At 33.7% G+C, this 121,896-nt stretch overlaps 4 protein-coding genes across 9 annotated transcripts; 2 read left to right on the forward strand and 2 right to left on the reverse strand.

Annotated features, from left to right (window-relative positions):
- Positions 1 to 43,570: 43,570 nt before the first annotated feature.
- Positions 43,571 to 75,689, reverse strand: LOC128209615 (serine/threonine-protein kinase Nek9-like). Of its 5 annotated transcripts, XM_052913718.1 has the most exons (27): positions 75,549 to 75,679; positions 74,804 to 74,981; positions 74,342 to 74,394; positions 73,423 to 73,493; positions 72,743 to 72,848; positions 71,765 to 71,814; positions 71,434 to 71,515; positions 69,868 to 69,972; positions 69,002 to 69,063; positions 67,953 to 68,070; positions 66,446 to 66,583; positions 65,665 to 65,809; positions 64,885 to 65,082; positions 64,122 to 64,168; positions 63,756 to 63,917; positions 63,316 to 63,421; positions 61,887 to 62,048; positions 60,129 to 60,302; positions 59,484 to 59,534; positions 56,039 to 56,056; positions 54,768 to 54,812; positions 52,794 to 52,820; positions 50,892 to 51,118; positions 49,883 to 50,233; positions 48,530 to 48,595; positions 47,455 to 47,530; positions 43,571 to 47,081 (listed from the first exon to the last, which is right to left on the reverse strand). In XM_052913718.1, the coding sequence occupies exons 2-27, from the start codon at positions 74,946 to 74,948 to the stop codon at positions 47,077 to 47,079; spliced, it is 2,790 nt and encodes a 929-aa protein (XP_052769678.1). In that variant the 5' UTR covers positions 74,949 to 74,981; positions 75,549 to 75,679; the 3' UTR covers positions 43,571 to 47,076. The 5 variants fall into 5 exon arrangements, with proteins under 5 accessions (XP_052769678.1, XP_052769679.1, XP_052769677.1 ...); XM_052913719.1 differs by lacking the exon at positions 52,794 to 52,820; XM_052913717.1 differs by lacking the exons at positions 52,794 to 52,820; positions 56,039 to 56,056 and having other exon boundaries at positions 75,549 to 75,689.
- A 97-nt stretch (positions 75,690 to 75,786) lies between these two features.
- Positions 75,787 to 95,248, forward strand: LOC128207132 (ectonucleoside triphosphate diphosphohydrolase 5-like). The gene is made up of 14 exons (XM_052909898.1): positions 75,787 to 75,844; positions 77,475 to 77,858; positions 78,235 to 78,314; positions 78,641 to 78,784; positions 79,457 to 79,532; positions 81,364 to 81,399; positions 82,754 to 82,839; positions 83,893 to 83,972; positions 84,764 to 84,825; positions 85,776 to 85,869; positions 87,086 to 87,237; positions 90,243 to 90,296; positions 91,221 to 91,327; positions 92,183 to 95,248. The coding sequence occupies exons 2-14, from the start codon at positions 77,549 to 77,551 to the stop codon at positions 92,267 to 92,269; spliced, it is 1,368 nt and encodes a 455-aa protein (XP_052765858.1). The 5' UTR covers positions 75,787 to 75,844; positions 77,475 to 77,548; the 3' UTR covers positions 92,270 to 95,248.
- Positions 95,249 to 96,108: 860 nt separating this feature from the next.
- On the forward strand, positions 96,109 to 121,530 carry LOC128209449 (D-aminoacyl-tRNA deacylase-like). Of its 2 annotated transcripts, none has more exons than XM_052913475.1 (6): positions 96,109 to 96,211; positions 97,474 to 97,568; positions 115,796 to 115,898; positions 118,646 to 118,778; positions 119,213 to 119,298; positions 119,560 to 121,530. In XM_052913475.1, exons 2-6 carry the CDS (start codon positions 97,552 to 97,554, stop codon positions 119,710 to 119,712), a joined length of 492 nt encoding a protein of 163 aa, XP_052769435.1. In that variant the 5' UTR covers positions 96,109 to 96,211; positions 97,474 to 97,551; the 3' UTR covers positions 119,713 to 121,530. The 2 variants fall into 2 exon arrangements, with proteins under 2 accessions (XP_052769435.1, XP_052769433.1); XM_052913473.1 differs by having other exon boundaries at positions 97,474 to 97,564; positions 119,560 to 121,521.
- Positions 107,645 to 113,119, reverse strand: LOC128209450 (uncharacterized). Its single transcript, XM_052913476.1, has 4 exons — positions 112,923 to 113,119; positions 110,555 to 110,742; positions 109,869 to 109,985; positions 107,645 to 108,799 (listed from the first exon to the last, which is right to left on the reverse strand). Exons 1-4 carry the CDS (start codon positions 113,002 to 113,004, stop codon positions 108,749 to 108,751), a joined length of 438 nt encoding a protein of 145 aa, XP_052769436.1. The 5' UTR covers positions 113,005 to 113,119; the 3' UTR covers positions 107,645 to 108,748.
- Positions 121,531 to 121,896: the final 366 nt, after the last annotated feature.

Here is a 121,896-nt window from a genome sequence, read left to right on the forward strand (position 1 = left end):
GTAAAGGCAACCAATTTCATCAAACAAAACAAACATTATTCTAATTCCTCACATCAACTCAGCACACATACAACATCCATCGAAACCAGACGATAAACACCAAGTATCACATTAATGACTTGTCTGAACACAAACTCACAGGGGAGTATCACGTGATCGCTAAAGTACATTGGCCGAACAAGATGGCGAATAATTCGCCCGCTTCAACGTATAATTTCGACATTTACGGTAAGTGAATATTAAGGTAGGATCTTTGGAATAGGCGCAGAGTACCCGCATTATAACACAGTTTATTCGCGTGTTTTTTTTTTTTTGTTTTTCGGAGGTTTGCTTAGTTTAAGCCTGAAACTCGATACAAATTTTATTTATGTGCGTACATTGTCCGTATAAGTCTGAATTCCGTGTGTTTTAGCGCAAAAAAGCAGGTGTATTTAACAAATGTCTACAAAAAATTGATTAAATTTGCAAATGTATAACTCGTTGTAAATTTCAAGTAATAGTTCCGTGTTTAACAAAAGTTCTGGACAATTTTCAAATCGAGTACAATGTCCGTACAAACTATTTATAAGTACATTGTCCGAACGATTTTTAAAATTAAACTATTTGTGACATTTACATCACTTTCTCGTCAATATTGAAAGATTGAAAACCCAAAGCATGTGTCTCTATAACAGTTCTGTACCCGTAGATGCAGCAGGTATATTCTAAAGTCACTTAACAATCTAAATTATAACAGAACCGTAGTGCTCACATTTTTTAGATTTACTTCTTCCCTGCACATTCCAAAAACAATGACCATGTCACCATTGTTCCGAAATTACCGCTATTTGCAGTAAGTTAGCAAAACTTGGATGAAAGTGAATAAAACTTGAAGCATTAATTGGCGTCGATGTTAAATGTACACATTTAAAGACCCATAACCTTGCTAGAAACCATCATAATGAAAAGTAATTCCCTTTCTTATATAATATATTTTGAGATAATTAAACAGTGTCTCGACCCTCTTATTTAAAACACTGTACTAGAACAATGAGAAGCTGTACATAGTGTCAGAACTTTTACTCTTGCGCACATATTTCAAATACTTAATGTTGATAATTTGCGCTTGGTCAAAGCTCTCAAATGGTAAGTTTGTTGAACATTAAAATGTGTTAAATAATTACACAAAAAAATCACAAAATTTATTTATAAGATGTGTGAACAAGTTTAATAATTTTAGCTGTAAACAGCATCTTCGATTTGATCTATAAACAACATCTTTTATTGCATTGCTCATATTTGCATTGCCATTCCATCTGACCTGAAGAATACCTTCAAAATAATTTGGGGCTCTTATCACACTCCGTTATTGCTCTAATTTTCACTGTATTATGGAAAACGTGATTGATATTCCGGATCGACGTTGTAGTTTTTTTTTCGTTACTTCCTGGTTTAAACTTCATTACCATTACCGATTACTTTACCAATTGATAATAAATAATGTGAAAAGTGATGTGTTAATTAGAATTCCATGAATAATTTAGATGTTTCTGTTGAAAGCTGACGAGGAACGTACACATTCATTTGCCATCCAGTCATTACTACATTCGAAAATAATTGGTGTTTTACTCTTGAGCACATCCTTAATTTAAGTCATATTCATTAGATATTTGAAGTTTAAAATATAATGCAATCAGGAAAGTGCCTAGTTGTATGCTATTCAAGTAAACCATGAAATATGAATTGGAAGATCACCTATTTGATTTGATATATATGACAGTAGACGATGTGACCATATATCATTTACAACGCATACAATAGTAGTAGTTGTATGCCATTGTGGTAACACCAGGGGAAAAAGGTCTTCGAAAATGAAATATTTGATCTGATATATATTACAATATCCTACTTAATAGGTAAAAAGGCACGTTGTCGTTAACGCGAGCAAAATATTTTTATAGGTAATCTAAAAGTAGGATTTGTATCGATATGATTCAATTGCTTTCGAATAGCCTTTATCGACAACAGTAGGATTTGATAAGTTGTCAGGCATAACAGTTGTGTTCCAAAGCCTAGTCTAAAATTTAAATTTCTTTATGCAAAACAATAAAATATGATTTTTTTTGCAAGTTTTTATTATTTATTTTATGTCATGTTCATACTGGTTTATTGCTTTACTGACTCCAGGTTTTATCGCCAATCGAAGTGAGCGTTTCAAGTATTTTAACACAGGGCAGTTATAAGCACTATAAACGCTTAATTAATGGGCTAGATAAGAAAGTAGCGTGTTTGCAAAGCGATAAATTAGTTAAATGTATTACTAATTGAAACAATATGTGTAAATGGGAACAAACATTTATTTCTGGTTTTTGAGCTGATACATGTATAGTTTCAGAAATTGATTCATAGTTTGCTTGGAAAGTAATTCAAACGAAGAAATTCCTGTATGCGGCTTATTTATCAAAGCAAACGTATATTTTTATAGTTAAGTATAATATGTTTCAAGTGTACCTATATATACAGTAAAACATTGTGAACATGTATCATCGACCATACATTAAGTTAACTATGTAAACATCTTTGCTCTGCAACACAAACAGTTGTCGATGTAAAGGTAAAGATGTGCCGCCATCAGCACATATATTAGACGTTGTGAACATGTATCACTCGCAACACATAAAGTTGAACATATGTCATCTACAACCCATAAGGTTGACGTTGTGAACAGATATGATCGGCAACATATATATCCGACCAGGACACAACAAGCTCCTTAGAATCAAGCAAACAAATATCTACTACCATTGTTATAATTTGTCGTAGCAGAAGGACACGATCAAATTCAAAAGCCTACTTCCGATGTATATTAAATGGGTTCTAAATAAGCATTCCATTCTTCCTCTCCTTAAGCATCGTTATTTGTTATAAACCGGAAAATACTACGAACTTAAAATTACACACAGATAGTGATCTTGTCTTGGCACGAGTTTGTGGACGGTTAACACATTGTTTAACTTAAAATAGCAGTAACCATGTATTTAATAACTGAAAACGCACAACCATTTAGGGACTGGTAGCCCCTTAAAGAATTACAGTGATCGACTTTCGTCTCATAATGTAGAAGTATGTTGAAAATTCTTGGAAGACGCTCCCGTTTTCAATTGCAGAGTCTTCATAGCCATCATAAATATGCTTTACACTCAGCATCAATATAAGCAAGGATGTGCACAGTCGTAATTTTCTCATAAAAGTGTATGTATGTTGTATGTTAGATAAGCTGTTTTCAGTGTTTGTAAGCATTTTAATTGATCCCGGGATACTGATGTTAAGGTTGAAGATTTTTCATGTTCATTATAAATAGTTTATTCCCATTAGAAGGAAAGTACGGAAAACTGTCGTATGTACTCTTGAAATTTATATTTCCTCAGGGTCGAGACACCACGGAAATGTCAGGCATCTTAAAAACCGTGTCAATGTGGTACTTTGTATATACCTAAAGCATTTATTAATTCAGGCTGCCAAGTGGTTCTATTTTTGCCGCCTTTTTGTACTCTCTCATATTGTGCCCTACTTTTCTTCTGAACCGAATAAGATTCCAGCTTTCTTGTTTTTACCTCTTTTTCGTTTAATGTTTTGAGTTGTTTTATCAGAATCCAAGACGAAAACACTGGTTGTGAAATGTATTCAAATGGAACATTACAGAAAAGCCGAACGCTTTTTTATCCGAAAGAAATGCACAACGTCACAATCTTTTAAACATGAAATTCACTACGTCGAGAAAAAGTAACTCGTTGTCAAATTACCTTTAACGTTTTGGTTATAGTAAAATGTCATTATTCTATTGAAAAGAAAACATTTTAGTCTAATTCTACAATAACAAATCGGATTTCTAGTTTATATTGAACAATAAAATTCTTAATTTTATTCTGTTCATTTTTGTGAATTTTAAAGGAAGTCAGAATATTTCAGAAAACAAAACAATATTTATGTAAAAAAACTACAGAAACAAGCTCAGTAGCAAAAAGTTTAAACATAAACCCGGTTTAATAGCACTGTGTAAAAACAAAAAATCATCAACAAGAAACATGGAAGAACAGCACCAGACTCCTCAAACAGCACAGTGCATACATACTATACACTAAACAAAATTCCTAACCGGCCACCTAAGTAATCTTCTAATATTCGTTTCTGTGAAATAAGCCTAATTACAAATTAGTTTTAAAAAAGACCATTATCTCGTACACATGCTGTAAAAACTTGGTTCACATATTTCGCTTTGTCAAAAAGATACAGCGTCTCAAATGACAACACTCTCAATCATAAAAGTCACAAAATATAAAATAGCGTGTAACGGAAGAAAAATAAAAAAAATACCACCTTTAATCAATTAAAAATGGTATAACATCATATGCGAGACGGAAACACAGTCATCAACGGCTTAATTAGTTCAAATGAATGTCCAACTTTAACATTACCATCTATGTGAAACAATTTTGATTCCCTATGGAATTTGCATTGTTATTTCTTTTCCTTGTGACTTTTGATTTGGGAGTAACCGCATATGAACTGTGTTTTCTCTGCCGTTTATGCTTCGATTTAGCTGAATTTTCAAAGACTATTGCCACGAGATAGCGGATATCGAATACTGAACTGTATATTGATTATATTTAGTGTACTTTTCAGGAAGGTTACTTTACTAAGTGGCCGGTTAGGAATTTTGTTTAGTGTATACATAATAAACTAGGTATGTTTATCAAGGATTGTTAGGTCTTGGAACGGTCAGTAAAATGTAAATTTACTGGGGTTTTAACCAATTTAAGTGCACAAACCTCACTCTTATCCCAACAATACTAAATAAAGAAAAAACGTAAAAGGTAGATCTTATCAAAGTACGCACTAACTTGAGCAAACTTACCAATAAAAGAAATAATAGAAAGACCATAATAGATTCTACATAATATATAAAGCTCTCAGCCGCAACAAATGCATTTTACATTTACTAAACATTTTGGCTCACTGTTTCGGGCTGCGCAAATAATGGTTGACCACAAATGTAATTGCGCATACTTCGTTTAATTAGGACAATTTCTAATAGCTAAAGGCAAGCCGGAATGTTATCTTGAGATAGGGTGACGTTTCATCTGCTAGTACTGAGAGAGAATACTCATGTTTATGCCTGAATAATCTTTATACAATTGCATTACCTGTAAGTAAGAATCTGGAAGACAAACGCATCGTTTGAAATACCTCCTTCTGATTTGCTTTCTTGGATTACAGTTTATATAGTTCATCTTAGGTTTTTGTTAACCGTTTGCATACCCTGTATATCATTTCTTGCACTGACAAAGCACACATCGCATGTCAGCATAATAATGAACATAGAAAGTCTAATTTCCTTCCTAGCTTTTGCGACAATAAGTCTATTAATCTTCCGGAAATTGTAACATCAGTTTCTTGCTATTATTAGAATTGTTAAGCGCACTTGGGTTATATTATGTTTTGGATGAAAGTAGCTAAAGTTTACTGGAATAAAAGCTTATGAAGAATGTGGTTAAACATTCCGCATCAATGAATATTCACGAGCATTATTGATTTCTTTAATTGTAAATACATGAAAGTGCATCTTCATGTATGTTTCACAGAATTTAATGAATTAATCAAGAGTTCTAAATGCAGTTTTTAACAGAACATGATTCAATGTATTTCAATTAAAACAGTTCTCGCATCTGATCCTTTCGTAAGTGTATATGAATCATGTTTGTTTACATAAATGATTACATATATTATGCGAAATCTGTTCAATTCAAATGTGCATTTCCTTGTTTTTCAGATTAGAACTTTTACATACAGGGGCCGTTTCCATAAATGATTAAAAGTATACCTTCAAATATCTTAAATCTGTAAAAACATCACCAATGGCAACACACGGATTTTATTTTGCCCTCAACTTTCTGTTCATACATGACCAAAGTTAAATTTACCCAAATATGTAGCAAAACAATGAAGTTATAATTCTTAAATTGTTTCAATTTACGACTACTCTACAAACATCGACTTAGATCTCTATTGAAACGGCCCCTTGACACAAATGTTATACTTAATCTAACAAAATCAACTAGAACATAAGAGAAAAGGAGGAAAGGGGTACCATATAAGCCTTTGGCGTTCTCCGCAATCCTTTATTCATGGTTCTGTACATATAATACAAAATGAATGAAGTGGAATGTCTACGTGCTATCTTATTTTTTTCCAAGCAAGTAAATTTCAATAAAGATCTAAGATTCATTTTAAGGTATATGAGGCGCCATTCAGTCTAGAAAATAAAAATACAACAACGTTTAAGGCAGCAGTTACCTAGATTTAGGATGACACAATTGTGTGCAACCATATAAATAGTTGTAAAATCGACTAAATTAATTACAGAGATTCTAAAACAAAAACATATATTAAATGAGAAGATGGCTAAAAAAGGTAAATCGTTTAACTTGTTTCAAAATATCTTACCCTGAGCATGCTTTTAGAATAATGTTAAAAAACTAGGGGATTGAGGTTCAGATTTAGGGTCAGCACGTGCTCATTGGTTGGATTATGGCTTCACCCTATAGATCCCCTCCATCTTTTCGATGTGCTTGACCCCTTATGATGTTAAGCATAGAGAGTGAAATTAAACCCCCATATAGACATAAGATGTTAAGCGAAAGAGACCTAGTAAGAACCGAAAAGGTGGTTTGTAACAAAGATGAATGACATTTTAAACGTTACATTACCGAATAGAAAAACCGGGGCAGACTCCCGGCTTAATGGATTCCGGCCTGATTCTGTGGACGTCACCTTGATCATGTATTGCATCGTTGTAACTAAATGTCCTCATTGGGAAGCTGACAGCGCTGATGTAAAAAAAGAAATACTTTCATTATTTTGAAAATAATCATATTTTTTATAAGGTTGAAATATTTTGGTTGTATTCTTTTATTCTTTTATAGTTCATTGTCGTTTGGGCCCTTGCATTGTTCCCCTAAACGGGGTTTGTTTTTGATATTTCGACTAGTGAAATATGCATTGCTCAATGGTTGTGTACATAAATAGTGTTTTTAAAGTGGAGAGGAAACAACTCTTGCATGACAAGAATACGTAGGATGAATTTCCTCCAGGGAGCGATGAAGTAAAACACAACAATGGAATATCGTCAATAATTTGATGTTTTAGTTTATGTCTGATGAAATAAGCAAGGCTCAAGCAATGTGCATTGAATGATTAATAGTGGAAGGGAAACAACACTTTCATGACAAGAAAATGTAGGATGCCCGAGTGAGATTTGCTACAATTTGGCATTCTCTTATTTTTTATTGTATGCACTCATTTAGTTAAGCTCGTCAATCCCGAGTCTGCATTATATCAGCACTACACTTTTGAAACAGATCTTGTGTAGAGCATGAAAGCGACTGTCCAATTATATGTGCTAAGGGTTTACAAATACGAATGTATGAAAGAGGCTTAAAAACAGTAACTGTTAGTATGAATTTTTGTATAGACTGTTTGTATTGTATGAATAATTGTATACATTAATTGGATAGAAATACAATAAAATATGCTTGTGCTTATGGTTAATCCAGAAGTTATACATCCAAAATTAGAAGATTAAATGCATTTTCCCAAACGCACAAATGCTATTACTGATTATGCCCGCCGAATAATCATTGAAGCTATAACTTTTTTTGATTTGCGTTGAGAGTGCTCCAGGGCATCTTGTTGTTCCAATTAATTGAAATCTGTGGTAAACGTTGAGGTATGGTCAGTTGTTGGGTCTTTTTATCTTAGACGATAGTGTGATAATAGTAATAAACATTCTGAACAAAAATAATAAATATCTGATTGTCTAGAACTTGCAATATTTTGTAGTGCTGAATCGTGGCTGACAAAGTCAAAGTCTGCATGTTCATGAAAATTATTTTCGTTCTTGGAAGTACAGGTTGCCTCTTTACAAATATTCGACATGTGTTTATCAAATGCTGTCATGTGGTTTATATAGATCGATCAGTGAATCAAAAAATGTTGGACAAAGAAGTGTTTTACGTCAATATGCGTATTAACAGGATAATGAGGCGCATTAACTCCTACAGACAGATTATACTATCTACTTAGTGCATTATCATCAAGCATCCATAAACAACCTAATTGCTACGGTTGAGAAATGTTTCCAACGGGCAGTCTTAACTCACGAGTACGAGATTGAGCCATACGTAGGGTTGGTCATAAACTTGAAATGGAAACCAATTAAACAGCATTATATTAAAGCAGAAAAAACAGCCCACTTCTTTTATCTTTTAACTGGACAAACGTTACATGAAAAGATTTTGTTAATCATATGCTTTACGGTGAATTATAGACATTTATCGGTGAAATAAAAAAAAAGATTATTCACCGTTCCATTTAGGAAAAAATTCAATTTGGCATTTTCACTTATTTGAAATTCTAGCCCGCATTACAGAATGACGTTATGTTCTCATGCAATTTAAAGCTTTTATCTGAAAAACCGCATAGAACAGTCATCTTTTTATCGCTTTAAAGGGGAAAAATTGTTTGTTTCAGTTTGAGGTTGCAAAAAATTTCACCTTGTGAATTCAAAAAAGTGATTATGCTACTAGTGAAAAAATAGCTTTTGATGAAATATATTTCAATCTTACACTGAAACAGACACTTATCCACTTCATATTAGTGCAGTAGACTCGATGATGGCACATAGATTGGAAAATGAGTGACGGCCCAAATGCCATCAGAATCCGCGAAACGGTTTGAATGTGCCATCCAACAATTGTTTTACCATGGACATCTGCCATTGTCAGGCCACGATCACGTGCAACATCGTGTGAACAAGCGTGATATATCAGAGGTAAACCTGCAAGGTCACATCCACGAGCAACATCAATTGAATAAACGTGATATGTCAGAGAACCATGTGCAACATCATGTGAACAAACATTCTATGTCTGAGAACCACGAGCAACATCCTGTGAACAAGCGTGATATGTCGGAGATAAACGCTTCATGTTGCATTATTAAGTAAGCAGGAGAACATCTGCATTTTATCGATCCGCGCTAAACTGAACTGTTGTTATAAATTTACATTATATTGGCAACATGCAGAATCGTTGCACAAATAAGCCGTCACCACCAATTCCTTGGCCCTTTCAACGTTCAACGACATCTGTGATTTTTTTTACGTTTTTGATTACATATTCTTTCATTCTCCGTGCGAATGATAATGTGCCCATACAGAGACAAACCAATTGTGCCCGTAGATTTATTAAGTCCATTTATGTCTTAAATGAGAGACAGTTTAGAGTAATTACCACGCAAAGGTGTCTGTAAATATATTTACGGCTAGGGCGTTCAATTACGTTCTCAATAAAGACCATTTATAGACAGAATTTTAAAGATCCATGCACACGATATGTTAATAATATATTAAATTTTATCAGATTTTTTTTATCATTTTTATCGAAAACAAACTAGGATGTGTTTGGACGGTTTACATTCTCAGAAATCGGTATGTTTAAGTCTGCTGCAAGTAGATCGCGTAGTAATTTATTTTGGCAGTTAAACTTAATGACTTAACTCATGGGAATCTTAATTATATTTGCAATAATGCACTTTACTGGCAATCCATTTAAACTTAGATAAATAAATACAAGTTAAAACATTTCATTAAATAAATGATATATTTCAAAAATTAACGAACTACTTCTACTGATGTACCGGCAAACATCTGAGGTTGTATTGACAAAAATAGAAGAGGAGTTCCGAATGCGAGAAAAATGGCCATGGAGTTCCGAATGCGAGAAAAATGACCGAGGAGTTCCGAATAGATATTTGTATTGAAACAACATGTGTATACCAGCTAGGAACAGGATCGAATTAAAGACATTTGATATCGTGTATATTTTTATGATAGAACGTGACAACGCTGTATCATAATTGACTTATTTTCTTATGTGGTATCTAGGAGGAGTTATTATGGTCTTATTGTGAACATTCTTAAAGGTTAGAACGAGGTATTTTTGTTACCTGATCTATCTCGTTTGTTTGTATTTATCGCTTTTCTTAATGAGTTCGTGGAACTAGCGTCATGTTGATATAAATAGAAAAGATATCAAGGTCTCCTGTCCCAGTAATCGAACAATCATAAGTCTAATATTTTTCAGGTTAACTGGTTTTTGAAGAATATCTCCAAGATAACCGTCGTACCTGTGCGGGGTTTTTTTACCGACATTTTTTTTTTTTTTTTTTTGGGGGGGGGGTACTGATACCTGTAAGAGCTACTAAAAACTTGAACTTTAAAGAGTGACTTCAATTTTAATTGTGAAAGTGATTGGCTTCTCATCGGGTTACAGTATTCCCTTATTTTGACAATATGTACAGTCAAGATGGACGCCATGCAATATTTACAAATGCTATATCATACAAAGTCTTGCAAGCTATGGATTGTTCTTCCAGGAGGAATAAGGACTGTGAAGCGTATGCTTCGGAGCGAGACAAATCGACCCCTTACCATATCGGTCATATCGGTCAAATACCAAATCGGTCCCTCAGACATTTCGGCAACTTAAAAATGTTGACTAGTGACTTTTCGGCTCCTAACTGATCTTTAAACGAGATATTTCGGCCTCTTAATTTTATTTTTGTTTTTAATTTAAATATGATAAAAATAGAAATGTTCAAAATTTATTTCACTATTTATGAATATATTTGGATCAATAATATACCATAATAATAACAAAGCCTATGCAAAAACTGTTGTACATTTTTGACAAACGTTTTCACAAAGCAGATTACCACAGTAAACCATTAACTAAGCATATGATCAGTTTGAAATATTTACATTGAGGTATATGTGAGCTTATAATCAGAAACCTGACAGTTTTGCACGGGTATTTTCAGTATTCTGTAGATATACCACTGTTCCGTATGCCCATTTTACCAGTTGCATTAATGTTTGAAGAAGATATTCGTTTACATTTTATTCTACAGCTACAGGGCTTCGTTTCAATAAAGGTCGTAAGGCTTAAAGCTGCACTCTCACGGATTATCCATTTTTACAACTTTTTTTGTCTTGAAATATCTGCAAACCAAAGATATAAGATTGTTGACAAAAAATCAGATCGTAGATTTTCATATTTCCGTTCGAAAATTAATATTTGATGGCTTAAACCTTTATTAAGGGTTTAAGAAAAAATGCATAAAACATCATTTTATTTAAACTTTAATATAAAAATGTGCGATGCAACTTTTGTCAGCAGTCTTGTATCACTCGTTTCCATGGATATTTGCAAAAATTGGCTCGTTCCAAGACAAATAATAAAGAAGTTGTCAAAACGCTCATTATATGCGAGAGCAGCTTTAAGGTCGTAACTTTTTAGGCGAAACTTCGTTTTTTTGCGCAACTGAGTTTCAATAAAAAGTATCTTAAGAATATTATCACATAATTATGTTATGCCCATGGCTTTACGGGTGTACCTAAGCACTATTAAAGGGACTAGACACCAGAGGGTCCCAAAATCGGCAAATACAGTATTTCCTCAAAATAAGCCTAGAATTATCAATACGAGCTAGTACGATCCTATCAATACATCACTTTACAAGATTATAAGCATATTTTGTATATATTTCAGATGAGTTTACCCGTTTAAGCGCTCATCTTATTTTAATGGGAGTTTTTAAAGTTACACATGATCTATCTGATCAAATGTATTTGTACTTTTTTTTACTACGCCACCACTAGGGCAACAGCGCCACAACTTTTATAAGTATGTGCATATTTCCTTTTTAAGAAGTGCTTATCAGTTTTGTTGTGTTCCGGCATAGGTACTATACGTAACAGTTATGTTTGCATGCGTGAGAATGTTCTTAAGGGGTGTATAAGCACCGACCGAAATGTACTTGCTATGCAATCAGATCTCAAAATATGCACAAGTCCGATTCGAGAGAAAAGCTCCTAGCACCACAGTTTGCACAATATTGAAACGAAATAGTAACCAGCCTACAGAAGAAGTGTTCTTACACGGTACCACATTCTCCGATTTTCGAAATATGTCCGTTAAATGAAATTATCAAATAAAATATAAATCATACTCTTGTTTGGTCATGTAAACACAGGGCACAGCTCCACCACGGAAGTGTCGACGGCTCTTTTTCTTTGCACCACCGTAAAGTGGTGGAGTTGGCGTTTAGAGGCCGTTAAATACTAGGTTACAATCTTGTTATCAGTAATTAATATCTTCCGTTCATGCATTATTTCGTAAGTACTTAAAGGTTTAGTTAGTAAAATTTATGTATAATAATATTATACATGTGAATGTATTAATTTTAAACACGAGTATCACTTAAAGTTTCAATATATATGCAAAAAGCTACAGAAACATGCTCAAAAAGTTTAAACATAAACCCGGTTTAGTGGCAATGGGCAAACGCCAAAGACATAGAACACAAACTCACGAACAAGAAACATAGAACAGCACACAACTCTACAAACAGCACAGTGCATAACCTATTTCATTCAAGACAATTTTTCGTACCTTTTATTGGCCAAACGCACTACAGTAAGGCATTGTTATCAAAATAATATATCTATTTATAGAACTTTTATTAATAATATATTGAAGAAGATAAAACCGGAAAGCATAAATATATTATATAAGCGCTTAAATAGAAACAAAAAACAAATTTGAAAAATTAAAGCTCCAGAATAATGTTCTAAAAATATGATATTATAGCATGTAAGTTTTCTTTGCACCATTTCAAGCAACTCTTCAAGCATACCTACTTCTATCCACCTCTTTCCAATATTCCCTTTTCTTCCCCTCATCTCCCCCTTCCATCTTCCCCTCTTCTCTCCCTCTGATTCTTTCATCCTCCCTTTTTCCCATCCCTTCTTTTTTTTCCCGCCTTTTCGCCCCTTTCCCCGTTCTGAAAATATCCCTTTTTATCTCCCCTTCTTCCCCTTCTTCCCCTCCCTTCTTCCATCTTCCCATCTTCTCTCCCTTCTTCCCTTTCCTTCTTCACTTCCCTTCTTCTCCCCCTTCTTCCATCATCCCTTTTTCCAATCCCTTATTCTCTCCCCTTCTTCTCCCCCTTTTCCCATCATCCCTTTTCCCATCCCTTCTTCTCACTCCTTCTTCATCATCCCTTCTTCAATCCTTCATTCTTCTCCTCCTCCCTTCTTCTCATTCCTTCTTGTCCCCCCCATCCCTTCTTGTCCCCCCATTTCTGCCCTTCTTTTTCCCTTTTCCCCTTCTTTTCCCTTCCTCATTTTCTTTTTATCTCCTCTTCATCTCTTCTTTTATATTCCCTTCTTCTCTCCCTTCTTCCCTTACCTTCTTTTCTTCCCTTCTTCATCATCCCTTCTTGCACCATCCCTTCTTCTTCTCCCTTCTTCCGATTCCTTCTTCTCCCCCTTTTCTCCTCCTTCTTTTCCCTTCCTGATATCCCTTTTTATCTCCCCCTTTCATCTCCCCCTTCATCTCCCTTCTTTCATCTTTCCTTCTTCTCTCCCTTCTTCCCTTTCCTTTTTTTTTCGTCCCTTCTTCTCCCCCTCTTTCCATCGTCCCTTCTTTTCTCCCCTTCTTCCATTCTCCCTTATTCCATCCTCCCTGATCTGTTCTCTTCTTCCTTTTTCTCCTTCCAGCTTTTCTTTTTATCCCCCTTTTACCATCTTCCCTTCTTCCCATCCTGCACCCCTCTCTTATTTCACATTATAAAAATGCTGTGCCAATGCAAAAAGTGAAAAAATGAGAATTGCCATTGAAGCGCATGATATCTTTGGTTTCGCAGTGGGACTTTTTGGAGATGTGCACTGCCAACTGCCTCATGGTGGACAATATTTTGGATCTGGAGCCAAGGTGTTGTCCACGGTGGATCTGTTGGGGAGCTGTTGTTATCAGAAATACATTTATCAATTTTGTTGTAGTCTTACTAGCCCTTTCTAAATATGTTCAATATTTTCACATAATCTTAACTTTTATCAGGTTGAAATATATTTATTCTTGTTACTCATAAGTTTAAGTTATATCAAATGAGGCACAGAGAGCATTTCATGAAAAATATTGGAAATGTTGTTGTTGTTTTTTAAGTGGAAGGGAAACAACTCTTGCTTGAAAAGAAAATGTAGGATGACCATGATAGTTTTGGGGGAAAATTGTATCTTTAAATTATGCAAAATATTGTAACCTTTTTATTAAGTATCATCAATACTGAACCTACATTATTTCAGTATTTCACGTTTAAAACAGAACCGATGTAGATTATCAAAAGTGACTGTCCAATTCTATTTACTAAGTTGTTCTCTTGGAGAAGAGAGTATGAGAAGGGTTTTTAAGAGAAAAACAAATATAAGGCACCCAAACTGTTAGTATTATATGAGTTTTATTATACATAAATTGTATAGGAATGCAGTAAAATGAGATTTTGCTTATTGTAAGTGCAGATTATAAACATCAATAAATTAAACGAGAATGTCTATTTCCTCGTATTCATGCATTGCTTTTGAAAATAGTGCCTCGAAAGTGGCCAATTCAAAATAGTGTATGTTGGTTTTGACTTTGGAGTTTCCCTTTAATAGACCAGAGAGTATGCTTTATTGTTGCAATGTTAGTAAGATTATTATTTTGAGGTTTAAATCAGTTTCATGATACCAAATTTTATACATCCATCTCTTTATTTCAGAAAAGGATGTTCATGGAAATTTAAACAGGAATTAGGACCACTAAACTATTAATTAAGGTTTTCTTACTTAGTTGTTTGTCTAAGTAAAGATTACCAAGTGCAGACGAAATGATAAACGAAAGAATGAAAATATTAATCTTCTTGGAACGACAGCTGGCCATAAGTACACTCATATTTTCATGTCTTGCGTGTACTTATATATATCAAGGTTATTGTATCTGTTGAAAAACTGTTTTGTTGTTACAAGTATATATTGTGTAACACCTTGAGATTGTAACCTTCTTTCATTTGTGTAACAAAGGCTAAAAACAATGCTTTATCGGCTCAATGTAGTATCCATGGTTAATTAAATACAATACTTATCTGCATTGGCAAATATTTACTTTTTTATTGTTGAAATTGTGAATATGTATTGATCTTCCAAAAAGAGCATGTAAGCATTTTAATAAAATATATTCAGCCTTCGTTTATGTTAAATTCCATAGCTAAAATAATGGGGTTTAATTTAGTATGTTGCAGTACGAATAGTGTAACAGGTTGCAAAAATGTACGAACATTTTCCAAAGATGTGTCATACATTCTTGCAATTACACAGTCAAACGTTGATGTAGTCAACTTTCTTTCATGTTATACTACTATTTCGTTCGGTTTAAACAAGCCTATGCTTGTAGTAATGCACTGTCATGTAATAATCAGTTATATCAATGGGAGACACAGTGTTTTAGAGTATGTATGGTACCAAGGTAGTTTCTCATTAAAACATTTAGGTAGTATGGCATATATTACAGAACTTATTAACATTAGTTAGTATTTTCAAGTCGAGCAACATGGCGGGCAACATCTGCCATTGTATGTTCAAATACAATCTCACAGGGTATTGTCAGATATCACAATTGAGTAAAAGTATACACGTATATGTGCCACATATATCTTCCTCGATCGTTGAAGCAGCCTCACGTAATAATCCCATTTTCTTGAATGTCCTTTTAACTAATCCTTTTGAACTTGCTCTGGTTACAGAAGTATGTCTCTTTAAACCTGTTACATTCTGTTTACATAATAAAACAGATTCCTGCTTTACATTATGTTACACTTCGTGGCACCAGTGGGAATTTTATGTAAGGCTGTTTATCATGAAGGCAACATGTGAAGAAGGAGGAATTTGGTCAAGGACAACAGTTTATATGTACAACAGAAAGGATCGGTCAGGATATTTTTAATGACTCTTTTATGTAAAAGTTTCAAAACCCGTTTTCAAGATTGTCGTAACTTATTTAAAGAAAGTCTATTTTTTAAACTGTCATTGTAATTGTCACATGTGGCGTTTGTGTTTAAATAATTTAATGCCGGAAGTATTTTGACCCCTATATAATCATAACCATCTAGTCATTATTCTCTAGAAAAAGTGAGAAAGTAGCCTAAATGGATTGGTGTTTACAACTTTAAAGCTCCTTCAGCAAGCAATTTTATTTGCTATGTTATAAAGTTTGAAATTCCAATGCAAAAAAACAACAGTTTCATGTTTATATACAGTTAACACCAGGGAAACAGGTTTTGCAAAGTGAACAATTTCATCGGATATATGAAGAGATCGTATCATAAAAGGAATTACACATGTTATCGTTTGAGGGAGCACGCGAGTTCTGTATACAATTGGAAAAGAAAGGTTCACATTAATTTGATTCCATAAAAATTTAAAGCCTTACTTTACAACATGATTTTTAGGTGTTTATACAGCTATCAGGCATAAAGTCAAGTCTAGAGTTTATACTTGTTTATTTGCAAAACATTGGAATATAACCCATTTGCATTCAGGCTGGTCATCGCATTTCTGACTCCAGGTGTCATCGCCATTCAAAGAAATCCTATTAATTATTTTGACACAGGTTACGGTCGTAAACAGGTTTTAGAAGAACTGGGTTTAGAGCCGGATAAGATAACATCGCGGTTACAAAGAGATAAATTATTTTTATACAATATTTGAAATTTGCAGTAGCGTTTTATTTCTGAATTTTGATTGGTTAAAAATATCTTTACAGTTATTGAATTACAGTTTTCTTACAAAAATAATTCATTTACGCATCTAAAAATGGAAGCAAAACGTAGGTTATTATTGTTGAGTTTAATAGGTTTGGTTTGTAAACAATCAGTCTTGTCAAATTATACATTTGGTTCCGATGGTAATGTATGGAATGCAAACATTGACACTATACGAACGAGTCAAACTGATCAAAAGTCGAGAATCATTCATAAAATCAATCACACAAAACAATACAAATAGCTTACGATATGCAAATGTATCATCGGCAACACATACAGTAAACCATAACAACCATTTTAAATTCGTTCTGTCTCTAAACACCGTTTTTTTGCTATCAAATGGAAAATCCAACGAACAAACCCTGTCTTGGCACAGGCTTCTGTGAGAAAAACATATTTCAAATAAAGTGTTGAAAATTTAACCTTGAAAATACTTGGAAAACGCTTCATTTCCTCCTTGATAATGATTTATAATGATTACACTTTTAGAGGGGATGTGCATTATAGTTAGATTCTCATAAAATGTTAGATAGTAGGTTGCTGTTTGTGTGTGTGTGTGTGTGTGTGCGTGTGCGTGTGCGTGTGCGTGTGTGAGTGTGTGAGCATTTAATTGATTCTGGAGACCTACGGTATAAGAATGTTACTGTAAACTGATGGTAATTGGTTTTTACGAATATGTCCATTAGTCTAAGAGTAAAACAATGGAAAAATGTTCTCCTGAATATATATATATATATATATATATATATATATATATATATATATATATATATATATATATATATATATATATATATATATATATATATACGCAGTGTCGCGACTTTATAAAAAAATTCAGGCTTCTAAATTAGCGTGTCTCTGAGTTACTTTGTATACATGCTAAATCATTCAGACTGTCAAGTGATTCTATGTTTTGCCTATTTGAACTGTTTTATAATGCGTCCTACTTCTTTTTATACCTCCTAGGATTTCATCTTCTTAGTTATCGTTCAAATGTTTTATGAGTTGATATTATCAGTATTCAATAAGAAACACTGTAAGATATGACATGTTTCTTAAAAGGAAAAAAAAAACAAGAAAAGCCATATATATAATTTTAAAATGAAATATACTACATTGGTTTTCATTGCACATTTAAAACAGAACTGATGATAAGCATGCGGTATTAGTTAGTTGTTTGTAGATACAAATGTATTAGAGTGGCTTTAAAGCAATTTATTAAATGAAAGGTATCCGAGCTGTTAGTGGTGTATGTGGTCTTGTGTATACCAATTGTATAGAAATAAAATAAAATGTTCGTGTGGTGATGGTCGATCCAGAATACGTATTTATTTTCCTAAAGTTAATATCAAAGTTTATTTAAGCAACTTTATTGTTTTGTTTGGTTGTTTGTGTAGTAATTTTGTAACAGGTTGGAATAAGGTGCGAGTCTTTTCCAAGACTTGTCAAACATTCAATGACCTAGTGAAACGTTGATTAAATTTTCTGTAATGTAATGATACAATTTCTTTCGGTATTTTCAAGTATTAAACAGTTGTGTCATTTGCAGACACAGTGCTGAAGAAAATGTGTCATAAAGTGTTACTTCGATTTAATGGTATCAAAGCAGTTATTTAATTTTAAAATACTTGTCTAAATCAAAGTTTGTTTACAGGGATTATTAGCAAAAGTGTGTCTTTTAAAGACACCATGGTGTGTTATATATATGCCATTGTATGTATCTTTGATGTTATATTTTTACCGGAGTATTCGAATGCAATGCTATCAGATATAAAAATAGAAAATAATTTATGTATATATATTTTTGTATCACATATGTATCCTATGATAGTTGGCATTTGTTTTAATCAAAAGTATTGCTCGTTTAAATCTGAAGCTGCAGTCCAAGAATAATTCCTTTTCCTAGAATGTCTTTGTAAATAATCCTTTAAGATTGGCTCTGGTTAAAGATTTATATCTATTAAAACCATTAACGCTACCTATTATAGCAGATTACTGTTGTACCTTCTGTTGCATTTAGTGTCACAAGTACGAGATTGATACAAGACTTTTTTTGACAAACATGCTTGAAATATGGGGCAATTACTTGGGAAGGTATTTGGTAAAGGACAGCAGAAGTAGCATTCACTTTTTACCGATAATTAATCTTAGTTTACTTTCATAAATCGAATAAAAAATCGTTGATTCTGTTTTGAAATGGAAAGGAATATGAGAGAAAAGAGGAAGTGCCTGCCGCTTGACAGGCAAGTATGTTTGAAAGGTATCGAAGATTCTTTTTGAAAATTGGTTTATGTATGTGCCCTTTGTTACAGTTAACGTACCTTCAAATTTTATTCGTGGGCCCTTATCAAACGTTAAAATGACTTGGGCGTTTTACGCTGGTTATTAGTTTTACCACTTGCAAGTATGCTACCAATTAATAATAGACAATGTAACAGTATTGATTTATAATGCCATAAATAATTAAAAAATAAATTGCCCATATCGCTTCTAAACAAGTTCAGGCTGACAGCTTGCATGTAATTTTATTTACAGCTTACATTCTATGAACTTGACTTGAAATATGAAAATATAAAGTGCATTTATAACAAGCCTGTTCCCGTACCCGCAGCCTTGTTCAGTCACTTAAATGTCTCCAATATCACTGGTACCGTAGAAATCTAGAATCCGGTTAACTTGTTTAGGGCGTAGGAAATAGTTCTTGACTAAAAATGAGATTGAGTGACGACCCACCTGCTAGTAATGAAAAAGAATACAAATGTTTTCATGGGATATAAAAATGATTTCCGAATATAATTGGTACAGTATAATTTCATCATACCTGTTTGTTAAAAATAACCGCATCGTTTTATGTGTCAGTTTTTAGTTGCTTTCTTCGATTGCGGTCTATACATTGAAGTAATCTTTTTTCGTTCACTGTATATACATGTTTAGCTTAAAGCACATGTCAGTTTGATTGTACAAAGATAGTCTAATTTCCTTCCCTGGACTTTTCGACAAAAGGTCTATTCATCTCCCAGTAATTGTGGTTTCAGTTTCTTGCTATTTATAGAATAATACAACGCTTTTGGGTCATGATATATTTATGAAAGAAGCGAACAATATATAACGGAAAATGACGATTGTATCGGCATTTCCAGTGATATGTTTACGAACTGTATTGAACAGTTTAGTCGAAGTTACATGTAAATGCATCTCCTTATATGTTTCACAGAATCTAAACACGAAATATTGCAAAATTTAGTAACAGATGTGAGCGACTACACCAGAGGTTCTAAATGCAGATTTAAACAGAACATGATTTAATGCATTTAAGTATACTTATGACATGTTGTCCTATGTACATGTATATGGAATATAGCTATGATGATTGTGACTGTACTTTTTTAACGCATGGTAAAGCAATATGTCAAATATGTACAGTTGTAATGTTCATTTTCTTGAAATTCCGTGTAGATGTCTTACATTCATCGAGCCGTTTCCGATTTGCCTTACTTCCCCAAGTTTGTGTATTTCTGTCTTTTCACAGTTTTCCATCCCAGAAAATGTAATGAAATATCTGCTTTCCTATTTTAGGTAGAAGAGGCGCCATGTCGTCTGACAAATGCCACAGTGTTAGTGGCAGCAGCTGAGGTAGCTTGGAGAACACGTAATTTATATTTAGGATAAACAAGTGTATGTTAGTATTCAAATCGTGATAAATTGGTAACAAATATTCATACATAAACCAAATAAAAATAAATTTGCTTACAATTATATGTTTCATGTGTTTTTATAAGATATATAGTATAAAAATTCTGTCTTATTTGTTTTAAAAATACCAATCAAACCCTTGGTGTTAATATTTTATGGTTTACCAGCGCCGACATTCCCCCGCCTGCCCTCTGCTTATGGTTTAAAAGACGAATTGGTAAGCATGTGGGATGAAATGGGAGAGAGTGAGGCCAGTTCCGATTAAAGGAAGTCCAGCAAACTCAGTCTTCGTTACTTTGATTTCATCGCTGCAACTCAACATCCCGAAGAAAAGCTGAGAACGATGATGTAAAAACTAAACACTGAAAAATCGCATGAAGCACGGAGTAGTGAAAGAGAAACGTCTCTTTCATGACAGAAAAATGTAAGTTGACCGAGATAGATATGGGGGAGGTTTATATTTTCATAAAAAAAAATATTACAAAAAAGGTATCTATTTATTAAATCCCGTAAATCCTTAACCTACTCTAGTTCGACATTGCACATTTAAAACAGAACTGTTGTAGAACATGAACGGCGAGTGTTCAGTTATAATTTCTTAGTTGTTTTTAGATAAAAATGTATGAACATGGCTCAAGTTGAAAAGCCAAACTTTAAGTATTGCATGAATTATGGTATACAATAATTACTTTAACCATTAACCATTATATATTTTACAACGATTGTGAAGGAAGTTATGATAGCTTATACTTGTTGGCACGATGTTGCGTGAGAGGTTAGTCTTTTGTTGTGTTGTGGGGGAAACCGGAAAACCCGGAGAAAACCCACTTGTCCGGCTCGGTGACCAATAATTGTATACCAATTCAATAAAACATGATCGTGCTTTTAGAAACTCTAGAAGATAAACACCGAGAGGATTTTGTGCATTTTATCAAATTCACAACTGTGTCATTGATAATGCCCATCAAAGAAACATTGGCCAAAAAATTGAATATTGAGGTAAGCAGTGAGTATGGTCTGTTGATTTTTGCTTTAAGATATTTATACGCCTAAAACGGGTCGGGTAATTTAGTTTCACATAGGATTGACTACATGGTGTGTTAAATATTAAAGTCATTCTAGATTGCCACTTTTGCCTTTGTATACAGAGAACCATAATTCAAGCCGATGTTATTGAATTTGCACTGTGACAAGTTGATAGAGATTTTTAATTGATTTCATTTAGTTTTGCAGATGCCAAGAATAAAGGAACCTTCTCAAGCCGGCAAAGTGTCTTCCCATGCATACGAGAAGCAGTAAACTAGTCCGCTAAAATCAATTTAGATAGTATTGTATGCTTGCGATTTTCAATATATAACTACAGAAAACATATTTCCATGTGGCGATTTATGTTTTTCTTTTAAGATTCGTCTAAAATCACATTTTTGCAGTGTAATTAAACCATAATTGCACGACTCAAATGTTAATGGATTTTTAGTGCATGGTATAAATTGTATTTAGATATTCTTTGTGAATAATACATTATCTATTATTCTCAATGATTTTCTCATTTCCATGCATTGATTTCTACGAATACCTATATGTTATACATCTATATCTTTTTTCTCGGAGTAGGATTAAATTAAAACTCATTTAAATTCATACTGAAATAAGACCCACCTTACTTTTTTTACAACAGTCCTACTAAATTTATTCTAAGGTAGAGTTAGTAAAGTGCAAACGAAATGGTGAATGCAATGACGAAGACATGAATCTGCTTGGAACGCTAGCTTGTCATATTCACACTCATGAGTCTGTCTTGCATGTATTTATATATGTCAACGAGATACATATGTATTTGTAAATGTCTGCACGTGAACAACTGTTTGTGACTATTCATTGTGCACCACCTTGAGTTTGTAACATTCTTTCATTTGCCATTGACATATAAACGATAATTTATTGGGTCAATGTAGTTTTCATAGATTTCATGGTTTATTTTATGCTTATTTGCATTTGAAAATATGTACTGCTTTTTCTTGATAGGGTAAATATGTATTAATCTTCCTAAAAGTGCATGTCAGTATTTTGTATTCATTACCTCTAGCCTTCGTTTTATGTTTTGCTAATAGGTTTGTTTTAAAAAATCAAAATAGCATGTTGCAGTAATAATTGGGTAACAAGTTGCACTTTCAAACGATCATTTTTCAAAGGTTGTCATGCATTTAATTCATCATGAAACTTTGATTAATTCAACCGATATTTCTGTAATATAATGATACAATTTAAACAAGTGGATGCCTGTATTAATGCATGTTCATTCACTTTGATATGATTATTTGAGACATATGTGTTGTATAATATTTCTCATATTGGCATATCAAAACATAGATTTCGTTCAAGTAAACATATGATTAGCAGTACAATATTTCGCTAGAAAAAGGACGTGTCGATTTTAATACGATTGTATGCTTGCGTTTTAAAAATATAAATTATCAAAACATGATTTCATATTTGTGTTGATATATGATTTCTTTTTACTTTCGTCTATACATTTATGCAGGGTATTTACACCATTATTGCACGACCATAATAATAAAAGCTTAATATAGTGTATATTGCATCAAAATATTCATTTGGGTCATACATCATTCTTAATGTCTTTTTTCTCATGATCATGCATTGCTTTTTATGAATAGTTTTTTATAAGTGGGCAATTCAGATACAAGTTTGTTGGTTTTGATATAAAATTTTCCATCACTGGACATAGGCACGATCTTTGATTTTGCCATGACAGGTAATAACTTAAACAGGAATAAGAACCGCTAAACGTTTAATTAAAGTAGTACCATTAAGTTTATTTTTAAGTAGAGTTTGCAACATCCAGACAAAATGATTATTGAAAGGTCGAAGACATGAATCTGCTTGGAGCGCCAGCTGGTCATATTTACACTCATGTTTTCATGTCTTGCGTGTTCATATTATATGTTAACGTGATATTGTCTGCACGTGAACAAATGTTTTGTAGTTAGTTGTACATATTGTGTAACACCTTGAGTCTGTAACGTTCTTTCATTTGTGTTACATTGGATAAAAAACGTTGTTTAATCGGGTCAATATATTTTTCATGGTTAATTTCAAAGAATACTTATTAGTATTGGCAACAGTTTTAAAAAAATTATTACTCTTTGATTAATTGGTGAAAACGTATTAATGTTCATAAGAGTACACGCCAGCATTTGTATTAATTATCTGCAGCCTTCGTTTTAGGTTCTTACACATTGCTAAATGTTTTATTTGTTATTTGGCAATACTGCTATTATGATTATATTACAGTAATAATAATGACAATGTACGATCGCTATCCATATACGTGTAATGCATTTAAATACATAGTGAAACGTTGATTAAGTCATCCGATTAGTCTTTCTGTAATGAAGTTCTACAGATTCGATGGGTTTAGACAAATGAATACCTGTAGCAATGCATAAACAGGTATCAAACGAATACGTTTCATATAATAATATCAAAGCAGTAGTTTCGTTAAAAGGCATGTCTGTTGCAAAGAATATATAACAGAAATTATTAACAATAGTGGGTCTTTTCAAGACACTATGATGGATAATATCTGCCATTGTATTTTCCTGTAATAATATAATCTCACAGTGTTGTCAGATATCACAATTGAAAGTACAAACGTATACGTGTCACATATATCTTCTATGATGGCTGGCAATCGTTTTAATTAAAATTAATTACTTGTTTGTATCTGAAGCTGCCGCAAGCAATAACTCCATTTCCTGGAATGTTTTTGTAACTGATCCTTTTAACTCGCTCTGTTTACAGATTTATATCTCTGAAACCTGAAACTGTTTGTTTAATTATTGAAACAGATTACTGCTGAACATTCTATTGCACTAAGTGTCACCAGTGGGACATTTATGTAAGGTTGTTTATCATTAAAATGGAACTCATGCTTGAAATGTGACGCAATACATAAAAAAGAAGTATATTTACTAAATGTCAACAGTAGATGCATTTACTTTTCGTCAGAACTTGGATGGAACTTGAAGCTTTAACTGATGGCGATGTCGACTGACAGATTTGAAGAAACATGCCCTTGTGAAATTGTTTTCCCTTAGTGCATGTCTTTTGACAGACAAGTATGTTTGGAAAGTATTCAAGGCACTTCTTTCTTAAATATGCATCATCAGCGACACATACAGTAAACAATTAAAACATGTATCATCGGCAAAACGTACAGATAACGATGTAAACAAGTTTCATTGACAATGCATTGCGTTAAGGAAGTGATCATGTATTAGTATTATTATCACACATACTGTTAACGATTTACATATGTATCATTGACAATGCAAACAGTTAAAGATGCTAATTTTTATTATCGGGCAAACATAGAGTTAACGATTTTAACATGTATCATAGACCATTCAAACAGTTATCGATTTGAACATGTTTCATCGACCATACATATATATATTATACATATTATATATATATAACGATGTTAGCATTTTCCATCGATAACACACAGAGTTAAACAATGTGAACACTTATGATCGAAAACACAAACACTTGTCTTGGCACGGTAAAGAAATTATTCAACTTAAGTACGAGAAATTCATCTTTAACTTAGAAAATACTTGCAAAACGCGCCGTTTCCACTTGCAGAGTGTTCATGTTAATCAAAAATATTATTAATACTCACTTGAATTATTGGCGAGCGTATGCAAACTTGTTATTTTCCCATAAAACTATGTTTCATAGATGTTTGATAATATAGTGATTGTAAGCATTTTAACTAATTTCTGGAGACCGTTGTTATGGTTAAGGATTTTTCATGTTAATTGATGATAAATGATTTATAGTCCCATTAGACCAGGTATGGCAAACTTTCATATGTACTGATGAATATTATCCCAGGCACCTTAAGAAGGGTGTCACCGGAATACGTTTGTCAATATACTCAATCCTTTATGCATTTAGAATGTCAAAAGGTTCAATTTTCTACCTTCTTGTTCTGCTTCATAGAGTGCCCTACTTCTTTTTCCAACTTTCTACGATTCCATTGTTCTAAGCCATCGTTTAAAAAGATTTGTGACGTTTTTTTTTTCAGAATCTAGGAGGAAAAGACTGAATATGACATGCTTTTATAGGAATATTGCAGAAAAGCCATACATAATTTTCAAAATGAAATGCAATACGTCGGCAAATATTTTCACATTATCTCTCAAAAATTGATTATGGAAAGATATCCTTCTTGAAAATATTCACGTTCTATGAACATATTGTATAAATATAACAAAAGCCAAGACTAGCAATAGTGTCTTTAAAATAAAACTGTACTCGTAGCTGCAGCAGATATGGACATTGCATGGTCACTAAACACATTTTGAAAAGGTCGAGAATATCACTTGAGCCGAAGTGCTCACAGAATATAGTTTCAGTTCACTTGTTTCGGGCGGAGGAAGTAGTTAACTACAAGTGTAATTTCCCGTACATTGTTCAAGTCTTTCACTCATAGCTACATGCAAGGCCGAATGTCACCATGCTGCATGACAACCAATAATGTTTGCACTGAATAGACTCAATGACGTCTGAAAATAAATCATACCCTACTATTGCATTCTACCTGTTAGTTTGATTTTGAAAAAAAAAACATCGTTTCTCATGCCTGCTTTTTAGTTGCTTTCTTTGTTTATGGGTTATATATTTAAATCGTGAGATTTTGTCACTGATTTTTACGCTTTTAATTATTTTTGTATTGACATAGCATACAGCACAAATCAGCTTGATAAAAATTATCCTTCTTAGTACTTCGAGACAATAGGTCTATTAATTTTCCGGAAATTGTGGTGTCAGTTACTTGTTATACATAAAATTGTGCAACTCTTGCTATTTGTAGAATTTTACAATGCATTTGGGTCAAATTGCATCTTGAATAAAAGAAGCTAACCATTCGTACCAGAATTTCGAACAATGAAGATTCAAGTGGCGGTATTTCCAGTGAAATTTTCACGAACTGTATTGAAGTGTTAAATTAAAGTTGCATGGAATTGCATTTTGTTTCAAAGGCTCTCAGAGCGAAATAATGTAAAATGTCGTAAAATATGGGTTCCAACTGGACCAGACGTTCTCAACGCAATTTAGTTATAGCATGTTCCCTATCCTACATATTTTAGAGTTATGTCTATGCTTATGTGACTATAATAACACGTGACAACCATTTTTTGCATATTTCAAATTTCGTGTAGACCACTAAAATTAAGGGAGACGTTACCATTCACGATATTAGTCGTTACTTCAATACCTAAAATCTGAAGAAAAGTTACAAAAGGTAACTCACGGATTGATTGGTTTCCTCAGCTCCGTGATCCTTCCAGAAACTGGCGTTCGATTCACTCAAATATGGTGCAAAATAATGAAACCATGGCAATAAAATCAATTCAATTCACAATTCAGATCGACTTAGATCTTTATTTAAACGCCCAATAACACAGATTTTATTCTTGCTTTAATAAAAATAGTCAGCTCAATGAACAGGTGTGTCTTTTAGTCTTCTCACACTTTTCCAGCCATTAATTGTTATAATAGATCTAGATCTGCTTTTATTCTTCGGAAGAAAAGGCGCCGTGCCGTTTGACAAATGCCACAGCGTTCGAGGCAGCAGCCACATCCCTTGTCAGATATATTCAGGGTGTTAACTTGTTTGTTAAAGTATAAATCATGATAAATCATGAACTGATTATTGGAAGAAATCATAAACCAAAAGAGAGGATTGCTCACAACAAATGGTTAAAATGTGCGCTTAGAGGGTAAATGGTACGTACCAAGCTATAATCAAGTTAACTAGGTTTATGAGAATAAATATTTTAATTCATTCCCACTTATACAGTACAAAGTGCATATTTCAAAAAAATAAAATCGATATTTGTTCACATTTTCGGTATTATAATACTTTTTTTAGTTCGGAATTATAAGATTTTCTTTTGTTTTTTTTAAATATTATTGAGTTTGAAAATCCGGTGCCAGTTTTCATTCCGTGCACATTGGCTGCATAATGGCTTGTCCCAATAGCAATCCCCGTAAAATAAAAAAGAGTTTTTATAATGTTTATAATGGAAATATTCACTGATCTTGGGGGATGTACATGTAATGAATTGGTACTGGTTGTTTTGTTTACAGTCGAAGGGAAACAACTCTTGCATAACAACAAACTTTAGGGAGACCGTGTTACATCTGTGGGAGTTTTGTATTTTATTTTGACGATGTGAACATTTACCATTGACAACACATACTGAACACGAGGTGAACATGTACCGTCGATAAAATATACAGTTAACGATGTCAACATGTATGTATCATCGATAACACATACACTTGATGTGAACATCTGGCATCGGCAACTTATACAGTAGACAAATGTGAACATGTATCATTGACAACATATACAGTAGACAATGTTAACATATATACAATCGACACAACAAACAAAAGTATTTTTTTATCTTTAAGTGATTTAAGACCTTGGATGCTAGGTGTGTCTCTGTAGTTTCCATTGTATTATTATTTAATTTCATAATCCTTAGTTAAATTTTCTTTAGTGCCATTTCATTAAGGGGTAGTAGGAGCGATTTCGTACCTAAAAGTATTTCCAGCTATTATATTTAACCTGCATTGTTTTAAAGAATTTTAACGTACATAATTCCTCTTCGGTAAAACGGAACTTTGAAAAAAACGAGAATAGTCCAAAAGAACTGAATTTTAAACGTAAAGGCAACCAATGTCATCAAACAAAACAAACACTGTGATATAACTTCATAACCACTTAACACACAGACACATCGAAACCACACGACAAACACCAAGTACCACTGTAATGACTTGTCTGAACACAAACTACAATGGGCGATCAAAATAAAAATAAATCCCCCGCCAATGAATATTTGATTGGTACTCAATTAATGTGAAACTCTAATTCTTTCAGTCCCGTTTTTTTGCGTATAACAGGAAATTGCTACATACGATTAAATTAAGACAAACTGTGATCTGTTCATAGCACGAGATTCTGTGCTAATCACATCTTTCAATATTAATGTGGGGACATCACCGTTAACTATTAAAATACTCGAGAGACACTCCGTCTCCACTTGCAGCGTGTTCATATTCAATATCTTCTTATTAAATGGAACGTTTAATTGGAGTTAGATAATCTGTTGTTAATGAAAGTCTATGTTACTATTTTAATTGATTCCTATGGATCATTATTAAGGTTAAAGATGTATAGGTATATTCCCATTAGATCAAAAGTAATGCAAATTATCGCATGTTCTTCTGAAATCAATTTCCATCAGGGTCTCGACTTTACGCAAATGTCAAGGCATCTTAAGAAGCGTGTCACTGGGATAGTCTTTTATATATGCTCAATTATTTATCAATTCAGAACGTTAAGTGGTTCTATATAATTCATTTTTGTACTGTTTCATATCGTGTCTTACTCCTGCTATATGCCTTCTACGATTCCATTTTTCTGCGATTTCGTTTAAATGTTTTGTGAGTTGTTGTTTTTCAGACTCCAAGAGGAAAAAAATGTTTATGACATATACTCACGACGAAGATAAAAATCGATGACAAATTACCTCCATAAAGTGATGGTAAAACGTTTTTCTAGTATCGAAAATGTTCATTTCATTCTGATCAAATCATACCCGTTTTCCGAAATGGTTTTTAAGGAGGGTCAGCCTGACAGCCTACTCATGTTAACCTGTAAATAAATTTACTTCTAACATAAGTAAGTATGAACGTGTGGGTGAAAGATTGAAAAGCCAAGACATGTGTCTCTATAACAGTCCTGTACCCGTATATGCAGCATATAGGTATATTGTAAAGTCACTTTAAAGTCTAAGTTAAAACAGAACCGAAGTGCTCACATATTTAGGCTTAAAGTGAATAAAACTAGAAGCATTAATTTACGTCGATGTTAAATGTACACATTTTAAGACCCATAACCTTGCGAGAAACCAACATAATGAAAAGTAATATACACGTCTCAATGTATAATCCCTTTCTTATATAATCTATTTTGAGATTATTAAACAGTGTTTAGGCCTTAATCAAAACACAGTACTAGAACAATGAGAAGCTGTAAATAGTGTCAGAACTTTTACTCTTGCGCACATATTTTACATACTTAATGTTGATAATTTGCGCTTGGTTAGATCTCTCAAATGGTAAGTTTGTTGCACATAAAAATGTGTTAAATAATTACAAAAAATAAACATTTCACAGAATTTATTTATAAGACGTGTGAACAACATTTTTAATTTTAGCTGTAAACAGCATCTTCGATTTGATCTATAAAGAACATCATTTATTATATTGCTCATATTTGCATTGTCATTCCACCTGACCTTTAGAATACATTCAAAATATTGACAGTGACACTCTTATTCAAAATCAATACATACACATGTATAACAGACATAAATTTTGAGTGATAAACCTTTAACTAGATAAATAATATTTAATAACTAAATAATGCATTTATGGAAACTATTAATTACTGATAACACGATTGTAACCATGTATTTAATAGCTGAAAGATTTACTGTGATCTACTATCGTCCCATAAGGTAGGAATATCGTGTTTTCTGCACCTTTCTTTCAAATTAAACTCGGTATCCTTCATAAGAACCTTTGTGTCTAATAAAATAATCAACTGAATGAAGTGGAATGTCTTCGTGCAATATCACATTTTTTCCAAGCAAGTAAATTTCATTAAAGAGCTGCTTTCATTTTAGGGTATATTAGGAGCCATTCTGTTTGACGAGTTCAACAGCATTTGAGGCAGCAGTCACCTAGATTTAGGATGACAACATTGTATGTTATCATGTAAATCGTTGTAAAATCGACTAAATTGATAACAAATATTCTAAAAAAAACAATATAATAAATAAAAAGATTGGTTACCAAAAGGTATATCGTTAAACTTGTTTTAAAATATATCACCCTTAGCATGCTTCTAGAATAATGTAAAAAACATTTGGAGATTCGGGTTTATATTTAGGGTCAGCACGTGCTCATTGGTTGGATTATGGCTTGACCCTATACATCCCCTCCCTCTTTGCAATGTGCTTGACCAAGATTATTCCCCTTACGGTGTTAAGCATATAGGGTGAAATTAATCCTCCATCAATAGATAAGATGTTAAGCGGAGTAGAACTACTAAGGGCCGAGATAGTGGTCCTGTTACAACGATGAATGACATTTTAAACGTTACATAACCGAAACACATCCTCTAAACGCCAGCTCCACCACTTACGGTGGTGCAAAGAAAAAGAGCTGTCGACACTTCCGTGGTGGAGCTGTGCCCTATGTTTACATGAACAAACGTGAGTATGGTTTATGTTTCATTTCAAGTTTGAAATATTTTTGTTGTATTCTTTAATAGTTCATTGTAGTTTGGACCCTTGCGTTGTGCCCCTTTACAGGGTTTGTTTTTGAAATTTCGACTTCTGAAGTAAGCATTGTTCAAGGGTTGTGTACATAAATATTGTTATTATAGTGGAAATGAGACAACTCTTGCATGACAAGAATATGTAGGATGAATTTCCTCAACGGAGCGATGAAGTAAAACACGATATTGAAATATCTTCAATAATTTGATGTTTTAGTTTATGTCTAATGACTATTCCATGCTCTGGAAATGTACATTGAATGATTTATAGTGAAAGGGAAACAACTCTTTCATGGCAAGAAAATGTAGGATGCCCGAGTGTGGTTTTTTTAGAATTTTGCATTTTGTCCAAAGTCTCTTATTTTTTATTGTGTGCATTCATTTAATTAAGCTTGTCAATTCCGACTCTACATTATTTCAGCATTGCACATTTGAAACAGAGCTTGTGTAGAGCATAATCGTCAAATTATATGTTCTAATGGTTTTATAAATACGAATGTATAAAAGAGGCTTAAAAGCAATAACAGTATGGTATTAATTATTGTATAAATCGTTAGTATTGTATGAATTCTTGTATTCAATAATTGGATAGGAATACAACAAAATGGCTTTGTGCTTATGGTAACACCAGAAGTTGTACATCGAAAATTAGAAGATTAAATGCATTTTCCCATATGCACAAATGCTGTCACTGATTATGCCCGCCGGAGAATCATAGGAGCTAGAACTTTTTTTTGTTTTGCGTTGAAAGCGCTCCAACGCATCTTTGTTGTTCCAATTAATTGAAAATTGAGGTAAACGGTGAGGTATGGTCAGTTTTGCTTTTGTTTTCATTTTAGACGATAGTTTGATAGTAGTTATAAACATTCTAAACAAAAATAAAAATCTGTCTAGAACTTGCATTTCTTTGTAGAGCTGAATCGTGGCTGAAGTCAAAGTCTGCATGTTCATGAAAAGTATTATCGTTCTTGGAAGTACAGCGATAAATTGACGAAAGGTTGCCTCTTTCCAAAAAATTGACATTAACTTGTTTTATCATATGCTGTCATGTGGTTGATATAGATCGATCAGTGAATTAAAAAATGTTGGACAAAGAAGTGTTCTACGTCAATATGCCTATTAACAGAATAATGAGCCACATTAACTCCTACAGACAGATCATATGATTTACTCGGTGCATTATCATCAAGCATCCATAAACAACCTAATTGCTACGAGGGAGAACTATATTCAAAGGGCAGTCACAACTCATTAGGTCCAGATTGAGCCATATGTAGGTTTGGTCATAAACAGGTAATTTAGGAACCAACAAAACAGCATTATATTAAAACAAAAGCAAACAAATAGCCCATTTTTATCTTTGCATTGGGCAGACGTTATATGAAAACGTTATGTAAATTATATGCTTTCCGGTGAATTAAAGACATTTATCTGTAAAATAAAAATGATATTTCACCGTTCCATTTAGGAAAATATCAATATGACATTTTCACTTCTTTCAAAATCTGGCCCACATTCACATCCAAATCAAACGTGTACGGGCACTGGGCCTGGACACAATTTCAAGGACGTCAATTACGGAATAACGTTATGATCTCATACAATTTAAAGCTTTTATTTGAAAAACTACATTAAACAGTCATCTTTTTATCCCTTTAAAAAGGATAAAAACTAATGTTTGTTTCAGTTTGAAGTTGCAATAAATTTCACCTTGTAAATTCAAAAAAGTGATTATGCTACTCGTGAAAAAAAAATTGGTGCTCTCCCGGTAAAATATATTTCAATCTTTCACTGAAACAGACACTTATCCACTTTATATTAGTGTAATAGGGTCGATGATAACACACAGTTTAAAAATTTAGTGACGGCCCACCTGCCGTTAGGATCCGCGAGCCGATTCCAATGTGCTATGCAACAAAAGTTTAACATGGGGCATCTGCCATTGTCAGGCCACACTTACGTGCAACATCGTGTGAACAAGTGTGAAAAATCGGAGGTAAACATGCTAGGTCACATCCACGAGCAACATTCTTTTGATAAGCGTGATATGTCGGAGAACCATGTGCATCGTCGTGTAAACAAACATTCAATGTCGGCGAGCCATATGCAACTTCGTGTAAACACATATTCATTGTCGGAGAACCATGTGCAACTTCGTGTAAACAAACATTCAATATCGGAGAACCATGTGCAACGTCGTGTAAACATACAAACAAACATTCAATGTCGGAGAACCATGTGCAACGTCGTGTAAACAAACAATCAATGTCGGAGAACCATGTGCAACGTCGTGTAAACAAACAAACAAACATTCAATGTCGGAGAACCATGTGCAACGTCGCGTAAACAAACATTCAATGTCGGAGAACTAATATCGGAGAACCACGAGAAAAATCGTGTGAACAAGCCTCAAATATCGGGGCTACACTCGTCAGGCCACCCACGAGCAACATCGTGTGAACAAGCCTCAAATATCGGGGCTACACTCGTCAGGCCACCCACGAGCAACATCGTGTGAACAAGCCTCAAATATCGGGGCTACACTCGTCAGGCCACCCACGAGCAAAATCGTGTGAACAAGCCTCAAATATCGGGGCTACACTCGTCAGGCCACCCACGAGCAACATCGTGTGAAAAAGCCTCAAATATCGGGGGTACACTCGTCAGGCCACCCACGAGCAACATCGTGTGAACAAGCCTCAACTATCGGGGTAACACTCGTCAGGCCACCCACGAGCAACATCGTGTGAACAAGCCTCAAGTATCGGGGCTACATTCGTCAGGCCAACCACGAGCAACATCGTGTGAACAAGCCTCAAATATCGGGGGTACACTCGTCAGGCCACCCACGAGCAACATCGTGTGAACAAGCCTCAAATATCGGGGCTACACTCGTCAGGCCACCCACGAGCAACATCGTGTGAACAAGCCTCAAATATCGGGGCTACACTCGTCAGGCCACCCACGAGCAACATCGTGTGAACAAGCCTCAAATATCGGGGCTACACTCGTCAGGCCACCCACGAGCAACATCGTGTGAACAAGCCTCAAATATCGGGGGTACACTCGTCAGGCCACCCACGAGCAACATCGTGTGAACAAGCCTCAAATATCGGGGGTACACTCGTCAAGCCACCCACGAGCAACATCGTGTGAACAAGCCTCAAATATCGGGGCTACACTCGTCAGGCCACCCACGAGCAACATCGTGTGAACAAGCATGATATGTCGGAGATAAAAAAAATGGGGTTGCATTCTGAAGTAAGCAGGAGATCATCTCCGTAGTTTTGACCGATCCGCGCTCAACGAAACTGGTGTTATATATTTATCTTATATTAACATTATTCAGAATTGTTGCTAAAATAATCCATAACCACCACTTCCCGGTCTCTTTCAACGAGTTCTGTGATTATTCTTATACGTTTTTGATAACATGTTCTTTTTTCTCCGTGCGATTGAAAATGTGCCAATATAGAGACAAATCAATTGTGCCAGTAGGTTAATTGAGTCAGTTTATGTCTTAAATGAAAGACCGTTTACCATGTAAACGTGCCTGTAAATATATTTGCACCTAGGGCGTTCAATAATGTTCTCCATAAAGACCATTTATAGACAGAATTGTTAATTTTAAAGAAACAAATAACCATCCATGAAATTACGTTAAAGATGCCTGCAAACGATATGTTTATAATATATTATATTTTAAAGATAAGTTTTTTTGAAGACAGAAAGGCAAGAAACAAAAAACAAGAGCTCGCAAAGTACTTCTTAAAGTGACACTCTTATTCAAAATCAATACATACACATGTATAACAGACATAAATTTTGAATGATAAACCTTTAGCTAAATAAATAATATTTAATAACTAAATAATGCATTTATGGAACCAATTAATTACTGATAACACGATTGTAACCATGTATTTAATAGCTGAAAGATTTACTGTGATCTACTATCGTCCCATAAGGTAGGAATATCGTGTTTTCTGCACCTTTCTTTCAAATTAAACTCGGTATCCTTCATAAGAACCTTTGTGTTCGATATTTTTTCATCCGTTTTGGTATACATTTGTATTGAACATTTAAATTAATTGTGTTAAATCTTATTTTGGAGTAAGAGTGCATCTTTAACGACTATTTTCAACAAAATGTTTGTATTTGAACAATAGCTGTATAACAGCTAGAAACAGGTATAAAAAGACATTATATATTATGTACATCTTTATGATCGAACGTGACTACGCTGTATCATAATTGACATTTTTTTCTTATGTGGTATGTAGGAGGAGTTATTATGGTCTAATTGTGAACATTGTTAAAGGTTAGAACGTTGTCATAATGTTACCTGATCTATCTCGTTTGTTTGTGGGTTTTTTTTTTCGCTTTTCTTAATGAGTTCGTAGAACTAGCGCTATGTTGATATTATTAGAAAAGATATCAAGGTCTCTTGTCCCAATTGTCGAACAATCTTAAGTCCAATATTCTTAAGGTTAACTAGTTTTTGAAGGATATCTCCAAGATGGCCGCCGTACCTTTTGCGGTGTTTTTTTTACCGACAGTTTGGGGGGGTCTGATACCGGTAAGATCATCTAAGAACTAGTAAGAACTACTACGAACTTTAAAGAGTGTCTTTAATTTTAATTGTAATAGTGATTGGCTTCTCATCGGGTTACAATATTCCCTCATTTTGACAATATGTACTGTCACGATGAGAGCCATGCGATATTAACATACTTAAAGTGACACTCTTATTCAAAATCAATGCATACACATGTATAACAAACATTATTTTGACTGATAAACCTTTAAATACTAACTAAATAATGCATTAACGGGAAAATATTAATTACTGATGACAAGATTGTAACCCTATATTTATTAGCTGAAAACGCAAACATATTAAATGATTGGTGAATGTTTAAAGATTTACTTTGATTTACTATAATCTCAAAGGTAGAAGAACCGTGTTTTATGCACATTTCTTTCAAATTAAATTCAGTATCCTTCATAAGAACCATTGTTTTCGACATTTATTCATCCCTTTCTGGAATAATAAAACAATAGTATTAATTGTGGTAAATTTTATGTTGGAGTAAGAGTGCATCTTTAATAAATGCTATATCATACAAAGCCTTGCATTGCTAATCCCGAAAATATATCAAAAACATGTAAGAGAGAAGACCCCTACGAGACCTAAGACCAAGAAATAACTCTGCTACATGTCTAGTACCAAAAGGTCGGACCGCTTTGTAAAGTAACAGAAGTTGCGACTTGACTGCTGCCTCAAAGCTGTGGAATGTCCGTCCAGGGGGGATAAAGGACTGTGACACGTCTGCCTGGGAGCGAGACAAATCGGCCCCTTACCAAATCGGATTACTACCAAATCAGCCCCTGAGACATTTCAGCACCTTAGACATGTAGATTCGAGACTATTCGGCCCTAACTGATTTTCAACCAAGATATTTCGGCCCGTAAATTTTATTTTAGTTTCTAATTCAAATATGATAATAATAGATATGTTCAAAATTTATTTCACTATTTATGACCATATTTGGATCAATAGTATACTATAACAATAACAAAGCCTGTCCAAACACTGTTGTACATTTTTGACAAACATTTCCACAAAGCAGATTACCACAGTAAACAATGAAATAAGCATATGGTCAGTTATGGTCAGAAATATTTACATTGAGGTATATGTGAGCTTATAATCAGAAATCGGACAGTTTTTCACAGGTATTTTTTAGTGTTCTGTAGAAATACCATTGTTCCGTATGTCCATTTTACCTGTTGTATTGATGTTTTTATTTATTTTATTATTTTATTTGAATTATTTTATATGTATATGAGGCAACAGTTAATTAAGATGTGTTTATTTAATACATGTGTGTACATTAAAACTGTTGCATGTATTGACTTAAATATTGAATATTCAATTAAACGTATGTTCTACTTAGTAGCAAATTAAGAATTACTAAAATATACGTTGAGTAACTTAGAAAAACTAATATATTTAAAAATGTAGTTACTAATAATTAAGCAATAAAATAATTATATAAATAATAAAGTTTTCAATCGAGTAAAAAATAGAAAAGTTAAATTTAGTTTTTATTTTAATCTCGAAATTAACTGTGTTAGAAAAAAGGTGTACGAAAATTAAAACCAATTTGTACATACATGTAAATTTAAATAAATAAAAAATAAAATAAAAAGGGGATAAGGGAGATGAAGAAGGGAGGGGATGTAGGGATAAAAACAGGGAAGAAGGGAGGTTAACGAGGGAGGATATAGAGAGGGGGAAAAGGAGATAGAAGAGGGCAGGAGAAAGGGGGGGGGGGGGGAGTGGGACAACGTGGAAGTGGGGGGGACGACCGGATATAGAATAGGGGAAAGGGAGACAGAATATGGGGGGACAGAAGAAGTGAGGATAGGAAAAAAAGGGATGGGCATGAAAAAAAGGAGAAGGATAGAATGGAGGGAAAGGGTGGGAAAGAATTGAGAATGGAAGAGGGAGGAAAACGAATGTGGAATAAATTTTGTTTTTAATTTTGCGGTCTATAATTCATGAAGTTTACCATAAGGCTCTCACTCAATAAAGTTACTATTTTTCCAGCTCCGACGCCATAAAAAATCAAATTTAGTTTCTCAGCAACGTTTTTAAGAGGTTTGTTTGTTTTGTTTTTATTTTCCTAATTATTATTAACATTTTTTTATAAAGATATTAAACGCACTACAAATAATATACAATCTGATATAGCTGTCTTATTAACAATGAGTGTCTTCTTTCAAATATTATTGAAATAATTCCAAAAATATAACCACTCTTATATTTCAAGAACTGTTTGTAGTACAAACATAACTTTTACATGTACTGCCGAAACTGTGATATGCAGCTGGAAGATGCACTGTTCCTCACAAATAATCAGTACCACAATTAATTCTATTGTTTTAATACTGAAAAAAAACCAATTAATACCGAAAACATTGATTCTAGCGAAGGATACGAGGTACCATGTTTCATATGAAACGCACGTGCAGAAAACACGGTATTTCTTCCTTATGAGACGATAGTTGATCACTGTAAATACCCTAGGAACTATTAAACTGTCATTTAATATACTCGTGCGTTTTCAGCCATTAAATACACGGTTACAATCTTTTTATCAGTAATTAATATTTTCCGTTTATGTATTATTTAGTAAGTAGTTAAAGGTTTATTTAGCAAAATTTATGCATATTATACATGTGAATGTACTAATTTAAAATACGAGTATCACTTTAAGTTTCAAACCTATTTCATTCATGACCATTTTCGCACCTTTTATTGTAATGGCCAAACGCGCTACTGTAAAGCATTGTTATTATAATATTATATTTATTTATAGAACATTTATTAAATTTTCAATAATATAAATAGACTGAATAGAACAAAACCGGAAGGCATAAAAATATTACGTAAGTGCTTAAATAGAAAAAAATACTCAATTTTGAAGCATAATCTCTCGAGAATAAAGCTCTGAAAATATGATATTATAACATGTAAGTTTTCTTTGCACCGCTGCGAACATTTAAACAAATACTAATTCCACGGAAAGGGATACAAATATCTGTCATTTAAACCTCCACAAAAATATGACATAAATTCCCAGGGTTTCTAATCCTGGACATTTTTTTTACGGAAACTAGCGGTGCTGGTTTTCAAACCCGGCTCTCAGAGCCACCGCTCGTACGTGTGGTCGTGCATGGTACGAGATCTGTCTTCTCTTCTCTCTTTCCGCTAACTCTCAGAGTCACCATCGTAAATGCGTATGTGGTCGCGCATTGTACGAGAACAATCCAGTAAACAAACTTTACTTTTTTCTTGCATTCTTGGTGCCTTTTCTGCTTACCTCAGCTCTCACCGTAACTGCTTCATTTTCCATCCTTTTCACACATCCTCTTAAGACTTTTCCTCCAACCTCTGATTAATCATTCTTTTCCCGACTATCCTTTCCTCCCTTTATCTTCTTCTATCCTCCCTTTTTCTCTCCCAAGTCTTACCTTCCCCACCTCTTTTATTCCCTGCTTCCCCTATTCGCCTCTTCAATCCTCCCTTTCCATCTTCCCTTCTTCTCTTCCCCTTTCTCCATCCTCCCTTCTTCTCACCCCCTTCCTTCTTCCATCTCTCCTTTCTTCTACCTCCCTTCCACTTTCCTCCTCTTCCATCTTTCCTTCTTGTCCCTCCCTTTACCTTCCCTTCCTTCCCATTTTCCCTTCATCCTTCCTTCCCTTCCTCATCTTCCATTCTCCTTTCTTCTTCCCCTTCTCCCTCATTCCACTGTATTCTTCCCTCTTCTCGTCCCTTCTATCCCCCTTCCTCCATCCTCCCTTCTTCTACCTCCTCTTCCATCTTCCCTTCGTCCATTCTCCCTTCTTCTCCCATTCTTCTTCATTCTATTGCCTTCTTCCTTCTTCCCATCAATATACAGAATCAGGAGTTTTCTGTGAAATTGCTTTTATTATTACAACTTGTTTAGTATCTGTTTGATGTTTGATCCGGTTACTTTAATTTCAGAAGGCAGGAGAAGCAGTGGGGAAAGTTTTACCAGAAGTTCTGTGATCTCAAATGGACATACTTAACAGTGTAAGAATTTTGGATAAAAACCGAACTGTATATTTGTTGTAACAATTTCAAGTAAAACGTATCGTTTGTTTTACGAAAACCGAAAGTGATTTTTGGAAACAACCGAAACCCATTCCGGTGGCGGTTTCGTCCGTTCGTTCAATCCGAAAACTAGTTCGCTTAAATAAAATGCGGTAAAATGATCTAACACGTATGTTGAGACACCATTTAGTTAAAACAGACAAACGACCATCTGCGGTATCATTGTTTTGAAAATTTTCAGAAGTAATGGCTACATGCAGAAGTTCCATCATGTTATTGAAGCTGTACAAAAAAAAAACTTGCATTTGCTACTTCAAGCAAAACTTTCGAAAGAATTTCCTAACCGCCGAAACCCATGAACACAAAAACTGAAACTAGTTTGGTATCAACAAAAACGCCCTTAAAGTATTGAGTAAATGCTGACTATAACAAGAGCTGTCAAAGAGACAGCGAACTCGACTATTTCACCTCTTTAAACCAAAATTTTCATGTCGAATAATAAAGGGCCTTTATAAGTTTGCATTTTATGCGAAAAAGAGTTATCTAATTTGATAAATAAGGTAGAATGGATGGTTTCAATGCAATACGTCACGACGATGCTGTCAGATGATCATCGATTCTACTAAAAAATTCTTTTTTGTTGTCGGGCATGTTAACCTTGTGTGAGTGCCGTTAAAGCTGCACTCTCACAGATAAACCGTTATTACAACTTTTTTTTTATTTTTTGTCTTAAAAAGAGCCAATTTTTGCGTAAATATCTGCAAACCGATGGAAACCGTTCGAAAATTAATGTTTTATGAAAAGTATGAAAGTAACGGTTTAAAAAAAATGCATAAAACATCAATTTTTAAACTTAAATATAAAAATCTGCGACCTAATTATTTTTTCAGCTGTCATATAACTGGTTTCCGGGCATTTTCGCAAACATTGGCTCGTAAAAGATAAAAAATAAAAAAAGTGATCAAAACATTAATTCTGTGATAGAACAGCTTTAAATATAGTCTTTGTCCGCCGCATTAATGAGTTGTTCTTTATAGAAAGTTGATCAGAAAGCAATAAGTCGTTTTACTGCTTCGTCTGTAGGAGTTAGTGTGCCTCATTACCCAGTAACTTGGTTTCCATTTCCCCGTATAACCCATATCAGGTCATCTACTAACCCCGTAACATATATTATTGTATGTAGGATACTTTTAATGACAACTCCTGTAAGTTCCTATATATCTGGGTGAATGTCTTTGCATGGTTAGTGAAAATTGTTCTCGATAAAGATGGTTAGTGTGCTCTTAACTGTTTTGTTGAAATAAATGCATCACACACTATAAGTTTAAAACATCTTCATTGGAACAGTTTTAAGATTAAATTGATCTTAAAAACGTAGTTTTGGTACTTTTCAAAAGCGTTTTACATGCATCAATACTAAGGCGTAAACATAAATAATTCATTAACCATTCAAAGACATTCACCAAGATATATAGGAACTTACAGGAGTTGTCACTTAAAGTACCCTACACACTAGCAGATCCAGATACAGTGGTCAGGGGGCGTCCTAGTTAAAGTTGTATTTCAATAAAGGAGAAGAAGAGGGTTAAAATACGACCAAAATGCACTATTTCAGACAAGTTTTTTTTCAGTACATTATAAAAGTTGGCCACTTCATCATATTAGAAAACCAGATCACCACCGTAACCTCGAGCGTCAGTGTACCAGACTACTGTTTAGCTTGGACAGTGTCAGCATCAGGATGCTGCGCGAGCTGGCCCACAGCAGACGTAGAAGAACCATGCATACGAGACCTCTCAATTGTCTGCCTGCCCCATTACTAAATTGTAAAGCCATCTGTACAGTTGGTTGCAGAACTTTTTTTTATAAAACTTTAACTTAAACCTTGTGACTGATAAATCGTAAATAAAACTTTGGTGGTGAAGAAACAATAGAATTATGTGTGCAATATTTTATTCATTGTACTGAAGTGCGGTTGTTCTACGTAAGAGGGATTATAAGAAGGTTCAAGATTAACGGGTTGCATTTTAAAACTGTGTATCAAGATACAAAAGTCAGGAGCCGCGTTGCTTATAAACAATTAAACACTTACGCAAAAATAGTCCATATAAAATGTTGAGATTCAATCCTTGGTTCAGTCAGTTAGATTAAACCTTGAGCAGTCTGACAGCAGGATTAAAGTTATTGGTCCCAGGTTCAGTGCAGTAGGTTACATTTTAGGTTAAATCCTTAAGAGTGCGATCGCAGAACTATAGATTAATGTGAGGTTAAAAGTAAGGTACACATTGACATTGAACTCTTGTTGGCACTGTCAGACAAAAATAGGTAAATAGGTAGATTTAGAGGGTCAACACTTTTGTAAGGTCAAGAAAAGGGAACATTTTGAGATTCATGCATTCGCACGGAGAGTGAAACGTGTAAAATTGAAGGAGGATCAAAGAAAATGGGTACACTTTCAAATCTAAACAATAAGAGCTCTCATAAAAATAGATAAGTTTTGAGTTTACTTCTAAGTACAAGTGAATTTGCAGTCAGAATAATATAGGTATGTTTTGAGGTTTAACCCTTTGTTCTGTTAGAGAAATAGGTATTATTTAAGGTTGAACCATTGTGAAGTCACAGAAATATAGGTACATTTTGAGGTTAAACCCCTGGTGCCGTCAGAAAAAGGTGCAAACTTTAGGTTAGACCCATTGTTTGGTGTGAAAAACGTTAAATTAAACCCTTGGTATGGCAATAGGCCCTTCGTTACTGTAAGAGAAATGGTAACTATTTACAGGTTTATCCCTTGGTACAGTCAGAAAAAATGGAATCAATTGGTACGCCCATTGGCATGGGCAAATGTCAAAGTGAGATCTCTGTTACAACGAAAATTGTATTTATTTTGTAAAATTGTAGATAACACTGTTGTATTTTGCTTTGCTAGGGGAAACGGGTATTTTTATGCTAAACATAGATGACTCAGAGAAATGGGTTTACCCATTGGTGCTCTCAAAGAAAATGGTAAATTTAGAGGTTTATCCATTGGTGCGCTCAAAGAAAATGGTAAATTTAGAGGTTTAACCATTGGTGCGCACCTCAGAGAAAGGGGCAGTTTTTTAGGTTTAACCTTAATGACTCAGAGAAAATATCAAATGTTTAGGTGCGGTCAGAAAAGGGTAATGTATAAGGTTAAACCTTTGCTGCAATCAGGAAAAATAACAGCTTTTGAGGTTAAACCTTGGCGCCAGTCCACGCTTCTTAAGACTCTCCTTCGCTTATAATGCACACAGGGAATCTAAGACAAATCCATAGCGAAACTCATCGCTGAAATTTATCCATGTCTGTTATGTATTGGAAAATATTGGAAGGTACCACTTTTTAGAACTTATATTGTTTAAGACCTATACTTATCTCCTAAAATGATGAGTTATTATAACTGTTATAAACAAGCAAAGTTTTCAAAGTTTGAACTACATAGTATAAACCACCATTTTTTATACTGTTATAATTGTAGCTTTGAGAGTGCATTTATCCATGACTCTGTATTTCAAAAAATGGTGGTTATTCATTAACATAGAAGGAAAGTAACCGAGTCGCTGAAGCCGAGGTTTAACCTTAAAAGATATTAATTTTCCTGAGCGAAGCAGATTCAACCTAAAGCACTACCAATTTATGGACCGCACTTTAACATTTTCTCTGGGTGCGCTCAAAGCAATGGAATTATTGGCAGTAAGAAGTCCTTGGAATGGTCTGAGGTGGATTCAATAATCAACTTAAGTAAATCTTATGGTCATACATGATTAACTTCATTCACTCTATTGGTCAGTTATAAATAACAAGTAATCCGATTAGCTACATCGTTCTTAGATCAATTTAAGATCAATATAGTAATAGAATACCACCTTAGAGCAATACTCTTTTAAGATTCAGTCCAACACTAACCGCTAGTCATTATAATCGAAGTACTGAGGACCACAAACGTATGACAGATGCAAAAGACGAGATAAACACGGTTCAGATATAGCATGTTTGTAAAGCATGCAATTTATTTCTTAATATTGAGCTTAATCATTTTGAACGAATCTAAAACAAATATCACAGACTGGAAAATAAATAAACAATAAAAAAAAACTTTAATCAGAGAATGAGCGAAAAACAACTATATAATTATATAATTACCAAGTCACACATTTATTGCCTACGACCAACTCACGACCTCCAGCAACCAGTGGTTGCTCAAAAGCTTTTAAAGATTGCTGTACTTCTTGTCATTGATCGGGACCAATTTAGTGGTTGATGGTTGGATGACAATCGCCAGATGGTCCCAGGTCCAATCGCCAACTAAATTTACGTAGCAATTTTTTGTTTGTGGTGGTCGGAGGTTGTCGTTGGTTGCTGCAAATTTGGGTTGTCGGAGGTTGTGAGTTAGTTGTAAGCTATGTGTGACTGAGTCATTATGTGACAATATGACATAAATATTAAACAAAGTACATATTTCAATATTAGAAATAAAGCTAGAGAACGACTATACTGTAATTTTATTAACATTATTTGAATTTCTTCACAAAGGTTCTAGAAAAATAACAAGTTGGACACATTATTATTTATTGAAATATAATAAGCAATATATTTTCAAGTGGTGAGCAAATAGTTACTTTTTCTGAATTAATGTTCTACATCACTTAGAAGAGACCATTAACAATTCAAAATAATAATTATGTTAATAGTATCCTTATTCCATAAATTATCTCTGTGTGGGCTTATTATGCAATTGTATTTGAATTACAGGGGACATCAACAGGAAAAAATCAGTAAGTATTTTACTGTTTTTACAACAAAATATCAATTGAATTCGCAGATCTAAAATCCCCAAAACGCCTTAAATAACACGTACAAAATGTGAACTAGAAGTTACTTTGACAAACATGTTTTTCATCATACTTTATAAGAGATTTTATTATGATCACAGATCTATATCTTCTTCAATCATGTGTCAGAGGCTAATTAACAAAAAGCATGCACAAACGTATTACACTTATAAAATAACAATACACCCGTGAAGTAAAGTCCAACACTCACTTGAAAGAGGTACATAACTCAAAAGATATTGAGGCCAGAGTTATTGACCTTGCTTAATATGTGCGAAACATGTGTACAAAGTTTCATTATAATATTTTGAACGGTTATAAAATATGTCCAAAGTTCGAGTTTTGAATATTTTTGTCAATGGCAAAACTCGATTTAAATGTATATGACTTGATATATATGTGCAAATTGTCTCTGGCCACATGTGTACCAAATTTTATTTGAATACTAAGAATGTTTTGTTTTTTAATAATTTCTGTCTGACATTAAGTATTTTGCAAGTAAACAACACTGACTGTGCGCAACAATTACAAGACTATAACAATAAATCGACTTAAAACAGACGAGCTAAAAATGACGACTGACATCTAAATTTACAAAGATTCAATGGGCCGAGTGTTCAGAACTTGTTTGAAGTTAACAACGTGAGTTTTATCTTTTAAATGTGAAATATTTGATGACGCGACTAATGACGTCAGTTTTATATTTTAAATGTGAAATATTTGATGATGTGACTAATGACGTCAGTTTTATCTTTTAAATGTGAAATATTTGATGATGTGTTTAAATATTTAAATTTAAACAAGATCAGCTAATACAGTTGTCGCATATATTGTTAGAGCTACAGAAAATTAGAAGTGATCCATTAACACAACAGAGCAGTAATAACACGAAAGTTAACAACGTCAATGACAACATTAACAATGATGTTAACTTTAACAAAGTTCTGATCAATTGGCCAATGGTCTCGTAAAGCTGCACTCTCATAAAAATACCGTTTTACTTTTCTTTTTTTTGTCTTGGAATTCCAATTTTTGCCTAAATATCTGTAAATCAACGATAAAAGATTGCTGACAATAATCAGATCGCAGATTTTCATATTTCCGTTATAAATATAAAAATTTGCAATCTATTTTTTATCAGCAGTCTTATATAACTGGTTTCCATGCATTTTCACAAAAAATGGCTCGTTTCAACACAAAAAAAATATTCAGTTGTCAAAACATTTAATCTGTGAGAGTGCAGCTTTAAACATCCAAATACAATAAAACATTTTACAAAGATTAAAAAATATATTTAAAAAAAGTTGCATCACCTGTATGCAACCCTGAGATCCAAAAATGAAACAAACAAAACCCATATAGGTTACAATGTGACACGTATAGATTTGCCAGATCTATTTCTCGTTTCCAGATTCATTATTTGACAACAGGGATATAAATACAAAACATACTGGTAGAATATAATGAAACAAGAAGTAAATAGGAAAAACGCATTATAGCCGGAATTTTCATTTTGACAAATGCCATTTTACAGCAAAATGTTTAAAGAAGAGACAGTAATTGTTGCTGACACATATTCACACTTGTCTGACCTAGCTTTTGTCAAAGATTACCCAAATTCACACTCTTCCTAAATATTATGCTGAGAAATATTCTGAACAAGTTTCTTGAAGATTGGATAAGCAGAGTTGAATTAATGAAATTAATTCCAGCAGTAACACATTTTTTTCGTCTTTTCATGAAGATTGGAAAAAGAGTGTCAACTTTCCGAACTCAAATTTTATCTTCATTTGACCTAGTTACCAGGAGATGACCCAAATTTACACTAGTCTTAGCGACTCTGCTGACAAATATCCTGACCAAGCTCTATACAGATTGGATACAAACTGTAAAAATATTGAGGGATGAAGAATTTCATTTTACTATTACTGTTACAAATTAATTTGAACGCTTTGCTCGCAAAATAAAATAAACTATATTTGAACTGATAAGTACAACTTTCACTTTGGAGATCGATTAATTCTTACTACACAGAAATATCGGTTCAAACATGAGATGTACCGCATCACGCAATTTTTGGCCTTCGGACATAATTATTAAAAATTAAATGATCATTAATAAAAAATGCTAAAAGTATTATTTTTTAAACGTCAATTAATTTCTTCCAAACTTTTGCAAATATATGACGAAGGCCAAAATTGTGCGATGCAGCTCAGAAAGTATGATATGATTGTTGATAAATGTACATTTCCAGCGTGGATTCATTAAGCTGTACTCTCACAGATTGAACGTTTTGACAATTATTTTAATTTTTTGTCTTGGAACAAGCCAAATTTTGCGAAACTATTTGTAAACAATATATTATGAAAACCAATGATATAAGACTGCTTACAAAAGATCAGATGATGGTTATCATATTTACGTTCGAAAATTGATGGTTAAAAGTGTTACTAATGCTTTTAAAAATTTCAATTTACTGCATTTTAGCAAACCATTGAGATTTATTCAATTGTGAGTTACCTTATTTGAATGAATTGAAGGCACTGATGCCAAAATCAGCCGATACTGAGAAAAAAAGTGTCAAAACTGACAGTCTGTGAGAGTGTAGCTTTAAGTAGAATTAACAAGTTTAGTCTAACTAAATTCTAACATAGTGCTTTTGTCTTCTTCTTCTAGCTATCAACTCTCTTCTATTCTGAAAAAAACAACTTACAAGGTTAATTTAATATATATTTCACTGAATGAGTACCAAAAGCTATTTTTCACAAATGGCAAAATATTTACCTCACGAGTTCAGTAATATGTTCCAATCTTAAAACATTTTTTTTTTCTTTTTTAATTCTTTCTTATAACTCATGAAAAATAATGAATTTATATTTAATTAAAATATTGCTCAAAATTTAAGCAGATTTTATTTTTAAAAAATAAGCGTCTCTTTGAGGGGTTTTGTGCAAGAATTCAAGCTTGTTCATCAAAAATTCTAATTTCAATGAATAGCAATGATAAAAGTGATGAAAGACCCTTTTTTCAAGATTAATTCAAATAAATATGAAACACAAATACGCTACCTTTTTTTGCTTGATCTTGTAATGTTGCTATTTTGGAATTCAACCCTTTAATAACTTCTTCGTAATGATCACGAATCTGTGAATTCAAATTAACGGTTTTAAATATAAGCGCATAATATGGTATCAAAGCTGCACTCTCACAGATTGAACGTTTTGACAACTTTTTTATTTTTTGTTTTGGAAAGAGCAAATTTTTGCGTAAATATCTGCAAACCAGTGATAAAAGATTGCTGACAAATAATCAGATCGCAGATTTCCATATAGAAAATTAATGTTTTATGGCTTAAACCATTACTAACAGTTTAAGAAAAATGCTGAAAACATTTTTAAACTTGAATATAAAAATCTGCGATCTAATTTTTTGTCAGCAGTCTTAATAACTGGTTTCATGCATTTTCGCAAAATTCGGCTCGTTCCAAGACAAAAAATAAAAAAAGGTGTCAAAACGTTCAATCTGTGAGGGTGCAGCTTTAATGCAGATAAAAAATACATTGAAAATTTCAACAAGCATGTTTAGTGTGCATAGTCCAAGGATGATAATATAGTTTTACACAACAGATGCAAAAAGTAAACATGTAATTTTAAATGCTTTTTTATGTTTAATTCCTTTGAATTAAATCGCATATGACACAAATAAAAAATTATATGCAATCTTTTGGCACTTTTTTAACTTGGGATTTTGTTTCATCAAACAAAAACCTCTTTTATAAAGACTATTTTGTATTAATATGTTTCTTTTGTACATCTATCAAGTGTAAAGCTGTATTGTCCCATTTCAATATCTGTCAGACAGCGTATCTGTATACAAATGTACAGAACAGTAGAGAAAGCAAACCGACATGGTAAATAACAATACAATCTCTTGCACTTAGAATATATACAATTACTTTCTCAGCATTACTGTTTGTTATTACTAAATATTGCCTATAAAAATACTATTGTAAATAATTATACGACAATAAAATGTACAAGTATCATATGTTGACATTTTAAATATCAACATATGATACTTGTACATTTTATTGATTTATCCTCCCATACCTTGTGATATGTTATACAACTCATCTATACTTGCCTTCATATTTTCGAGCTCAAGTTCTTTAACTTTATGTGCTAGCTGATTTATTGTCAATTCTTTGGTCTGAAAGGTAAACATAATACTTTGTAATGGTAATATTCTGAAATATCGTATTCTTTTCCATTGTCATCTTTTGAATGGAGTCTGTTATCAATTTTGAATAGAGTCTAGCAAATATATAATTAAATTTTTTAACTACATTGATATATAAAGTCTGATTTCAAAGCACCCATTATGTTGCAATGTTTCGTAACACTTTTGTTTTCTGGCTACTGAAATAAATTGGATATTATTTTAAATTTCCCTGTTAAAAAAAAACATAGTACAACTTTTTTTATATTCTTTCTCAACTAAAGAAACCTTTTGAGTGATACTAGACTGATTTGCTTAAATCAGGCATGATCAGACAACAATGCACATATATGTAGAAAATTGTAGATTGGATACCAGGGAGCTATTCCATTTAAACATAAAACCCCAGGGAGAGGGATCTTTTAGATTATGCCACCCCCCTACAGAAGCAAATTTACCCTTATGGGGTCCAAATTAGCAATAAAAGACACCCACCTATATACTGTTTAAATAATTGCCTTTCCCCCGTGGGTTATACATTTAACTGGAATACCCCAAAGCAAGAGCTGTCATAGGACAGCAGGCTTGACTATACGGGACTTAGAAATGAATGCAATAATGACGTTATATTTGTCTGTCAAAAACAATAAAAAAAGTTTAAACAAAAGTCAATCAAGGGCAATAATTTGTTTTTAAGGTTAATTTGGATTTATGTAACTTAACTTAAGAGTGATGGTCATTATTCATTAACAAGGGTGTGAAGTATGAAGTCCATTGAATGAATGGTATTTGAGATCTGAGTTAAAACCCCAAGTTGCCCTAAAATCTTTACCAAACTTTCTAAGTTAATTTATATTTAGGTCATGGAGTTATTTAACCTAATTGTATGTTGGCCATCAAATGTTGTATGAAACATAAAATTGAAAATCCAAAGACGCGCTAAAATTTTATCCAGACACAATGTGTTGAAGTTCCTAAGTTAATCAGGGGACATAATTTGTATAAAGAGTGATGTGGAGTTATTTAACCTAATCATATGAAATTTAAATGAATCAAATGAGAGTATTGGAGTTATAAATGAAAATGCCAACTTGCCCTTAACCTTAAACAGGACACCGGGGTAAGTACAGTACTGTTTCTTGTAATTGTTTCTAAATTGTTCACTAGCAGTTCACTCCTAGTGCACAAGGGTGTAAAGTTTGGTCTTAACAGTACTGTAGTATAGCTCTCCTCATACTTTGAATAGTCAAGCTAAAATGTAAAAAACAGCATCCCTACCTCTAAAGTTTGAGACAAAGCTTTGATATCCTGACTAGATAAAGAACTTGAGCTTTTGTCTGTCCCTCCATTCTGTTGCTGAAAAACTCCAGTAGAATTCCTCTTTGAACTGGAGGAACTGGATGTGCTTGATTTTTTCCATGATCCCTGAGATACACTTGATTGGCTTGATGATTGATATGAGTTGCATTGTGTAGGAGTAAAACCGGTTTCAGATGAGGAAGGTGGTTGCCATTGGAAACCATTAGGTCCAACATTCTTGCTGTCATTTTGGTTGGCATATGGATTGATTATGCCAGGAGACTGAATTACAAAGCCTGCTGGAATAGGTATCACCTCATCCTCCAATTCCTGAAAGAAGACAAACAGCTCAGATGCACATAAACAAGTTTTACCTTATTTAAAACAGCTGATGTTTTTTGCTAGTATGATGACAGTAAGATAATAATTGTTGCAGGTGAACTACCCGGTACTCTAAATAGTATGGAATTATTCTTAGCACTACATGTTAATAAGTATGAAACATTGCTGTATGTTGAACTGTAAGTTGGTAACTCTTAACCATTCAATGCAATGGAAACCACATGGAGAAGTTTATCGATAAACAAAATTTTAATGTAAACAAATACATCGGTCTTGTCTGATGGCACAAGGATCAAAACTTAAACTTGAATCTTACAATCAACATGGTACATAGTAGACACTAAGTTTGAAATTTACATTAATATACTTGGTACATTATGTTTGTTGTCTTGTAGCACTTTGTCTGTTGTTTGATGTTTGTTTTGCCTTCACCCTTTGGCCTTTTAACAGGGTATAGTTTATGCTGCTGGTGCCATATTCAATAACAAACTCAACAGATCTAACTTAAGTTCAAAATTTGAATCTGAGTGTTTTGATTGGACTGTAAAAATAACTGACCAATAGACTGAATGGAGCCACTGGGCTTGTCCATGTACTTGCCATTGGTATATTGGTATAGATTAAAAGTGAAATCTTATTTGCTTACAGCTTCAAGCCAAGGAGGAAGATCGCTCTCAGTTTTTGCCCAAGGTAAACCTAAGTGTAGCGAATTACTGGCTTTTGGCATCGATGAGAATGGCAATGATCCATCAGGAGAGTTTGGCTTCCCAGAATCCCCACTGAGCAAAGAGGAAGTGATGTCACTTCCTGTCTGCTGGTATACTGGTGACAAATCACTGAATGCACTGTCTTCTTGACCAGCAGAGAAGTTAACTGCAAAATAAGCAAATAATAAACAAAATGTCATAATATAAACAATAACACATAAATCTGTTTTCAAATAGGAGACATTATAAAGGTGTCAATATGTGTATGAATTTGGCATGAGAGAAAATCTATCTATTAGGCATAATAAACTACAACAACAAACTAGAAGAAAGAGTACTTTAAGAGTGAATATTGTTAATTAAGTGTTGAATCATTGCTGAATTGGCGAAGTTAAGTTGATGGAACTGTATTCTAAGGTAACAGTTTTGGGGACAATAATATTAAATAGTTTTAAAAACTATTGAACAAGTATTGTCCCCAACAACAGGTTTGGTATTCATTAAACATCTTGGAGTAATTGCAAAACTTATTTTAAAGGACTTTTTTATAAATAATTGTCATATTGAAAGAAGTGTCAATGAGAATTTTGACATATTATTTTGTAATTTAATTAATGGCAATGGAAGTGAAGTATTTAAGAAAATATTAAGTGATTTTTTCATATGATCAGTAAGGTACCGATACTTAAATTTTAGGAACATGATGTTCCGTGCATATTTTTTGAATACCAAACAAACAATAATATTTATGAAAAAAAAACTGAAAGGATCTTTTTAAGTGTTCATAATTAAAAATATACGATAAATTTCAAAAGCTACACTGTATTTTGTCAGCATATCCATCATTCTGATTATTGCAAAAGCTTCTTCAATGGCAACAAATGTTCCACTTAAAGGGACTTGCTTATGTTTTTGCATCATTTCTTTCCATGAAAATGCATCTGGAAACATTTATATTATACTTATTTGACTCATTGATACCCAAATTGCAGAAAAAATACACTTTAAATACAAAAAAAAATGTTCTGGTTTTACTGGGTTTGCCAACCCACACTGGTACAGTCAAGAAAAATAAGAAAATTGACAACAAAACCTCACGCCCACAAGGTCTCATACACAATCATAAGGATAATTTTACATTTATGCCTTTTGTTGAATTGAGTTACTTACACTATTCGAAACCATGCCATTCAAAGACAATATTTGAGCATATATCAAAATTAAATTTTGTTGAAAGGTTCCATATAATTATGTAAGTAACTTAGTTTTAACACGTCTTATGATTTGCCACACTTTATTTCATCATACAAAAAATAGCATTTTACAAAAACATGAGCAAGTCCCTTTAACCATTCAACCCCGGTTAAGCATTGTACATCAAAAGGCATAAGTATTTATGTATATACAGTAAAATAATATGCATGCAATAACTGTGATTGGCTGTCAGTATAGGAACAGAAAAACAAACTTCAACTTGAAAACAGCAGACGAAACCCATAAGCAAGCAATTCAACAGCATATAACAATCAACGAAGTAACAACTATTTTAGCATTCATGTAGCCAGTAAATGGTCTTAAAACACATGCTATAATGTTAAAATGTTAACAATATTGGGGTTTTTTTATTTTGAGTTTGAGGCCAAATTGTCAACAGTCAGACGTGTACCTGGCAATAAACTTTCTACATATGAAATTTATTTTATAACTAAAATACTGAGATATGATACAAATAAATGAAATAATGTTTTGAAGACACATTGACATGGCTATTATTGATTTGTTTTAAAACCCTTTCCCCTATATTAAGCTGTAACAACCAATTTCATTGGTTACAAAATTACCAATTGTTTTTGAATCTGTATTTGGTGCTGAATATTCAAATACAAACATTGTAATGTCAGTTATAATTCTGCATACAAAGAATGTACACTGCCTATCTTACTCAAATAATAAATTATAACAAATAACAAATAAAGAATAACAAATAAAAAATGTATTTTTAATAATTATATCAGGCCATGCAAAATGGATTATATGTGTAGATAGGTTTTCATCCTTCAGAAAGAAAAAAAAAAAACATCTGGCAAAATATAAATTTAGCTAAATAATATTATTATCTAGAACTTATTAATTAAAATAACAATGATCTGAGTCTAGAAATATATCATATACAAGGAGAAATTCTATTTTCCAGATGCATGGACCAGGACCGCATATTGATAAAGATCATAAGGCTTAAGATTGTAAATTTCTAGGCGTTACTCTGTTCTGTGTGTAAAATGTGTTTCAAAAAAAATATCTTAAGGACATTTATTGATAGATTCTGCCCGTAACTATAATGTTGAACTTGAGCACCTTTAAGTAGAAAAGGATTTACAACTAAAATATCTTATTAAAACAGGACCCTGGGCCCCATTTTAATAAGATTTCTTAGTCGTAAACCCTTCTCTGCCGAAAAGTGCTCAGGTACACCAGAAATACATGTAAAGTTCCAGTGAGAAGATGCGTACTTTTTTTGTAAAACTGTTTTCTCAGATTTTAATTATATTAGTAAATGTGATTGACAAAGTTTGTATATATGGTGATATTCAAACCTGAGAAAAAATGTCAAATCCGGCTACTGTAGTCGAAAGCGCTCCTAAGTTATCGAGAATTAACCAAATTGTTATTGAGAAGTTTGTTACTAAATGTCTGATGTCATTGACCCAGAAGCATGCTGAGACACAGAAGTTTAGAAATAAATCTGGGCTCCCATTGGTCTACAAATAATTGCACCCACAAAACATGATCAGACCTCCTATTATTTATAGGATGTTAAAAATACACGCTACTATAAAAAATTGTGTTTTTTTCAATGTATGTTTGATAATAATATTTGCTAGATAATTACATATACCCATGCCCTTAGTTGCCATTAAAGGCGCACAATATAAGTCGATAAAAACATTTTTGTTTTATATTTAATGCATTACTATGTTTAACGATGAAAACAAAAAAAGCATATAATATGTGTATAGATAAAAATATCAGCGTTATTTTGACGCTTTTTAACTTAAGGCAATTTGTGGCCGTGCAGCTATTGATTGGAAAAAAAACATCTATAAAGGCTAATATCTTTTTATCTGACACAAATCATATGTTGGTTTCTGGTTTGATCTTTACAGTTTAACATAATAATGCATTGAAATTAAATATAAATTTTTGCATTAATCTACAATGTATATTGTGCGTCTTTGAAGCTGCACTCCCCCATGACAACATTTTTCATTTTTTATCTTGGAGCCAGTTTTTTTCTTAAATGTCTGGCAACTAGTGATATAAGACTGCTGACAAAACACAGATCGCAGTTTTTCATTTTAACATTCAAAAATTAATGTGCAATGGCTTAAAGCATTACTTATGCTTTATGAAAAATGGTTCAATTCCCGGTCTGGGTGTATGTCAGTTTGATTTTTGGTCACCAAGCCGGACAAGTGGGTTTCATCTGGGTACTCGGATTTCCCCAACCACTCTTGAGTAACATTTTGCCAATGAGAGTGATTTATATAATCTTGTATTAACTTGTTTCACAATACTTGTAAAAATTAATAGGTTTAAACTAACGTAAATTTAAAAAAAAAGCTTTGAAAGGATCCTTTTTTAGCAGTCTTATACCACTTGTTGTCAGACGTTTAAGCCAAAATTGGCTAATTCCAAGATAAAAAATAAACAAAGTTGTCAAAAAGTTACGGTCAATTTGCGAGAGTGTAGCTTTCAGGTAACATTTTAAACAATATCACAATAAACAGTTCCATGTCCATGCAAGCACAAGTTACCTGCTTCTCGATGCTCTTCCTCATTCCTATTTTCTACTTTCTTGGCTAAAATGGGTTATATGGAAAAAATGTTTGTTAAAAATTAGTAGCAAAGAAGAGGTTTTTTCTGTGGTGTCATATTTTAGACATCGTTGGATACCCATGTGTGACCCATTCTGTTACACTTCAGTCATCACCCATGAGAGTATTCAATGATGATTTAAGAAAATTACTATGTTTCCAGAACATTTGAACACTAAAGAATTCAAATAAAAATCTGATAATCTGATTGGATAGAAATATTGATTTTCAACCAATGAGTGGTTGCAATTTCTCTTAGTTCTTATACTTAAACAAAATGATCCAAAAATCCAACTTATTTAGTTCTTGAATATAAAAGAGAAATTAAACTAGCCAATTTGAAATAAAAAATGAAGATATGTTATGTAGCTTCAGTGACTTATATCAGCTTTAATATGACACCACAGAGAATATGAGAAAAAATGTACTGCAAAAAGACAGTGTGATTTTATTGGCATTAATTTTCGAGTTTCAGATCATAAAAATGGGTAAAAAATCGAGCATCCTTTTTTCTTGATATCAATATAAAGTTCACTACAAAAATTGAGGGTATTTTTTAACTTTTTAAGGAAAGTGTTGTGGCCCTTTGATAGGAGAAAAATAGCAATGTTTTTGGCAAATAGAGGAAAAATAGTAGCGGTACATAAAATTTTGAGCTTGTTTCCAAGCCTTTTATTCAAAACAAAGCTCTCAAGTTATTCATGACTGGCACTATATTGCTACATTTGATAAGAGGTCAACGCTCATTGAAAAAAACAAATTAAAATGGATTTTTTCACAAAAATAATTTGTTCTGGAAACTAGAGAAAAAACAGCCAATTATGTAGTCTATTAAAAAAACAACAACTGAAAACCTTTGAAAAGGAAGAATTATCTACAAAGAAACTTCAATTTCCTGCTTTTATTATTATCATTATTATAACCATCGTTATTATCGTTATTATAAGAGCCAATCATTATCAAACCATTTTTTTCAAAGAAATATTAATATGACCATAAAACACTAATAATTTTTATAACATAAAAATAATGATTACTTTTTTTTATTATTTATCATACCTAATCAAACATTTTTTTATTATATCTGATTAATATATTGCTGCTGAATAGTAGAAAGAAAAATTAATAAAAAAAACCTCAATAGACTTTCATTAAAAAATCCTTGAATAAAATGCCAGCAAAACCTCATTATAAGAAGAGAAAGAATATACCTTGCTGAAGTAGTTTCACTGTAATGGAGAATGGTAAGCTAATATAATGTGGGTGTTTTAGAAACAATTAGTGTTCAAGAATACATCGTGAGGTCAGTGCGAGAAGGTACAAAAACCATTTATATTTGAATGCTGTTTGGTACCTACTCTCAATCAACCCATCGAGTCACGAGCCTTCATTCGGAACACCTCGGCCATTTTTCATCAAAAACAACCTTGGATGTATATGGATTGTTTAGAAAAGATGTCAGAAAACATTACATTTAACTACACTGCAAGTAGATCGTGTAGTAATTTCAATTAAGCAGTTAAACATAATGACTTTACCCTGTGGAATCTATTCATGCAATAATACACTTCACTGGCATTAAATTAGAACTTAAGTAATACAAAAAACACATTCAAACATTTTTCATGAATACTTTTATTTAGATTTTTATGAATTACTTCTACTGATGTACAGGCATACATTCGAGGCTGTTTTCAATGGAAAAAGGCCAAAGAGTTCCAAATTATGAGCCTTGTGCCATATCTACGTTTGTACCATGTTGTAAATCAATTTTGCTCATACATCAACTTAGATATTGGAATGGTAGGCGAAGCTTTACAATGCAATAACTAGTGTGCAGATAAATAACAACACTTTCACTTTAACACATGCTGTTGCGGATCCTTGGTAGAGTGGTTACACACTTGAAGGTCAATCCAGAGGTAGCAGGTTCAATTTCGTGCCGCAAAATATTAATCATCTTCCAGGAGGGACATTAAATGATGGTCCCCTGTCCCCCTTTACACTGCTGCACACTAAAGATTTAGGGTATATAGCTCTAACTAGGGTTACATTCTGTCTGCGCGCTTTGCTTGTAAAACCTAAAATGACTTTATGACAATTTTATCAGAGCACTTACCAAATGGGCCTTGCTGGAGTGCAAGCATTAAAATGAATAAGCTTACACACCCCCTCCCCACTTAACACATGCTCATTAATTGTTTCTTTGTTTTTGTCCATACATTAACTCCAATATCGGAATGGTAATAAGTAGGCGGAGCTTAACCAAGCCATTACTTGATTGGTGATAAAAATACATATTGACCCTCACAATAGTTATTGAACATTGACCTTCACAACATGGTACAAAACACTTACTTCACCCACAAGCCCTCGTGATTGAATTTTACAAAATCATGCTTTGCTGTTGTGTATAATTTTGATAACTTGGGTAGTGGGTACAGTAATTTTTAATTAAAGGGCTACATTTACATTTCTAAGAAGGTACAAGAATCATTATTCATTTCTAAATGACATAAAGACTTCTAACATTAAGAAAAACTACAAACAAGTTGTTATAGTACAATATAATGTACTAAGGTGCTTGTTAACGAAAATATATGTACTCTACATTCACATTTTAAAGAAAAAAAATTGTGGAGGATCTATCATATATTTTTGTTCAATCTCATTAAAATCAGATCCCCAATACACGCTTCACGATGTTACGCTATGTGGATCTGAGGACTTCGCATAATGAAATGAAGTGAACGTCACGATAAGATTTTAATGAGATTGATTTTTGTTATGTATAAGAATCTTTGAGTCAAACTAATCTGTTAAGGAAAATTTATATATCAGACTTGAGTCAAACTAATTTGTTAAGGAAAAATAATAAACAAATTTCTAAGAATAATATAAGTCAATAAAATAGACAAAAGCTTGTGGATATGATGATATTCGAATCTTAGATGAAATTTAAAAAAAAATGAAATTCAACAGCGCTCAAGAATCGAGCTATCGAGAATAACAGAAATTATTAAGGAGAAGTTTGTGTCTAATGTCTTTCTGATGTCAGTGACCTGAAGTTTCGAATTAAACTGGACTACCGTTAGTCCAGATAATTGCGCTTTATAATTGTAGTCAGTTTAAGAAAAATATCATTATTATTAATCTGGCTTTTGAGCCTGAGTAAATCAAATTTAATAATGGATAATGATGATAAATTCATTACAAAATATCAAGTTCTAAGAAATTTACCCTTTAGAAAAGAAAACCAGCCGCCATAAAATGATTGTAACGAAATGAGAGTCTTATGGGAAATTGGTGGGTTAATTAATAACAAAAGCGAGAGGGATAATTAATGTTGGAGAAAAAAATCCTTAGAAGTATATTCAATTAATCTAAAAATCTAAACCAATGTTGCTTTAAGCTAAACCGTATTATTAGAATAATTACCGGTACTGCGGAAGAAGATTTCCCGGAAAATAACAATGAGTACTTAAAAAGTACTTTTTCTCCGCATTTTTTTTTACATAATTACAATGGAAGGTTATTCTTGCTTAATTGGAATGTAAACTATTGTAAACAACCATAAAAACTGAATTCACGAAGTCGTAATTAACCTCATTTCCCTTAGAAAATGATGGAGATAACAAAATATCCTTATTTAAAGAAAAACAGTGCTTTCATAACACTAATAGGTCACGAACATAATTATGCTCATAATTACATGAAATTTTATTTACTTGTACGTGACATGATTCATGTGGCAAGAAGCACTATTATCCAGCGTATAAAATTAGGGCTATTATATATATATATATATATATATATATATATATATATATATATATATATATATATATATATATATATATATATATATATATATATATATATTCTAATTTTTTAAGTTTCAATTAAGGATTGACAGCATTTTTTCTGGGGTTTATGCTGTATGAATACAGTATTCAGGCACACAAGTAAATTCCATGAAACGTCCTAGCACTTTTTGGTCATTTGCTGGCTTGTCCTACTAACTTCTGCATTAGTGCAATTGAGTATTTATTCTTAAAGAAATGTAATTGACAGCATACGTTTGTTTAAGAGAACAGCTGATTTTTGTAATGTCATATATCATTGGTTTAATGATGTAGCACTAATCCAATCGGAGCGCAGTATTGAAATAAACAATGACATCATATTTCCTTGCGTGTTATACAAAAAAATGTCAAGTTTCACCTAGACAAAAGACTAGACGAATGGAAATATTATATTAAAGCTGCACTCTACAGGTTTACTGTTTTGACAACTTTTTTATTTTTTGTATTGGAACGAGCCAAATTATGCGAAAATGCATGGAAAACAGCCATATAAGACTGCTGTCAAAAAAATCATATCACAGATTTTCATATTTTTCATATCTAAGTTAAAATATAAAGTTTTATGCATTTTTCTTAAACTATTAGTAACGGTTTTAGTCATAAAACATTTTTCGAATGGAAATATGAAAATCTGCAATCTGATCTTTAGTCAGCAGTCTTATATCATTGGTTTGCAGATATTAACTCAAAAATTGGCTCATTCATAGACAAAAAATAAAAAAAATGTCAAAACATTCAATCTGTGAGAGTGCAACTTTAGAGCTAACATTGTAAACAACTGAATACTTACTCTTAGGCATTGAACACCTTGTTCTCAGGGTTTTCTCGTTTAAAACCTTTTCTGTAAAAGTAAATAAAACAATTTGTTAAAAACATTGAGCTGAAATTTTTCGATGATAAGGTTGACAAAGAAGTTTAAAATCAATAAGCAATTTTTAGCGATTTCGGCGCCATAACTGTAAATATGCAACAGAGCCAGGGGTTGCCACCTTATTCAATGGATAATAATTGCCAGTATGTATGTGTGATAAGGATTTGGAGAAATGTTTAAGTAAGCCCTTTCGGCGTTGTGGTGATTACAAAAAATGTAACAGCCTAGGACACCGCAGATTTCACATTAATGTAACAGAGAATAGTCAAGTATATACACTTAATTAAAATGTTTGGCGCCAAAAAGATTTGAAAAATATATCTCAAACCAACAAATCTGAAGTATAGAAAAATATCCTATAATGAATTATGACTCACTAGGTTATTTAAGAAAAAAACAAAAAAGTTTGGGGAAAATTAATTAAAAGGTAAAAGTGTAACATGACATTTAGGGATGCATTTGTACATTTGTCTTTGATAAAATTATATTCTAGCAACTCTAAAAACAAATGATTTGATAAAAAACATTTTAATACCCTAAACATGAAATGTGAAAACATTTTACCAGCAATAAGGATGGTGTGCCAGTGTCTAGCTGACAGATGGGGCACAATGTGCAGGGAACCAAATATGGGGCGTGGCAGGGAAACAGACTTCTTGTTTGGCCCTTTCCCAAGTTCAATTGGGCCAAAACCCAGCCGTCCATTCTCTCCATCACCCCAGGCGTACACGTAATTGTCTGAAAAAACATTAAATTGACTCTCTTATTCAAAATCAATACATACACTTTTATTAAAAACATAAATTTTGAGTGATAAGCCTTTAACTACTAAGTAAATAATGCATTTATGGAAAATATTAATTACTGGTAACAAGATTGAAACTGTGTATTTAATGGCTGAAAATGCAAAAATATTAAATGATTGGTGAGTGCTAAAAAATTAACTGTTATCTACTATCGTCTCATACGGTAGAAATACTGTGTTTTCTTCACCTTTATTTAAAAATAAACTCGGTTTCTTTAATAAGAATCATTATTTTCGATATGCATTCACCCTTTAATGTATATTAAAACATTTGTATTAAATGTAGTTCATCTTATTTGGGAGTAAAAGCGCATCTTTAAATTGAACAATTTTTTTTAACAAGATGACTGAAAATGGGAGCCAAAGATTTTTCACAGTCAAAGGGAAATAACTCTATAAATTGTTAAGTAAAAAATATAGGACTTGTTACATACAAGCTTATTTTCTCTTTTGGTGTACCAAGCTCATTTAAAAAAAAAATGAAGTTCTGGCCTGCCTTTATGAAAGTTTGTGCAAGGCAATGGCAAAGCTCTGACAAATCCTGGATGTTATTGTTGTTTAGGTTGTTTAGTATTTAAAAAAAATGCTAAAAATGCCATAGTAGTATTTTTTTCAGTTTTTCAGAAGCTGATATTATTTAGATGAATTTTTATCACTAAATATAAATTTCTCAATATTTATTCTCTCCTAAAAGTTACTAAATAAATTATTTAAATTGTACACCTATCACTTGGTAATATTTATTAGTTTTGACAGAAATGCTTTCCTCGATAATATAATATTGTATATTAATAACTTTCTCAGAACAATTTTTGCTAAAATATTCTGAAGGTTTACGCCGTCACCAGACAAAACCAATTTCATTCCTTACAATTTTACACTTTTATACTTTTATATTCCTGATTACTAAATCATATTGTTTGTCTGACATTGGCAAAATTACCGTAAACGTCCTATTAAACATGCATGCCCTGAAAGATGCGCATCCACTGACATACATGTATAAACTTGTACACAATGACAATGCGATAAAATGATCAAAAGTTGTGTATTTATATTTTGAAACCATGTGTTCACTGGACCATTTTATTGACCTAAACTACAGGGTATGTATACAGTCCACTAATATTGGTCATTATTTTATGTCCTTGACTTAAATTTAGGTGATTTTAAACAGTAGCTAAATGGGTAAAAAGAATTTTTTTTAGTGCCCAGGGTCCTCAAAAAGCAATCATGACCTGCATATCTAATAGGACATAAAATTATACGGGAGGCCACAATGAATAAATAAATTATTTGTCATTTCCTCACCAACATTTTTAGCCTTGAATAGGTTTTCATTTTGTTTTTAATTCCTACCTACCCCTAAACCTTTAATTGATTAAAATCAAACAAATGAAAATATATATTTCTGATGGCATTAAAAAACTTATAGGGTTGGGGCAAAAAATTAGGGTAGGTCGGGAAAACCAGAAACAAATATATTTATTTTTTATGCCATACAAACAAGTTCCTACCACTAGTAGAAGCCACGGTGAATCCATCCCCGCACGTGACCTTTTCTACCCGATGGTTAGCCAGGGCGTTTGAGACACGGCAGATACCCGAGTGTGATTTGAAATCTCCAGAACCAAGTTGGCCATTTTTATTACAACCAAACGTGTGCAGGTGCCCACAGACTGGAAAATAATCATCGTTATTAAACATGAGTCCGAAATCATCTAACTCAATTGAAACTGTTGAGACAAACCATGTCTGCAAGAGGTAACCAGTCTGTTAAAAATCATTAATGAAGCACTAGCCTCAATTTCTCAAACAACCTAATAAAACAAAAATGATAAAGGCTCAGCACACTCTTTGTGTTTATTATGAACTATGTATTCCATTCGTATACTCTCATTTTAGAGATTCTTTAGTATAAATGTTGAAATACTCTCCTTTTAGAGATTATGTTAGTATAAATCTTGAAATGCTATTCTTTTGGCGGTGTTGAAAATAAATATAAATTGTGTTAAACTCTCCTGTTTAAGAATTTTTAGTCTTTGAAAGGATGTTTATCCTACATAATCCCATTCAAGTAGTTTTGGTTATGTTAAATTAAGTTCATGTAAGAAATTTAGCTTGATATTTTTGAGAAATTGAGGCCATGCCATTACATAGGCCTGAAGGAAAGTCTGGAGCACTTTGGAGCGATTTTATACAGTACGATAGTCAAAGAAGTAAAATAAAACACTATTCTATTCCTTTTCTGTTTAATCATCAGTTTAGCACAAGACAGTTGTTACTCCATATAAAGATAGAAGAGCTCCATCTGTTATGTGCTGAAGCCCTTGAAGTAGTCTTCAACACTGTACATGAACCTACAATGACGGCCATAACATTACATACTGTCAATCATTATTGAATGGTTGTTTACGGCATCTCTTGTAAGAACATTTGCCTTACAGTATAAGTGGGCTGGGGTGGGAAATTTCTTCAGAAAAGTATACATATATTCAGGGGAAGTTTTTCTAATGCTTTAAAAGTTGCCTTGTTCACTTCCTGTCAATCACTTCTGAATGGTTGTTTCTGACCGCACTTGTTCAATCACTAGTCTCATCATTGTCCTTACCAAAGGCAAAGATTTCATAAAAATATCAATTATTTTTTATGTTGTTCTTTGCTTTTTTTACTTACTGTCAATAACTGCTGAATGGTTGTTTCTGAACGCTCTTGTTGGATCATCAAGTTTCATAAGTGGTTGTTACAAGGGCAAATATTTCAGAAAAGTATCCATACATTTTTATGTTGAAATTTACTTTGTGTACCAACTGTCAGTAACTGCTAAATGGATGTTTCTGACCGCTCTTGTTAGATCAACTAGTCTAATAAGTGGTCGTAACAAGGGCAAAGATGTCAGAAAAATATCCATTATTTTTTATGTTGTTCTTTACTTTGTTTACTTACTGTCAATAACCGCTGAATGGTTGTTTCCGGCTGCTATTGTTTGAACATTCAGCCTCATTAAAGGTCGCACCAGGGCAAAGTGAAGCTTACACGGAATGTCATACACCTGGGGAAAGATATAACAATGAAATCTAATTCCTTTGATAGTTTAGGCAGCAAACCTATAATAAGTGTGGGGGGGGGAATAAGGAAGTTTCAAACACCTCAAAAGAAAACAGCACGTAAGTAGTATATATGGTATCTTGATTCACAAATTAATTTAAAAATACCCTAAGGTATATAATGAAACTCTGCCACTAATTAATTCTCTATGATGAAATGTCTAAAGATAATTTTTCTAACTTCGTAACATCTTTCTTGAGACTTCTCAACAAAGAAAAAACTCTTATTAGTCCACGAGTTCTGAAAACCGTGGAATATGAAATAAAAGTCCAGCATACCTTCGGTTTATGCTTCTTAATGCCATAGATGTTGGCGTTGAAGCCGAGTTTGTTGTGCTCATTACTTCCCGCTGCTAACACGCGCCCAGACTGGGTGAGCAGAAATGTACTCTCCGAGCCCGCGTACACATGCTTTATGTGATGGGTGGATGGAAAACTGACCTAAGGGATAAAGAATTCTGGGTTAAAGCAGATTTTGAACTCCTTCTGGGTAATATTTTCAAATGTTACCAATGATTAAAATTTCCTACATTTTTAAAGGGTTCAGACACCCAAAAAGTTATGTGAAATGTGAGGAAAATGCTTATGTCAATATTAAAACATCTGTCATCAAAAGATCGAATTTACACTCTCTCACATGTTTACCTTTTGTGGAACTGTGCAATCATCCTCAGACCCTTGTCCAAGCCGACCTATTGACATATCGAGTGGTTTTAGTACAAAAAAATCGAATCTTATCATGTTATATACATAATGCTAATCGTCATTCAAATTTGAAAAAATGCTAATGAGCAAAGCAGATGCTCGCCTGTATGTTCATATTTGGCATTCCTACGCATGTACACATTGTCACTTATATTATTTGTAAAAGTTTCATGTAATCAACCAGTTGTCAATCAAAGAATCTATATAAAAGCACATGTTTGCATTGCCAAGTGGATTAACTAAAAAACCTCGCCAAATGATCTCAACAAGTAATTGCTTTTGCAACTGGTCAATTACCATGAATGTTAAGTTAAGAGTTATGGTCAATAAGAGCTCTTGCATAACTTTTTCCAATTATCAAGGGGCACAACTTGAAAATCCCTTCAGCTAGAGTTATGATCTTATAAATTCATGTGAAAATATAAAAAGTCTTATGACTTACTGCTTAATCTGTTTTCATTAATACTGCAACAACGAAAGCAACACCAAAGCTTAGCTAAGGCTAAGACAATCATTCGAACATTTCTTAAAAAGAGGCGAGCTAAAAATTGATTATTGATTATTTTTCCAAAAATGCAAGTAAACCATGTTTTATTTACCTAAACTTAAATACAGTTTCTGAAAGTGCACCTCATAACCCCTACCAGGTAACCAGACTAGATTAAGAAGCTGATAAAATGACCATCTTAATTTCATTCCATACCAAATTCTCCACAGCCCCATGTATACACATCTCCGTTCTTGGTCAAGGCAACAACATGGTTGTCCCCACATATGATCTCCTGTACTGGGAGGTTTGCAAATGTCTCCACACACACAGGGGAGGTAACCTCATCACTATCTGTCTCCATTCCAAGACAACCGTAGAAGTTGGAACCGAATGTGTATACCTGACCTTCATCTGAAAAAAGTTAATTTCTTGCAGTAATCAGGTTGGATATACTTGTATGCTTGCTTTATTTCGATCACACCCACTTTTATTCTCAAAAATACCTGTATTCGCATCCTGAAATGTCAAGAAGACAAATCGTTTTTTGAAAAATATTTAATTCCAGATGATATATAATTTTGTTTTCCATGTAACCTAATGACATTAATGCTCAAAGAACTCATTAGTAAGACAGACCATGAAATCCACCTTGCCTGCAATATATCTGCCCAATAAACCTTAGCGGAAAACACAGATACCCACCAGTAAGACAAATGTTAAAATAATCCCCTCACTCGGCCTGCATGATCCCATCCCTCCATATCATATGCTTGGACTTTATTTGGGGTCTTGTATAAGACATAAAGCTACAATTCTATAAACTATACAGTATAACACAGCTATACTCACCTGTTAGACAGTGAAATCTTCCCCACACTCTGCTTGCATGATCCCATCCCTCCGTATTATATGCTTGGACTTTATTTGGGGTCTTGTATGAGGCATTAAGCTAATAATTCTATAAACCTTACAGTATAACACAGCTTTACTTACCAGTTAGACAGACAGTGAAATCTTCCCCACACTCTGCCTGTACAATCCCCACCCCTTCAAATGCTTCTACTTTCTTCGGGGTCTTGTAGGAGGCTGTGTTACCGTGGCCCAACTGCCCAACTATCTTACTCCCTCCCTGCACATTCTGCCAGAAAAACAAATTTAAAAATAGTTAGATAATGTCAATGGTTAGCATTGCTAGTTGTGGGCTATGACCAATTTGAAGTTGAGGTTCAACTGTTTTTTAATTAAGGATTGATTCTCAATTTTCCTGCATTCATGCAGTATGCGGCTCAGCCATGATTTTTCACAAGTGATTCCATTTATTCTTTTACATGGACAAACTACTGTTTTCAGTGGGGTTTTTTTGGTTCTTTTTTGGGCCAAAATTCGGCACCATTCCCCTCCTAAATAAGCAAATATATTTCCCCTTCCCAGGTAAAAAAACCCTTGACAAAAAGAATATTTATTTTTTTTAAATTTGACGAGCATTGAGCTCTAAACATTTCGCAAATGTAGCAATAAAATGCAATTCATGAATATGTTGGTAGGTTTGAAAACAAGTTGAACATTAATTTAATGAATCATGTTAGAATTTCCCCTTTTGCCTAGACAAAACTATTTTCCACTACCAAAGGGCCCCACCCCCATTCCCTTAAAAGTTGAAGGAATAAGAACACTGAGTAAGTAACACAGGGGAGAGAAGCAAACTTTTTCTTTTTTCTTAGCCTATGTATACTATACACTGATACTGTCCCCTATGGTCAGTAAGAATACGTACAGCCCATGTATAGAGTTCTTTCTCCATGGTAACAACAGCAAAGTGACTGTGACCTGCGGACACCTGGGCAGCACTGCGGCCCTTCACAAAAATGTCCTGTTTCTGGGGCGTCATACGTCCACCTCCCCACTGGTAAACCTGTAGGAAAAGTTAACAATTGTTAATAAAGCAATAAAGTGAATGTGACTGGTTGACCACTGGGCCCTTGTTTCTCCTACAACTTTAAGTCCCTTATAACAGAATCAAGCTCTGCACACTATTTGTGTGTTCATATAAATAATGGGTAGATTGTTCAAATCTTTATTTAAGTTAACAACTTTGTTAACATCATCAGTGTTAACTTTGAAATAGATACTGCTCTGGATGTTTAATTGATACACTTTTAATCAGCTGTATTTCTTACAAAGATTTGGGACAAATATTTCAGCTGTATTCATTTATATTTAAATATGTAAGCACATTATCATATATTTCACGTTTACAAGTTAACAACGATGCGGTGAATCATGTTGTTAACCTTAACAAAGTCCTTAACAATCAGCTCTTTGAGTAACATTCTCATTTCAAAGAGTTTTCGAGAATTTTAAAGGAGATACCTTTTAGATAGTAATGAAAGAGTATTTATTATTATTCAAAATCAAGTTGGAGGAAGTTATTTTTGTTAAATGAAAATTTACACATTAGACATTATGAGAAAGTTGTGCCAGGCATTATTTGAACTGTACAAAGATTACTTCATGTCTATCATAAATCCTTAAATGAAAATTTTATAGAGATTATTTGCGTTAAATTGCTAAAATAAGATCAAAGGTGTCTTACGGCTATTCCATTCAAACATATAACCACCCGGGTAAGGCAATTATAAATTATACCACCCCCACCCCCATAGAACAAATTTACCCTTTTGGGGTCCAACTTGGCTAAAAAAGACACCCACCCATATACTGAGAAAATAATTGCCTTCCCCCCAAGGGTTATATGTTTTACTGGAATAGCCCTTCGTTCAAAGCCTTGTTTTAATATCTGTTACCCTCTTAGGGCGTTTTTGTTTTGTTGATACCAAACTTGTTTAAGTTTTTGTTTCTAAGTTTCGGCCCTTTGGGAACCCGATTTGAAAAATTTGCTCTGAGTAACAAATGAATGGTTCTGTGTTCTGCTTCAATAACATGGCGTAGTTTCTGCATGTAGCCATTACTTCTAAATTTCTTCAAAATTATGATACAGCAGATGGTTGTTTGCCGCTTTTAACTAACTGGTGTTTTGTGTTGCATCACTGTCCACCATGTATTGTTTTTTTCAAAGTGAACTGGTTTTCAGATGGAACGAAACTGCATCCAGAGTCAGTTTTGACAGTTTCAAAAAAAACAGTTTCAGTTTTCGTAAAACAAATGATAAAATTGGTTTTCATAACATTTGAAACTGTCATAACAAATACACAGTTTGTGAAGCCAATATAAAACCAAAACTATTTTATATCCAACAAACACGTCCTTAATCATCCACATACCTCTGTGACTTTTGACTTGACCACTGGTACCACAGTTTGTTCCGAGACCGAGACAGAGGTCAGGATTCTCGCCCGCCTGGATCCAGTGTTCAGCTCATATACCCGTCTCTCATATACACTTTAAGATATATTGGACTTTGTAGTGAGATATCATTAAATTCCTCATCACTTCAATTTTGATAATTCTTAACTGACTTAGTATATTCTAATTTATTTTAGCTTGATTGTGATGGAAGCTGAGCTTATAGAATCACTCATGAGTCTGTTTCCTGGGCAGAAACCAGTACTGTGTCCTTTTTGAGAGGTCATGAGAAAGTACCCCTAGTTGGGATCAAACCTACAACCTCTTGGGTAAGGGGCGGACACCTATACCTCTAGATCACTCTCATCTCCTTAACTAACTTAAATAATGTTATATTTTATACTATCGTAAATGATGTCACCATCATGCAATAATTTTATATAATATATTTTCAATATATAACTATTGTTATAACTAATGATGTGAAGTCATAAATGAATAACATTGAAAATGTGCGTGCATAATGTATTAAATAATGGAAATCATCAAATTAGTATAAATAATATAATATATCACATTCAGTGACACAGATCGAAATTAGCATAAGCCCACAAGCCCTGAACAGGTTAAATGTTTTCTGGGCTTGCTCAAATTCTGGATTTTATATAACAGGGCTTGTTCAAAAATTTGATGCCAAGCAATAATATAAGAATTTGGGCATGTTCATACAAAAGTCTAATTTTGAAGACTGATCATTCAATAGAACACAGAAATTATTAAACTTATTTACTAAAATTAATATTAAACTTGCCAAGGCTGGTTTTAAAAACTAAATAAGGTAACAGTTTATATATTTTGCAGATGTATTGAAGTTATTATATTTCTTGATTATGATTACCTAAATTGGACGAAATCTGCTCAACAAATTCTACAAATACTGTATATATCATTTTATCCAGTATATCATGTAAGAAAGTAATTTTCATCAAGATTTTCCAGAAAAATAAAGTCTTAAATTTCAACATACAGCCTTTCCTTTAAAACATCACTGTCAATGATTTCTTGTGCAGTTGGACGGCTTCGCTGCTCCTTAAAAAATAAAACATCGAAAATGAGAATACATTTCTAATGCCACAATTTACTTGTAAGCCTAAAGTTATACTAGATGCAAGTACAAAACTCTCACAGATTGACAGTTTGGACGTTTCTTATCATTTTTGTCTCAGAATCAGCTGATTTGGGCATCAATTCAGTCATTTAATATAACTAACAAAAGAACAGATCTCAATTGTTTGGAAAAAACTGCAGAAACACTAATTTTTCTAAAATTGTTAGTAATACTTTTAGCCATAAAACATCAATTTTTGAAAGGAAATATGAAAAACTGCGATCTGATCTTTTGTCATATTAAAGATATATATGACTGGTTTCCAGACATTTATGCAAAAATTGACTCATTCAAAGACAAAAAAAAAGGGGGGTTTAATCTGTCAATCTGTGAGAGTGCAGCTTTAAATGAAACCATAATAGTATGGTGTCAGCAGGCGTCAAAAAATTACATTACCAGGGTGAGGAAAACGCATGATTTGTCACCACGGGTCACAATGGATGATAACAATCAAGTGACGTTAATTTCTGAATTACTTTTTTTTACAGAAAAGATATGATAATATTTATTAGCCTATAAAAGTTTTAAGATATTTTCTGCTTCAACAACTGTGAGATACTTTAGATTTGCTTGTATGATGCAATCCTTGGCCAAAACAACAGCCATGCATCATTCTACAAAATTTCGTCAAGTTGAAATTTTGGCAATGACTACTGACGAGAGAGCTTGCCTATTTGTGAATCCAATTTTTTTAACACCAGTATATTTGTTTGAAGATTACCAACCTTTTTGAGCATTTTCTCCACCAGTTTTCTGATCTCTGGGGAGTAAGCGGCATCAATGCTAATAGGTGTGCCGCATACAATCTCATAGGCTAGCTGAAGTTTGTTCTGCAAAGAAAAACATCAATTGTATGCATTATTTACAAGTATGTGTTATAATATTGCAACTGTTATTGGATTTTGACTTTACATAACAAACTATTGTTTTAAAAAGTTTTAAGTTTTGTGTTAAGTCAGTTCAGTGAAAACAAAGTCAGTTGAAAAGTCAGTTGTAATGTTAGCTGTTCACAGTGAACTGGCACCGTGGACTTCAGTTCCAAAGAAAGTACTTGATAATGTGAGCAGCTCAGAGAGAACATAGCTCAGTGTACTTACAGTTCCAAAGAAAGTCCTTGATAATGTGAGCAGCTCAGAGAGAACACAGCTCAGTGTACTTACAGCCCCAAGGAAAGTCCTTGATAATGTAAGCGGCTCAGAAAGAACACAGCTCAGTGTACTTACAGTTCCAAAGAAAGTACTTGATAATGTGAGCCGCTCAGAGAGAACACAGCTCAGTGTACTTACAGTTCCAAGAGAAGTCCTTGATCATGAGAGCAGCTCAGAGAGAACACAGCTCAGTGTACTTACAGCCCCAAGGAAAGTCCTTGATCATAAGAGCAGCTCAGAGAGAACACAGCTCAGTGTACTAACAGTTCCAAGAAAAGTACTTGATAATGTGAGCAGCTCAGAGAGAACACAGCTCAGTGTACGTACAGCTCCAAGGAAAGTCCTTGATAATGTGAGCAGCTCAGAGAGAACACAGCTCAGTGTACTTACAGCTCCAAGGAAAGTCCTTGATAATGTGAGCAGCTCAGAGAGAACACAGCCAAGTGTACTTACAGCTCCAAGGAAAGTCCATGATAATGTGAGCAGCTCAGAGAGAACACAGCTCAGTGTACTTACAATTCCAAGGAAAGTTCTTGATAATGTGAGCAGCTCAGAGAGAACACAGCTCAGTGTACTTACAGCTCCAAGTAAAGTCCTTGATAATGTGAGCAGCTCAGAGAGAACACAGCCCAGTGTACTTACAGTTCCAAGAAAAGTCCTTGATAATGTGAGCAGCTCAGAGAGAACACAGCTCAGTGTACTTACAGATCCAAGGAAAGTCCTTGATAATGTGAGCAGTTCAGAGAGAACACAGCCCAGTGTACCACAGTTCCAAGGAAAGTCCTTGATAATGTGAACAGCTCAGAGAACACAGCCTATTGTACTTACAGCCCCAAGGAAAGTCCTTAATAATGTGAAGAGTTAAGAGAGAACAAAGTCCAGTGTACTTACAGTTCCAAGGAAAGTCCTTGATAATGTGAAGAGTTCAGAGAGAACACAGTCCAGTGTACTTACAGTTCCAAGGAAAGTCCTTGATAATGTGAGCAGTTCAGAGAGAACACAGCTTAGTGTACTTACAGTTCCACGGAAAGTTCTTGATAATGTGAGCAGCTCAGAGAGAACACAGCCCAGTGTACTTACAGTCCCAAGGAAAGTCCTTGATAATGTGAGCAGTTCAGAGAGAACACAGCCCATTGTACTTACAGTCCCAAGGAAAGTCCTTGATAATGTGAGCAGCTCAGAGAGGACACAGCCGAGGGACCAGACGTCTGTCTTGTAGTCATACCTGGTAAACAGATGGATGTAATGTATGAAAAATACAACCATTTGTCAAATGTAAAGTAAAGCAAACAACGCCTTAACTACTTAATTTATGTAACAAACACACATACAGTACAGTTAAAAGGTATAATTTTCAAAAAAGGTAAAATAGTTGCCCTTTATAACTCAAAAACTCTCATATTAAAATATTGGTTAGAAAACTTATCTTACTCAAGGCAATATATAGTGATAAGTATTTTACGTTTGAACTTACTTGTCACCTTTCATAAGCTCTGGAGACATGTACAACGGAGTGCCAACAACCTAAAAAAAACGTTTAAGTTTAATATACAACAATACTAGTGAATAATACCTCTGGCCCCTATATCAGGAAAATACTTCAGTCAAATCTCAATCTCAGTCTCAACTCATTTTTCCACATTACAGTATGTCATTATTAAAAATTACTAATCTTTTACTATTTTTAAAAGCACATTCTCTCATACATTATGTTGATTAACATAATTGCTCAATATTCTAAAAAAATATATATTTCTACAGCACAAAATGTACTTGAGTAAAACTCAAAAATAGTAAATTGGACTCAAGTAAAGTTTTTGCTCTCTTTTTTTTCTATAAAATATTGACCAATTTTTTAATCAACATAATGAATGAGAGAATGCGATTTTAAAAAGGGTAAAACATTTACAATTTTGAATCATATTGTGCTGTAATTTGATAAAAAGAGTTGAGACTGAAATTGAGATTTGACTTGATATTTTTCGTGATATTGGGGCCTGGTATTGTTTGATTGAAAAAGGCTTAGCTTAACATGAATCAAAATACAATATAGTGGATGAGATTTACAATTATTTTATATGTCATTTCAATACAAAAAAGTAACAATGGTAGAAATATGTCACATCATTCATGAAGTATATCTAGTTCTCTGGCTTTGGTATTATTTAACCATTTATTATTGTGTACACATGGTAAATATTTATATTATAATGAATAATTGGGGTATGACAAGCATTATTTGGTTTAATATAGAAACTATGACATCGGCAAACAATATGACATCATATTTTCTTGTTACTAAAATAGAACTACGATTCTCATGGAGTGATGAGTATTAAAAGTATTTTGTGTGAAACATACCGTATTTGACATAATGCCAAAAACACACTGATAATTCAAAAATTAACTTTCAGATCAATTTCTGCTTGTTACGTTTCATTCCTCTACTTACTGTCTCTGCTTGCTGCGACTTGGACTCCAGGACTTTGGAGATTCCGAAGTCCCCAAGTTTCAACAGATCAGACTTTGTCATGAAGATGTTCAAACACTTCACATCTCTGAAGAAACAATACACAACTGTTTTGTTAATGTATATGTAACCATGTCCATGAAAATTATATAGGCTGTATGACAATAAAAGTTCACTTCAACATCAATATTATTAAAGAAATGTTGTTCTTCACTAAACAAATTAACTAAAGTGCTGGTTGTCTGGTTGGCAGAGTGGTAAGCACACTTGCTTCTCAGCAAGGCATCCTTGATTCAATTTCCAGTCTGGGTATATGTGTTCTTGGTTTGTTGTCACCAAACTGAACAAGTGGGTTTCCTTCGCGTTTTACGGTTTCCCCCACAACACAAGACCACAGTCTCATTTAACATTGTGCCAAAAAGAGTGACTTATATAATGTTATAATAACTTGTTTCACGAACATTGTTAAATACTTAAGTTTAAACAAAAGAGTTATGCTAAAGACACATGAAATAATAAAATACTGATTTGTGTTTTAAAAATTTGAGTATAAGACATTAAAAGCAAGAAGTTAACTTATAAATATAATATGCTGCTCAAGGCTAAAAGAAATAAAAAAAGCAATAAAACAATACTAAACAAGGCCAATATGATATATGTACCTGTGTATTATTCCATTTTCATGGCAGTGGGCTAAAGCTGATGCCAGTTGAAACAAATACCACTTCACGACCTGTAAGTGAAATATTATGAATTTCCAGACTTGTACTTTAAGAATGATTCATTTTGCTGTGCACACCAAGTCCTATATTCCTTTTTTCCTTTGGGACCCATTTAAAATTATTCCGTTAATATCATATTAGATGCACATGCCCAATACAATTTGTTCCAATTAAAAGCATTACATTGGCGGCATTTGTTACTCAGGCTCCTTATGTCACATGTAAAAGCTGCACCCTCACGGATTGAACGTTTAGACAAGTTTTTTTTATATTTTGTCCTGGAAAGGGCCAATTAATGCAAAAATACATGGAAACCAGTGATATAAGACTGCTGACAAAATATCAGATCACAGATTTTCATATTTAAGGTCAAAAATGATGTTTTATGCATTTTTCTTAAACTGTTAGTAACGGTTTTAGCCATAAAACATAACTTTTTGAGCGAAATATGAAAAACGGTAATCTGATCTTTGGTCAGCAGCCTTTTATCACTGGTTTGCAGAGATTTACCATAAAAATTGGCTCATTCCAAGACAAAACATAAAAAAGTAGTCAAAACGGTAAATCTGTGAGAGTGCAGTTTTAAGTAAACCATTTTATTGATTTACATAACCTGAGGTTTATATAGTTAGACAGTAGCAGATACTGATAGCTAATTGGTAATTGTGATAAGCAAAGTCAGTACTTCGTAACTTGATATTTATGACTCTAGACATGACTGATCATGCATTAACCAGTTTTTTAAAAAAATGTTCTAATTCAGTGCATCAAGTTCTTAAAAAGAAGAGCACGTCTAATAGGACATTTAGAGTATGTCTTGAAATATAAAGCTGACATGAAAAAAGAAAGACTGAATTACCTCTTCTTCAAAGGGCTGCTCCTGTTGATCAATCTTATCAGACAGTGTGCCACCTTAAATGAAATATTATAAAGCATCAAAATAAGCTTTTAATACAGGTTTCACAAACCAACTATCAAAGATATTTGTTCAGTTAGTTGAATGTGCATTATAACCTTACATATATTTTTTAACAAAGAAATAGCCATGAAGTAGCCATGAAATAGCCATGAAAACTGATAAAATTCTCCAAAAACTTAAATTAGGCCACATTTAGTTTGTTGGCTGCAAATCTACTGTAACTAAATGAAAAAAAAACACATAACCACCAGATAGGCTAGCTAAAAATTGTAGGTATTTTTGTGAGTGAGCTGAACAATACATTTATTAATTGTGGCCTCATTGCATATGTAATTTATAATTTACCATTTATTTATACAGTAATGAATAATATGACAAACAAGTATGTTTTATCAATCGTACCATTAGCATACTCAAGCTCAATGAGCAATGTGCTGCCATCCATGAAATGGTTGTAGTATGTGACGATGTTAGCATGGTTGAGCAGGAAGAGAATATCTATCTCATTGTTGGCATCTCGGCACTCCTTCTCCCCGAGTCTCGCCATGTTAATCTCCTTCCATACCACTAGACTGTTATCCTAAATGTATAAATCAGGAAAAAAAAATCAATAAAGAGGGTTCCCTATGCTCACACGTAAAAGAAGTCCCATTTTACGCTCTTGACTGACAGTTGAAAAAGGAGACATCTTTTGAACCCGAGTGTGATAAATAGATATCCCACAACTATTCTCAAAGGGCCAGGTGCTAAAAAGGCTATACTTCTTATGATATTGTGGCCGACTCGAGATTGGGTTGTACTTCTATGAGGGATAAAACTGAAAAAACAAAGCCAAGCGCCAAGATGTTTTCCAATTTATTTCATTTATCCAAATAATAAATTGGATCAAGAAGCATGAACATGTATCAATTAAGTACATGTACATGCATTGTAAGACTATTAAAGATCTGCATTTTGACAGGGCGAACACATTTAACTGGAACCGGGCTTTTGTACAAATTTCAACCATTGCATGTTCAAAAGGAGTCATTTTACTCAATGAACTATTAAAGTTGCAATTCTGTCACCAAACAACAGTGTACAGAAAACATAAGTCAACATACAGTATATATATAAAAAAATCCATTAAATGAATTAATTAAACAACCTCAGTTTTCTTGTACAAATTTGCCTCCGCAAACGCCCCAGCACCAAGGGTTCTAACAAATATGTAGGACGTCTCCAACCCTCCCTCTGGTGGCGGGAGGGGAATATTATCTTCGTTGCCAAAATTTACGTCCGTCGCCATTTGTAAACAAACTTGTTTTTTTCTCCCAGCTGCTACACTGGCAAACCAAGTTTGTGAAGCGGCAGCCGGGTTAAAGCAATTATTGGAAATGCTCGTGTCACTAAAAACCTACACCGTAAAGCAAAAATGCAGCCGAACACGTCAGCATAGGAAAGGTAATAAACAATTGTTAATTCTGATAAATAATATGCTATATTTAATTGGTATTTTCGAAAAATAGTGTATAAGTAAATATATATGTAATATTCGTATTAAAAGCAAATGCGAGGTTGACATCTATCCTGCATTTTGAGCTGCTTAAGAATACACATGAGTGTTTTTTCGGATACTTGTTTCGGATACATTGTAAAAAAGGACTTATCATCCTAAGAAACTGATTGCATTAAGTAACTTAATTATTTATAAGTATTAACAAAAGAAAACCTGTTAAATCTAAAAAATAGTGCTGTCCATTCTACTGTGTAGAATTTATTGTTAAGCTTGTTATAAATGTCCTATTAGATGTACATGTTGGTTGTCTTTTTGTGATTTCGTTTTCCAATGCTTCAACATGAGCACGGCCTATCTCAATTAAAAAAATATTTTTAGTCAGTTTTGTATTTAAAAAATTAAAATTTCAAAATGAAATGTTTTGGACAATTTTCTCAACAATTATTAAATAAAATTATTACTTTTGTGTTTTGATTTTTTTAATATTTTCAACCAATTAAGAGAAACAAACATTCGTCTTTCTTGCCGAACATTGAGTATAAAACTGGATTGATATATTGTTCAATGCAGCATTTTATTAATTCACACAATAGAGGGTTTACAGTACGGTATTCAGTGACAATGCAGTGGAAACTGACCACTGATTAGTCATTCCCTGGCTTTTGATTCCACCTCTGATCTAGATTAGGTGGTGAATGATTGTGGTATTTCGTATTTATGACTATACATGACTGATCATCAAACTAAGCTGATTCTATAAAGTTTGCTTACAGGGGAAAAAATGGTTCTTATTTAGTGCACAGGGTTATCAAAAAGGCACGCGCCTGGCACGTTTAATAGGACTTATACAGAACATATTTGTCACAGGTAAAGTCTTGTGCCACCAAACTGCCTGAAAAGCACAGTGATCGAGTATCCGCTTATAGTGTGGAAGGTTATGGGTTCAATATATTTAAATGTAGTCTTATTCTCTTAAAAAATCTTAATACCAAGAATCTTAAAGGGGGCTTTGCTTTCTTAAAGATATACTATTGTTAATTTATCATTTATGGCATTTTGTCACAATTTGCAAAATTTTTAGGTGTCCATTCACAATTGGTGGATATACACTGCAAGAAAGCTCATCCAAAAGAGCACCTGGATGTCCCTTTATCTCACTGTTTCTTCAACACCCTGATTCTTGAACTCCGCTGATATCTTGCAGTGACTGGGAATTACAGTCACTTCTTCATCATGTCACTTATGGCATATGAAAAGTCTTTGAAAGATAGTGAAAAGTCTTTGAAAGATAGCAGGATTATCATCAAGCCATAATGCAGCCATCAGGGAAGGCAGACTTTCATTAACTAAGAATTGGGAAAAGGTTGTGCAATATCATACGGCAATGTCCAAGATTTGCTGAAAGTGGGTTTTGAACTGTAAGAGAATCACATGCTCTCAGAGATAAACTGGTTAAATTACCAGTACTGTTACATTTATAGTTAAAAAATAAAAATGATAAGTAAGACTGAAGATTAACTTTTTTAATCATTCATCAATAAGTTACCATACTATTTAATTTATATCTTTTTTCAGTGTTTTCAGATGTCTGTCTTCTTCCGCTGCGCAAGTGTTATATTCCCATCCCATTCCCAAATTTCCTGTCAAGCATGATTTTGGATACTCCAAAGAAGCAAGTCACATTATACAAGGCACAGGGAAGAGTGTGGGCAGTTATGGCTGTCATACTCACAGTGGCGTTTGTGTTATTCGTTAACCAGTTTTATAACACAGACAAGAATTCAGTGGTAGACTTTAACTTGCCCTCCCGCTTTAATGGTGACTTTGTGATTGAGGGAACAACAACCCCTTCACCATTGAAAAGAAAGGGGGATTATGTGAGACACATATTCGCCATCGTCTTTGATGCGGGAAGCACGGGATCCAGAGTTCATGTGTTCAAGTTTGCCATGACACCAGGTATTTTCTTTAAATATTAAATAGACAATGATAATAAATATGATCATAAATTTTATGTGCCGTAAAAGTTGTATTATCCATGCTCAAGTCTGGTGTGCCAAGTGCATCTTGTCGGAAATTTACGGTATGTATTAAATCAATTTTGAAGAGTAAACTTTTAATAATCATTTACTTGCACTGTATGAAGTGACATAGTTCTGACTGACATGTCAGAGAATAATAATATGTGAGTAACTGGTTTTCCTGTCCCATCAGCTCAGTTGGAATAGCACCCACTTTGCACAAATGGGGTTTCGGGTTTGATCCCTAGACTGGCAGGATACTTTTCTGAGGTATGTTGGCTTCAGTTAAAAAATATTCTGTTTGAACATTTCAGGTATGCCTATAAAACTGGTGAATGAAACATTCAAACAAGTTAAACCTGGACTTTCATCATACGCAGATGACCCGTTACAGGTAAACAAAGACAACGTTTATCAGGGGATTCCGATTAGCAAAGTTTAGAAGTGTATTACTCGCTAGAAAGGTGCTATAAGTTACTTTTTCAGTTATCAAATAAAAAAACAAAAATTCAGAAGGTGAAAGCCTTCCACAGAATACTTTTATAACTAAGATTATCAATAAATAATAATCTTGTTACTGCACTCTATTCTAAACTCCATACTTCAATGTGAAAATTTAATATCACTATCGTCATAAAATGGGAAATGAAACCCTTGACCCTGTAATACATTGATCATAAGAGGTATCTAACATATCACTTCTTGTTTTGTCAAAAACAGGCAGCTCTGAGTCTTCATGACATGCTGGCCACTTGTAGAAACTTGGTGCCCTTGAGGCAGTACAGCAATACGCCCCTGGTGTTGAAGGCAACAGCAGGACTGAGGCTGCTGGAACATGGCCAGGCGGACAACATTCTTAATGAGGTAAGGTCACTTAATGAGGTAAGGTCACTTGGTGTTTGTGTGTACGCCCCTTGTGTTGAAGGCCTCAGCAGGACTGAGGCTGCTGGAAAATGGCCAGTCAGACAACATTCTTAATTAGGTAGGTTCCGTGTTGTTTGTATTTGTGGTAGCATTCTTTGTTTGAAAGGCTCACAATATAGATTGATACAAAAACAAACATTTTTTTTAAATGCATTATCATGTTTACTTATTTGACTTAAATGATCAAAACCAAAGAAAGCGTATGATTTATGCACAAGTAAAAAAAAAATTAGCGATATTTTGTCGCTTTTTAACTGAGGAATTTGAAGCTATTAATTAAAAAATACATTTATAAAGGCATTTTCAAATGAAACTTGGTACATATGTTGAAAGAGACACATGTAGAGAATAGCTCATTTCTCTGGCTGTAATAATTGTTGAGTTATGACTCTTTTTCGACTGAAAAAGTGCGGAGCTGATGAGCCATAGCAGGGTTCTTGTTGACATTTTGAACATAATTATTAAAGCAGTTTTGAAAGAAATCATTGTGGCCAATTATGTTTTTTGCATGTTTCACAATCTTGCATAAACGATGATTGATTAGCAAGATTTTGAGAATTTTTAAACGTTGATTGATCTGAAGGAAGTTGAGAATTTAATTTTTCATTTTAGGTGACTGCTAGTCTGAAGAAACAGCCATTCAAGCTGCCGGAGGAAGCTGTCGGCATAATGGATGGGGTCGATGAAGGTCCGATTGATTTACTTTAAAAACAACTATTCTGAATGATTTTTTGCCATATTTTTGTAAATGTATCTCAGTACATGTTGATTGTAAAATTTTCGAGTCAAGTTTTCCAGAAAATTTTATATGAATAAATATAATTTATGACACTCAGAGTCTGTATGCGCTTAATGTGTAGACTTTTTGACTAAAGAAAAAAATCACTTTGACTGTCAAAGCATTCTAAGAGCATGTTTTTTTCGTGGAAGAAAAAAAGATGAGGTTTGTAACGTTGTTAAGATATTGTAATAGATTCTATGGGGAGAGAGAAAAGCAACACCATCTTGGTCTCTTTACATCTATTTACCAACTCTATATGTACAGTGGCCAGAGAATCTTATAGCTATGCCCACTAGGGACTGAGCCTAAAAGATACATTGCAGTCATCATTGTGAGAAGTAGTTAACCTTGACTGTAACTCAAAAACCCTTCAAGGTATTCAAATGAAACTTGGTACACCTGTTGCCAGAGACAATTTGCATGTGTATAGCAGAGCTTATGTATCTGGTTTTAATAAATGTTAGCTCTACTGCCCAAAGGCCAGAAGAGCTTATGCGATGGTAATGTGTACGTAGTATGTGCATCTGTGCGTCCATGCGGTTCTGCGTTCGTGCGTCTGTAAATAATTGCTTGTGAACACGATACAGCCTTCAGTTTTGATTGTATCTCGATGAAACTTGTACAGTAGCTAGATATCGATTAGAGCTGGGTTCCTTTCGAAAACCAGCCAGATCCGCCCATGCATGCCTAGATTATGGCCCTTGATAGTATAAAAAAATGCTATTGTGTATACAATTGGTTGTGAACACGATACAGTCTTCAGTTTTGATTGTATCTCGATGAAACTTGTACATTATCTAGATATCCATTAGAGCTCGGTTCCTTTCGAAATGCTTTCTTTTTTTAGCCAGGTCTGCATGAGCGAATTCTATTTTTAGCCAAGTTTACATGTACATGTAAGTTCAAGTCTAGAGTTAAGGGAGACAATTTGCAAGTCTAGGATTTTGAGAGACAATTTGCTTTTTGCTTCTGCAGTTGATTTTGTGAATTACTCTGCCTTGTTCTTGTTGAAAGCCCAAAGGCCATTTTTTAGCTTTAAGTTCTGTAGTTTGTGCATTCATCTTAACAAAATTGGTTGTGAATGTTTAAGTTATGCACCTGGTGTCATTACTGGCCACACCCAGGGTTCACAGGTTTGGTAAACATAAATCTGGAAAGGTTTGAAAATCTTTTTGTGTGTTCGTGCATCCATCTCAGCACAATTGATTGTGAATGTTTGTTCAAATTGATCAATGTTGTCCTAGGATGCCCTTGACTTTGACCTTTTGACAAACTTTTTTAAACTTTTAAAACTACAGAAAGTTTTACTATGAGTACAGTTTTGAAAGCATTTTTTTTTTGTCAGATGATTTTTACTTGGCACATATTAAAATAGTTCATGCAACTAATCTGCTTACAATACTTTCTGGGCTCAGATGTTGAACGTGCTACGTTTTCAGGTAACCCAAACACAAAACATAAACTATATGTCTGTTGCCTTTTACCCATACATACATGCTCTGGATTGATATGACCACAAAAGCCATGCCAGTAGAGCATAGGCCCTTTTGGGCCTCTTGTTTTATTTTGCCTCGCTTTCGTCTGTAAAATAACAGACAAGGCTTGGTGTCTTCTTATTTTCTCCATGGTGCTCTTGTTTGACTGTGTTACACTTGTGCAGAAGAATTTTTCTTCCTCTAATGTTTAAAAGGCTAAGACTGATGTTTATGTCAGTAACATGGTGTTTCATTTCTTTCAGGTGTATTCAGCTGGATCACTGTGAACTTCATGCTTGGTAAGTTTACAGTAATAACGAATGCAACACAACCACGCACATGTTACGTTGTACTGTCTTTGAAATTTTGTCTGAAATACCAAATACTTTGTAATACAGTTAGTCTTGAATTAACATTTTGGGTGCGTATCCATAAAACTTTTTAAATCATGAACTCTTTTTTGAGACATTCACCTAAATTAAGTACTTTCAAACCTCGTTATGCCGACTTTTTCGGGGCCTAGTGAAAAAAGTCGAGATAACGAAAAGTCGACACATCCGAATAACAAAAAATATAAAAATATCACCAATCCCAACACGTTTGAGTTGGATTGTACGCTGTTTCAGCCACAATTGAACGGTCTTGTTAAATATTTTCGTGGTGAAAACAGCAAACTTATTATTAAAAAATTAAGTGAAACAAAAGAAGAGTTATTTGTGTCAAATGTATTTCTTTTACGTTTATGGATCACACAAAACACATATAAAACCACAATTGCATACATTTGTACATTGTAAGATTTTATACCGGGTCCTTCTCTGAATTGGTCGACCAGAGCAGTGGAACTTACATTTGACATTTTGAAAATATTCTTTCTGTTCCCATTCGGTATTGATATCTAACCATTAAAATGTTCATGTTTCATACAATACCAAAGAGCTTGAGCAATAAATGTCTCTTTAATTAAATACATAAACAAACAACTTTAATTATTTGCACTTACCAATTACATTTTTGTATCCCCCAATTATTATGACAGTTTGTTATATTGACACGCATGGTATTTTCCGACATGCCGCAAACCGTCATGAATATTTTCACACTTACATCTCGATCTACAGTTCGACATAAAGAACATAGGAAATGTGTGAAATTCGACCACTGGGACTGAAAAACGAGGTCAACATAGCGAAAAAGTCGAGATAAAAAAATCGACACAAACAGATTTATTTTATATATAGAATAAGAAGGAATAAATTCGGGACCGGAAAAAAAAGTCGACATAACTGGAAAGTCGACTTATCCGACGTCGACATAGCGAGGTTCAACTGTATCTCACTTTTCATATGATATAAGAGTTGATAATTCCTGAAACACTTTATTTTCATTCACTGATTTGAAAATACATGTTTTTTGCTAAGAACTCTTGATATCTGAAGTCCAAATCTGGAAAATTAGATTAAGTATGAGGGACTCAGCCCCAAAGCAGTGTTTACAGTAAAGGGGCTTTGAACGCCTGGTGAAATTGTTTCCAGGGCCATTTATGTCCATTTCAAGGTATTTCTTCATGTTTTTAATGCAAGAAACAAACTTTACATTTCAATGGCTGAAATTGAAAGGTTTTACGTTTGACTTAATCATCCATGATTACAGGACGTCTAGGAGGGAGTGCCCAGCCACTTGCCGCCCTGGATATGGGTGGAGGATCCACACAGATAACCTTTGTTCCATCTCAAAAGGTCAGATATATATAGGTTTACAGTGTATGTTGTAGTTTCATAATTTTGATCATGAAATAAAACTATAGGTTATTACACACTAAACTTAAATCAAGTAACCAACTGTAGTTTCTAAGTTTTTTGTCCATAATAATTGTTGTTTTTTTAACTATATCCAAAATATTTGCAATATATGGTCAGCAATATATGGTCAGCAATATATGGTCAGCAGCAATATATGGTCATCAGCAATATATGGTCATCAGCAATATATGGTCAGCAATATATGGTCAGCAATGTATGGTCAGCAATGTATGGTCAGCAATATATGGTCAGCAATGTATGGTCAGCAATATATGGTCAGCAATATATATATGGTCAGCAATATATGGTCAGCAATATATGGTCAGCAGCAATATATGGTCAGCAATATATGGTCAGCAATGTATGGTCAGCAATATATGGTCAGCAATATATGGTCAGCAATATATGGTCAGCAATATATGGTCAGCAATATATGGTCAGCAAAAAGTGTCTCCTGTGCTCTACCACATGTTTGGGCTGATCACACGGGTCTGCCAGTTACAAGATATGGAGTGTTCACATTGTAGCGAAACAAAGCAGCTGGTAGCGTTAATCTAATGGTTTTGATCTTGTCACTTTAATGGGGGGAGGGGGGGAGGTGGTAGATGAATGACAAACCATGTTTGTGTATTTCAATTTTTACTGATGTAGCTATTTTAGATGCAAAATTAAATAAATGAACAAATAGGAGCTGATATTTTAAACTTAAACTTTCAAAATTGGTCAAGACCGGCAATATGCCGGCTTTTAGAAGGCCTGTTAGCAAGTTTATTGTAGCTACATGTATATTCTAAGGAGGACATTTCTGTTTTTTTATTATTATTGTGTATTGCAAAGTGCAAATTAAGTGTGCTTTAACCTGAATAAACATTAATCAATAAAGTACTTAAAGGCATTATTTAGCTACATATAAATTGAAATGCATCTGTTTCATGTTTTATTTTCCTAAAAAATGGAAAAATGTAAATTTAACATCTCAATATATTCCAGATGACTTTGGACAGTGTTCCAGAGTCGTACATGAAGAATGTCAGTTTGTTTGGAAAAGATTACCATGTTTACACACACAGGTATGGGTTGTTAAAGATTTCACAGATAATTTTGTAACCAATCTTAGGGAAGAAACTATTAAATAAAAAAATATATTTTGAGTTTTTATCATTGATTTTTTTCAGGAATTTTTTTTCACTGCTTGTGCCTTCCTAATTAAAAAGTAGGATTTTTTTATCGTTAGTAAATGCAAGATAAGGGCAAATAATTAATTAAATAGGAAAGTATTTGACTCTGTTTATATATTAATATACAATAAACTGTATTAGAGATAGTTATGTGAAGATCTTTAGTGGGTGGTGGAAGTTTTTCAAAAAAAAAAAATCAAGGAAATAGTGTCTAACATACATGTATACTGGGACAATGTTGTTGTTTTTTCTGAGAAATGAAACTTTTTTGTTAGAGTAAAATCCTTTAAAAAGCAGTTAATTGCATCAAGGAAACTCACTGCTGGTATATACACAAGGCCTTTTCACCCTTCATTGCCATAGCCAATACCCGGCTACTTCCCCAAGAGCCAGACCATTTTTTGTTCTCCTCTAAATTCCCCATTTGGAAAAAGATCAACAAATAAAATAAAAAAAATAACAATTATAAAATAAAAATCTCAAAAATGAAAATCTCAAAATTCATTAAATAATGTTTCTGAGCAATATATTGAGTGTCTTCCCCAAAAACAGGTTAAACTAGGGCTCTGACACATGTACAAAATTTAATGATAACCACAATCAATTAAAGAGACCATATTTTACAAAGTAAAAACATGTTTTCTGCCTTTAAATTCTACCATGTCATGTTCTTCATGTTTTAGCTACCTGAACTTAGGCTTGATGTCAGCTAGGTTTACCCTGACTGGGGGCGACAAACATAAAGGTACGGAAAAAATGAAAATTTGGAAATTTTCCAGCTTTTTTTTTAAGAATATTCTTTCAGTTCAATGAAAACGAAAAATGACTGCACAATTATATTGAAATAAATATTATAGACAGTCAAACATTGTTGGCTCAAACTCCTGGGGACTGGCAAAAACTTCAAGCCTCAAAAATTCCAGCCAAGTGGGAATGCTTACCTTCTGTGTAAAGAAATCTGTCCTTTACATCCAATTTGAGCTTAAGAGTAATTCAAGCCAGGGGAGTTCCAGCCAGCGAAGTTGGATTGTAGAATGTTTCTGAATGGTTCGGAAGAAATTCATTTTAAATGCTTATAAGAGTTTGAATTCAAGCTGATGTTTTACCTTTTCTGAAATACAAAGATCAGTTATTTATTTAGAAATGGAGAAAGACGTAATTTCATAGAAATTTCATGAGAACTGAAGTGTTACTTAAAATGTTTAAATGATGAAATTAAGTTGAAGTCAAGGGGCTGTATTCGAAATCATTCTTATCCTAGTCCTAAGACACGTAGCAGTGATTCCATTTAGTCTAATGGCCAGTTATTTTTAACAGTACAATTAAAACACTTGGATTCTTATCTTAGAATTAAACAAAATCTATGTTGCTTTTTAGGTACAGCCCCATGTTATGCTTACTTAGTTAATTGATTTTATAAACTGATTGAAGCAACATTATAAAGTCTCCTGTTCACATATGGCACACATATTGACTGGCAACCTGTAACTTGCTAGAAATTTGAAATTTTGCTTTAACTAAGGGAAGATGGAAACAATTTAAATTTTTGAGAGGAAGACTAATTTCATCACAGTTTTTCAAGGAATAAATATAAAAGGAAATAGTCAACATGTCATGTTGACTCTTTCCTTTTATGTTTATTCCTTGTAACTATTATTATGATGTGTTGTTTACTTGATAAGTTATATATTTCAGATGAGGACCCCAGTCATTTTGAGCTTACTGGGCCTTGTATACCTGAGGGATATTCTGGAGACTACTCGTACGGCGGCAAGGTTTACAAACTCAGGTATCCCATTGGTTTGCTTGTTGTTGTTTAACAAAAAAACTAAGATATTGTCAAAGTTTTGATGTTTCTTGTCCTCTTCATCAGTGGCAGCATTACGCCTAAAAAAATACATTCGGTTCTGGTTACCCGACCCTACCTATGAAATAGTCCCAACTCTACTGTTTTTATAGATGGTAAACAAAAAAAGAAAAAGAAATATATATTTATTTTAATTTTTAATTTTTGTAAAGTATATTTTAATATATAGTTGAAAAATATTTTAAGCTTTATAAAGAATATATTATATCTTTAACACCATTTTCCAATGATGACACCTATGTTACATAAAATCTAATAAAAAATACCTACCCACCCTATCTGTAGAAATTTACAGGGACATTATAAAATTGAAAATATAATCTATTCATTATCAGTAGTAAAGTCATTCTATTAACTGAAAATAGATGGATTGATGTGAAGCTGACCAACCTTATTTCTAAATGTTCATAGCCTTTAAACCAATGAAACGATATAAATCCATGAAAAAACACAATCCACATAACATGTATTCAATAAATTCCTTTAAACAAATTTGATTATTGGTTTAATTGTTTTTTTCTGCTCAATTGTTAAAGCTGCACTCTCACAGATTGACATTTTGACAACATTTTTATTTTTTGTCTTGGAACCAGCCATTTTTTGCGAAAATCCATGGAAACCAGTCATAAAAGACTGATGACAAAAAACAGATCGCAGATTTTTATACCGGTATTTAAGTTTAAAAAATGATGTTTTATGCATTTTTCTTAAACAGTTAGTAACGGTTTCAGCCATAAAACATTAGTTTTTGAACGGAAATATGACAATCAGATTTTTTGTCAGCAAACTTAAATCATTGCTTTGCAGGAATTTATGCAAAAATTTGCCCTTTCCAAGTCAAAAAATAAAAAAAGTTGTAAAAATAGTATATCTTAGAGAGTGCAGCTTTTAAGAAATCTGTAGACTGATATGATTCAATCTTGAGTCTGTTTCCTGCGTAGAAACCAATAATGTGTGCTTTTTGAGAGGCCACTAGAAATCTTCCTCCCGTGGGGATCAAACCCATGACCTCTGGAGTGAGTGGCGATACCTAAACCTCTAGGCCACTTTTACCCATCAAATTGTTTATTATTAGGGAGAGATCTTGTTCAATTTATTATCATCTCAATTTTGATAACGGGATACAAAACTTTCCTAGGGGAGCTAACTCCGACGAGTTCACCTACGCCAGTTGTGCATCACAGACGGCAGTGTTGGTAGAGCCAGTTCTCCCAGTTCCAGAGCTGTCTGGCCAGGAAATCTACATCTTCTCCTACTTCTTCGACCGGGCCCAGGATGCAGGACTTATTGGTAAGGAGGTGTTCACACATTCAGCTCTTTTTTTCCACTTTGAAGGGAATGGTGGCTGGCTGGGCCTTCAATAGGTGAGAAATGGTGTATTCTTGGCAAAAGGGGAAATAACTTACATCATACATATGATGTTCAACTTTTTTATGCCCCCAAAGGTGTCCCTACCTCTAAGGTCCAGGTCACACTTAGGTGTCTATTTACAATGGAAGGTGGCTATTCACAATGGAATGCTGCATATATAAGGACATAGAATATAGGTTCTCGTTTCCGGGCTGTAACTTTTTCTTGTATGGACAGATTTTAAAATAACTTGCCACATGTGTTTGACATACCAAGACGACGAGTCACGTGCAAGACCCATGTGCCTACCTCTAAGGTGAAAATTACACTTAGATGTTTATTCACAATGGAATGCTGAATATGAGGACATAAGAGTGTAGGTTGTCAAGTATGGGTGGTATTTTTTTTATGTTGAATGTGAAATAACTTGACATATGTATTTGACACGTAAAGGCAAGATCAACTTTTCATGAACTGACCTTGTTCATAGGTCAATGTCACATTCGGGGGTATTCGTCACATACTGTGACAGCTCTTGTTTCAAACCTTTTATTTAAAAAACCTATCATTATATTCATGAATGGCACTATATTGCTACATTTGCTTAATCTTTAGCTCAATGTCCCTCATAAAAAAAAAAAAAAAAAAGATTTTTTTTTACCTGGGTAGGGGAAAAAATAATAATACTGGTATAAGGAGGGAAATGGGGCCAAATTTTGGGCCCATTAATAGCTGAAAAAATACACTAACATTTGTGTGAAGTTCCATTACTCAACAGAAATGTTTGTTGCGGAATTGATAAATTTCAATTACAAATCAAGCCATTATTATAAATGAAAATAAATGAAATTGAAAATAGAACTTGCAAAATGATATCAACTCTCCCTAAACTGACCAATAAATATCTTAGTTTCTAAATAGATATTTAGAAATTATATATATCCGAGGATTTTAGCGGATCTAATGATGGCTTCAGGTACCGACCCCCCCCACACACACACACCATCCCCCCCAAAAGTTGTGTTTTTTAGCTGATAAAAAAGTTATCTAGTTCATCTTCATTGTACTTAATTGGTTGTTAGAATTATGTCTCCCCCTCTCTGGGGGAGACATATTGTTTTTGCCCTGTCCGTCAGTCCGGTAGTCCGGTAGTCCGTCAGTCCGTCCGTACGTCACACTTCGTTTCCGATCGATAACTGGAAAACCGCATGACCTAGGATCACCAAACTTGGTAGGGAGGTTGGTCATGAGGTGTAGAAGATCCCTATTGTTTTTGGGGGTCACTAGGTCAAAGGTCAAGGTCGCGGCGACCCCCAATGTAAAAAACATTTCCGCTCAATATCTTGACAATAGTTTGACCTAGGTTCACCAAACTTGGTAGGGAGGTTGGTCATGAGGTGTAAAAGATCCCTATTGTTTTTGGGGTCACTAGGTCAAAGGTCAAGGTCGCGGCGACCCCCAATGTAAAAAACATTTCCGCTCAATATCTTGAGAATGGTTTGACCTAGGTTCACCAAACTTGGTAGGGAGGTTGGTCGTGAGGTGTAGAGGATCCCTATTGTTTTTTATGGTCACTAGGTCAAAGGTCAAGGTCGCGGCGACCCCCAATGTAAAAAACATTTCCGCTCAATATCTTGAGAATGGTTTGACCTAGGTTCACCAAACTTGGTAGGGAGGTTGGTCGTGAGGTGTAGAGGATCCCTATTGTTTTTGGGGTCACTAGGTCAAAGGTCAAGGTCGCGGCGACCCCCAATGTAAAAAACATTTCCGCTCAATATCTTGAGAATGGTTTGACCTAGGTTCACCAAACTTGGTAGGGAGGTTGGTCGTGAGGTGTAGAGGATCCCTATTGTTTTTGGGGTCACTAGGTCAAAGGTCAAGGTCGCGGCGACCCCCAATGTAAAAAACATTTCCGCTCAATATCTTGAGAATGGTTTGACCTAGGTTCACCAAACTTGGTAGGGAGGTTGGTCGTGAGGTGTAGAGGATCCCTATTGTTTTTGGGGTCACTAGGTCAAAGGTCAAGGTCGCGGCAACCCCCAATGTAAAAAACATTTCTGCTCAAAATCTTGAGAACGGTTTGACCTAGGTTCACCAAACTTGGTAGGGAGGTTGGTCATGAGGTGTAGAAGATCCCTATTGTTTTTGGGGTCACTAGGTCAAAGGTCAAGGTCGCGGCGACCCCGAATGTAAAAAACATTTCCGCTCAATATCTTGAGAATGGTTTGACCTAGGTTCACCAAACTTGGTAGGGAGGTTGATCATGAGGTTTAGAAAACTCCTATATTTTGGGGGGTCACAAGGTCAAAGGTCAACGTCGCTGTGACCTCTAATGTAAAAAAATATTTCCGTGCAATATCAGGAGAATGCTTTGATCTATGTTCACCAAACTTTGAAGTGAGGTTGGTCATGATGTCTAGTTTACACTTCAGTTTGCTTCAAATTTGAAGTCAGGAGAGCCCCAAAAAGCCCAGTTTTGCTTCTGTGGCAGGATGCTTCACCCACTTTGACCCCCAAAGTAACCCTAAAAACCCATCCCCCAAATGCTTTCAGCCTTTCAGCTGCCATTTTTATAACTTTTATGAAAAATTTGAAAAACCAACCCATACTATAAATGCAGTGGTCAAGATAAACACAAGCCTCCAAGCTCTGCACTGGTAAAATGTCTTCCGGGCTTGCTCAAATTCTGAATTTTATATAGCAGGGCTTGTTAAAAATTTGATGCCAAGCTATATTATATGAATTCGGGCTTGTTCATCCAAAAATCTAATTTCAGTGATTGTTAATGCATTCATAGAAAGTCCCATTGTATGTTATATTTATATGATTGTACACAGCTATTTTATTTATATGATAAAAAGAAATAAACTGAGTAATTATTATACAAACATGTAACAGCTGAGAGTGTTTTGCCGTAATTTCAAAGTATTTAACCTCTGCTTCAGGCACAGATGGCGGCACTATAAGAGTTGGGGATTTTAGAACAGCTGCAGTCAAAGGTATAATAATGTTATGTTTATATCGAACAAATCTGGTCTATACCAGTAAAACATATATCCCACAAGGGGAAGGCAATTATTTTCATAGCATATTGGTTGGTGTCATTTTCACTTAATTGGCCCTCAGAAATGTAAATTTGCTTCTGTAGAGGGGTGGCATAATTTAGAAGTGCCTTCCCCCCGTGGGTTATATGTTTAAATAGAATAGACCTCTGAAGAAAATTTTCAAATTTCAGATTTAAATTACAACATAATTAGCATGTAATCTGTAAAATATGCAATTAAGTACAATGTGAAAAATGTTTTAAATTCAAGAGTTGTACTTGACTGCATCAAGGAGAAATGCATACTTTCAGATCATTAGTCTGCTTATTAAGCTGCACGTCACTAAGGTTTACAATAATACACTGGATTAAAAAATACAGTACATTGAGTATTTAATGGGTACACAGAACATTTTTCACCAAAGTTAACTGAAAAAAATGAAAATGCTGTAAAATTGAGAATTTCTGTGAAAATATTGTTAAATGAATAAATAATATGAAAATGCTGTCAAATTGAGAATTTCTGTGTAAATACTGTGAAATGAATAAATAATATGAAAAATGCTGTAAAATTGAGAATTTCTATATAATTACCGAAAAATGAGAAAATTATATGAAAATGCTGGTAAATTGAGAATTTCTATGAAAATACTTAAAATGAATAATTATTATGAATATGCTGTAAAATGAATTAATAATATGAAAATGCTGTAAAATGAACAAAAACATGGAAATACTGTGAATTGAAAACAAGTATGAAAAGTAAGTGCTGTACAATGAAGAAATAATATTCAAATGCTGTAAAATGGAAAAAAAAATGAAAATGCTGTAAAATGAATAAATAAAATAAAAATGTTATATACCATTTCCTTTTTTCCAGCATTTAAAAGCGGGGACTTGAAAAAGCCTTTCCATGCTCTAGATCTCACATACATTTACTCTTTGTTGAGTAAAGGCTACAGAATATCAGATGATACGACTGTGCATGTGAGTACTTTCTCTATTCATACATGGTATCTGTATTTATGTATTATACTATGCTCGGTTATGACTATCATATCTCATGCTTGTAAGTATTCAACTAATGACCAGATTATGTTTGTAAATAGGCATTTATTTAATGCCCTTTAATGCCATAACAACTACATACATCAATTCTGTTGTATAAACATGGTACAGGTTGATAATTTATCTGGCGGCTATCTGGCGCCAAAACCGCCACAAGAGAATTGCTGCCAGACACAGGGAGAGATCTGTGTATGTCGTCATTTTCATAAACTTCGCAGTTAAGCAGAAGAGATATCATTTGAACACTCTGTTTTGAAAATTTGTTAAAGAAATTGTGATTCAAGTCAGCATTACTTTATTTATGCATATTGTTTTAGCCGATTGCAAGTTACCAAAGCTGTAATGTTTAAAATGAGGAAAAAAAAATTATTAGGCCCAAACCTTATTTTTGATAAGGTGATGTATCTGGTTTATTAACAGTTCTTACATTCAGTAGACACCACAAGTTTCTGCTGTCTAAGGAAACAACTTGAGTCTTGACGTTTTTTCATATATTGGTAGTGATTTTTTTGTGCAATTTACTGCCTTCTTAAGGCTGTTTTCCCTTGTGAAAAATGTCCAAAAAAGAAATATTTTATATATATTCTATATAAGATACTTCAACCTGATTTTGTATTTTTCCCAGTCAACTTTTTTTCCCAATTTTCAAGGGACAGGCGGTAAAAATATTTAAGCATGAAATTGCTAATGATTTTGACAAGTATAATTCCACATTTGAAATTGATGACTTTTTGAAAACAATGTTTTTATTACACAATATAAATTCAATTTCAGTTAAAAAAGAAAATAGCAGGTGTTGAGGTCAGCTGGGCCCTCGGCGCTGCATTTGAAGTTCTGACAGAAGAAGGACTCCTGAGATGACGAAACTCTCAAGCTAGATAATAGATTATATTTATAAGCGCATTTGTTATTCGAGGTAAATAGTTGAGGTATTGTGATAGCCATGGTATATTGTTGTTGAATGCAGTGAATGTTAATTACCGATGTATCACATCGCTTATGACACATGCAAAAGATCTTATCTCATTATTTTATATTTATGTTCATAATCAATATTGAACGCTTTAAGAAAAATGAAATTTTTGGCAGTTTTCCAGATCGGTTCTTTTGTGAGTTATCTTACAAACATGTAACATAATAACATGTCATAAAAATACATTTAATGTGTTAATTGTATTGTTAATTTATTTTGGTTTTAACATGTTATTTATTCAAGGTTTCAGCGCTACTTAATAATCATTTCCATTTATATTTTATGATATAAATTTTACTGGATTTGTTTTATCTTGAGTATTCATGTTCGTTTCACAACTGATTTGTCTATTTGTTTTGTTTAGATCTGACCCAAATATCATGAAAAATTCTTTAATCAAATCTCAATCTTAACTCATTTTTCCACAAAGCATCATAGGTTATTTAAAATTGAATATGTTTTTATTCTTTTTAGGGCATTCTCTCATAGAATATGTTGATTAAAACTTAGGTCAAGATTAAAAAAAAACAAATCTACAGCATGAAATGAACTTGAGTATGACCCATTGATTTTTTAACAATTACTCATTGGTACCATTTTCGTGTTAGAATTATTTTCTATAAAATTTTACGAAACTTTTTATCAAAAAAGAGTGAAAACATACAAGATATTGAATAATACTAAGTTTTTATGTGGTAAAATGAGTTGAGATTGAGGCTGAGATTTTACTTAATTTACATAAGATACACTCTCACAGATTGATTGTTTGAACAATTTTTTTCAATTTATGTCTTTGAATGAGCCATTGTTTGCATAAATGTGTGGAGACCAATGATATAAAACTGCTGAGGAAAGAGCAGATCACAATGTCCATATTTACGTTTGAAAACTGATGTTTTATCGCTAAAAGTGTAACTAATGCTTAAAAAAAAACTCGGCAGTTTACAAAAAAATTGAGATTTGTTCTATTGTGAGTTATCTTATCTGACTGAATTATAGCCACTGATGCCAAAATTAGCTGATTCTGGGACAATTTTTTGTTTTTAAAAAGATCAAAACTGTCATTTTATGAGAGTGCAGCTTTAAGATACATATGTACTATGTAAATAATATTTCTGTCCTTAATCATCAAACATTTTTGTTTGTTTTGATTTTTTGTCAAGGTGAATATTGATGTTGAATTATCCACATTTATTTATTCCACAGTATATATTTGTGTACCGGTATATTGTTTTTAAGCCATACCTGTGATGACAATATTACTATTGTGTTCATATTATTACCTGTAACTTTGCAACTTTTTGCTGTATTTACATTTGGTAACAGATGTTAAAATTAGCTTGTCATTTTATCAAGCCATTATTAGTAATGTTGCATTGTAGGGCTTATTTCGACTTATGTCTGCAACATATCATGTAAACTGACAATGCACTACGCTACTGAAGCATTGGAATCGGTTTGGTTTTGTTCAAAAGAAATTCTTCACCCAACACTAAATGTGAAAACAAAACGTTATTATGTTACATACAATAATATATCTTACTAGGTAATTATAAAAAGGTGCATCAACTCCCCTTTTGTTACATGGTATTCGGGGTTTTATACAGGTGTTAATGGGATACAGTAATTTCAATTTTAAACTGACATCTTATACACAGACAATAGTGAAATCTTACTTGTTATGCAGGCATCTTGAAGTGAAGGTGTTTTAGATACTCGAGTGATGAGGAGGTTGGCCCCCTCATATTTTAATCATATTTACAACTGCGGGATTTTTATTATGATATTTTATATTTACATAATTATATATAAGTATGAACTATTGATTTGAGTTTGTGAAATGATGTTTCATGTTAAGCTTGCAGTGTAAATTGTAAATGAACTAGGGGGGATTTGAGGGTCCGTAAGTTGCGTCTTGTCGGCAGTGCACTAGTACTGTTATATTGTCTGTATGTTGTCTGCATATCATGCATTTAGTGTAATTTAAAATAATCTTGTTTCTCTTAGTTTTTATCAGAGTGCACAGTTGAACAATCAAGTACTCGGGTATTCTTTGCCACCCCTAAAATAAAGACATGAAGTAAAATTCTACACACTTGTAATTTAATATTGTCCAAATCCATAAAGTGCTTTTGTGTCCAGAAAATGTGGTTTGTTTTATATGTATCCAGAATCATGTTTACATTTTTTGAGATTATGTATAGAGGGGACATTTAATCAATGAATAAATTCATAACGTACAATCATTATTTTTGAATAAATATCTCTGAATAGTGTTTATATTGCTTTCAAAAGTAAAAGATTTTTTTGGTCAGCTATGGCAAATTTTTTTGATTATGCAAGTAAAATTTTCAGTATAATTTGTGACACTCCCTTTGTATTAAACTGAAATTTGTGATCTTACAATATTTTGTAAGACACTTTTTGATAAGGTGAGGCCCCGTAGTGAACAAATTCAGTATTTTGAAATCCTTGCCATTCCCTGTATGGTAATGTAATTTTTCTTTCCTGTGATAGTTTGTATTTATTGTAAGCATTGAAATCTCAGCAACTGTCCTGTCTGTTAATTAGAAATCTGTACAGATTTGTAGGTTTTAATATTTTTTGTTAAAATACGGTCCATTTGTATTGCATTAAATGACCATGATGGGTGTTAATAGAAGTTTGAATTAATTTGAAAAGGAACTATCAGAAAAAAAGTATTAAAACAGATTTTTTCTCTGTTTCTATTAAACCTTTTTTCTATTTCAGTATACAATTTAATGTTTTTATGTTGGTCAGTGTTTGACATTGGACATATTGGGCCACTCTACTATGGACATGTATTTTTTATATTGTGGTATTTCCAGCAATAAATGTAAAAAAATTGTTTTATTGTTGATTGTATTTATATTATTTATTTCATTCTTGCCAAGGAAAATTTGAAGAAATACAAGTCCGGTTGTAAGATGCTATATTAACAAACTTAGAAGTATAAAGGTGAGTTATTGGGACAAAGAAAGATCCATGGTCTAGTGGTAACACACTTGACTTTTAATCCAGGGGTTGCAAGTTCAATTCCCCGCCGCACCACTAAAAATACTAATCGCATTCCATGAGGGACGTTAAGTGAGCGTCCTGTGTGACAGTGCTATACACTGGTGCTATTTAAAGAACAAGAGTAGCTCTAACCAGGGTTACATTCTGTCTGTGCACTATGCTCCAAAAATGACTAACAATCTTATTGGAGCACTTGCCTAATTGGTCTTGTTCGAGAGTGAGTATAAATTAGCTTACATAGAGAGAAAACAGATATAGTGAATATAAAAAAAATGAGACTGACGAGGAATGGGCTACAATGATATGTACAGATAGATACCATGCATGTGCTTATGAGCCATCTCAAACCAGAGTCCAATAAAATGAGTGTTTACCACATGACAATTGCTTGTGACCTTAATAATTATAAAGAAATATGAGAAATATGTTTTAAAATTAAAGTCAAGTATATTATTTGTCAGTTAATGTATACTAAAGTAAAGCATCAGTTGTGTATAGCTTTTGACTGACTAAACATACTTGATACACAAAATAAATTGTATAACATGCCGAACAAAGTTAAAGCCCTGCCTCTTATACAGTTAACAAATATTGGTATAATACAACCCTCTATTTTTATATTATTTACTTCCCTTGTTTTTAAGTTTGCCATGAATTTTTATCCATTTTAGCACAGTTACTTCCCTTGTTTTCAAGTTAACCACTCGCAGGTGTCAAATTAAGTTTACCAATAAGTTTGTATGTCGCCATGAAGGCCATAATTCAGAGGGTGACACAGGCAAGTGTTACAGGTAAAAATAATGGGAGTTGACTTAGTCTAAGTTTGATAATTTACACTGTTGATTATTCTATTAAAAAAGTATATCACTATATGCCGCTCTCCTTTACACTGGAGGCAGCTACGTTGCCATGGCCTCATATATGACCCCCTCCCACCCACACGAATTTAATTGTTGACAGTAAACATGTATCAGGTACACAAATCATTCTAGAACACTCACTACATTGTATGAACCTAAAAGATCCATTTAAAAAAATAATCCCAATTACATGATTGCAATCATATACCTTGAATAATGTAGGGACCAAAAAATATATTGACTGACAGTGTGTTTTCTATGATATGTCTTCATGTGGGAAAAATTCATGGTTTTATTATTTATTATTATTTCCATTTTTAAAAGTTTTATAAGTTGTACTGGAAGCAAGGTCATAAAGGTGGTTTAGTCCAAATAATTGTACGTTGACGGATTTTTTTTTAGATTTTTGATATGGCAAATCCTTCACGTACAAATTGTTTAGTATCAAAAGTGGGTAGTTGTTCCGATCAGGATTCCGGGTTAAAGCATACAGCGTCTATAAAATATCATAAAAACAAGAAATATTACCAGATAATGTTATTTTACATTAGTTCCGTACACAAAAAATAAATATCCAACTTCTGATTATGAGTTTGACGGCTTTTCTTCATTTCATTCTGTCAAAACATAACGATATATACATGAAGGGCACCTGCAAGGCTTCAGGGCACAGTTTTAAATCGCTCGTAACATTTCGGCCATGGCCGAGTTGTTACGATTGTATAAAGAGGTCTATCTCGAAGTTTTGTCGGAGGAGGCCGAGTTATTACGATTGTATCGAGTTGTACCCCTTCGCATAATTGTTGTTTGTGTCAGTCAACTTTCGTTTTATTGGAAAGGTAAACAACTTGTTTTTATGCATTAAATGCTTGTTTAGTGCAAAATAACATTTCACTTACATGGTAAAATATGAATATTACTCTTTATGATCAATTTCAACAATAAAATACTTCACTTAAAACAATTTCAATATTTTTAAAACACCCCCGTTTTTTGCACATTCCCGTTTAGACGTTAGGGATTGGAAGAATCCTGTATAACACGTATATTATTTTAGACTAAATGGTGGTTATGGCATCAAGAAATATTTATGTAGACATGGTTAACGACATCTTATTACTGAAGAAGAATTATCAGTTCTTGAACTTCTTTATTGGTTCATTTGTAAATTGCCTGTGTGAACTTGATTTCAGTCGATGGAATTGTTGTAAGCAGTATAGGCAAGGGACTCTGTGTGTTGGTTGGCATTGGCCGCAAAGACGCTCCAAAAGATGCTGACTGGCTGTGTGTAAATAGGATTTTATTTGATCTTTAGTTAATACATTCAGTCTTAACATAGAAATGTTTCTCATGTTTTTAGCTCTACTGGCTAAAGGCCAGAAGAGCTTATGCGATGGAAATGTGTACGTAGTATGTGCATCCGTGCGTCCGTGCGGTCGTGCGGTCGTGCGTCTGTAAACAATTGCTTGTGAACACGATACAGTCTTCAGTTTTGATTGTATCTCGATGAAACTTGTACAGTATCTAGATATCCATTAGAGCTGGGTTCCTTTCGAAAACCAGCCAGATCCGCCCATGCATGCCTAGATTATGGCCCTTGATAGTATAAAAAAATGCTATTGTGTAAACAATTGGTTGTGAACACGATACAGTCTTCAGTTTTTATTGTATCTCAATGAAACTTGTACAGTATCTAGATATCCATTAGAGCTCGGTTCCTTTCGAAAACCAGCCAGATCCGCCCATGAATGCCTAGATGATGGGCCATGAAAGTTTTAAAGAAATGCTCTCTATTTTTAGCCAGGTCTGCATGAGCGAATTCTATTTTTAGCCAAGTTTACATGTACATGTAAATTCAAGTCTAGAGTTAAGGGAGACAATTTGCAAGTCTAGGATTTTGAGAGACATTTTGCTTTTTGCTTCTGCAGCTGATTTTGTGAATTACTCTGCCTTGTTCTTGTTGAAAGCCCAAAGGCCATTTTTTAGCTTTAAGTTCTGTAGTTTGCGCATTCATCTTAACAAAATTGGTTGTGAATGTTTAAGTTATGCACCTGGTGTCATTACTGGCCACACCCAGGGTTCACAGGTTTGGTAAACATAAATCTGGAAAGGTTTTAAAATCTTTTTGTGTGTTCATGCATCCATCTCAGCACAATTGATTGTGAATGTTTGTTCAAATTGATCAATGTTGTTCTAGGATGCCCTTGACTTTGACCTTTTGACCAACTTTTTTTAACTTTTAAAACTACAGAAATTTTTACTATGAGTACAGCTTTGAAAGCATTTTTTTTGTCAGATGACTTTTACTTGGCACATATTAAAATAGTTCATGGAACTAATCTGCTTACAATACTTTCTGGGCTCAGATGTTGAACGTGCTACGTTTTCAGGTAACCCAAACACAAAACATAAACCATATGTCTGTTGCCTTTTACCCATACATACATGCTCTGGATTGATATGACCACAAAAGCCATGCCAGTAGAGCATAGGCCCTTTTGGGCCTCAAGATTGTTAAGGATGTGGTATGATAAACACTGTTTGTGTATAACAATTTCTATTTTTTTACTGGCTTTTTGCCTTTAGCCCTTTTTCAACCGAAATTGAAAAAAAATGAACTATTTTCGGACCAATTTTTTAGCCATTTTCTGTAACTGAAATCAGTCCGGCAAAGTCAAAATCTGTCCAGATCAGCAAATTGTAAGTTTTTAGAAGCCCTTAACAGCACCTTTACCCCCATTTGCCTCCATGTCACACTGAGGCTATTTTGTAAAAAAAAAAAAAATATGTTAGGCCAAGATTTTCATGATCAGAAAATGATTACCAGTGGTATAGCTGATTTTAATATTTTATCAATTTATACTATAATAAGTGCAAATACTTGCATCAAAAAGCAATCTTTGGATATTTAAATTGTCAACTTCCTTTTTGTTAACTAGGTTGAATGTATCTATAGGTAACATTGAAGCTTGGCATTGATGGATTTGGTTCATGTCGAAACTGGATGTTATCCCCGATGAGACTGATTTCAATGTTCGGGTTACTGTTCACCATCATTTGTCTAGCTTCATAAGTTGCTCCTGAAAGATTTAAGCAATTCAAAAGGTGATGCTTTTTTGCAGTTGGTTGACTGAACAATTGTTATGTCCGAATTAAAAAATGTATAAAATAGTGTTGCCTGTGTTGCATGGCAGACTTAGGGATCATGTAACAGGGTGTCAGCGTTCACAATATCTCGCGATTTTGTCAGCTTTTAAAGGGACTAGACACCCAATGATACAATTGCAGGAAAAAAAGGAAATAGTCGAAATACTGCTTAAAATTGATATCGTTTATGAATCTTACTTACTGATGTTTCACATCGCTTATGACAGATGTATCTTTTTCGGTATTTGCATTTTTTTTCAAGTCCAAATTTACTGGGTAATATTGTCTACCACGTAAATCCCAGTTAATTTTAAAATAACTTTGATATATGTATCTGTATTAATCACATGACTGTCTCATGCTAAAAATACACACTAAAAACTGGGAAACCATTATGCGCTATTTCTAAACTCAGCTGTGATAGCAACAAAATATTCTTTTAACCATGTAAGATGATGTATTATGGGCCTCATACTAGTTACCAAATATTCACAATTCTACGCTTGTCTTGTGGATATGATGTATTTGCCGATTTTGGGAACATCTGGTATCAAGCCCCTTTAAGTTTAATCAATTCTTATACAATCTTCATGAAACTTTGTAACAATATTTATGGGCACATTATCTCGTTTTTTGAAAACAAGCCAGATCATACTAATTTTCTTGGGAGTTACGTACTTTGCATTAATTGTTTTTTTATCAAATACGCCTAGTCCAATTAAAAAAAAAATATTTTGTGATCTGTAAGCAATTTCCCTTAGCAAACACATGAAATCCGAAGTTGTAAGTAAACAAGGTTAAACCATGTCATAACGGTCGTGAAACATATTCACATATTAATATTTACACCTCAACTTCCATTCCTTTAATGTTTCTCTATCGTTTTTATGCCCCCAAAAGTGGGCATATTAAAATCGCCCTGTCCGTCCGTCCATGTGTCCGGCTCAATAACTTGTGACTGGGCTGTAACTTTCTCTTGTATGCACAGATTTTAAACTAACTTGCCACATGTGTTCGACATACCAAGACAACGTGTCACCTGTAAGACCCATGTCCATACCTCTAAGGTCAAGGTCACACTTAAGGACATAGAGTATAGGTTGTGGTGTCCGGGCTGTAACTTTCCCTTGTATGGACATATTTTAAAATAACTTGCCACATGTGTTCGACATTCCAAGACAAAATGTCGCGTGCAAGACCCGTGTCCCTACCTCTAAGGTCAAGGTCACACTTAGGTTTTTATTCACAATGGAATGCTGCATATAAGGACATAGAGTATAGGTTGTCGTGTAGGGGCTGTTACTTTCTCTTGTATGGACATATTTTAAAATAACTTGCCACATGTGTTCGACATACCAAGACGATGTGTTACGTGCAAGACCCAAGTCCCTACCTCTAAGGTCAAGGTCACACTTAGTGTTTATTCACAATGGAATGCTGCATATAAGGACATAGAGTATAGGTTGTGGCTGTAACTTTCTCTTGTATGGACAGATTTTACAATAACTTGTCACATGTGTTAGACATACCAAGAGGACGTGTCGCGTGCAAGACCCATGTCCCTACCTCTAAGGTCAAGGTCACACTTAGGTGTTAATTCATAATGGAATGCTGCATAATAGGACATAGAGTATAGGTTGTCGTGTCGGGGCTGTAACTTTCCCTTGTATGGACATATTTTAAAACAACTTGCCACATGTTTTCGACATACCAAGACGACATGTCGTGTGCAAGACCCGTGTCCCTACCTCTAAGGTCAAGGTCACACTTAGGTGTTTATTCACAATGGAATGCTGCATATAAGAACACAGAGTATAGGTTGTGGTGTCCGGGCTGTAACTTTCTCTTGTATGGACATATTTTAAATTAACTTGCCACATGTGTTCGACATACTAAGGTGACGTGTCGCGTGCAAGACCCATGTCCCTACCTCTATGGTCAAGGTCACACTTAGGTGTTAATTCACAATGGAATGCTGCATATAAGGACATAGAGTATAGGTTGTCGTGTCCGGGCTGTAACTTTCCTTTGTATGGACATGTTTTAAAATAACTTGCCACATGTGTTTGACATACCAAGACAACATTTCGCGTGCATGACCCGCGTCCCTACCTCAAAGGTCAAGGTCACACTTAGGTGTTTATTCACAATGGAATGCTGCATATAAGGACACAGGGTAAAGGTTGTGGTGTCTGGGCTGTTACTTTCTCTTGTATGGACAGATTTTAAAATAACTTGCCACATGTGTTTGACATACCAAGAGGACATGTCGCGTGCAAGACCCGTGTCCCTACCTCTAAGGTTAAGGTCACACTTAGGTGTTTATTCACAATGGAATGCTGCATATAAGGACATAGAGTATAGGTTGTTGTGTCCGGGCGGTAACTTTTTCTTTTATGGACAGATTTAAAAATAACTTGCCACATGTGTTCGTCATACCAAGACAACGTGTCGCGTGCAAGACCAATGTCCCTACCTCTAAGGTGAAAGATACACTAAGTGTTTATTCACAATGGAATGCTGAATATGAGGACATAAGAGTGTAGGTTGGCAAGTATGGGTGGTATTTTTTATGTTTAAACCATATCTATATCTCTGGGTTAGTTGGCATAAGACCAACAACAACACTGACATATTACAGTGACCTTGCATTGGTCTCATGTGGTGTTTCAAAACATCAATGACAGGGAATTAGTGTTTTTATAATTATTCCACTTATTCATAAGCATTCCTTGCTTTATATTATTATGAAATGCTGCATATATGCACATAGATGTCATAACCAGGCTGTAATCTTGTCATGTATATGTCACTTGGCACATATGTTCTGCATATAAAGATTGTGTGTTGTATGCATGATCCACATGCATACATCAAAGGTCAGTGTTTGATCTTTAACTTTTCATGTACTGACCTTGTTCATAGGTCAATGTCACATTTGGGGGCATTCGTCACATACTGTGACAGCTCTTGTTAAAGTCTATATCAAAGCGCATTTGAACCAAATATGATTTTTTCTTGTGCACTAGGGTACCTTTTATAGGATGTTAAATATTCACCCGGGTGATTGGTTAATCAATGGCGCTATATTGGTCCTGGAGTAGTTGTGCACATTGCTATATTGCTATATATTTATATCTAATTATAGATGTCCATGCAGGATCAATAACCAATAATTAAGTGATACTCGTATTTAAAAATAACACATACACATGTATAACAAACATCAACTACTGACTAAATAATGCATTTATGGAAATATCATTTACTGATAACAAGATTGTAACAGTGTATTTAATATCCGAAAACGCACAAATATTAAATGACTAGTGGGTTCTTCTTACCAATAGCTTTCAAGAATTCTTCCATGTCTTCATTATACCCCCCAAAACAAAGTTTGGGGGGGGGGTATACTGGAATCGGGTTGTCCGTCTGTCCGTCTGTCCGTCTGTCCGTCTGTCTGTCTGTCCGTTTTTTTTGTCCGGGATTCATCTTTGTCATTATTGAACAAATCTTTTTCAAACTTTCAAATATTAATGACCATGATGTAAACCTGTGCCTCCGTGGATTTGGTCAGAGTCGCATGATCCTGAGTGGAGTTGTGGCCCCTTAATGAGTTAAATTGGGCAAAATTAGCTTTGTCCAGGATTCTTCTTTGAAGCTATTGAGCAAATCTTTTTCAAACTTTCAAATATTAATGGCCATGATGTAAACCTTTGCCTCCATGAATTTGGTGGGAGTCACATGATCCTGAGTGGAGTTGTGGCCCCTTAATGAGTTAAATTGGGTAAAATTAGTTTTGTTCGTCCTACTCCTTCGTCATTTTTGAATGAATCTTTTTCAAACTTTTAGCCATGGTGAGAACATTTGCCCCTGTGATTGTGGTTGGAATCACATGATCATGTCTCCAATTATGGCCCCTGAATAAGTTAAAATAGGCAAAAATTATACAGCTTTGTCTAGCCTAATCCTTGGTCATTTTTTCTCATTAATAAATGTATTGCCTTGTGCTTTCTAATGATACCATAACTAAGGCCAGGGCAAACAACCTAGACAGGGAAGGGTTGGGGGGTATTCGTTAGCCTTTGGCTTACAGTTCTAGTTTTCATCATGGACCCACTTTCCGACCCATTTTTGCTTTATTTTTTCCATTGTGTTAAAAGTTTTTCCTTAACTGTTTGATGGAAATCACTTGCTGAAAATGACTGGATTGTTATTACCACTTTTCCTTATGAACTGCTTATAATCCTATAGAAATATGTCTTTTCCTTTCATTTCAAGTTTAAACATGAACAACTCGATGAACTGTATGTTTATAAAGACAGTTTATAGATATTGGAAATATCTATTACATATTTTGTGTGAATAATGGATTTCCAATTGTGTGACTGTTAACTGCTTAGCTATAGGCAGTATTTGCTTCATTCAAATTATTGTTAGATGTATTGATTTTCAGCTGAAATATTTAAGGGCCTTCCAGAATGCAAAAGTGACTTGAAGGACAAAAACATAAACTGTTTAAAAAAAATAAAAAAAATTAGGTTCAATATTTAGCAAGAATAATACATACATCTGTTGCAACATGTGTTATTATGTAGGTGTAATTAGGAGTTGAGCAAATTTTACAAAGATGATTTTATCAGATTTTCAATCAAAAAACATTTGCATTTTTATCCCCCGCCTATGAAATAGGGAGGGGGATATTGAAATGGCGTTGTCCGTCCGTCCTTCCGTCCGTCCGTCCGTCTGTCCGTCCGTCCGTCACCTGCGTTTTCTCAGTAACTAGCCGGTAGAATTTCATGAAACTTAAAATAAATATGAACCACTATACTGGAATGATGCCCGTCCAAAAAAAAATTTGATTGGTCAATTGTCCTTGGAGTTATTGCCCTTGATTTTTTGAAAAATGCACATTCACAGCCATTTCTCAGTCACTAGCTGGCAGAATTTTATGAAACATAAAATAAATATGAATTACTATACTGGGATGATGCCTGTTCATTTTTTTTTGGATTGGTCAATTGTACTTGGAGTTATTGCCCTTGATTTTTTGAAAAACTCTCATTTACAGCCATTTCTCAGTAACTAGTAGGTAGAAATTCTTGAAACTTGAAATAAATATGAACCAACATACTGCGATGATGCCTGTTTATTTTTATTTTGGATTGTGTAATTTCTATATGAGTTATTGCCCTTGATTTTTTGAAAAATGCACATTCACAGCCATTTCTCAGTCACTAGCTGGCAGAATTTCATGAAACTTAAAATAAATATGAATTACTATACTGGGATGATGCCTGTTCATTTTTTTTTGGATTGGTCAATTGTACTTGGAGTTATTGCCCTTGATTTTTTGAAAAACTCTCATTTACAGCCATTTCTCAGTAACTAGTTGGTAGAAATTCTTGAAACTTGAAATAAATATGAACCAACATACTGCGATGATGCCTGTAAGCACAAACAAGCCATCAAGGACAAACAAGCCATCGTTGGCGGGGGATATCTTTTCACTGAAAATGCTTGTTTTTTTCAGAAATGTCATTATACAAAAGGAATATGTTTTTGTGTCAAAATAGTCAACACTCCCCTTTCAACAATATATTGTGGCTCTGTGGTGATTGCATTTGGTATTTGCATTTTTGTAACAAGGAAATGAATCTTATCCACTATTTTTCACCATTTTTGTGTCGTCTGAAAAGGTTACTTTTGTCGGCGGCAGTGTCGGCGGCGGCGGCGGCGGCGGCGGCGTCCGCGTCCCATTTTACGCTTGTCCGGGGTATATCTCCTAAACTATTAGTGGTATCAACTTGAAATTTTATATGTAGATAGATCTAATTGAGGGCAAGTGCAGTGCAAAAGAACTGTTACTCTTGTTTCCATATTTTTAGAGTTATTGCCCTTTGTTATTTTTCATGCTTAAAGTTTTGTCCGGGGCATATCTTGAAGAATATAAGAGTTATCAACTTGAAACTTCATATGTAGATAGATCTCATTGAGGGCAAGTGCAGTGAACAATAACAGTAACTCTTGCTTTCTTAGTTTTAAGGTTATTGCCCTTTGTTAATTTTCATGCTTAAAGTTTTGTCCGGGGCATATCTTGAAGAATATAAGAGGTATCAACTTGAAACTTCATAGCTAGATAGATAGGCAAGTGCAGCGCACAAGAACCGTTATTCTTAATGCCATATTTTTAGAGTTATTGCCCTTTGTTAATTTTCTTGCTTAGGTTTTGTCCGTGGCATATCTCGTATCAACCTGAAACTTATTCCGTAGGTATATCTGATGAGGGAAAGTGCAGTGCACGAAAATGAACTCTTGCATCTATATGTTTAGAGTTATTGCCCTTTGTTAATTTTCAAGCTTAAATTTTGTCTGTTGGTGAATTGGAGTCTTACTTCAGCCATCATAAACCGGTCTGGATAGCAGTTTAGACAGAAGCAAGACAGACATGCTCATTTCACACCTGAAAACGTATTAATCCATTATCTTCAAATTATTTCTCAATGTCATTGACTTCAGTATTTATTGTGCTCATTTTTGCTTATATAACCAATTGCTTGCTCCTGGCTCAAAGTTGTTACCTTCAGTTCAAATGCCACCTACACTTGAAAGTTAAATGGCAACATCATTGTCTATAAATGAATAAAATGCCAATCTAACAGCTATAATGTCGACAGTAAATAATTCATCAGGCGACACATCCGACTTGCGGAGTTCTAGTATTGAATATCTTTTTTATTCGAAAAGATATCATCAAGCTACCCCAAGACATTGTTGATTGGGGAGTCTTGGGCATTTTGACACAAAAACCTTCTGACATTGTCGACAGACTTCCACAAAAATAGAAATGCTTTTTGATCAAAAATTTAATAAAAACTTCTTTCATAAAATGCCTTATTACCACAAAACATTCTTTCATAAAACTCCTTATTACTACAATACATGTCACAAAGGATGTATGTTTTACTTGTGAACAATTTTGTTCCTCAAAACTAAATAGAACATTTTGAAACATTTATTTTTTGGCCTTTCCCACCCACTTTTGCACTGTGAAAGCCCTTAATAGTTCATCAAGCAATAATATAATGGTAAAAATGACCTAGGTAGTATGTAATAACCACCTTAGATTTAACTTAATTTCAAGGGTAGAATAGGAATGTTTTTATTGGACTCAAATATTAATTGATCAATAGACCGGTTGAAAAGGAAAAGATCTATATTGAATATGGCTGAATCTGTTTAAATAAGCCTCATTGCCGCAATGTGTCGCGTGCATGTTTTTGGAAATCATACTCGGGAGCAGCAGATGAACACGGTGATACGCGCACCACCTTATTACAGCGATGACGCAATATCTCCTGCGAAGGCAACGCGTTTTTGGTACTGTATGTTTAATGGAGTTACGTCCCCTATTCAACTTAGAAACTTACAATACAATTACTTAAAGGAAATAGTTGACAGATTTATGTGAATTTTGCTACACTTGTTTGACACCAAGGAATACAGTTGAAGTTGGACTTTGGTATGCCAGATTGATTTAATGTTTAGCAAGCAACATTGAGCGGGTATGTTTTCAGCCTTTGAAATGGAAATAAAATCATTAACCAAAATCCAAATTCAGTTTCTAAAATTTAATGGTTAAAATATATCATATTGAGAGTGATGTTTCAATTTTTAAGTGAAATTGTTATGTACATGTGTGATGTTATATATGAAAATGATGTAATGCGAGAAATGAATCTCTTAAATATCTTTTTAAGCATCACAGTGATTTTATTTTTACTCTCAATTTACAAAGAGACAGTACCTATACCAATGTTGCACTTAAAGCTGCACTCTCACAGATTGAACGTTTTGACAACTTTTTTTATTTTTTGTATTTGAACGAGCCATTTTTTGCGAAAAGCATGAAAACCAGTTATATAAGACTGCTGACAAAAAATTAGATTGCAGGATTTTATTTTTGAGTTAGAAAATTAATGCTTTATGCAGTTTTCTTTAAACTGTAGTAACCATTTAAGACATATTACATTAATTTTCGAACAGAAATAGGAAAATCTGCAATCTGATCTTTTGTCAGCAATCTTTTATCGTTAAAAATGCTCTTTCCAAGACAAAAAAATAAAAAAAGTTGTAAAACTGTATATCTGTGATAGTGCAGCTTCACGAAATTACATAACATTATTTTTTCATATCATTTTTTCTATTCTAGTATTTTTTTTGTACAAACATTCAATTACTGCAAAAAATCATCGTATATTATAATAAATGTTCAAAAACATGCATGTTCTAGAATGCCCAACGATCTCATATTACGGTACATCAGACACAAGTTAACATCAACTCCATCTTGCAGTGACTTATCATCATTGTGTTCATAATTTGCTCTTTAAAAATGTTGGTGATCATTTTTTTCTAAGCTGCAATAATACATTGAATGACATTGTAATGTCTTATTTCAGTGAAACTTTGCACAATATCATTATGAGTTATTTCAAAACAACTCTGCATGATATTGGTTCCAGAACAGTTTATTTCAAGATGAATGTAGGTCAACATGAACAATATAAAAAGTAGAAATTGGTAGAAAAAAAGTGAAAATGAGTATTCTAGTATGCATTTCAGTTTTACAATGAAGAAAATAATATATACATTGAAATATGCACAGCACATTTCAGCAGAATGATTAAAAATAAAATAAAAGCATTACTTATAAGGTGCAAAATGAGGTTATGGCCGTAAAAAGTAAATCTGGGATTTAGAAATCACTGTGGTGAACTTTCCACTAACAGCTTTACATTTAATTCCCAAAATATAAGCTTTTATATATATGAAATCTTTAACCATGCTTATGTATTGCTTCAAGAAGGCCAATCAGAAATAATTATTTCTGCACTGTATTTTGTTTATTGACGTACATGAATAAGTTGATTCATGTTTTTGGCCATGATGCCATACTTAATTATCTACTCATATAAGTTTTACTGATAATCTATATCAGCTGTTTTTACTGGGTTAAAACGTTACCATATTACAATTAAACAAACATTTTCTAGTGGTTGCTGTTGCTCCTCTGGAGTTAATTTCTTTAATTTTGTAATGGTTATATAGATGAATAATGTTGTTGGTCATAATGCCTATTTAAGAAAAAAGAAAGTCTACAACTGAAAAAATATGCAATGTATGATAAATAACCTTCCAAAACAACAATAAAAGTTCAATAGCGTGTTGACGGATATTTTGTCCGCCTTTGCAAAAATTGTTTGTGGCTTTTTGTCTATCTACTTTGTCAGGAATGTCAGCTTTTAACCAGCTTACGCCTCATTGTTTTTCGTACTTGAAAGTACAACTTACATTGTTCTTTCTCCAGACCTGAAATTAGAAACAAATACATAAATTATCAAAAGTTATGATCTTGGCTATTTGATTAAAAAACAATTTACTTTCTATCATTTTGAATTTGAACCTAAAATCGAAATATCAATGAAAGACATTCACAGACATCTTTACCTACATAAAATAAGAAAATCTTGAATTGTTTATAGATGACACAGTTAACAATTTCAACTTTTTCTATTTTTTTCAACTTTATTATTTGTTTCAATGGTTTAAATTATTGGTTTAAATTTGTTAAAAAAACAACAACATTTTAATATTCCGTAAATGTTTTATGCCAATCTTAAGTTGAAAAGATTAGAAAAAGCATTTGTTGCAGCCTTCAGGGACAACCCCTCTCGAAAACTCATTTGCATCATGTTAGCCAACAAGCTTGATTAGTCAGATGTTGGCCAATTGATCTGAAACTTGGTACATTATAGCGAGCTATGGAGTTGCCATTTGCCCTGAACTAAAATTGCAGCTCAAGATGGCTTTTGTGTCGCCTGCTAACATCAGTATCGTCAGCATCACACTTTTGTTTTCAAAGATATTTTTTTGACTACTTGGTGTAGATTTTCCATACTTGGTATGCACATTGGTCAAGGTCAGTAGATGACCCGTATTGATTTAAAATCATGGGCTTTATGATTAATTAATGTTGAACAACCTGGCGTAGACACTTCAAACTTGGTAAACACATTGGTCATGGTCAGGAGATGACCCCTTGTGTTTGTAGGGTCAAAGGTTAAGGTCATAGTGATCTTTACAATAAAAATGATGGCTTTTACAATCAATTACTTTTGAATGACTTGGTGTAGAAATTTCAAACTTGGTATGTATTTTGGTCAAGGTCAGGAGATGACACATATTTATTGTGGGGTCAAAGGTCAAGGTGACCTGAACTAGAAAAGTATAGAGACTCCTGACAGGCGACACATACCATTCATGGAATTTCAGTTTTAAATCTTATTTCCATGTTATAATTTTTATTATCAGGACTGGTGTTGTAAAGGATCTGCTTTAATGTGACTTAGCATTTAAAATGACGAAGTTCATACTTTACCTGAAGTAAATCGCCATCTTCGTTGATGCTATATTCTATCTGATGTGGTCTGATGATTCCATGACTGGGATTTGTTACTTTTACAATAAGCTTGTCCGAGTTCCAGGAAAACTCCAGCTAGATTGTACAGATTTTCAAATTAAGTGAAAAATACATTTTAGATCATTGTCTTGATTTAAAACAATAAAATAACAGCACCAGGGCTTCAATCGATAATGGCCTCGCGGATTAACAATGACAATTGTATTTATGATATAATTATTATGGACTTCATAGCAAAAGTGTGACAACTGTTTACATGAGAAAAGACAGTGAATTAGACATCTCTGTGATGTAATAAAAACAACAAAGTCAATCAACACAGATGTTTTTTGCCCTTAAGGATCTCCCCTGATAAGGATGATGTATGATGAACACTCCATGTGTATTACAATTTCTATTCGTTTTACTGACTTAGCCTTTTCGACCGAAAATGAAAAAGCAAAACTATTTTCGGACCGGCAAAGTGTAGGTTTTTAGAAGCCCTGATCAGCACCTTTACCTCATTTGCCTCCATATCACACTGAGGCCTTTTTGTAAAAGAAAATATGTTAGGCCGAGATTTTCATGATTGGAAAATGATTTCCAGGGGCATAGCTGATTTCAATATTTTGTCAGTCTATACTATAATAAGTGCAAATACTTACACTAAAATCCAATCTTTGGACTCTCAAACCATCTCCCTTTTTGTTATCTAGGTGGAATGTATAGTCAACATCGAAGTTTGTTTTCGATGGATTTGGTACATGTCGAAAGTGGATGTTATCCCCGGTGAGACTGATTTCAATGATCGGGTTACTGTTCACCATCATTTGTTTAGCTTCATAAGTAGCATCTGAAATAAAAAGATTTAAGCAATTTAAAAAGTGTTTTTTTAACTGTAGGTTGACTGAGTAATTGTTTAATATTTATTCGAATTAAAAAATGTATAAATTAGTGTGCCTGTGTTGCATGGCAGACTTAGGGATCATGTAACAGGGTGTCAGCATTCACAATGTCTCACAGTTTTGTCAGCTTTTAAAGGGACATGACACCTGATGATACAATTTCAGGAAAAAAAGGAAATAGTTGAAATTCTGCTTAAAATTGATATCGTTTATGAATCTTACTTACTGATGTATCACATCGCCTTTGACACTTGTATCTTTTTCAGTATATTTTCAAGTCCAAATTCAATTCAAAATTGTTTAAACTAGACACCAGATGTTCCCAAAATCGGAAAATACATAATTTCTATTTCCATATTTTAAAATTAACTGGGATTTACAAGTAACATGGTAGACAAACCCAGTCAATTTAAGTTGAAACAATTTTTATACAATCTTCATGAAACTTTGTAACAATATTTATGGCCACATTATCTTGTTATTTGAAAACATGCCAGATCATACTATTTTCTTGGGAGTTACGTCCTTTGCATTAATTGCAAAATTTGTCAAATTCGCCTAGTCCAATTTTAAAAAAAATATTTTGTGATCTGTTAGCAATTTCCCTAAGCAAACACATGAAATCCTAAGTTACAAGTAAACAAGGTTAAGCCATGTCAGTACGGTCGGAAAACATAATTACATATTAATATTTATACCTCAACTTCCATTCCCTTAATGAACGGCCTTTCAGCAATTGGGAATATTTCCCGATGTAAGCAACATCTTCAGATATGTTTGGATCGCGAATAATCGTGTATTGATATAAATTTTATCTTGTTATTTTTTGTGTTAGCAGGAAGTGTTAATTTATGAATTGATAAATGTATTGATTCCATAAATGTTAGTCATTAAATTTTTCCCACATTCTTATGATGTCATATGATAAACTATTTGTGGTTACGGTTTGGGTCGTTCAATAAACAGAATGGGTGTAAAAGAATAAGTGTTTTCTTAAATATTTTTTTTACAGTTGTGGAAAGAAATAATGGTGTAAATATAAGTAACGAATTGCGTGATTGATGTCATTATTGGGGATATGAATGCAGTTGGGCTGGTTGAAGTATGCTGGTGTCTTTCAGAACTCCACACACATTAACCAGCCCTGAACTGTGTTCATACCCCTCGAATGACATCAATCACCAAGCATTCCTTAAATATGACAGTGAATGATTTTAAAGTGAATCTTGCTACATTTGTTTAGGATAACAAAGCGTATTATATCATCTCTTTTAGCAAATGAATTCTCTATCGTTTTTAATCAAAGTCTAGCTTTATCAAAAGTAAATTTGAACCAAATATGATGCACCAGGGTGCCTTTTATAGGATGTTAAATATTCACACGGGTGATTGGTTAATCAATGGCGCTATATCGGTCCTGGAGTAGTTGTGCACATTGCTATATATATATATACATGTATATCTAATTTCAGATGTCCATGCAGGATCAATAACCATTAATAAAGTGATACTCGTATTTAAAAATAACACATATACATGTATTACAAACAAAAACTACTGACTAAATAATGCATTTATGGAAAATATCAATTATTGTAAACAAGATTGTAACAATGTATTTAATAGCCGAAAACGCACAAATATTAAATGACTAGTGGGTCCTAAAAGATTTACGGTAATCAACTTTCAACTGATGAGGTAGAAATATTGTGTATTCTGCACCTTTATTTCAAATTAAACATGGTCTCCTTAAAAAAACCCACATTGTTTCCGTTATTTATTCATCCTTTGAGGTAAATCAAAACAATTGTATTAATTGTGGCATTGCTTATTTAATGGGAGTTAGAATGCATCTTTACACAAAAAACAGGTTTTGCAGATATAAACTGAAATAATTCAAAATATTTGCAAAAAGGTTTAAGATTCTTAATAGCTTATTTCTTTGATTTTTCGTAAAACAATTAAGTTTCCAAACAAAATACATAATATACCCTTCAATAAAACAAAAAACGAAGCTGTATCAGTCAATATTTACATATTCGCATTAAAATATACTGGTTTAATTGTTTAAATTAGTAAAAGTTGCAATATATGATAATTAAAAATATAACTAACAAAACAATCTTACCAATAGCTTTCAAGAATTCTTCCATATCTTCATTTTCATCATGGACCCACTTTCCCACCCATTTTTGCTTAATTGTTTCCATTGTGTTAAAAGTTTTTCCTTAACTGCTTGCTTGAAATCGCTTGCTGGAAATGACTGGATTATCAAAACCACTGTTGCTTATAATCCTATTATAGAAATATTTCTTTTTTCCTTTCATTTCAAGTTTGAACATGAACAGCTTGATGACCAGTATGTTTATAAAGACAGATTATAGATATTGGAAATATCTATTGTATATTATGTGTGAATAATGGATTTCCAATTGTGTGACTGTTAACTGCTTAGCCCTGGGCAGTATTTGCTCCAGTCACCTTATTGTTAGATATATTGATTTTCTACTGAAATATTTCAGGGCCTTCCACTGTGCAAAAGTCATTTGGAGGGCAACAAGCATAGCTTATGCTATGGTAATGTGTACGCAGTATGTGCATCCGTGCGTCTGTAAACAATTTCTTGTAAACACGATACAGTCTTCAGTTTTTATTGTATCTCGATGAAACTTGTACAGTAGTAAGATATCCATTAGAGCTTGGTTCCTTTCGAAAACCAGATCCGCCCTTGCATGCCTAGATTATGGGCCTTGAAAGTATAAAAAATCAGTGCGTCTGTAAGCAATTGCTTGTGAACATGATACAGTCTTCAGTTTTGATTGTATCTCATTGAAACTTGTACAGTATCTAGATATCCATTAGAGCTCGGTTCCTCTAAAAAACCAGCCAGATCCGCCCATGCATGCCTAGATAATTGGCCTTGATAGTATAAAAACTTGCTATTGTGTAAACAATTGCTTGTGAACACGATACAGTCTTCAGTTTTGATTGTATCTCGATGAAACTTGTACAGTATTTAGATATCCATAAAAGCTCGGTTGCTTTTGATCCGCCCATGCATGCCTAGATTATGGGTCTTGAAAGTATAAAAAATGCTATTTTTAGCCAAGTCTACATGAGCAAAGTCTATTTTTAGCCAAGTTTACATGTAATGTCACAATTGCTTGTTAATGTTTGTTCAAATTATGCCCCTGGGGTCATAACTGGCCACGCCCAGGGTTCGCAGGTTTGGTATACTTAAATTGGGAAATGTAAAAACCTTTTTGTCTGAAACAGCTATGCAGATCCTTGCTATTTTGAACAAGGCTTTATTTAGTGGTCCACTACCATGGTTGTTCAAATTATGCCCATTGGGTCAAAACTGGCACTGCTCCGGAGGTCACAAGTTTCCTAGAGGCTTATTTAAGGAATATTTTCAATATCTTCTTCTTTCAAACCACAAGACCCATACCTTTGTTATTTGTTGTGGAGCATCATATGATGACCGTCTAGCAAAACATTTAAAATTATGCCCCTTGAGAGCTGGCCCCACCTTTTTTGACTTACTTTTTATTTTTTAAAGCTACAGCAATGAAATTTTGACCATGTGTACAGTTTTGCAAACGAGCATCAATGTTGTCCTTGGATGTCCTTGACTTTGAGCTTTTGATCAACTTTTTGGGTCGCCTGAAACGACGACATATAGGGGTTACTTTTGTTGGTGGCAGCGTCGGCGGCGTCCGCGTCCCATTTTCACTTGTCCGGGGTATATCTCCTAAACTATTAGTGGTATCAACTTGAAATTTCATATGTAGATAGATCTAATTGAGGGCAAGTGCAGTGCACAAGAACTGTTACTCTTGCTTCCATATTTTTAGAGTTATTGCCCTTTGTTATTTTTCATGCTTAAAGTTTTGTCCAGGGCATATCTTGTAGAATATAAGAGTAATCAACTTAAAACTTCATATGTAGATAGATCTCATGGAGGGCAAGTACAGTGCACAATAACAGTAACTCTTGCTTTTTTAGTTTTAAAGTTATTGCCCTTTGTTAATTTTCATGCTTAAAGTTTTGTCCGGGGCATATCTTGAAGAATATAAGAGGTATCAACTTGAAACTTCATAGCTAGATAGATCTCATTGAGGGCAAGTGCAGTGCACAAGAACCGTTACTCTTGCAGCCATATATTTAGAGTTATTGCCCTTTGTGTTAATTTTCTTGCTTAGGTTTTGTCCGTGGCATATCTCGTAAACTATCAAATGCCACCTACACTTGAAAGTTAAATGGCAACATCATTGTCTATAAATGAATAAAATGCCAATCTAACAGCTATAATGTCGACAGTAAATAATTCGTCAGGCGACACATCCGACTCATGGAGTTCTAGTTTATTTTTAAAAGCTATAGAAATGAAATTTTGACCATGAGTACAGATTTGAAAGCAAATATTTTTTACTCTCAGGTTAACTTTACTTGGCACATATTAAAATAGAACATGCAACTAATCTGCTTACAACACTTTCTGTCCTCAGATGTCGGAACATGCAGAGTTTTTTAGCTAACCCAAACACAAAAAGTGAACTATATATTTGTTGCCTATTACTCCTACGTACATGCTCTGGATTGAAAATGACCACAAGAGCCATGCCAGTAGAGCATAGGCCCTCTTGGGCATCTTGTTAAAATGTGCAATAAACTTGAAATACATCTACCCATGTATGTATGTTTACAATTCAAGGTTTTTCTTTGCTTAATCATGACATTTTGCTGAAATGCACAACAACAACAACAAAATAATTCGCAAATCCTGACTAACCCAATTTTTTTTGCACACAACATATATATATTTATTGCCAGTAGAACTTCATTTTCTAACCATTACTATTCTTAAGTTGGAAATAAGAAAACAAGAGACCTGCCTTCCTGTAGATTTTTGGCAGTGAATTTGTTTTGGCCTTATTGATATTTACAATTATTGTGTAATGGTTTATATTTATCTTGCATTACTTAAAATATTTTTAGTGCAAGGAAGATCTTGAGCCTGCGTTTGTTTGATGCTGAGAATGGCAAGAAGTGGGACAAGAGTGTGGTGGACAAAGAATATGAAGTTCTCTGTGTCAGCCAGGTACAGCTGGGTTAAGAAATTACCTTCAGGGGTTCTAACAGCTGATAATTGTCAATTCTTAGAAGTACCCTGGGATCTGCTCGAGTAAGTGGCATTCATGACCAAAGCTGGGTATACGGGCTGGGACCCTGTTTGAAATTGTTTCCAAAAGTCATTTATATTTATTTAAAGGTACTTTCGTCTGTTTTTTTTTTTAAAGATGCACTCTTACTCCCAGATCATATTTACCACAATTAATACAATTGTTTTAATATAACAAAAAGGATTAATAAATGTTGAAAACAATGGTTCTTATAAGGGATATCGAGTTTAATTTGAAAGAAATGAGCATAAAACACAGTACCGGTATTTCTAATTATGAGACTATAGTAGACCACAGTAAATATTTTAGCATTCACCAATCATTTAATATTTTTGAGCTTTCTGCTATTAAATTCACTGTAACAATCAGTGTTATCAGTAGTTAATATTTTCCATAAATGCATTATTTAGTAAGAAGTTTAAGGTTTATCCGTCAACTTTATGTTTGTTATACATGTGTATGTATTGATTTTGAGTAAGTTTTTGAGTTACTTTAATGCAAATGTATATAAAGAAAACTTTCTTTACAATAGTCTGAAGTTTAAATCTCTGACTCCTGAGTCATTTAAGGATTAATCCTGTAATTTAGAGCCCCAGGAAGATGCATTTTACAAAAATATGAGCGACTACCTAGGCCTAAAAAAAAAAATTGTTTGGTTAGGGTTACATCCTTTTCAAAAATAGGTAGGGTAAGGTAGGCTTTTTATTTTTTTTATTTTATTTTTTTTATTAGGCTTTATATAAGAATGTTATTTTCATCATTGGAGAATGGTGTTAAAGTTATCTTCTTTATAAACTACATATTGAAAAGCAAAAAAAAAAAGAAATTTTTTTTTATTTTTTTTTAGTTTTTCATTTTTTCAAACTGACTATAAAAACGTTAGGGTCGGCGCCTATTCCGTAGGTAGGGTCGGGTAACCCGAACCAAATGTTTTTTTTAGGCCCTATCTGCAATTTCTACTAAACAACATTTATAATTTTTCATTCAAAAATGATTGCATCACATTTTTTCAGAAACAGGAACATGTGAAATTTCATTTGAGAATATTCAGTATTCTTTAGGTATTTCTCCAGTCTAATCCGGCAACTGCTCAGGTATTGTTTGCAAACCCCTATGCTCAGCCCATTTCTCTACCTCATTAGCATATAGTGAGTCAGTGGTCCAGTTAGGTTCCCATACATTTCATTTTAATAAGGCATCATGTGAACCTTGGAAATGTATCAGACATTTTAATTATAAGACTGTATTATAGTTATACACTCAATTTTATTATGTCTCCCCCTCTCTGGGGGAGACATATTGTTTTTGCCCTGTCCGTCAGTCCGGTAGTCCGTCAGTCCGTCAGTCCGTACGTCACACTTCGTTTCCGATCGATAACTGGAAAACCGCATGACCTAGGATCACCAAACTTGGTAGGGAGGTTGGTCGTGAGGTGTAGAGGATCCCTATTGTTTTTGGGGTCACTAGGTCAAAGGTCAAGGTCGCGGCGACCCCCAATATAAAAAACATTTCTGCTCAAAATCTTGAGAACGGTTTGACCTAGGTTCACCAAACTTGGTAGGGAGGTTGGTCGTGAGGTGTAGAGGATCCCTATTGTTTTTGGGGTCACTAGGTCAAAGGTCAAGGTCGCGGCGACCCCCAATATAAAAAACATTTCTGCTCAAAATCTTGAGAACGGTTTGACCTAGGTTCACCAAACTTGGTAGGGAGGTTGGTCATGAGGTGTAGAAGATCCCTATTGTTTTTGGGGTCACTAGGTCAAAGGTCAAGGTCGCGGCGACCCCCAATGTAAAAAACATTTCCGCTCAATATCTTGAGAATGGTTTGACCTAGGTTCACCAAACTTGGTAGGGAGGTTGATCATGAGGTTTAGAAAACTCCTATATTTTGGGGGGTCACAAGGTCAAAGGTCAACGTCGCTGTGACCTCTAATGTAAAAAAATATTTCCGTGCAATATCAGGAGAATGCTTTGTTCGTTTCCGATCGATAACTGGAAAACCGCATGACCTAGGATCACCAAACTTGGTAGGGAGGTTGGTCGTGAGGTGTAGAGGATCCCTATTGTTTTTGGGGTCACTAGGTCAAAGGTCAAGGTCGCGGCGACCCCCAATATAAAAAACATTTCTGCTCAAAATCTTGAGAACGGTTTGACCTAGGTTCACCAAACTTGGTAGGGAGGTTGGTCGTGAGGTGTAGAGGATCCCTATTGTTTTTGGGGTCACTAGGTCAAAGGTCAAGGTCGCGGCGACCCCCAATATAAAAAACATTTCTGCTCAAAATCTTGAGAACGGTTTGACCTAGGTTCACCAAACTTGGTAGGGAGGTTGGTCATGAGGTGTAGAAGATCCCTATTGTTTTTGGGGTCACTAGGTCAAAGGTCAAGGTCGCGGCGACCCCCAATGTAAAAAACATTTCCGCTCAATATCTTGAGAATGGTTTGACCTAGGTTCACCAAACTTGGTAGGGAGGAAGTACAAATTTCATGTCCATCATTGATTATTTCTCACCTACGACCACACAATGGGGGAGACATGCGCTTTTTCAAAAAAGCAATCTCTAGTTTTGTTCTCTATTTATTTAATCCAAAGTGGCACTGAGACTTTAAAGATTCACGATCTTGTTTCTTTATCATGCGTTTTAATAGAATAATGCAATATCTTTCAGTTCACCCTACACCGTATACTGAAGGGAAACAAACTAGACTTCCATGATGCCATGGGGCCAGACCTGGCGCCACAGTTCTATGAAAACTTCTTACAGCTCATGAAACAAAACTACGCGGAGGATAAAATTAAAAGTACCTACAAGTGATTGAAAACCGATCTTATTCAGTGTAGTAAAATAGGGAATAATTGGAAGAACCATTTTATGATTGTTTATTTGAATCAAAATTAAAAAGGCATGATCATGTTTGCAATTTATTTGTATAAAATGATTTAAACCTCATTTGCTATTAATAAACTCTTTTTTTTGTTTATTGAAATTTGAAATAACTTTGAACAGTTAATATAAGGTAAATTTTTGAATTAAAGTTAAGCATTACTCAATTCTGTGATAATGAAATTGATTATAATGAACTCGGTCTGTAGTACTAGAACATAATTTTATCCCTTAGTGTCTCCTTTTTTTTTCCTAAATGCCAATTTGTAAAGAATATTGGAGTTGAAAAATAATGACCAACAATATTTATAAGGGCATTTAATAAAGTAAACATGGTCATTTTAATTACAGATGGTGTGTTTGGAGCGGATATGCAGGTCCATATCCAGAATGACGGCCCAGTCACTATTCCATTAGAATCTCCTGAAAACCTTCCCGTAAGTGTTTCCGATGAGATACGTGCCACTGCAGTGTTGGTAGTGTATATTGTGAATGTTTAGCCAATTTATACAATAATTGGAGGATAAGGATTAAACTTTTTGCTATTGATGTTGTGCGCCAAGCAAGAAAATTGCAATTTAACTTAATTAATCCATCACTTTCAAAACAGTCAAAATGTGAAGAAAAGCAAATTTAATGTAGCACAAGTAAAGATAACAAAATGAATATTTACTAAAAAACACAAATTCATATTTCAGGAGCCAAAAGTCCGAAAACCACAGGGAGGCAAAAATGCCAATCAAAACCAGTCTAGTAGCAGTCTGTCTAAAGAAGGACAAAAACAGTCAAGTGCAAGTTTATCAGATTCTGTTGAAACGGCCACAGAAAATGCAGCTTCCGGAGATAGTTGATGACATTTTTCTTGCGTATATATCAGATCTTATATATTCCATTTAGTTGTACATGACTGTGTTGGTTTGATTTTACTTCTGATAACTTTGCTCTTAATAACAAGAGAAAACTATGCAAATTCTTGTTTGTCAATTATAAAAGCCAGTGCCAGTTTTCATAAAGCATTTCTAAACTTGTCTTTTTCCTAATTTAAGTACCGGTATCTCTGAGGTCATATATGATATGAAAAAAATAATTTCTGAAATACATTATTTTCATTGACGTACATGTATGAAGATATGTATGTGTTAAGAACACTTAAATTGTTAAATACAATTCTTTAATTTGACCTTATAAAGCTGCACTCTCACAGATTGACCGTTTGACAACTTCTTTATTTTTTGTCTTGTAATGAGCCAATTTTTGCCTTAATGTCTGGAAAACAGTGGTACAAGACTGCTTACAAAAGATCATATCACATTTTTTTATATTTACGTTTGAAGAATGATATTTTATGGCTAAAAGCGGCACTAATTACGCTTTAAGAAAAATCAAATTTGACAGTTACCCAAACAATTCATATCTGTTCTATTGTGTGTCATCTTATATGACTTAATTGAAGGCATTGATGCCAAAATGAGCTGATTTTGAGACAAAACCTTAAAAACGGTCAAAACTGTCAATCTGTGAGAGTGCAGCCTTAAAATAAAAAAAAATGACTTAGGAATGGTTTATGAAGAAGGCCTCGTAGCTATAAGCTTGTATGTGTGTCTTGTCCCTGGCAACATGTTTAATTGGTGATTTTTATTTGAATATCATGAATGGTCAACATTGTATTAAAAGCATTTGAAAGTGATAAAAGAAATTTTATTTCATTTATTGAAACAATATTTAACAATATAGTTTTCAACAGTTCATGTTATACACTGTCAATACACAAGAAAGGAAAGCTTTATTGAATTGACCAACTGAATATTGCATCATCACTCTGACAAGTACCGGTAACACATTCAAAATTGCAACAAAAGTGACTTATTCTACTTTTATGTTTGACATTGAAAAAAAAACTCATTAAAATGTGAAGAAAAATAAATGCATGTTTAAATGACCAAAATTATATTTTTTTCCAATTCGAGCTCTGTTGTTAATATCTGTTTAAAAGTATGACAGATAATACTGTATATTGTCAAAAAGCATTTGAAATAACACAATAATTGGTTTTAAATAAGCATTGATTTACAAAATTCTGCTCAAATGAGAACTTGTCAGAGGGCTGTGTCAATAAAGAAGGGCCGGCTCAAAGCTGCTCTATGACAGATGGATTCAGGTAGAATCAGGCCCCAATTTTTCGAAACTTCTTAAGTCCCTTAAAACAGGATAAGGCTAAGCTCGCTATTTTGTTTTTCTATTATATGTGTCACATTTACTTCTTTTTATACGTTATGTAGTAAATATTTTTATGATAATCACAATAAACCATTTTTCATTTATCGCAATCAACTTATAAGTATGTAATTTGGCTCATTAAAATAAGCAACTTAAGCCTGTTAAGCTTAAGAAGTTTTGAGAAATTGGGGCCAGATCTCGAGAGTTTCATATTTATGTTCGAAAATTGATGTTTTATGCCATAAGCCTACCCGGTACATTGTGTTTCATTTTCATCGATATACATGCAACTACATGTATTTGACATTATTCTATAGGTTCTTGTGATACAATGGAAAGAGATCGTAGTTGTTTATGTATAGAAAATATAACATTTGAAATCATTCAAAACTCATCTACTAACATCGCTTTATTGGATTTGTTGGGTGAAATAAACTTGCTAATCCAAGATGCTTTTTTATCAATTTTGGCAAATGTTTGAAATAACTGTTCTGAATGACAACAAACTCGATACTCATTCTATGTCATAAACTCTATTTAAATGCTCTTTTGTGCTTAGTACATATAACTTCTCATGAAATTGTGTTGCATTTATGATGTCACATCAAGCATTATTACACTAGTTAAATATAAAAAGGGGCATTATTTCATCATGGCAATGTCAATTATGAAAACTATTAAATCAGTACATTTTGTCGAAATGAAATAAGGCAGTTAAAATGATCAAATATGTGAACACTATGTGCATATGAACTTTCTTATATAAGCAATTTAAACAAGAGTCACACATCGAACGCTTTTACTCATCCTTTGTTGTT

Source organism: Mya arenaria, chromosome 11, assembly GCF_026914265.1.
Source record: "Mya arenaria isolate MELC-2E11 chromosome 11, ASM2691426v1".
NCBI classification, from domain to species: Eukaryota; Metazoa; Mollusca; class Bivalvia; order Myida; family Myidae; genus Mya; species Mya arenaria.

What these genes read in the sequence shown, in the direction of transcription:
- LOC128209615 (XM_052913717.1), bottom strand. Translation starts at nt 75,689, where the DNA reads ATGGCGACGGACGTAAATTTTGGCAACGAAGATAATATTCCCCTCCCG. An exon ending in TTCCTCCTTGGCTTGAAGCT is followed by an intron (nt 50,234 to 50,891) that starts GTAAGCAAATAA and finishes GTCTTCTTTCAG; the next exon opens with GAATTGGAGGATGAGGTGAT. An exon ending in TTGAGCTCGAAAATATGAAG is followed by an intron (nt 47,531 to 48,529) that starts GCAAGTATAGAT and finishes TTGAATTCACAG; the next exon opens with ATTCGTGATCATTACGAAGA.
- LOC128207132 (XM_052909898.1), top strand. Translation starts at nt 77,549, where the DNA reads ATGATTTTGGATACTCCAAAGAAGCAAGTCACATTATACAAGGCACAG. An exon ending in CGGACAACATTCTTAATGAG is followed by an intron (nt 78,785 to 79,456) that starts GTAAGGTCACTT and finishes TTTTCATTTTAG; the next exon opens with GTGACTGCTAGTCTGAAGAA. An exon ending in TACCATGTTTACACACACAG is followed by an intron (nt 83,973 to 84,763) that starts GTATGGGTTGTT and finishes TTCATGTTTTAG; the next exon opens with CTACCTGAACTTAGGCTTGA.
- LOC128209449 (XM_052913473.1), top strand. Translation starts at nt 96,169, where the DNA reads ATGAAGGCCATAATTCAGAGGGTGACACAGGCAAGTGTTACAG. An exon ending in AAGTTCTCTGTGTCAGCCAG is followed by an intron (nt 115,899 to 118,645) that starts GTACAGCTGGGT and finishes AATATCTTTCAG; the next exon opens with TTCACCCTACACCGTATACT. An exon ending in AATCTCCTGAAAACCTTCCC is followed by an intron (nt 119,299 to 119,559) that starts GTAAGTGTTTCC and finishes TTCATATTTCAG; the next exon opens with GAGCCAAAAGTCCGAAAACC.
- LOC128209450 (XM_052913476.1), bottom strand. Translation starts at nt 113,004, where the DNA reads ATGGAAACAATTAAGCAAAAATGGGTGGGAAAGTGGGTCCATGATGAA. An exon ending in AGAATTCTTGAAAGCTATTG is followed by an intron (nt 110,743 to 112,922) that starts GTAAGATTGTTT and finishes TTTTTATTTCAG; the next exon opens with ATGCTACTTATGAAGCTAAA. An exon ending in AAGATGGCGATTTACTTCAG is followed by an intron (nt 108,800 to 109,868) that starts GTAAAGTATGAA and finishes TTCTAATTTCAG; the next exon opens with GTCTGGAGAAAGAACAATGT.